Source organism: Podarcis gaigeae (genome assembly GCF_964106915.1).
Source record: "Podarcis gaigeae genome assembly, chromosome: 3".
NCBI classification, from domain to species: domain Eukaryota; kingdom Metazoa; phylum Chordata; class Lepidosauria; order Squamata; family Lacertidae; genus Podarcis; species Podarcis gaigeae.
Genome location: NC_139680.1, coordinates 47010274 through 47132169, shown reverse-complemented (window position 1 = coordinate 47132169; position 121896 = coordinate 47010274). Strand labels below are relative to the sequence as shown.

Sequence of the window (121896 nt, the reverse complement as noted above, 5' to 3'; positions counted from 1 at the left end):
TTGTATTTGCATGAGCTGGGGACAACTGTCACAGGGAGCAATGGTGTTATTTTATTATTTTTAGTAGCAGTAGTTATTTGCTGTATCCTATTTTTTTCTCCTGGCATGCCTGTGGTTGGCCGAATTCTCACACATTGACCTTTGGGTTCAAGGGCTATCTTCATCCTCCTGACAGCTGTGATTGACCAAAGGGCACCAAGGAACTTTACCAAGGAGTAGCAATTTGAACCTAGGTATTTCTAGTCTAAGTCTAGGGTTTTTTCCACTATATACCACATTTGTAGGCTCAAAAGCAGCCTACAAATGCTTTACTCATGGCTTCCCATCTAGGCGGACTTCTGTATATTGAATAGTAGAATTACATCATGGGCTTTCAGACCACTCCCTGGGACATTAGGAACACAATTCAGAAGAGATTAGGCAACCTTAAGTTGTATGCAATCCCATTGATATTTTGAAATAGGTAGACCTAGTCTTGGAGAGATATGCATACCATTGCAAGAGTCCAGAAGCACTCTCTCCAAAAATACAATTCTACCTGAGACTAGTGAAATGAGTGACCCACCCTTTTCTTCTCTGAATCAACGTTCCTGTTCCTTCAGAAATCAGATGAGATCCCAAGTGTTCCTGCTATAACTAGAAAAAAACTTTAAGCCAAACCCAAAGTATGTGGGAATGTTGAGGGTGGCAGGAGAGGATATATTGTTTATTAATATCCTTCCTAACTTGCACTAGCAAGTTCCTTTACTTAGCAGAGTGCATTCCCCTTTACGCAGCAGAAAACAAGTTGCTGACTCGTCTGAGCCTTTTACTATTATACAATTCAATCTAGCTCAGACTGAATTGTGTGTTCCTGGTAAGATCCCCTTTTGAATCCCTCCTAAAAGAATAAAGACACCACAGCCTAATCCATAAGTAACAAAAGTAGTTTTACCTACAATCAGGCAGAGCACAGTGTGATCCCTGAAGGCAGGCTTTAGGCTTAAAGTTACAAACATGTACAAAAAGGTTTACCCCATATGGGAGTTGACCTAGTGACTGCAGGCTAGCAGTCCAGGAAGTTTGCAAGTTGAAAGGGAAGATGAAAGAGAGAAAGGTGTGCAGTGTGACTGGACCTTTAGCCAGGTCTGGAAAGGCCATGCCCACCTACAAGTCACATGCAAAGAAGGATGCCCCAGGAGGAACAGGAAGTTTCCACTGGCTGGACCAAACATTCCCTTGCATGTCCACTCTAGCAAAACAAGGAATGTTGTACTTGACTGCTCCCAATGGATTACATCCCACAAACTACAGTCCCGTAGAGGACCAGGTACATCCAAGCCAAGGTCATTTAACACAGGCAGTTGAGCAGGCACAGCCCCTCAGCTCTGCTGCCCTTTGGTACTTTGCATGCTGACTGCAGCATCTGGGCTTGATGAGGCAGGTGACCCTCACTTGTTCCAAGCCTACTCCAGCAGAGGAATCACACCCCTCCTCCCAGAGCTACCAAGCCCCAGCTGGCCAGCTAGGGAGCTGAGTTGTGGGCCCTTGCCTCCTAGAGTGCCACTCCTGCTGCTCCCTACACCTCAGAGCCCACTGTGTTTGTGAAGACAGGCCCTCTGGCTCTGGTGATGGGTCCTGCTGCTCTGGTTCCTGTACACTGACCTCCATCCCCTCGCCATCCTCCATCACGCCATGAGTACTTCCTTCCCCATTCCCTGCTTGCCCCAGTGTGTCCCAGTCCCAGCTACACCCCTCGCCTGGATCCACTTCCTCCTCTCTGTCATCCTGCCATGACACCATGCTATATATGTGCATGGATCTACACTTCACAATTTACTGCTACACTAGTGTTTTCCTTCCCTGGGTTTGATTGACTGATTAGTTTTTTTAAGTGAGGCATCTGGTTCACCATCACCATGAGCCCTGATATTAATAGACTGCAATTCTATGCACATTTACCTGGGTTCCCAAGTAAACGAAGGCTGCATTCAGACAGCACTTTATTCCTTCTTCATAACATTTCATTATTTATTTTTGATTTTCTTTAATAAAGTGAAATGCCTGTATTATTGTTTTTTAAATCTCCCCGCCCCTTATCTCAGAACTACACTTTTTCCTCTCCAGAACCCATTTCACTGTAAAGTCTTGGATACTCTTCTGTCAATCTCCTGTTTGCTGGCTAACCACCTATCTGCGCCAGCCAGCCAATCTCAATCCAGAACTATTGCTATGGACAGGAGGCCTCACCCATCTCTCTCCAGGCAGAAAAAGAGAATTTTATCTTGCCAGAGCTACTGACTATTTGCTCTAGTTGTACAGTTTTCCTCTCCCTCCTGTTATCAGTATCTCAATCCAGCCAATATATCTAATATTAACTGGCCAACCTATTGGGTAGACCCAGGAGATGTTCTGAGCATGCTCAAAGCTGTTTCCTTCAAGGCTACAACTCAAAGCACTCTTTGTAAGCAGATAGGAGAGGGGAGTTTAAAAAGCTTGGGAATTGTTGATGTTTTTTGATTTGTTCAGTATTTGTTAGAGAGGACAGAGGGCAACAGCAGTGTGAAACTTTTGATAAGGAATATTTAATCTATCATTTCCTTTTTATTAGAGTTGCATTTATTTCTGTGAATGGACTGCAGGATACTATGGAGTGACTTGGAGGAGAAATGGTGGGCTGTAGATAACTTGTGTGTGTTGCAACTTGTGTTTGTGCTGCTGCTTACCTTGTGGCCTGCAGTAACATTTTTTAGGCTACAGCAAATGTAGTGTATGTACTGTGGGACTTTAGAATGGGAACATATTTCAGAACTGGGTACTGTGCACCCTGAGCCTATTTACACAGCAGCACGACCTACTGCAGGTGGGAAGGTGTGTATAAGATGGCAAGTTAACAGTGTACATGTCTACTCAGAAGAAAGCCCCATCAGGTTTAATGAAATTTATTCCCATTTCTGTGATTGCAGCCTAAAGTTGGACAGCTTTTGCCCACAGTTCTTGTAGCAGTCAAACAGTATTTTGGTCCAGCTATATTTGTCAGAAAAGTGTTGCCACACAGGCATCTTTTGGATTCCCCACCTTTCCTTTTTTTTCTCCTGCAACCAGTGAATGGGAAGCTTGTGCATTATTTTATGTTATTATCTCTTTTCCTGTGATTTTGTTACAGTTTTGGTATGACTATGACCTGCATTGGGTTCTGATCAACAGCAGAAAACTGGGCTATACATTTAAACATAAATGGGTGGCATCTAAGAATGTAAGGGTGGAGTGTCCCTTTGTTTGAGGATGGGAATAAGATTCATTTTGGCTGCGATTCCAGTATTCCAGTTTAACTTGTGTGTGAGATAAAAACGAATCAAAGCTACCACCTAAGGAGAAGCACTGCTAGAACTGAAAAGGGCAGCTTTTCAAGAAAATCTGTCAGTAATTCTGCTGTCTGTTACTTAGAAGAACCAGTTGGAAACTTAGTTTTCTGACACGTCCTGAAAGGCATCAATGAACTTTTTGGAACCTCCACCCATTGGCAACAACACACAACCCAAAGTAATGTGGGCAGTCTTCAATGCTGGATTGACAATGGTGAGAGTTCGAGGACCAGGGCAGGCACTTTTCCTTGGTGCTAAGCCCCCCACTGCCCTCCATGGGATTCCCTTCTTTCCAGGCAGCCTAAATTGCACATTTCTCTGCATTGGGTCAATGATGTCAAGGACTCCTCTCAGCAGAATGAATAGGAGAGCCCCTCCACCTCCACCCCAAGGCAGCATGGCTAGCCGTCATCTCTTTTTTCTGAAGAAGGGGGTCTAAAGCTCCATAACTGCACCACGGCAATATATGGGATATATATCCCACTTCATTTAATCAGCCTGACACCAGTGCAGCAATGTTTAATTCCTCAAAGGAGGGGTGTTGGGGTTTGATCCGTTTCCTGGCTGGACATCACTCCTTTGTCCCCAAGGCCCCGGAAATCTGGCAGCTGTTCGAGGGTTGGGAAGTCCCCTGAAACACAGATCCAAATGAACGCAGCTCCATCATCTGAAGCTCCTGGGTCTCTCCTTGAGTTGTGGTTCGGACTGAATGTCAGCGTTGCTTGCTAAGAGGAGCCCTTCGGCTGCTCGTCTGTTTCACTTTGGTTCCTCCCTGAAGCGATGCAACTGATCTTGCGCGCTGTCCCAGGGCTGTCAGCTATAAAGGAGAGCCCTGCGTGCGTCCTTTGTGCATCTCTAGAAAGCTGTGTGTGTGTGTGTGTGTGTGTGTGTGTGTGTGTGTGTGAGAGAGAGAGAGAGAGAGGGGGGGGGAGGGAGGGAGGGAGAGGAGGCACTGGGTGGCAGTGCCGTAGGCCCCGCATTTTACAGCCACGCTGGAAAGCCAGCGCAGCAATTCAAGGACAATTTGCAGCCAAAGTTTAAGGCGCTTGAAAGTGTTGGCAGTCCTGAAGCTAGCAACGTAAGCACATTTCTTTCTTCTTGTTTTGTATGAGAGCCTTCTTCAAATATCTTAAGGGCTGTCACATGGAAGATGGGGCAAGTTTGTTTTCCCCTGCTCCTGAGGCTAGGACCCGAGCCAGTGGGTTCAAGCGACAAGAAAGGAGATTCTGACTAAACATCAGGAAGAACTTTCTGACAGGAAGAGCTGTTCTACGGTGGTGTGGAGTCCCTTGGGAGGTTGTAGACTCTCTTTCCTTGGAAGCTTTTAAGCAGAGATTGGATGGGCATTTGTCATGTATGATCTTGTCGAGATTCTTGCATTGCAGGGGTTTGGACTAGACGACCCTGACCGTTCCTTACACCTCTACAATTCTCTGATTCTATTATTCTGTTTAAACCCGCAAGCCCAAAGTACCAATGAATTGATTAAATCTGTTGTTGCTGCTGGTGGAAGCCGTGGTGTTTGTTGTTATTTTATCACCCCCTCTTCACCCTTAAGTCCCTGGGGCGGGCTGCAACAATTTAAAGCACAATATTAGAACCGCCCCCAGGGCCTTAGTGAAGCCCCAATCCACGCTGGCTCCGTTTCCCGTCCTTTCCCCTCTCCAAGTAGCCAAATCCCCACAGATACCCGACGTCTTGTCGTTTCGCGGCGGACAGACTTGCGGGCTTCAACCGCGAACCAAGGCGGCCAAACGGAATTCGAAAGTTGCGACGGGGAGCAGTACATCGGCCTGAAAGGCCCAGGGCGCGTTGGCACACTCGGTTGGGACTGAGCCCCCTGACCTCAGTGGGGTCTCTTTTCGGGGGAAGCCGCCTGCAGGCCGCCCTGTCCCTCACAGCGACTGCAGGATCCTTCTGAGCTCAGGCTCGCGCATTTCAATCCCCTCGCAAGTGACAACGTACGAAGGGGTGGGATGGCGCGGTCCTAACGTGGTTTTCGCCCCTCTGCTGATCAGAGGGTTTGCTGCGAGCGACGGGAGAGTGGAAGGCAGGAAAAGACGCAATGGAAACGTCTCTCTCCCGCCCCCGATCGGTGGCCTTAATCGCAGGTCTGCGAAGGACTCGTCGGGGGACAAGGAATTAATGGCACTTCCTTTCCTACCTCTAACGAAATCATCTCCTCCAGTCTGTTACTGGAGCGATTATAGCTTCGTTTGGGAACTGCGTCTTCTCTGCCCGATCCCCACCCTGGCTAAACTCCACGACTGGAATTGAAACCGATTCCCCCCACTCCTTATTAAGAGCGGCTTGGCTCAGTACAGTATTCGGTTGAGCTGGGCAGAGCGTGTAGATCGGCCCGCAGAGAAGGAATGGCATTGCCTCTCTTATTTATCTCTCCTGGACCGTCCACTCCTTTCCCACCCACCCAACTTAAAGCTGTACGCGTTGAATTCTGTTTTTAAAGAAGGCCATTGGTTTCTTATTGATATCACTTTTGCATCGGGAAAACAAACAAACAAACTAAAGATTACCACCCTCTTGAGGAATAGAATAAATTTACCACCATTAAGCTCGGCTGTAAACTGCCAAGGTGCAATCCCAAACACTTTGACTCACACAAGTCTCACAGACTTAACTCCCTCATAGGGATGCATTCGGATTGGAGTCTATTGGCAAATAGGCTTCCCCACTAAATGTATTTCGAGTTCAGGCGCCTGCTCCCTTGGAAGGCACGTTGCCCCAGAGCGCATTTAACTTGGAAGCTGTGATCTCTTCCTGCATCCGTTTAGGGCTGGAAGAAAGGGAAAGCTGGTCTCCGCTATCTTTGGAAGCTTAAAGGCTCCAAGATCTGGGTTCGTATTAAGCGACAGTTTGAGGACATTTTTGGAATAATTATTATTATTATGTTTATATCTTGCCTGTGTCCAAAGTTTCAAGGCGAGGGCCATTTAGAAAAGGGGGGATCCAAACAGTTTTTCAAAATAAAAATCTTCCGGAGAAATCCACATTCTCCTTCTTTTATGACGTACAAATCTCTAAGCCACGGGGAACGCCTCTGCAGAAGGACTTTTTTCCCCATCCGAAAACTCCACCTGCATAACATTTGGCCGTTGTCAGACAAACAAAACAGCAGATCAGGGTAGAGTAAACACTTAATGGCATTAAATCAAGGATCATGTCCCCAAGTATGCTCTCTCTCTCTCTCTCTCTCTCTCTCTCTCTCTCTCTGTATATATAGAGAGGAACAGGACTCGGGTGCTTTTAATAGTTGTGCAAAAGAAGGAAATTCTTTTGCCACTAGTCGCCTTAGCAAAACATTGTCTTCCGGGCCTGGCCGTGAAATTTTAGTAGTCAGTGGCTGCTTAGTCAGTTGCCCCCCTGAGCATGCACATAATTGGCTTTAGAGGCACGTTTCATTTCAGATCAGTAGAGAGAGCAAACACAATCCACACTATTATGCCGCCTGCCTGCTCTTCCCATAGGGCTAAATAGATGAACCCAAAAGACCAGATATAAAAGATATGCTTTAAATATATTCTGTGGGTTTATACAGGCCTCGTCCACCTCACCCTCTTCCCTGCATTTATCCCTGAGAAATTATTTGTGCAGTTTGATCCTATACATATTGGAAACGGGTTGCACGTGTTCGGGATCCAGCGTCTGAGGCCTCGCTTTCCTAAACCGTTCTGCGCCTTGGTGATCCTTAAAAGAAACAGCCTCTCTGAGTCGTCTTCCAAAGGCAAGCAGAGCCATGGCTCTATTTAGCTAGTCCCTTAAAAACCCGTAGAGATGATGTTTTTAATCCAAACATCTAACGGAAACGAAGGGAATTTTAACTGGGCTTTTAAAGCACTGCTGGATAACAACTAATGAATAGCGCAACCTTTGACGTGTCCCATTGACACGCACAGCCCAGACAAGTGTATATAATAGGTTGGCAGCAAAATAAGCCTATGCGTGTTTACTCGGAGGTAAGTCCCACTGTGTTCTATTGGCCTTGCCTTATTGTAATGTAAGGCAACAGAAGCATCCCGTGTAACCAGGCAGAGGTGTGTGTGTGTGTGTGTGTGTGTGTGTGTGTGTGTGTGTATCTATCTACACACACACACACCCCTGTTCATTACCTCTCTGCACATTTACACATTTTATCTGCTCATTTTCGGTGCTCATTTACTTTAAACGAGAGAAGTTGTAATCCCTCCACCACCAGGCGAAAACTTGCGTGGCAGACCTTGGCTAAGGGAGCTCTTGACAGTCACGTTCTTTTGCTTCTGAAACTGAAACACTTTCAGGCTGCCGTCCGAAAACACACGAAGTGAGGGAACGATGTGCTGAGGATTGCGGGGTTAATTCTCTCTCCTAGGATTTGGCCAGCCCTCCAGTTGTATGTGTGCGTATTTTCTTCCTTTCCAGTTCTGAATCCGCCTCCATTATCATCAGCTCGCAAGACTTTCTTCTTCTTCTTCTTCCTCTTCCTCTTCTTCTTCTTCTTCTTCTTCTTCTTCTTGAAGTGGTGCAGTTCGCCCCACTTTCTGCCAACAGATAATTTAAAGCTGATTGCTGTTTTATTGAATCGTCAAGAGTGGCGCGCCGCGTCCCAACGTGTGACTGTCCTTCAAACCGGCACGAGAGCGCATTAAGGAGGCGTGGGTTGTACAGATCCTAAACAATTACTACTCTGCTCTGTTATTAAACAATTACTACTCTGCTCTGTTATCTGTTTCTAGAGGAGGCTAGTAAACCTCTGTCCTAAACTCGGATAGAAATTCGTGAAAATATATTTCCAAATAATGTGCTCGAATTTGAGTCAGCAATCCTCAAACTGATCACTCGGAAGGAAACCCCGTGGACAACAGAAGTGGATACGGTTTATTTTTAAACGTCGGCCAATAAATTTAGGGTCTGACTCTGAGGCCATTAAACGTTTTCACTCTTCCTTGAGTTTCCCACGGGCGTTATTTGCGTTCGATACCTCCAAGTTCACAGGCACAAGGGATCTGCCTCTTTGGAAGAGCGCTGGTCCAGCGGGGACCATGACTCCCAAAACCTTCCTGTCTCTCCAGTTGCAAGAAGAAAAGTGGTTTAACATGAGCCTGGCGCGAGCAGAAATAGGAGCGGGGTGCTCTTTCCCCAGGACTGTCGAAGAGCTGCCGTCGGGGTGCTTTCCTTCTCATCTCCCTGGGATTCCGGAGCGGAGCGATCCAGCCGCTTCTTGGCGCGTCCCCTCCTTCGGAGCGCGGAGGTCAGAAACCCGACGCGGCGCGCGCAAGGGTAAAAAGGGGTGTGTCCGACATGCGGTGACGTCACTGCGCCGCCCAGCCAGTGAGAGGCCGACCTTTCGGAGCCCCGTTCCAATAGGAAGCGAGCTAGCTCTGTGAGTGGCATTAAGGCCGGGCTAGAAGAAAGCAGGACTGAGAAATGAAGTTGTGCTAAAAAGCCCTTTTGGCTATCCAGAAGTTTATTAGGCATTTCTCAGCCGGAAATTAAGGGATCTTCATTAATAGCCCCTCTTCATCCCAGATTAGAGCCCAGGGCGAACCTGGGAGAAACCGAAGCGAGATGGGACGGAGGAAAACTCCATTGCCCGCGGCAGGGGAAGCGAACTTCTTCTCCACCTTGGGAGGATCTTCCTGAGTTTCATTCAAGCGCCGAGATTGTCACCTTGGGCGCGGGGACAGAAGGTAAGTGGCCGAAGGGCACGCGAGAGGGCGGGGGAGGCGAGGGCCCTCGAGGCTGTTTTGGGGAGCGGGGAGGTGCGATCCCTTCGGACATGGCCAAACAACATCCGGACTCCCCCCCCCCCCATGTGGCGCTCAGATAAAGGTTATCTGATGCTCTCCCTTGCTGCGAAAATCTGTTTTTGGGGGAAAGCGGGTGGGAGCACTCCCTTCGAAGGATCTCTGCGTAGCAGTGCAAGAGAATGATTTTGGAAGGAGCGTTTGCAAGGGACCCGAACAGGATCAGCTGCGGAGGGTTCTCCAAGGGCAGAGCGACAGAGGTCTCTGTTTGATCCTACCATCCCTCCCTCTCCATATTGAGATCCAAATAGAGGGAGGGGGGAGAGGAGGGACTAGCTGATTTCATTATCCACAGGTGCCGCCATCCTCAAAGTGTTTAAGCCAGAGTACCGGATTTAATAGCTGAACTGGTTCAAATGGGTTTCAAACAAGACCGGACACTACGTTAAGCGAAGGAATCCGGCCTAACTCATTTCTGGATCGGAAGCACCGTTTGCATTGCAGGGGGTTGGACTAGATGACCCTCGGTGTCGGTGTCCCTTCCAACACTACAATTCTTTCTGGCTGCACCATTGATTGTATTTTTCTCCTAAGAACTGGTTGCTAGGAGGAAATGGGAGATTGACACCATAGTAATAATTAATAATATCAGCAACAAGGGGCCCAAATTATTGGGGAAATCTGCGCGAACCCTGTTAAAATGAACAGAATCTGAGAAACACTGATATCAACAGAGTGTCATAAGAACATCTGCATGGGACTGGGCCCTAAATAATAATGGTGGTGGTGGTGATTACATTTTGTTTTTACTTGGTTAAAGACTCTGCATCTGTGATGTATTGTTTAATGGAGTTACGCAGAGCCGAAGCGTTCCCCCTGGTTTCGATTATTCGGAGGAATGGGCACCACTTGAAACGGTGCCGCTTCCAAGGGAGGCCATCTGATCCCTTCTCCTCCTCCTCCCATTCCCAATGCTGAAAGCGACACTCACTGGCCCCAGTTGCAGTCCTCGGAAGCTAGTCCCGCTGGGCTCGACGGGGCTTACACCCAAGGAGGTGTGCGCAAAATTGCAATCCTACAGGTGCCTGACTCCAAAAGCAAGCCTCCGCTGAGTTCAGTGGGACTCACTGCCAGGGAAGGATGCCCACGTGGATGTCAACCTCATTCCCTCCGGGGAAAGGCTTTACTTACTTACACAGCGCAGAATGCTTCCAAGGCGCGATGTTTTCCCTTGAGAATTAAACCTTTCGACCTCCCCGTCTCACCTCCCTGCCGTTGTTGTCTTCACAGTAGCCTGAAGGAACGGTCCCTGCGTCTGCAGATTCCCGGCCACTTTTTAACCCGCAAAGAGAGAGGAAGAGCTAGAGAGGCCTGGAGATTGTCAAACGTTTGAAGAGACGCTATCATGTCTCTTTTGCCCGGAATTACATTTTCAGCCACGACAGGAAGAAAGCATCAAGGACCCCCTGACTGGATTGCTGAGCTCTGAAGCCATCTTGCCGCTCTCCTCTCTGCCAGTCGCTTTTGGATTCCCAGAGCTGGATTCGCAACTTTTACAGCCCATTGATAATCAGCTCCATAATAATAATAATAATAATAATAATAATAATAATAATAATAATAATAGATGCTCTTGCACCTATCACCATCCCGCACCCTGAAGCTTAAGCATTCGCGCGCCCGCAATTTAAAATGACTTTGTGATTTCAAAACAAAGCAACAAACAATTTCACGATGCTTTGCTGGAACTGACCGAGGCGCCCGCACACACACTTTTGTTTATTTTTTTGGATGCATCTGTGGAGCTTACACTGTCAGAAAGAAAGGGGAAGAAACCACCATGAAAGAGAAGTCCAAAAATGCGGCCCGGACTAGGCGGGAGAAAGAAAACAGCGAGTTTTACGAACTGGCCAAACTGCTGCCTTTGCCTTCCGCCATCACCTCGCAGCTGGATAAAGCCTCCATCATCAGGCTCACCACCAGCTACCTGAAGATGCGGGTGGTTTTCCCCGAAGGTAGGTGCCCATTGTCGCGGGATTCAGCTACCCACCCCTATTTCCTAATCAGCGCGCGGGAGGGAGGTCCTTGATAGCCCAGGAGGCCCACAGTGCTGGCCTCTTCCTCCTCTCATCTGGTCCAGTAGTTTAAGAGCGGACTAGGGGAGCCGTCGAGGAGGAGTCGCCTCGTGGCCCTGTTCTTCTGGCCTGTGTAGTTTTCGCACCAGACGGCTCTCTGGAGTGGCTCCCCACTCTCTTTCAAAAATAAATCTTTCTCTTCTCTCGCTCCCCCTCTCTCCCTCCCTGCCCATAAACACTTTCCCCTTTGGTACATAGGATGTGTTTGGCTGGGAACCGCTGGCACCTTTGTCAACACGTCGAGGCTCAGAGCTCAGCTGCTTGTTCCAGTAAAACAAACAATGCATTTTCTCTCTCCGCCCCGCGTCTCCCTCCCGGCGAAGCCACGTGCGTTGCTCAAAAGGGCAATTCTCTCATATTTATTATAGATAAATTGGGCAGGAGGGAGGAGAAGGTGGGGGAAATGAATTAATACGAGGCTAAATATTTGCATGGATGGATCGACAGCGCGCAGCCCCTGGGCTTCTGTGCCGAGCAAAAAAAGGGAGGCAGCCGCGGACAGATGCGTCGCATCGCGGTGGAGAAAGGTGCGGGGGCGGAGGAAGGAGCCGACGAATTTAAATGCCTCTTTTGAATATGCATGAATGTGGCACATCTGGAACTGATGTCGAGGGTCCAGGTTTTTGAGAAGGCATGAATCAAGGCCGTCGGTGTAGTCAGCGAAAAACAAAAACAGTCTTTCCTGGTGTTAAAAGTTCTTCGTAAGAAGCAAGGATGCGTTAATTGCCCGTTCTGGGTGATTAGGATGGGGGAAATAGCTGGAGTGTTTTTCTGGAGTAGTGTGATTTTTAAAAAAAAGGGGGGGGAGAACAGGATTCCTTAATAATAAGGTATGACAAACTTCAAACGGGGGGGGGGGGCGGAATCCAAAGAAAAGCCAGGAACATCGGCCTCGATCCCCTCTGGCAACGGCTTTTAAGAGGAAATTCCCATTGCCTAGCTAAATGTTCGGCTTGCTTTTTAAAAAACCAAAAACAAAAAGATCAGACTGTTACTCTAGGATCCTGTGTACTTTAAAAACGTCAGTAAGCCAAGGGCTTTTCTCCTGTGAAACCAGGATCGCAAATATGTTGGGACTGAAGTCGGAAGAGAATCGTGGGACTTCCTTGCGTCGCTCCAAACTCTTCTTTGGATTAAGGGCCCCTCGTGTTTTCTGCTGTCACCAAATGAGACTTCCTTTCCCGTCTACATGGAATCGGGATATGAATATGATCCCGATTAATCTAAAATATGTATTTGGCGTTATAAGATCAGTGGCTATTTTTAAGGGGTTAGAAAAATTCACTAAGGATGATACCAATATTTTGTAAAGATAAACAGGAACCAGGGGGTATAGGAAATGGGGGGGGGGGGCTGGAATTTCTCCCGGCGGAGTTAACGAAAACAAATCATTAGGATAGCTATAGCCTTAAGAACATATGTAGTTTTATTGGGGAAGTGAGGCGATCGCATCCACAGGATATTTCAGTTATGAAATCGAGGAGAACACAAGCGCAAGGTGTTTGTTTTTACAGAAAGTCAGCCCCGACCAAATTCACTTGGAAATAAGTTGAAGTGGAATTTATTTCCCAGAAAGTCTACAATCATACTTGCTCAGAAAACGTTCCTTTGAAATTGAGGGGACTTCAAAATAACTGGGCTTGTGACCCAGCTGTGCGTTCTGCATATTTTGCAACGTGCAGTTCAACTTATTAATATGCATCAGGCTAAACAGGATCCAACTTTCATTCTTTTTAGCTTCCGAAAGCGGGGGAGTTAAACACATGCTCAGAGAGCAGCAAAAGAAACCAGAGGGATTTAAACACAATTAACTTTGGCTGGATCGCACCCATACTTTGCAACATGTAACTTGCTGTTATTTATACAAGCATTAGATGAAAATAAGACAGTTTGGGATGGGATGATGATGATTATTTTCTCTTTACCGTCCTGCACATACCCAAGGCACCTCCAGATTCCCCTTCTGCACATACATATTTTCGTTTGTTTGCAAGGAAGTTCCCTTGATTTCAAGGTGGGCATGATCCAGCTAGAGCCGGTAACTTCACCAGCATACACAACACCTGCCGCATTCCTTTATGCCGCGGTTGATGGGATTAAAGCGCGCTCAATATCGGCTGGATAGTGCTCTGTGTTTGGGAAAGCAATTCAGCCTGTGTTGTACACTGAGCCGCTGCTCCCAAATATCCGTGTTTAGGAGAAGGGTGCTAATCACTCTTGGGGTGAGGGAGAGAAGATGCAAAGGCGATGAAGTCACCTTATCATTCCGGCGCACAGTTTTTGGAGACCTTTTATGCGCACCCTCCCTTCCTAATTTCCCCCTTTCGAAAAGGCGGCTCCTTTCGACTGTCCACGTGGAACTTGTGGAAGTATTGGGCCCGTGGGGGGCCCTTGGGGTTCCTCCAAAGATGATTAGCCACGATTTGCCCGCTTCCTCGGTCCCGGCGGGCTTCCTCCGGAGCGTGCTTTGCAGCAGCTCTGCGCAATTACCGGCGCCTCCCTCGCGGGCTTGTGCGATCAGAAGAAGCATATGGTGTTGCTTGTCGGCTGCGAGCAATCAGAGGAGGCAAAGAAGGGCTGATCCTCTGTCCCAGCTTCCCCTGGCTTGTAAGCCGGCGAATGTCTGGAAAGAGAAAGGAAAGGGGTGGGGGGAGAGGAGAGAGAGCGAAAGCCGCCAGGGAATCGAGGTGGTCAAGGGCAAAGCGAGCCAGATCCGCTGCTGAGGTAATGGCCCCAGCGTCTGCCACACTCGGAGGCAACACGAGAAGTTTTGGGGGCTCGGACTTCCTTTATCTCTGTTGTCTCTTTCTCTTTTGCTTCTTTTTCTTGTTTTCTATCTTAGGCAGCTGTAATATTCTTGTATTGTATGGGGAAATCTCAATAAAAATCTTACTGAAAGGTGTTCAGCTCCAGTTACGGATGGCTAAGGTTGGCCTGGATTTGGGCTCCGGTGCTTGCCCGAAGTGGGCTCCCTCCACATTTTTTATTTTTTAATTTTTTAATTATTAAGGTCGATCTTCAACGTGCTGGGCACCGCGCGACACCCAGGAGCTTCCAAGCCCATTGCAGTCACTAGACAGCAAGCCTAAATCCAGCGATTAGGAAATAAATCCCACCTCAGGCAAGGGGAATTTAACTTCTTCCTGAGCACGCACCCGCTTCTCTCTCCCTCATTCTCTCTCTTTCTCCCCACCCCCACCTCAACCATCCTCTTTATATGTGTGGGCTAAGGTAGGGAAGGGTTATGGGGAAGGCGTCTTAGGCGATGGCTTGCGTTTTGGTTAAAATGACTGCATATCTTGATTTTGGGAAAGGGGCGCAGAGAGAATTCGCCTGCAAGACCTAATTGGGCTTCGGACTCGGCTGAGGGTCTTCCTTACTTCTTTAGTAGGGATCGGGGCCTACAGGCCTGAGCCTAGCCGCCTAGATGAAGCCCCATCGATTTCAGTGGCGCCAAGCAGGGTCTCGGGCACAGCTGCCTTGCGGAATGGTTGTATCCATGTGGAAGGAGTCCCAGGATCTATCTGTGTGTGGTCCGGACTGAGCATGTTCAGGATTGCCACTTGAAGGAAGGCGAGGAAGGAGAACAGCAGTGGGGTGAGGAAAGCGAGCTTTAGAAGCAGACGTAGAAACAAACCAGCGGCATCCAAACCATTATTGTTACTATGGCAAGGCAGGGATGGGGGAATCAGATCCTAGATGACAACTCCCATCACCTCTGGCTATTGGACGTTGGGCTGATGGGAGCTGGAGTCTAGCAGCCGTTGGAGGGCCACGGGCTCACCGCCCCCCTCCCCCGTATTATCAAGCCATCTCTTTCCTCTGAAGTACACGTGGCACCATCAGCAACCCATCAACGGTGCTGGGCCTCTGACCTAAAGCGGCCCTGGCAAACTTAGCCCGGCTGAACAACGTAGGACTAGATTCCCCAGGTCTAAGGGTGCTCTCTCTCCCTCTCCCTCTCCCTCTCCCTCTCCCTCTCCCTCTCCCTCTCCCTCTCCCGCTCCCGCTCCCTTTCCCTCTCCCAGTACGCCTTGGGATCGAAGCCTTAGCACATCAAACACCAGCAGGTTCACTTAAAAGCGGAGCTACCGCTGGTTTCTGGATTTTGACTTGTTTTTCTTGGCTGGTTCTTGAAGACAGGCAAATACATCGCCTCTCTCCCGAATTTTTCACAGGGCCTGAAATGCTTAGCGGAATAGGGTGGGATTTGCTTAGGATCCGGGTCTGGGCGTGTTGTGAGAATGGACGCGCCGTGGCACGCAATCGCAGACAGTAGTAGGTGATTAATTTATTTTTGCACCAATTCTCTTTTTGGAGGGTGGGGGTGGGAATGACGCTTTCTGCCTTTTCCTGAGCTCTCCAGATGTTGCGTAAAGGCAAAGAAGGGAAATGCCAGACCTCGCTACACCTACCGCATCTCTCTCCTTCCGAGTCCCCAGAGATCTTAAGTGAATTCGTATTCACGCCGGTTTGGAGGGCAAAGGTCAAATTCAGGACTCCGTTTCGCCTTCCTGTGTTTATGAACAAGCTCTGGCCTTGATCCTTTTACAAATAAATGGGAGAGGGGGGCATCCCTCCTCCTCTTCTCACCCCCTCCTCTCCTCCAAGGACAAAAGCACATTTAAAGGTGAGAAGCCGGCTAACTTCCACCCCAGAAACAAGCAGTGACGGAGCGAGTGACGTAGCCAAACGAGAGAATGACGCCATGGCGAAGCCTTGCTAGGCTTTCTACGTCAGCGCCCAGTTCGGGGACCGTCTGTTAGGGATCGAAGGACTCTTGGCTGAGCCAAATCAGGCCAAGTAGCTGAACCACAGAACCATTTTTAAAGGAACCCTGCTGTAAAGGTTGCATTATTCGCAGAATGAAATGCTGCAGAAGACCATTAAGCCTGTCTTGCTTCCATGCCCCATCTGTTGTAGAGAGTTGTTGTTGCGGTTGTTGTTTCCCCAAACGTTACTAAAGTTTGGTAAAATATTTTAAGGAGAGAAACACAGCTCAGCGATTTAGGAGCATGCCACGCGTCTTTTCGTCTCTCTTGTCTAAAATATTTCCTAAGCAGCGTTTGCATTCAGATGCTTGAGGGCCAGCAGTTATTACGTAGCTGTTGCTTTACACCTGTGCAAGATTAGATCGAACGGCCCGAGGTCCTCCAGATAGGGAAGGGTTTACAAACCATAGCGGATAGATTTCTAGAAACCTTATAATCCGATGCCCAAACCAGGGAGTGGCCTTCGTTGCTTTAAAGACGGGGCAAGGAGGTGTCTTCAGAAGCAAGTCCCACTGAAGCCATGGGGGCTGTCCCTCAGTGAAGTTTTGGTAATTTAAATAGGATATTAACTAATGACCCAGTTACATTGGTTTGTAGAAATCATGCAATAGCTGCTCACGTACATAAAACGGCTATTTTGACTGGTACGTCCGAGGGGCAGGTAGACAGAGGGGTCGAGGAGGGTCCACGCAGGCAACGCCGAGAGGTCTGGGGAACGAATATTAGAGCTAACCTTGAAACACAAAGTGCGGGTTTTCGCCTGCCGGTTGGTTGCGATGGAAAGGTTCTTTGGTTGTCGGTATTTTTGTGTGTGAGCGCTTGATATTTCTCTCGCTTATTTCGTAATTTATTTATTTTTATGATCCAGTAGGAGTCTTGCTTAAAAATTGCAACTGAAACTGTGAAGCGTTTGATTCATTTCCCCCCTCCACCTGTCTTTCAAGAGGAGAGAACTCAAGTACATGGGAACAAAATAATTTTTTTTTTAAAAAAATCCTTCCAATAGCACCTGAGAGACCAACTAAGTTAGTTATTGGTATGAGCTTTCGTGTGCATGCACACTTCTTCAGATAGGAAAGAAAGCTGTTTAGGTGTGCGGAGTGGGCGGGTGTGGACTGGACAGAGCTGGATTGCACCGTTGTCTGAAAAGGGCTACAAGAATTGGACCACTAGGAAGGAGAATAGCGGTCCAAAAGTCCAGAGTTTTTGCCTCTAAGTATTCATTTCTTCTCTAGAACAATCATTTGTTGCTGTTGTTTTTAAAAAGAGCTGTAAGGTTAACGACAGCAAGAATGAGATAGGCAATCCTTTCCGCAGGCCTTACATCGAAAAAGGGCTTGCTAACTTCCTTGCTGTACTTCTTTTGCGGTGTTTCAAAAGTAAAAGTGCAAGTTAAAACAGCAGCAACGCGTGGAGGGAATTTCCGCGAGGTTCTCACGTCGATGATAATTATGAAAATGTTCATTGATTTCAACTCACCCAGTGTTCTCCAATTTTTCCGATTGTTTGAGATATGTGTGTGTGTGTGTGTGTGTGTGTGTGTGTGTGTGTGCATTGTGCGTGCGTGGGTGTATCTGTGTGTACGTTATGCACTAAGTGACCAGAAACACACACGCACACAGGCGCGCACAATGCACACACACACACACACACACCACATATATATCTCAAACAATCGGAAAAATAGGAGAACACTGGGTGAGTTGAAATCAATGAACATTTTCATAATTATCATCGACGTGAGAACTACCGAAATCATCCCATCTCCTTTGGGGTGGGCGGGCTGGCGGATTAAACAGGCGCTTGACATCATTTTTTGATAGCAAAAATAAGGAAATGCGAAGATTTTGAAAACATACATATTTAGAAGTACTGTCACTCCATCACTAGTTGGATTCTGGACGCTGCGATCAGGCTGCAATCCTATACCCACTTACCATGCAGTAAGCCCCATTAAAGCCCCATTAAACTGAATGGGACATGCGTTTTGAACAGGCACCGGCAGCTTCTTGCCGCTCCGCTTAGGGTTACTCAAAATCGCTTAGCAATGCAGCTCGGCAGCTCTACACTCCATCATTTTGCAGCTACTATTTTGTTAAATAAATAAATGCGTTTAGCGTTTCAGTATTGAAATCCATTGCCTTGTTTTAGTTGGGAGGCGGTATTTAAAACAAAAACAACAAAGGGGAGAAAAGGAAGAAAAAACAACAACCCCCTTTCCCACGTGGATCGGTGATTTAATGCTGTTTTTCTTGCTGCTGAGGGAAATGATTGAGCATTGGGTTTCAGTGTTTATTTTCTTACAGACGTTTTTCTCATTTAAAAGCCTTTAAGCTGCCTCCCTTTGTTTGATTCCAGTTTTGATGTGGACTTGAAATGTGAAGTGCAGAACGAAAGCCCCGGCATAACTGCTCCAAAAGCAGATTTATGGCTGAGAAAAGCAGAGGTCAGGCTGATTGGCAAAAACCGTAATTTCTTCGCGGAAACCCGCCTCGAACGCCAGAATAAAATAATGGTGGTGGTGGTGGTAATGGTATTAATTAATAAGCTGTTTGCAGATATTTTCATCAGTCGTGAGGTTAGTAGGTGGTGAAATAATTCCTCCTCACTCCTTTCCCCAAGGATTTCAGGACGAAATGTTAATTTTTTTCCTCCTCTGTTGTTATGGTTAGCATGGAAAACGGAATCGTTTTATGGGTCTTATTAACAGAGCAATACTATAGAGTTTAATGGGACTTTCCCCCCAGGTAAGTGAGCATATGATTCATCCTTAATCGGGTTGTCTATTTTCCTGGTAAAATACGATTCTGCTTTCCAAGGCTGAATGAATCCATATCTGTTCTGCTTCCTAACGATTTTTTTTTTTTTAAAAAAAGTATGGCAGTTGGGTTTGTGTGGATAAAACGTTTTACAGATGTACCGTTTGATATTATTTAAATCACAGGATATTAAACCACCGGATTCCACTTATTATTAAAGACAAACAGCACTTTGTTTCTGCGTACATTTTTATATGCATGCAAAACAGAGCTGATTTGTGCTTTTTAATGGGCAGGGTCTTTAATTTTGTAGAGGTCGCTGGCAACTGATGGTTCTGCAAGGCCGAATCTGAGCCGATCCCGCGTAAAGTTAGTTAACAAATACCTAAATATGGCAGAACCCGGGTCTGTCGAAGTGAAAAGTCAGCCTCCTCGGTGTGGGGCTTTGGTTTTTATTCTCAGTAATCAGAGTACACACACCCTTCACACACACACCATCCTAAATAAATACACGGAAACGAGGAAATTTGAGGTCCCTTGAAACGATCGCTTAAAACTACTGACAGTCCAAGTCCCCTTTCCTCTGATTGTGTGCGAGTCACTTACAGCCCAGTCCTATGCACATCCACTCAGAAGTAAATCCCAATGAGACTTACTATCCGCCCGGGTAAATGTGTATAGGACTGCGGCATTCCTCAATAATCCCAGTTTCCCCAATAATCCGGCCGGTGGTGTCGGAGGCATGCCTGATTTTGTCGAGGTTGCTCCAGCCCCTAGGATTCGAATACTCGAATTTGTGTGTTTCAATTCAACCCAGTTCGAAGTCAAGCGCTTCGCTTTCCTGCCTTCTTTGTGGGGAGAGGAGAGGACACTGGAGGAGAGGTGCTGGATATTATCGCTGGGTAGAATTAATATCAATCCTCGAAGCCTTAAAATAAGCGAGAAAGTGGTGAAGTGTCTGCTGAGGGGGTTTAAAAGGTGCTCATTTTCTAAGCTGCAGGCTGAAATGGCCGCCTGGTGACCAGGGTCTCCTCGACAAACCGAGAGGCTGAAGGGCCGCCACGTGGTGAGGGAAATGGGTTGGGTCAAAGACTGCGCATGCCTCTGCCAAGCCTGGGATGTGGCAAACTCCACTCAGACCTTCCTCGTCTGGAGCCTTCAGGGAGACTGAGTCGAGTCTGAATAAGCAGATGCGCCACAGTTGTCCTCGCTGCTCTCCTCTGAGTCCAGAGCGAAAGAGAGACAGATTAATATGTATTATGATTTTTAATGTGAGCATTCATAAGCAAAATAGTCAATCAGCAAACTTCCGAGAAGCGCAGAATGCATTCTCAGAAGACCTCTGCCTCACGTGGTACCTTGGTGGTACCTTGGCTCCATAGGAAGTCTCATCTGATCTATATCGACAGTCTTAGACGCGAATTTAGCTGGGTGTAAGACTCACGGAACTGAACTCAAAGTTCTGAGCAGACATGTATAGGACAGCACAGTCTAAACGCAAACTTGTGTGTTTCAGGGCAGACTTGGTGGGCGAGGTGGGCATGATCGAGATAAAAACAACCCCCATCCTGGATTTGTACCAGGTTTTCGTTTGGTGAACGGTCTCCAAACTAGAGACCCGCTCCTGTAAGGAATCTCGACAGTCAACCCGAGAGCGCTGACCTCAGAGAACAAGCGAGGGGAAAAACCCTTCCCAGAGACGGGGATTGAAAGTCGATACAGTCGGCCAAATGTCTGTAAGACTGCCTGCCTGCTCCTTGGAGAAATCCAATGTGGTTCATGTGACTTTTAGCTTTAGCTGCAGTTCTAGCTTGGGAGAAACTCAGTGGGATTTTACTTCCGAGTAGACCCGCGCGGGCTTGTTCCTGCTATCTGTCTCTCGTGAACCCGGATCGATGGATTTGGAAGCGCCTTGGCAACCTGAAAGTGCCGCGCATGCCAGCCGTGAATCTCCTGTTGCCGTCGAGAGTAAAAGCAGATCAGGCCATCTGGAAAGATGGCATTATTTAAGCACTTTTATTTAAGCTCTCAGTAGAATGGAGGGAGGGAGGGAGACGGTGGAGAGGAGGGGGGGGACCGTTCCGTAACTCCTTTCTCCTCAACAACAATCCAATTAAGAAGCAATACTTGGGTTTAGGTCAAGGTGGGCTGCACCCGCTTTCCCTCCGTCTCCTGCGAGCCTGGTTTGTAGCACAAGAGCCGTGGCTCAGCGGTAGAGCAGAGAAGAGGCGCTGTTAGGAGGCCTTGGCTAGACTAGAGGTCGGAGTGGGCCAAGACAGGTGGTTGCTTCAGTCCAGCTTTTGAGGGACCAGGACAGACACAGAGAGTGGCTCTCAAGTATATGACTGTTGCTGGAGAATTGGAAGGACAGAGTGACCACGGCCGGGCGACCCGCAACCCGCTGAGGTTCAGCCCGAGCCTCTTCGGCTGAAAAGAACGTGACAAGCTTTTCTTCTGTAGATTAGGAAAAACCCACGGCGGGCTGACTACCTGAGAAGGTATCGAGATGTCTACTGCAGCCACTTCCTTTGGTCCAGGGCTGCGCTGTGTCCACATTCAAGAGCAGATCGTGCTGCAGCGTGTTTGCTGAGCGAAACTCATTCTGAAATACGTATAACGTTGGGTGTTGGTTGCATCTCCTGAAGTAGCTGTACCGCTTCAGGCTGCTCACCTGATGGAATGCTCCCCCGTCTCTCTAAACCAGGGGTGACGAGCCTTTTCTCCTCCTCCAGAGGCGGCTGAATGCCCATCACCTCTGGGCATTGGCCGTGCTTGTTGGGGCTGATGGGAGTTGTAGTTCATCAACACCCTAGTGGGCCAAATATTCCCCACACCTGCTCTAAATAAAACACCTGTATATAGATGGAGATTGTGTCAGGGAGAACCATTCCCCTTGGCACTTACTTTTAGGGTAATTGTATTATTGTGCGTTATTTATTTATGGTTTTGTTTGTTGCATTTATATTCCATCTTTTCCTCCATGGAGCTAACGGCGGTGCAAATAATTCTCCCCTCTTCATTTTATCCTCACAACAACGCTGTGGGTGGGGTAGGTCACGCTGAGAGGCAGTGACTGGTTCAAGATCAGCTTGTGAGCTTCGTAGCCAACTGAGGATTTGAACACAGGACTCCCAGATCCTAGACTTGGGCACAGCCCTTAGTGCAAACTCGGCCCAAGAGTGAAATAAGTCCAAAGGTGCAGTAGATCTACCAAAGCAAGTTCCATGCATTCTGCCTTAATTAGTTTGATGACAGCAAAGAATATGTTTGTCGGATAATTTGTCCTTGAATTAACAAACCGAAGGTCCTAACTGTGTCTCCGAAGCCCAGGGTCTCATCCCTGCTTCCCACCGAACCTGCTTCATACTAAATAAACGCGGCGGCAGGATTCTGCTCATCTCAACACAAGCCCTGCCTTTCCGGTTTTGCGTTCCTCATTGTTTATTCCAGATTGTAAACTCCGTGGAGGCAGGGACCTGTCCATTTTTTTTTATTTATTTTTTTGCTTATCGGTATGTAAAGAGCCCTGCACTGTAACAATGGTAACAACATTTTTTCTCAGGTCTGTAGGAAATTATGCGTGATCTAGAAAGGTGCCGGAAATAGAGGTTTGCAGGAAGCCAACGCTGCAATTTCCAAGGGCAGCGAACTACTCTAGATAAGAAAGATGGGTGGAAAGATCACTGCACAGTCGGATGGTACGAAGGGAAATGAGGTTATTCCCCGCGGTCTAATAATAAATAAAGGTTGGATTCTGGCTAGGTATAATGCAGAGCGTTGACACACAGATAGTGTACTGTGAAGTCTTAGGGGACACGCAGCTCTTAGGCTCTAGGCTGAAATATGTGAAGACTGTGGTATTGGCTTGCCTTGCGATGTTGTTGTAAGAATGTGTACGGGACGCGCTTTGAATACAAACAAAAACCACTACAGTATTAGACATGTTAAATATTAGCCTGATCCTTCAATAACCCTTTAAAAAGCCACTGGATATAGAAACACCCCAAAGTAGAAAATCACATTTGAAAATCGGAATATTTTGGGGGATTGGGGTCCTGAAAAAATAACGTTCAGAGCAATCCTTGACATGTTTACTCAGATATATAAGGCCCCCCCGTCCAATGGGCTTTTCTTCCAGAAAAGCATGCATAGGATCGCAGCCTATCGGTGCTACTGTATGTTTACGAGGAAGCTAGTCTCCCTGAGGCCATTAGGACTTTCTCGCAGAGGGAGTGATCAAAACCCTTCGCTCAAACCTTTCGCTCCAGGTTTCCGAATGCGCTTAACATGCGTCCAACCACCACCTCTTTTTCGAATGACCCACTTGGGAGGGTGAAGTGCAGTGACAGAGTGGAGCTTCTCCTTGTCCCCTTTCCCAACATTTCTGAATGCAGCCACTAACTCACCTTTCCGAAATACTGGGTTCAATGATACTTGCTTCCCCTTCCAACCAGTGGGTTAAGGACCCCGCCTAAACCAGTTCTTTAATTTGGCAGTGGGTGGCATTTGGAGCTTTGAATGCACCAGCAAAGCTGAACTGAACACCGAGTCCCGTTTGGAGAAGCGCACTTTACCTTGAGATGCAGGCTCAGAGAGACGCCGAATTGGGAAAGTAATAAAGCTACATTTATTAAAGGAAGTTTGATGGGAACGTTCATCGCTCTAATCTGAGGTGGCGATGCACAAAGAGCCATGCTTGCTCTTTGTTCTCAGCGGGAGAGGCCTACAAAGATGTCTCCTCTCCCAAGCTGAGAATGAAGGAGCAGGAAATTAGGTCAGCAGCGCTAAGAGTTTCCGTCCAGCAGCTGAAGGAATGTCAGCAGAGGTCGAAGGACAGCCTAGGATGCTTGCAGATTCTTCTGTCTATCTACTCTTTCCCATGCAAAGCCAACAACCTATAGGCAAGCTGTGTTGCATCTCAACATTTCCTGCAGTATTTGGGCTTAACAGGGTTATGGGTGGGATTTTAAGTTGCAGCTTTCTATGTGTTATTACTTGGGAGTAGGCCTCAACTGAAATCTGTAGAGCTAATTTCTGAGTTTCCGACTGCAGTCATTATGCCTACTTACCTGGGAACAAGACCCATTTTGTCTACTTTGGGACGAATTGCCTTGGAATAAGAAGTGTGGAGGTGGTGGTGAAATGATGAGCCAATTCATATTTCCCCACAGCTGCTTACTGGGTAGGTGGCCTTTGTTAGGCTTTTTAGGGCACTGGGTGCATAGCAAATAGAACAATCTGTTCTGGATGACTACAAAAGGAAAGCAGATTTTGTGGCTGATTCCTGAAATCCAGATCAGAATCCCTCAGGATAGGTGGGAAACTGTGGAACAGAGGCAGATAAAATCCAGATCACATTTGTTAGCATTAGCATTGCACACAGACAGTAATTCTAGGTTGGCTTGGTGTGGGGCAGGTAAAATTCTCTCAGATCCTAAGAAGAATTCCTCTGGTATGAATAAGACTAAAAACTTGTTTTGCTTCTTATATCCCTCCTGCTGTGGGGCAGGCTGTAGTAGGCCACACAAACCATTTCATAATAAAATAATAAAAATAAATAATGCTATCAGCGATTATTACTGGAAAATACTGCAGTGAGAAACATGGGCAATGCTGTTACTACAGGGACACTAATGTTGTAGCAGATTTTTAGTAATGTTTAGCAGTAGTACAGCAATGGTCTACAGCTTCCCCTACACCTACATAGGTGTTTTCTCAGCTTTTAATGTTACTATCACTATTGTAGCGGTTTCCTCATAGATTTACCTGCTGCATGGAACTGCATTCTTGAAGTTGCAAACACAGGAGAAAATGTTTTCTGGGTGTTCGTGATTCATTATAATAGAAGTAAATGTAATAATATAGGGAAGCCTTTTATATTCAGTTTGTGCCTTTAATAATAGACATGTGGTTATTTTTGTTTGCTAAAACCAAAAGTGATACAGACATTAGAAAAAATAATAATAATCTTATATGGGTGTTTTTGTTTTTGTTTTAAAAAAAACACAGGTTTAAATTCCTGTTAAATGAACTCTTTCCTATTATTTATTTGTAACTAGTGGAATCCCGCTGGGTGAGTGAGGAGAGGCGAGCCCAAACACTTGGCCTTGATTAGAGATGTCCTCTCTTCTCTCTCTCTCTCCCTCGGCTGGGGTGGCTTTCCCTAGGACTGTGTTTGGTCTTCCACTGTCATACTGTAAGCATACGAATCCGAGTGAGGAATCTTAGATCGGGTGGGTGGCGGGGGCGGGGGGGAAGGAGAGAAACCAGTCGGACTAGAAGAGATCCATTCTGCGGAGGCCCCTTTTAGTTCTGCACACCTTGCCTGCAGCGCGCACCTTGTATACTTTGAAAAGATTTCCCCTTGTCTTTTTATTCTCCGCAGAGGCTGCTTCCAAATGTAGTTTTTCTCTGTCTTCGGTGCAACAGCTCGAGCAGTAGGCAGGTTGCAAGAAACCCGAGTTCTGAATATTAATGGCCGCGCGCCGGTGAGCGACTTGGGAAGAGGAGAGAGGGAAGGGAATGGGAAAGAAAGAGAGATACTTTCTTAGTTTGCGTTGCACAGACCAGCACAATGGTGTGCGCTTTATCGAATCGGTTTCTGTCGGTTAGCTTCACCAGGACCAAACGCAACAAAAAAGAAGGCGGCGGCGACGCATCTTCACGCAAGCCCTCCCTAGTAGCCCCCACTTTTGAGCAAGATTGTGCCACTGGAAGTGCAGAGCGCCTAGGATGGCAGCTCAGAGGCATTCTTAATCCGGATCGAAATTCCGTCTCGAGGGTTCAGAGATCAGAAGACGACCCTCGGGCCAGAGGAGAAGTGGTTCAAAAAACGCCATCCTCCTGCCCTACTCCGCGCGGCTCTCCCCCATGCGCGATCGATGCTCGTCGTCCGGCCAGCGATGCCGGCAGCTGCCTGGTCGCCTCTGGAGGGGGCAGGAGGGGTGGCTGTTCGCCGTCCTCCCGCCTGCCTAGTCAACGGTGCCTGTGGGATTAGGTCAATTGGTGTGGATCTCCTCCGCCTCATTTGGTTACTAATTGGTTTCTTGTTTTAGAAATCGAAATCTCATTTCCAGAAATCACAAAGCCTCGGTAGGCAGGCCGTGAAGGTAATCCGGGGGTGGGATGATGGGAAAGATGCAGGCGAGCAGGGGGCGGGCGGGCGGGGGGAGTGGAGTCTGCCTTCAAACAGAATCGCGAGGAAAGCAGAAGTGGAACTTCGCCCGGCTTTTCAAGCGAAATGTGAGCTCGTTAGAGCCATAATAGATACATCCCACCCACTTCTTAAGGCTACTTATGTAAATATGATAAACCAGGCTCGGCGAAGCGCGGAACGGAGATTTCCTCCCCCCCTTTTTTTTACCTAGGAAGGTTAATGTAGCGTAGCTTGGAAATCTTCCAAAATAGATTATGTTTTCCCTTTTTATCTTCCACCACTTTAGCCGGGAAAATCCCCCCTTCAGATTCCAAGCTCCTTCTTCATCTCTTCCAATTCTCGCTCCTTCTTCTTCTTCCTCTGCTTCAGCGAGGCTCTCCAAATTGCAAGAAGAAACCTTTACATCTCCTGACCAACCTAATCCCAAAGGCAAAGAGAGAGGGGGAGAGGATCTGGGTTTCTCACTTTTTAAAAAGAAGAAGAAAATGCAATCAGACTACAGTATTTGAAGGGGTGGGGATTGGCTGCGGTAGGTCAAGTGCACCCCTAGCAACTTTACTCAACGTTAAAATCGGGGCGGGGGGAATACTTTAAAAATAAAAGATACCGAACTATAATGTATCTGAAGCTGCAGTTTTTCAGTACCCCCTTTTAACTCAGCGTGTCTTAACGCGCAATAAATGCAAGCGGAAGACTTAGTTGAAACGTTTCGAATTAAGTCCAAGCTTGATTCCAAAGGAACTGTCATTACGATAAATATTTTAGGATCCGTGGGTTAAAATGTTGTTCATTTCAGAGGAAGCGAGGGGGTGCAGGGTAGGGGAAAAACTAAACTGACTACTTCTGAGTAGTCGCGATTAGGATTGCGTTGCAACTTCCGGGTGAACATCTCCGGCCACAAGATTGTGATCCAAACGCACTTAGGGGGCAAGCCTTTCCACTCTCTCCTTGACCTCTGTCTCCTTTGATTTTGCGGGATTCACTTCTGAGTAGACGCTCGTAGGATCCCCATGTTCCTGTAGCGCTAAGTGCTATTGAATCAATGGGGCGTTTTAGACCGGAGCAACTAGGGGAGATCAGTCAGTTTGAGATGTCAGTGTTACTCAGCTTGAGTCGCAGTGCAAGTCTATCACCACCCGTCAATTAAATTTGTTGGTCACTTCTTTACCAAGGTAACTCAGAGTGACTTACAATACACTGGCAACTAAGTCTCCTTGAGCTCAGTGGGGCTTCTTCTCTCAATAAGCGGATAAGACAGCAGCCTCGACGCCCTCCACCTCCCCTGGCTTGTGGATTGAAAAAGCTGAAAGTCGCCCACCCACCACCGCGGCGAGGTTTTAAGGAATCCCAGAGACCAAAGGATTGGAGAATGGTCAGATGGCGGCCAGTCATTCATGGGAAAGGATGGAGACATCTGGCCAGTAGAAGGCTCTCGCTCCCTGCCCCCCTCCTAAATCTCACGTGGCTCAGTTTGGAAGAGAAGTGCTCGGAAGGGCGAGCAAAGCGCTTGTTTAGAAAATATTAACTTGGCTCGGCTGGAGGGAGGAGTTCACCCGGAACAGGAGCAAAAGAGCTGCAGAGCAGGGCGGGGAGGCGGGAGAGAATAGAATTGCGGATTCTGTCCAAAAGTTAACCTGTAATGCAGGCAGGCTATTCATTAACCCGCCGGGGCAGGATCTGCTGCTCCACTTTTAGTAGCCTAAGAGAAATAGGAGGCCCCCCCTCTCTCCCCCCCTTTTGCATTCGGATTAATCAGCAACTGAGAAAAGCACAGAGATTGGAATGGGAACGTCTGGATCGCCCAGAGAGGGTCTCGTGAGTCGACAGGTGTGTATGTGTGTATGCCCACAGACAGCGTTACTCTCGTTGCTTGTTTAAATCCAAACCTCCTTAATACGTTTCTGTAGATCTGCACATCCAGGCAGCTCCCCTCCCCCCAAAAACCCACGTCTTTACGTCTTTCTTCTTAATTCCGCTAATAAACACATCAAAACGAAAGGAACCCGTGAATGTCTGAGACCTTCCCGCTTCCCTCGGCCACTCAGGCTTCAGTACTTTCAGTTTCCCGAAGAAGAGAAAAGAACCCTACAGGAGTTGGTTGTTGTTGTTGTTTTAAAAAAACGATCCAATACTCATTTAAGCAGGCAGCTACGTCTATCTGAATGTAGCTGAGTAGCCACGCCCTTTCGTTTAATCGTGGCACTGAGGGAGCGCATAAACTCTCGAGGCTCCTTCATAGAAAGTCAAACCTCGACGCACGAGCCTTTTTTTTTTTAACCAACCAACAACTTAGGCACACAGGGGACTTGAGCCACAGGGGACTCCCTTCTAAAGGATGCAGACACGCACGAATTTGGACTTCCAGGCTGAAACCCTCAGGAGGGAGCGCCACTGAACCCAAGAACAGGCATTTCCAAATGCGCATCAATCCAGTCATTCTAGGCGCCCCGGGATTCAGGAAGCTTCCTTGAGCCACGCTGAACTTTACTTCCGAGCAAGGATCAGCTTGGAGCCTTCCCTGACAGCCACTTCCGTCGTCGCTCCCACTCCCCCAAGAACGATTCCCACGTGTAGGCGGCCAGGTGGGATTTAGGAAGGGGTGTTCTCTGAAATCCGCTGGGATCTCGTCCTCCCAATATTTGGTGTTGGCAAAGCGGGGTGTGTGTGTGTAGCACCCGGCTCCTAGACATTTAAAAGTTGTGCAGAAGACAAGAGCGGAGGGCTTGGTAAATCCTGCTCGCCTTTCCGCTTCTGAGCCACTAGGAAAGGTTCAGGCGTCCTGCCTTCTTGCGCACCTGGGCCACCTGCACGAGATCCCCAGCCATTAGGCGTGTCCCAACAGACATGAAGTCGGGAGACAGAAGAGCCGGACACGTACCTTGTTACGGAATTCAAGAAGACCTGCGCAGAGGGTCCGATGCCCCTGTGCGCGTTCACTATTAGGGGAATCGGAGGACGCAATTAGCATGCAGAAAGTTTAGTTGGGTCGTTTTAGACTCTGGAATTAATGCTCCCCCCTAAATATTTACTTCATAATGGTTCCAGCTTTGCTCATATCAAATGTGGTGAGCCAACCAGGCTCAGTTTTGGGAATCCTCCTGTTCATCTCGCTTTGTGGGGCCCCGGACTTCCGCAGGAAAGTCTGATGAAGAATCCGGGTTCACACTCTGGAAGCTTCAGGTTTTATTTATCGGTACCATTTCTTACCTGCCTGTCACCTGGAGGTCCCAGGGCTGGGTACAGCAAGAGAAAAAACAATGTTAAAACCAAATAAAACCATCACAATACTATAACAACGGTTCCAAAAGGAACCGCTGGAAACACTGCTATCAAGATGTAGGCAGTCGATGCCGGTCCTTATGGACCATATAGAGCTGCGAAGACCTGTGCTAGAAGCAGAGATGCCAACCTGAATAAAATATTAGGGAGGGAGGGGCAAGTAAGCCGCGCCCTACGTAATCACAAGACGCGGCACACGCACACTATGTGAATGGCACTGCCCATCAACTTGCGGGAGGAGCCTGCCCCCTCAAATATTTTATTTGGGGGGGGGGCGAAGGGATCTGGCTCCTATGGCTAGAAGTTTCATGTCATGGTTGCTATTAGAAGAGGCAGTCTATATATGCTACAGGTGAACTCCTGCGAGGACTCGCCTGTCCTGTTCCATTTGGCGAGTCCAAGGCTAGGCCGCCGAGGAGGCCGAGTGGATTCCGGGAAAATCTGAACGGGGTGGCTCCAGGTCCGCTTTCCCCTTCGTTGGCACCGTCCTCGGTCTTTTTGGCAAAGTGAAATACGACTTCGATTGCCCTCGGGCTTAGCTTTGAATAATCGCTGGGCTCTAGGGACTTCGGCTGTATCCCACTTACTTGGGAGTCAATTCCATTTAATTGGATTGGGCTTGCTTTTGAGTAAACATGACAAGAGCTGACTGATCCCAGTTGGGGGACCGTGTGTGTGTGAGAGTGTGTGTGAGAGAGAGTGAAAGCAAAAATAACCTATAAAGGCCAAACGACTTGATTTTCACGGCTCAGGTTTTTAGGCGGCTTACCCCGCTGACCTTGAACATCTGGATGTATGGTCCGCTGACGTGTGTATATGTGCATGTGTAAATCACGGGCGTGTAAATTATAGATCTAAGGCGTAAATCCAACACACACTTTCCTGGGAATTGAGTCCCATTTGGATACAGTGGGACTGACTCAGGAGTCAACGTGGATAGGGTTGTGCTGTGCACTTCTACCTGGGAGTAATCTTCACAGAGGAATTGCTCTGAATGTGCAGCCAATCGGCTTAGATTCAAGCGCTCTTTGGTTTAACCAAGTTGTAGACAGGTCTGAGTCCGGGGCGGATCCTCTCCAGTGTTTTACAGCACCACTGCTAAAGCACTGAACGTATAAAATGCCATCTTATATGAGCGCCTGCCGCAATTGTTAGCTAGCTCAGCTTCTGCCCTCGCGTTTCCTCAGGCTCGGTCGCTTTCACGAGTTTTCACGTGCTTGTGAACGCGAGCGAGTCCCTGGAAACGCGTGGGAGACTCTCTGGCAGAAGAGTGGGCCGGAGGGGGGAGGGAAGAAAGGGGAAGGGCGAAGGCTTGTGCGACGAAGGCCCGGTGTTTGCGTAGCGCGGGCGCGATCGTTAGCGGGATTTAGCTGCATCAACAACAAGAGGCGGCTCTTGGGCCGCTTGCTTTCCATTCTAAGCCCACTTGGGGGTGTAATGGGATGAGGCGGCATCGAGGGCACTTGCAAGGAAACGTGCGTTGGAATCCAGGCGCGAGAGAATCTGAATGAGCAACAGAGGAGGCGTGTCCGGGGTTGTATGCGATCCACAACCCAGCTGAGCCACCACGCCCTTGGACCCCTTCCCTCCCCCCTTTGATACCCGCATCCTCTCAGTAATTCCAGTGGCACTTCGAGCTCAGGTGTGTCTTAGTTTAGCAAAGCATCCCGGATCCACAGCGCACAGGTTCTGCTTAAGGTTGTTGATGATTGTGACCACTAGTTGGTTTGGCATAAACTGTGCTTGGCACCGCGGGTCCAATCCAATGGTTTCAATTTAAACCGGGAGCTGTAGCCGTTTCAGAAGTATTGTCGGAAAAAGACAACAAGGAGGAGGGAGGGGAGATAAGGAGGAATGCCAGGAACAAGGGCTTTGCAGACAAAGAAAAAAAACCGCGATTCCACAAACACATTCATGTCCTTTTCTACACGCAGGCGACGTTTAGGCGTTGTTCCAGGAGGCTTTGGGGATCATCTGCCTGGTTCTACCGCCGCTTGAGGCGGAGGCCGGTCTCCTTCTCACTAGAGGGAACAGTTCCCGACACAGGGGGCCTGGAAGAGACCATTGGGGGGAGGAAAAGTGGGGTGGAGGTGGTGGAATTAATTCACGAGGAGACGCTCTCAGACGTCATGCAGCCCCACGGTTTTAATTGGGATTTGTAAGTCGATCCTATGACTTTCGCTCCGAATAACGCTCTTTCCAGAGACAGGACTAAAGCCCAGAGAAGAGGAGGGGAAATTTCAAGGCTTCCTTCGTGGCTGGGGAGCAGCCCTTCGCCTCCCAAATAAAATTTCCTCCGTTTGAAATCTGCAAAAAGGACGCGACGAAGTTATTAACTATAATAACCGCTTTTGCTTTTATTCTTTTATTTTATTCGGAGAGCTGAATGGCCACACGACGCTTCGTGTGTTTACAGGAGCTGGCTGCTTGTTCACACCCAGTCTAATGTTTTTTAAACATTGAACAGAATAGTTGTGGCTAAGCTGAGCACCCGCGTTATGTTCGTTTCCATGGCATTTCTCTCTTTCCAGGGCCCTCCAAAGGGAATGGGTTTAGTTGTTCCCCGCATTTCTGGCAGAAAAACTAGTTTCTGGGTACCAGAAATTGGTTCGTTGTGTGTGAAACGGATGTGTGAATATGGGAAGAATTTTTTCCAGAGAGCCAGTTGGTAGGATTTCAATGATTCGAGAAGCAAAAGCATTCCAGCCCACGAGTCAGAGCACAGGTTGTTCTATTTGATCCAGAAAAACATAAACCCGCATTTATTTCAATCGAATTATCATTCAAGGAAGTGGTTTCAGGTTGGAACGTCTGAGGTCCAGTCAACGGAAGCGCAACCGAGCTGGAAAGTAGAAGAAAAAAGAGATCTTTATAGTTTCATTATTCGTGACCCCTCCCCATCTCCCCTTGTACTGTCAGGCAGAAACCACAGAATAATTATTCTTATTTAATTAATATATACCGCTCATTGTCAGATCAGGCATTAGGACCCTGCTGCCCTGCCTCTCTTTTATTATTACTATTATTTTATAAATTTGTATACCGCCCTTCATCCGAAGATCTCGAATAACGCGGCGGTGTCTCCACAGGACTTGGAGAAGCCTGGGGCCACGCGAGTCGAACCAGCCCTCTGGACAACGTTGGGCGCGAGCTGGGATCTCACCTTTTGCAGGTACTAGTCCGGAATGCAGCTCCTTAAGGTTTTGTAGGGAGAGCTCGGGCAACCCAATCGAGATAGCGGCAGACTGGGAAGGAAGGCTATAGAAGGCTCGTGATAGAAGACAAACACGGGCTTGATGCTCTTTCCTACGAGTTCCTGAACCAGACTCAAGGTTTGCAGGCGATAGCTCCCCTGGGGAGCGACCTGCAGATCTGTCGGGCCCCAGCCATGTAAAATGTCCTTTCTTTCTCTCCCTGATAAATAAGGGGACACGTCGCGTTGACTTCAGTGGTGGGCCTATGGCAAGTCTGTTTCAGGATTTGCTGGAGGGCGGGGTCACATTTCGGTCCCTGTCCTTGCCAGTTTACTAGTGCCTGGGAGCTGGTGACAGAAAAGACCCTTCCGCCTGGGATTCTGGAAACTTTCCGAGAAGACAATCGTGGTTTAAAGGGGCAAGGCAAATAATCTGTCTCATATGATTTCCGGAGATACTGGAAGGTTGTTAATGATCATTATGTGTTTTTATATAATTCAAAACCATGTCGTCCAGAATAATAATACGGGTAAGGGCAACGTCAGCAACGTTTGAATCAATGCACGACTGAGATAAGCACCGGTACTGATTCTGATTCCATTTAAAATCAGTAGGATAGTTTCACTTCCGCTGAGGGTTCTGATTCAAGGAGTGAGTTTATATCAGCACTACAAGCTGAAGTCAGATATCTACTGCTATATATTCTCCGAAAAGTCCTGTGAACTGTTAGTTAATGGGAGATTCTCTGAAAGAGAGCTTGGAGATGAGAGACCCCCTTTAGGGGAGAGAGAAAGAGAAACTGAAGGTGTCTTCTCCTCCTAAGGTGGGACCAAGAAGGAGGAGGAAGTGGGAAGTGAGGTCAGCAATTCTGAGAGTATCACATCAGAAGGAAGGTATACAGTCTACACAGTTGGGTCAGAAAGACAGTCTAGGAAATTTGGTTCTTCTCCTTGTCCACTTTCTCCCCATGCAAATCCTATCAGCCTAAATACAGGAAAAGGATTCCCTGGGGACAAGGATGATTGTGGATTTAGGATCAGATTTTTAACTGTGATGGCAATTGAATGAAGGCCTGTCTTTTGTATTTCACACTCATTATCAAACCATTTTTGTCTCTGACAGTGCAATCCTATACATTTCTATTCACAGGTAAGCCCCACTGAGTTCAGTGGTACTTACTCCCAGGTAAGTGTGTATAAGGATTGCAGCCTGAAAGTTGAGGCTGCTCCTCACTCCTCACTTGTTAAGGCCTGGAGGAGAGAGCAAAGAAGGGTTGGCGAGGACCAACATCTCATAAACCAGACTTGACACACAGCTCTTTTCTGCCCCTTTCCTTGCAGACTTTGGACGGTTTCATATTTGTGGTAGCTCCGGACGGCAAGATCATGTACATCTCCGAAACTGCCTCTGTTCATTTGGGTTTGTCGCAGGTATGCTATGAATGTGCAGGCATGCACAGGATCCAGGCAAAGAGGGAGGGGGAGCCAGTTTGATGAGCAACATTCAAGGCCAGGAACCTCACATGCAAGACCTGAACACTCACCTCCGCTGCTTTTGGCGAGCAAGGCAGGTGAAGCCAAGCCTGTTTGCCAGTGCAAATCCTAGCCCCATTTACTAGTCAGTCCCATTCATTTGGAGGAGTGTTTTTTAAGCACATCCTTTCAAACTCAGTAAGATGTACTTCTGAGTAAACATGCACAGGGTGGTGCTTTCAAGTCCCATTGAAGATGACTTCAGTGCAATTCTAACAGCCTGATCCTAAATGTACTTATTAATTAAATTTGTATACCACCCTTCATCCACAGATCTCAGGGTGATGTACTTTTTGGGAAGCCTCACTGGGTTCAGTGGCACTTTGCTGCAGAGGAACATGAACAGGACTGGAGCTTAGCAGATATTTCCATTGTGCTGGAAGTCCATTCCATTCACATAGTGTTTAATTGAATAGACCTGGGGCATGCTGGCACTCAGTGGCATAGTGTGGGTTGCCAGCACCCAGGGCCATGAGGAGGGGTGGGTGGGAGGGAAAGGGATGGAGTACGCATGCACATTCAACTGTTTAACAGTGTCCAGGAGTTTGCAGCCACAGAGATAAGAAGAGTTGTTCAGTTGTCTGGAGAGGTCACTTCCTGGTTCACATGGAGAAGCCATTGCCAATGGAGCCTAGCAAAAGAAGCATGCAACTATACTGAGGCAGCACCGGGTGTTGAAATTTTACATCCTAAACAATTTTGTGCCTGGGGCAACTGCTCCTGTGGCCCCCCATGCTATGCTACTGCTGGCACGCCCATAGTACAGTTTCAGAAATCTTTGTCCAGAAGATTGGCTGAGCTCCTGTGCGTGATGAATTCTGTGATGACAAGGAGGTGAAGCATTGACCCATCTTGCATCCTGGGCTTCTTCAAGAGAAAGAGTGGGATATACATTCAATTAACAATATTTCCCTTTACAGCTCAGGCAAAAATTCACCTGTTGAATTTCTAGTCACATTTAAAGGCACAGCAAACCTGCTGAGGATTGGCAACCATGCCTCTTACCTGCTCCCAGTCTTGTGCATGTTTACTCAGAAATAAGTTTTCCTTCAGTGGGGGTGTGCTCAGCCTTAGGTCCAAGGCTGGATGTGGAATCTGTGGCTGCCCAAGAGTTGTTGAACTCCAGCTCCCATCATCCCTGTCCAATGGCCATGCTGGTTGGGGCTGATGGGAACTGGAGTCCAACAACGTCTGGACGGGGCCACCCCATTATTGGTTTAAGGTATCCAATTGCTTGGTGCAGATGCCATTTTGCAACTGAACCTGAACTGTCCATCTAATTTGAAGGAGCCTTGTTCCTTTTCATGGTGTGAATTGACGTCCTTCGTGGGTGCTTCAGATTCCAGACCAGAACCCGAAGAGAGAAGAGGGTCAATTCCGTCGAGTGGCTTAAGGGGCTGAAGGTGGCTGAGATCACCCTGGGCATAGAATGGGGACACGTTGCGTCGTCATCGATGGAAAGAAAGAAATAGCAGGGGGTTGAACACTAAATGACCCATTGGGTTCCTTCCAACTCTACAATTCTATTGTTTTCTTTCCCCTGCCCCCGACGACTCCCTCTTGCAGGTGGAGCTGACAGGCAACAGCATTTACGAGTACATCCACCCAGCCGACCACGACGAGATGACCGCCGTCCTCACAGCCCACCAGCCGTACCATTCCCATTTCGTTCAGGGTAAAGTTCACCGAGTAAAGCAGCGGGTGGGAAGGAAGGCAGTGGCCGGCGGCAGAGAGCAGCCTCTTCCCTGACATGCGCATTGTGCCCCCTTGTTTACTAGAGTACGAGATCGAGCGCTCCTTCTTCCTAAGGATGAAATGCGTCTTGGCCAAGAGGAACGCCGGGCTGACTTGCGGAGGCTACAAGGTAGGTGGGCTCACGTGCGCCAACTAGCGGCAGAGCGAAGAACTGTTTGCGCCCGGACTTGAGTACAAAGACGAGGGTGCTTTGAAACCTTCATTGATAAGAACACAGTAATCGGGACCAGTTGGAGCTGTGTAGCGCTGCATGTTTCCACCTCGATTTGAAGCGCATTTACTTGGCAGCCAATCCCACCCGTTTCCCTGGGACTTGATCCCAGTGAAGGCTGAGATTCCTTGCGTACTTGTTTGGGAGAAAGCCCCACGCAGCGGCACTCACCTCTGGGTAAACAGGCATAGGATTATTCCGTGAGCCAGCAATCCTCTGTATATTTGGGAGTAAGACCCTCAAAATCCCAGTAATTGCTTTCGGTAAGACTTAAAGGCTGTGCAAATCCTCTGCATAGAGAAAATAAGTCTGGAAAAGGCAGAAGGGGAGAGCGCTCTTGTGCGCGGGCCCTGCTTGCAAGTTTCCCACAGGCACCTATGGGCCACAGTGAGAACTGGATGCTGGCCTGATCCAGCAGGCTCTTCCTATGTAGTTATGCTGACCAGCTTACTATAGAGTAAGTCCCTTGGAGGTCAATGGTTGGAACTTACTTCCAAGTAAATGCACATAGACTCTCACTGTAAGTGTTCTGGGCCTGGAGATTTTGGGGGGGCGTAAGCTCCAGTGAGGGACGCGGGTGGCACTGTGGGTTAAATCACAGAGCCTAGGGCTTGCCGATCAGAAGGTTGGCAGTTCGAATCCCCGCTACGGGGTGAGCTCCTGTTGCTCGGTCCCTGCTCCTGCCAACCCAGCAGTTCGAAAGCACCTCAAAGTGCAAGTAGATAAAGTGCAAGTAGAAAGTAGATAAGTAGGTACCGCTCCGGCGGGAAGGTAAACGGTGTTTCCGTGCGTTGCTCTGGTTCACCAGAAGCAGCTTAGTCATGCTGGCCGCATGACCCAGAAGCTGTATGCCGGCTCCCTCGGCCAATAAAGCGAGACGAGCGCTGCAACCCCAGAGTCGGTCACGACTGGACCTAATGGTCAGGGGTCCCTTTACCTTTTTAAGCTCCAGTGTGGTCAATGGCACTTACTCCCAACTAAGTTGCCAAAGTCCAGGCTAGTGCTGTCAGTGGAAGACATTTCAGATTAAACATATTTAGGATCTGGTTGTTGGCTTGCTTCAGGTCTAAACCACTGAGCCTATTGGGCTTGCTGATAGGAAGATTGGCGGTTCGAATCCAGGCAACGGGGTGAGCTCCCATTGCTCTGCCCCAGCTCCTGCCAACCTAGCAGTTTGAAAGCACGCCTGTGCAAGTAGATAAATAGGTACCACTGCAGCAGGAAGGTAAATGGTGTTTCGGTGCACTCTGACTTCCATCACCAGAAGCGGTTTAGTCATGCTGGCTGCATGACCCGGAAAGTTGACTGTGGTCAAACGTCAGCTCCCTCGGCCTGAAAGCAAGATGAGTGCCACAACCCATAGTCACCTTTGACTGGACTTAACTGTGGAGGGGTCATTTACATTTTATCTTACATACTTTCAGTGGTGAAGTGATACCTTCTGAAGTGCAGTCGCTCTTCATGATAACTCCCCATAGCCATGCCCCAGTTGACCAATGAGGACATTATGGCTTCAGTTACCATGCCAGCTTTTTAAAGTTCAGCCTCAGGAAGAGTTCAGGAGGACTCCGCCGCTTGCTCACGATGGCTTGACGTTTTGGTTGACCACAAAAAAGGGGCTTTGGAATTTTCCAACAAAAAATGTGCCAGTTTACCCTTTAGCCCCATATGCTGATGTCACCTCTCTCTTCTTCTGTTTAGTGGATGGGTTTCTCTCTGAAGAAAGCTTATTTTACAGACAGAGGGTTGGCCAATAGCATCCTAGGAGATGACGCCACCGCCCCTCCGGTGACATCAGTGGTGGCACTTCCTCCCTGCTCTCCTGCACACTTTTTTTGAGTTGGGTTGCTGAAGTCTGCGATCGTATGCACGGCTTTCTAGGAACAAATCCCAGTGAACTTTCCCCCGAGGAGATATGCCTAGGGAGGCGCTTTAAGAGACCTCAGAGTGCCCGCCTGTCATAACGCGGCAGCTTACCTTGTTGAGCTGCAATTTTCAGTCCTGAGAGTAACCCCCACTGAATTCAATAGTTCCAGTTACAGATAGGTAGCCGTGTTGGTCTGCCATAGTCTAAACAAAACAAAAAAATTCCTTCCAGTAGCACCTTAAAGACCAACTAAGTCAGTTCTTGGTATGAGCTTTCGTGTGCATGCACACTTCTTCAGATACACTGAAACAGAAGTTTCCAGACCCTTCTATATAGTGAGAAGGTGGGGAGGGGTATTACTCAGAAGGCTGGTGGAAATAGACTGGAAAGAGAAGCTGCTGAATTACAACTTATCACCAAACTTAAAACCATGGAGAAACCTGGCCTGAACAAAGACCTTGGATTCTTATCTCATTATACATGACAAAGCCATTTTTCACCTTTTCACCCCTTGCTTCTTCCTGTAAGACCTATTGCAGTCATTAAGAGTCGTCAACAGGCTCATCACAGCTATCTGCCAATCACCCATTCCCAGCAGCCTTCTGAGTAATACCCCTCCCCACCTTCTCACTATATAGAAGGGTCTGGAAACTTCTGTTTCAGTGTATCTGAAGAAGTGTGCATGCACACAAAGCTCATACCAAGAACTGACTTAGTTGGTCTTTAAGGTGCTACTGGAAGGAATTTTTTTTGTTTTGAATTCAATAGGATTTACTTCTGAGTAGGCATGGTTAGGATTGCGTTATTGCAGTGTTTTCCAAGAGCCTTGTGTTTTCTGGAAGAAAACTCCTTTGATTTGGGGGCTAACTTAGTTTGGAGCAAGTCTGTTGAGCACTAAATCACGTGCATAATATTCGACTGCGGGGAATTTAGTTGTGTGAATAATTGCGTAGTTTCCGAAGGAGGGAAGGCCTGTTTTCCGATTTTTTACTTGCTTCTGGACTGTGCCTAATTCTGTCGAGGACGCCTTTCTTGAGAGGCTTGAGAACTAACCGCCCCTCCGGCTGCAAGGTAGCCCACGTAATCCAAAGGGAGGCTGCCAAGCAATCGCCCTGAGTCTCCGTCCTACTGACTCTCCAGTAATTCCAAGTGTTTTGCCAGTCGATCTATATCGGGCACACGCAGAGAGATGTAGTAATAGATTTTGTCATCGCAAATAAACCACGTGACCAAGTTGGGTGAGAGAGAGTCAACAGTGCGTCTGTCTACTCAGAACTAAGTCCCACTGAGTTTGGTGGAGCTTACACCCAGGTAAGTGGGTATAGGACTGCAGCCCACGGCTTTAATCCTATCCACATTTATCTGGGAGTGAGCCCCAGTGAACGAATTCACTTCCTCGGAAACACGTGAAAGCACGCACCCCAATCCTATGCATATTGACCTCTCGCCAGAGGCAATTAAAGGGGGGAATCGTCCTGCACAGACCTCAAACGCAATACAGTTTACACTGTTCTCACGTTCTGCTGAGAGTCAGTAGATGTAGATAATAAGCCTCGTAATTGCGGGTTGGTTGGAGGATGCAGGCACTCCACTTGATCACAGAGGAAGATGAGTGGCAGGTGAACGTCACCTGGTTTCATTCGAATGACTGAGGGGGAGTAGCGCGTTGATCCAGAAGACGAAATAAATGATCATTAGGAGGCTGGCACGCACCTTAAGACCAACTAAATGGGGACCCGGAAAAGCGGCCTGCAAATAGACACAAGAAAGCGTGCAAGCTTATTTCCCTGAGAAGCATCGGTTGTAAACTGATAAACAAAGTCTTGCCTGGCTGCCGTGGCCCCTTCAGGCGCGCAAAATCAACCCTTGGCGCTGTAGTCCCCACCAGACGATTAACAGGGACCGAAAAGGAGGGGAGGGGAGACCAGCCGCGCGATCCTCTGCGCGTTTACTACATTGAGGCACATCCGTGGTGTCGAGTGGGGCTCCCACACTCCCTCTTTCGCGGGTTTACTGTCTGACAGTCTCCGTCCCGGAGGGTTTTCTGTTTGCGCGCGAGCTGTTTCGCAGATCGCTGACCACGAAGGGCAACCCGAACAGCCCTCTCGACTTGAGCGGATCTCTGTGTCTCCCCAACAGGTCATTCACTGCAGCGGCTACCTGAAGATCCGCCAGTACAGCCTGGACATGTCTCCCTTCGACGGCTGCTACCAAAACGTCGGCCTGGTGGCGGTCGGCCATTCCCTGCCCCCCAGCGCCGTGACGGAGATCAAGCTGCACAGCAATATGTTCATGTTCCGGGCCAGCCTGGATATGAAGCTCATTTTCCTCGATTCCCGGTAGGTCGGCGTCGGGGCTTCCTCTTCCCTCGCCCTAGCAGCACCGACGTGCCAAATCAAAGCAACCGACCGGCTTTCTCTCTCTCTTTCTCTGTGTCCCTCTCTTTCCTGGCAGGGTAGCCGAGCTGACCGGTTACGAGCCTCAGGACCTGATCGAGAAAACGCTTTACCACCACGTCCACGGCTGCGACACTTTCCATTTGCGCTGCGCTCATCACCTGCGTAAGGAGCCTCTCCTCTTAGCACGCTTGAAGCCCCTCGCCTAGGCAGGTCCCGCTGAGTTCCCTGGGCCTTACTCCCAAGTCAAAGTGGGCTGGCTGGTGGGCTGTCTTACTTGGGTATTTCCACGTAGTTGCGTGCGATCCTAATCAGGCTTGATGGAAGTCGTGCTGCGTTCATGGGGACAAGCATGCATAGGATTGCGGTAGCTGCTGGGAGCCGGGCGAAAGAAAGAGTAGGCAGCACGATTGAAACATTTCCCCAAAGCACCATTCCATCGAAATAAGACCCCAGGGAGAAAAAGTCTCCAACACAAAGCAAATTTGTCTCCACCGCAGCCCTTTAACCATAAGCCAGGCGTAGGCAAACTCCTCCCTCCAGATGTTTTGGGACTACAACTCCCATCACCCCCAGCTAACAGGACCAGTGGTCAGGGATGATGGGAATTGCAGTTCCAAAACATCTGGAGGGCCGAGTTTGCCTATGCCTGCCTTAAGCACACGAGGGGACAGGTTGCACTCCACTTGACAAAAGGGTATCTTTTCTTTCATAGTTTGTAGGGATGATGTGCTTGGGATTAGGGGTTGAGATTCCAGCTGAGTCCAAGAGGACCAGGGTTCCTGCACCTCATCATCCTCTTGCAGAAATTGGGGATTCCGCCTTGCAAACCATACCTGTTGAAAGCCCCTCTCCTGCACTGTGATGGTAAGGCACAGGGGCCCTGGTCCTCTTTTGCATTGGTCACCTCATCACTATGTCAAAAAGAAAGTGCTCGATTATACTGAAAGCTAAAGGAATAGATGTGCTTCATGGATAATCAACTTGACTTTTGTGTAGGAGGGAGCGGGGATGTGTAGATGAGTTTTCCCATGTCATTCCTTAACTCCAAAATAATCTCAGGCCTATTAAGGTAATAAGAGACCCAACTCCACCCCTCTAGGTTTATTTTTAGAAAGCAACAAAGGATATGCACTTCCCTCATGCCTTCTGCTGAACTGCTTTATGATGTGTTAATGGTGGGTGATGGAATAGATTTGGCTTGAATAAATGACATGGTTTGAGAAAGGGCTGTGAGAAATCGCCTCTCAAGCCTGGTATGAGTGGGAATGCAACTTCTTAACAGAAGAACACTTTGGGTTTAGTCTTCAAATCAATTACAATTTTTAAATTTTTTGTTAAGTGATTTTGATGGGAAATCCATACTACCTCCTTGCCAACCTTTAATTTTGGGTTCTCTCTTTTGGTGTGTTGGTCCCTGATTCTAATTATATTTACAAGGGTGTGAATCCTATAAGGTTCGTTTTAATTTAGGGCAGGGCTTCAAAGAATCATCTGATGTTAGTGGCTTGGAATGCACTTTTCCAGAGCAGATCCTCATCACTGCTTAAACCGGCTTGCTGCTTGGTTTGCTCTTTCCTAGCTCTGTGCTTGTAACTGTAATACATACCACAATTGTGATAGAGACAGAAATTCAGCTGGCGAAAGGTATTCTGTAACTACATCTTCCTGCTGGGGAAAGTGGGTACTGTTAAAGCTGGGGAGTGTCTTTCCAAAACACACAAAGGGTTAGGCCTAGCTGCTACTGCAGACTTCAGACCAAGTAGAAGTGATCGCTAAATTGTTCTTAAGTTGGAGAGACGGCACAGGAAGGACTGGGGTTTTGTGTCACTTTAACAGCACAATCCTACACGTTTCCACAAAGAAGGGAATCCAGCTGAGTTCAGTGAGGTTTTCTCCCAGGTAAGTGGGCATAGAATGCAGTTTAATGGTGCAATCCTATGCCCTTTTCTAGACACACACAACTCCCAGTTTGGGAGAGGTGATGAAAGGGGATTGGTTTATGACAGTTCAGTGGACATAAATTTATCTTTGGCTTGTTGTAGACGGGGTGGCAGGGGTGTGGCTGGTACAGCAATAGAACCTTCTAGATCTTCCCGTGGCATGCCCCTGAGCTGCCCTGCACTTCAGTGTTAGGGGATTAAAGATATGATAGGGGATCATCCTCTCTGAGGAGGTCTGATGTATTCTATTACCTCTGACAATATGAATGCAACATAAAAGTCTTAACTCCAATTAATCCAGGTTGTTTTGGTTTGTGGTCCACAGCTTTTGGGACCCATCCTAATTAAATCTATAAGTCTATAGCTTTAAATGTGTGTTGCACTTTTAATTGCTGCCATTCTGCATGCACTGACTTGAAAGCACTGCTGAAAACAATGAGACATTTAAGTAAACATGGTAAAGACAGGCTTGCAAAACATTTTGTTAATTTTGAGTCTCAGATTTTGAGTGTTCAGTCTAAATTCTAATATATTTAACAAAATTTGGGACAAGGGTGAGCTCTCAATATCTGCATTACAAAGGCAGTGTCAAATTTGTTAATTAAAGTTTGGTAATTCATAGTTAGGAAGCTTTACAGTACAATCTTTTATGACTGCTCAGAAGTAATTCCCATTAAGTTCAGTGGGTCTTACTCCCAGGTAAGTGTGTATAGAACTGTAGCTCAGTCTGTTTTCAGAATTGCTATGTTGATGTTTGACAGAGAAGGAGGTCATGACAGCTGAACTCTTTAGTAGTGTAGACACTACAAAGCCTTTAGTCTCTCTCATGACTGCCAGGAAAAGGCATTTTCACTAGAGACCATAAGAATGCCTTTTAATCTAACTGCTGACACTTGTGAACTCCTGTAACATAATAATCACATGCCAGAGACTCATTTTAAATTTGATTGACACCCTGGCTGGGAAGTAGACTGACTTTTGCTGTTAATGATTGATTGTGCTTTTGAGTTGCCATGCCCTTACAGTAGAGCATTACGTTTCTACCATCTGCCACCACTTTGGTCAGAATTGTAATGGGAAGTGCGGCTTCTTTCAAAATAGGTGGAGGACAACAACTTCCACCATCCTTGGCCATGCTGGCTGGGGCTGATGGGAGGTTGAGTCCAACAACTTATGGAGGACCACAGTGTAAGTCGATGTGGTGGTCTGGAGAGGTGCCACTCTTGAAAAGACATAATGTGCCCAATGACCTTAATGTACATCAACATGAATATAGAGGACTGGTAAAACCACATTCTAATTCTTTGCTGAGAACACCGACAACATCTCTCCGAGTTCACTTCTAATTGGTCCCACTCAACGCTATTCAACCTTGTTGAAGCTAAAGGGAAGTAGTTCTGGATAAGAGACCACCCAGTTGCCCAGAGCTTTCTAAAAAGCAGGGCACAAGTTAAATCACTGAAATATAATAAAGAAAACGGAGCCATTTTAGAGATTTGTTAGAGTTCCTCTTTGAAGGTAAAACAGAAATGGAATAACTGCTCATTAAATAATCAGCCCTTCTATTTCTTTTCCAGTGCTAGTGAAAGGTCAAGTTACCACCAAATACTATCGCTTCTTGGCCAAGCAAGGTGGCTGGGTCTGGGTGCAGAGCTACGCCACCATTGTCCACAACAGCCGATCTTCACGGCCTCATTGCATCGTCAGCGTCAATTACGTGCTCACGTAAGTACTAAATCCCACGAGGTTTCTTGTTACTCCCCAGCAGAGTGCCTGTGTCAACTCACATGAACATTGGGGCATTGCACACCAAAGTTTTGCTAATGCGCCAGTCCCATGAGTCTTGGAGAAAGGGCTGTTGGAGAAAAATAAGTGCTTGATGGATTGCATCAAAGGTGCTCTTCTTTTTATTTTGCCTGTCATGGAAGTGCTTTAAGTGGGGGTCATAAAAAAAGGCAAATATTTCAGTCCTGCCAAGAAAACTCTCTTTGGCCCAGGGCTTGAGTTGACAAGGCCCATCCTTCTCCACGAGCTTGGTAGGAATCCACAAAGTTCTTTCATCTGCCTGAAAGCTTTTCCCTCCTGTCTTCTTCTGTTTCCCTAGAGGGGAAAGAACAAGATTTAGGGCTTTGTCACCCCTTGAGTTTGCTCCTTCTCCGCCTTTTTACAGTTGAAGGGGGCACCCTGCATTAAATAAAGTTTAATGCAGCGTAAAAGAAAGGTTTCAACGTACGGAGTTATTTATACTTAACAAACAGGACATCTGTTTTTCTTTTGCTCCCAAAAAGGGGGGGGGGAACCTGGGAGTTTGAAGTTCTTAATTTTATCCAGAGTCTCTATCAAAGCCCCATGATTTCTTTCTTGTTCAAAGGGATGGAGACTTGCATGGAACTAGGTGGGGTGACCAGAAGGGGTTCAGTTAGCAAACTAATAAAATATAGGGGGGAAAGGGGGAGGAAGAGTAATGAAAATGTTGACTTTTGCCCTCACTCTTTATCCCATCATTGTTAATATTTAGGCACTGCCAGAGGTAGAGGTCTACATGGATGGTATTAGACAGCATACTCAAGGTGACTCCCTTGTGAATTTGTTACCTCTTAATGCAGTGCACAGAGCAATCCCTGGGTATATTAACTCATAAGTACATCCCACTGGGTTCAATAGATAAACACTCATACAGGAGTGCAGACTTAGTTGCTTTCTGTTTTCAGGAGTAGAGTTGTTAAAGGGTAGTTAAGGGGAGATTCTCTCCCACCATCTGTAATTTATTTCTGGCTGTACTGGCTTACCTGTCAATAAAGTCCCATTGCTCTCAATGGGACTCACTTCTGAACAGACATGTCTAGGATTGCTTTTATGCAAGGTGACATAGAAAGTACTATGTGATTTGGCTCACTTGTGTGATGTTTTTATGTTACAAAAAGGTAAAAGTAGCCAAGGTCCATATTAGAGCAAGAATACCTATATTAGGCCAACCCAAGTCATGTGCTTTCAATGAAGAGAGTGAGAGAGCCCATATATTCAAAGCACACTGCTTTCCCCCAAAGAATCTGGGGAAGAATAATTTGCGTTTCACAGAGCTACAATTCCCAGCACCCTTAATGAACTTAAGATTCTTGGGGGAAGCCATGTGCTTTAGACGTGTGGTGAGGGTGTAGCCAGGGAGAGAGAGAGAAAAGCTGGCAATGCAAGAGACTGGAAGCCAGCATAGAAATCCAGTAAAAGCAGCCCTTTTGGTACCATTGTATTAAATTTAAGGAAGTTGGTGGCATTGCAGCACAATCGATAGATATGGATCCAGATGAGGGGAACAGTATTTGAGGGGGGCACAGAAGAGGGGAAGTATATTTATAGGGGAGGGAGAGCCTGTGAAAAGCACCTTTCCTTCAAGTGACCATAGGGGTCTACCAATGGGGAGCGTGGAACTGACTGTGTGTGGGGGGAGCACTTTCCCTCCATTTCCCCTCTGGTCAGCCTATGCCCCAAGGTGCACCCAGAGCTCAGCACTTCTTTTTGTCTCAACAACATGCTTTGACCATAAGGAATCTGAATAATAACATTTCTGTAAAAATTTGTGGGTCAGTGAATGTTTTGCCCACTCTTTTTTACACCCTCTCCCCACTATTTTCCTTCCTTGTGCTGCCTTAGGTATTGGTTCCAGTCTGCCTTGCTAATTCTGAATACTTAGAGAATCTAGGTGTGGTAATTATTTTAGATTACTTGATTTGGATTGTGTATCCCCAGCCCACAGGCTTGCTAATTGAGAAAGTTCAGGTGCTTCTTTTGTTGCTAATAATGTTGTCACTGCGGTAATTAAAAAGACACATCCTGTGGCTGCCGATGGAGTGATCACAGTTGCTGGTTATAGCGGTTTACCTGGCACATCTGGTGGGCCAGCCCTTCTGGTGGGCCAGTGGGCTGGCTTGTTTCTCGTTACTGCCAATCAAGTAGATTTTTGCATTGATTCTCTTCTCTCTCCTTTGCTTTGACAGAATTGCTTTGCTCTGTTTTGAAGAGGGGGGGGGGGGCATGGCCAGGAGAAGGAGTAATAAGCAAGTGACCTTTGGTTCTACTGTAAAACCTTATGAACTTTCAAATGATCTAGGACAGTGTTTCCCAAACTTGGGTCTCTGGCTGTGTTGGACTACAACTCCCACCATACCTAGCTAGCAGGACCAGTGGTCAGGGATAATGGGAATTGTTGTCCAAAAACAGTTGAAGACCCAAGTTTGGGAAACACTGCTCTAGGAGATCCCTATTGCATAGGCTGCCTCATTCCCAGGGATGCCAAAAGGATTTCCTGCTAAGGCAGTGTCTATTCTTGCTAAGTAGATTTGTTTATATGGATCATCAAAAATCATTGTTGTCATTTGAACGGGATTGAAGGTTGACTTGGATGTGGGTTTTTGGTGCCCACCAGTTATTGTTGGACAACAGCCCCCTTAGTCCAGTGTTTCCCAACCTTGTGCCTCCAGCTGTTTTTGAACTACAACTCCCATCATCCCTGACTAGCAAGACCAGTGGCAAGGAATGATGGGAACTGTAGTCCAAAAACAGCTGGAGGCACAAGGTTGGGAAACACTGCCTTAGTCCATGGGCATTTGCTATTCTGGCAGAAGCTGATGAGATTTTGGGCCCAACAACATAGAGAGGCGGCCACAGGTTCCTCAACCCTGATTTACATGGTTGCAGTCTGGGAAGGAAACCCAAGGTTTCCCCAAAGCATTTATTTATTTAGAGCACTTTTACCCCACTCTTAAAGAAACTACCTAAACAGATAATAATAATAATAATAATAATAATAATAATAATAATAATAATAATAATAATTTATTATTTGTACCCTGCCCATCTGGTTGGGTTTCCCCAGCCACTCTGGGCAGCTTCCACAGAAACCAAAAATACACTAAAATCACACATTAAAAAGATTACAATCCCACCCTTGGGCTTGCAATCTAAAGGACAGGACACAATAGGAAAGTAGATTGGGAGAGAATAGGAAGAAAAAGCAAACCCAGGAATATAACAACAACAATAATTCTATTATTTAATACCCCACTCATCTGGCTGGATTTCTCCTGCCATTCATTCTTACAAAGTTCTTCCAAGGGTCAGCTGGAATTGAAACAGTGCAAGGAGAGGAGAAGCCAGCAGATTCTAGTCTCTTGGCTTTTGGTCCAGCTTCCCACATCTCCCTCTGCACCAGACTGTCAGTTGATGGAGGAAGAGCCTTATGGAGCTGCTATCTTGTTAAGAGCTGATGGAGTGGTTCTGATTTCCTTCTCTTGCCCTGCTGCAACTGGATAGAATGACAATTGCTCAATGGTGTCACTGGGAAGGAAAAGGCAGATTGGACTGACAATGACTTACCAATAACTGAATATGATAGAGTCAGAAGACAAGGAGCTGACATTTAAAAATATGCTACGTGTCAGGGATGATCATATGCTTTCACCTTCAGGGGAAAATATGGTGATAATACTCTTCTCCCAGTTTGTTTTCTGAAGATAGAATGTGATGGAACCCTGGGAAGTGTTCATTTAAAAGGAATAACTGAAGGTATTATGTGTAATCTAAAGATAAACTTATTTGGCTTTTCAAGTAATGACAGACAAAACAAACCTTTTAGGATGCTGGAAAGATTTCACTGTAGATTTTGTTGTTGTTTCCAAGTGCTTAAAACCTCCTTGGACTGTTATGGGCTACACAGGGTCAATAGGTGAGTACAAAATAAACATTTCTATAATTCTAGAGGCAAAATTCTGCAAGTCGAGAGGCAGGTGTGGGCAGGGCAGTGGATATGACCTCTGTACAATAGGTTACATTTAACCCAATAAAAGCTGGTTGGTTTTTTTTCTGCACATCCACAATCTCCTCTTCTTCCTTCAGGCATGCAAGACACTTGATCACATTTCAAGGACACATTGGAGCCAGGCAAAAGGACTCGAGGAGGGTCCAGAGCAGGACTGGAGATATGCATCACTTGAGGGGGGAGGCCTGGGGAGGACCCTGAAGGTCACACAGAGAGGCCTGAGGTTATCCTTAAAATAACTGCCAGTACAAGGGTTACTGATTCAACAGGAAAGTGCCTTTGCTGATATTAGGAATCTTAGGCTGCATACACACCATGTATTCAAAGCATACCCTCCCCAAGAATCCTGGGAACTGTAGTTTTTTAAAGGATGATGGAAATTATAGCTCTGTGTGGGGATAAACTACAGTTCCCATAATTCTTTTCTTCATTTTTTTGGACAGTGTGTGCTTTCAATGTATGTATGGGGTGTGCATAGCCTTCATTGGCATCTGATTATCTTGCTTTGGCACCATAGATGAAGTACATTGGACTGCCCATTTATGATCTTAAGGAAGAGTCTGTTTTCTTGAATTATAGGTTTTGCAGTTTTATATCCCTCATCCCTAACTTTCTCACTAGCGGCACACCAGATGCTGACCCCTCAAATTCCTTCTACGATTCCTCCCTCCACCTCTGCTACTGTTAGGTTCACAATAACAATTGCATTTATATATTCAGAGTCCAAATCTCACATTTATTTTACCAGTTTAAATAAGGGTGCTGAATGTATATTTAGTCAAGCATTACAGCACCCAGGGCTTAAGCAGATTAGAAATGAATAAATCCAATTAAAGACCATGTCTGTGAAATTTGATAGGTCACCAGCATGAATGAACTGTTTGCACAGTAACAATAAAAACCCCATTAATGATTAGCAACTTACAAGAGGTTTAATCAAGGATCAAATATATAAGATGTAAAATATTTAGATTAAAAAGAGAGAAGATTTTGAATTCATACCAATAAATATAACTGTTTAATGATGTCTGTCTTTCTTTGGATGGTCATATTGCTATTATGTGTCTTTTGCTGTATACTCATCATCATAAATTGTAATGAACCTCTGGGGTTGTCTGCCCAAGATCTTGAAGTATACAAGAACTAATAGATATTTATTCAGTTCTGTCTCAAAAACCTTCCAGGAATGGAACCTACAGATTCACTGGGAATTATTCTTACTATTCACTGGGTTCCACTGTTCCTTGCACACAAACCATGCACTTCCCAGCCACTTCTCAGCTATGTATCAATGTCAAGGAACTGCAACTTATTTCCCATTTTCACATAGGATGACTTTTAAATGGGAAGAGCTGTAGCACATGCAGGAAGTCCCAGGTTCCATGCGTGGCATCTCCAGGTATGGGGTCTGAAACTGGCATTTCAGTGTACAATCTGCCTAATACAGCAGTATTTAAGTTTAACGTAATTATGAAGCAAACAGAGCTGGTGACGTTACATTGAAGTCTTAGGTTGGTTATAGATTGGGCCATGAAACCAAAAGATCCAGCAGCAGCCTCCTGAGACATATTTGAGTTAACCCAGTTGAAGTCAATGGGACTGTGAACTGACCTAAATCCTCATGTTTTCATTCGCTTCAATGAAGTTCCATTTACAGAAATATTAACACAGTAGGTTTCTATGCTGCTTCTTTGCTGACGCTTCCAAACCAGCTCACATCCTCCATGAAATAAAAAGCCCATTGTAACAATACCATCTCTTGATTCTCTTTGCATCAAGGCCAATGGTGAAATCTCCACTGGAAGGTTTAACTATCAGCTGTGATGGGAGCCCAGGTTAGCTCCATGTCAAGTGCTTCCAAAAATCTCATACAGAATGACTAGCCCAAGATCATTTGAGATTCTTATTGTAACAGAATGAGAAATTGAACTCGGATCTTGTGATGCTCAATCCAACAGCACTCATATTAATGGTCCCCCCTCCCAACATGTAAAAAAGATTGCCTTGAAGATTGAGGTGAAAATGTCTAGTCTGGGAAACAGCTGGGGGTCCCTATTAACTTTGCATGTGATGGGGGATGCTCTCCTACTGGTGTGTGAGGATTTACATTTCTGTGCTATTAATACAAATAAGAGATACTGTTTATGCATAAATGCTTGGATATTAAAGTAGAAATGTAAAGGTTGGCTTTGGGAAGATGGATTCTTAAAGGGAAGATGGGAGGTGTTGAAATTGGCTGTTTTATCTCTCATCTAATAGGCTTTCAGTGTATTCTCTGCAGACATGCTGCTAAAAAGCACCTATGAATTTAAAGTAATGGGAAATTATGCTATATATAAAAAAACAACCAACACGCTAGCTTGCCCAGTGTTAACATTGCAGGATTCTGGGGCACCACCTTCTCCGAAGGATTGAGGGAGCCTGTGTGTGATGTCGCATGGGGGCCTTCTGAACCTTGAGGAAGCCTGGTCCCTTAAAAAAGGGGGCGGCACAATGCCTTGGCCCCCAAGAGCTGGCACCCTTGGCAGGATTACACCAAGTTAAAAGGGTATTGTTTCATCTGAAACATTGAATCAAGTTTCCCTCTTTATAACTTGGGTGCCAATTCAGGGTGATGTTGAGGGGTTTTGTGGTACAAAAAGTTGGCTAACATTTAAATGCCTTTGTGATCTGTCTGAAGTGTCCTTTGGTATGCTTCATGTACCTTGGTGCTTGCCCATACAAGGAGCCTAGATTGAGAGAGTAGGGTAATGTAAGCTGCTGCCAGGAATCTTCTTTATTGGGAGATCGGGGGGGGGGGGGAGAGAGATCTGTGAAATTGCTTGGACCCTAGTTGAGAGCCAGGAGGCTCTTGAGCAGGGAGATGTGTCAGAAGGAGAAGGATTTGATATTGGTCTATGTTTTTGAATAATTTATATTAATGGGTTTCCATAATGTATTTGTAACTACTGTTGCTTTTCATTTCCTGCACACCACATTATTCTTAGATATTATGTGGTATAGAAATGGCCTAAATAAGTACCTACTACTTCTGATTTGCTTGGATAGCTCAGCTGGTTACAGCATGGTGCTGATAATGCCAAGGCTGCAAGTTTGATCCTCGTATGGGACAGCTGCATAATCCTGGATTGCAGAGGGGTGGCCTAGATGAGCCTCAGTGTCCCTTCCAACTCTACAGTTCTATAGAACATCAGTTGGACTTGCAAATCTCTTTTCTGAAGAAGCGAAGGCTGAAATCACTGCAGCTTGCAGCATCTCACCTATCTACCCTCTCACTTTCGAAAAAGAGCATCTCTTTCTATGTGTGTTTTCACATTGCTTATGCCTCTTCCCATGTATATGTAGCTTTATAATTGGCCTTTAAAGTGAGATGAGTGCCGCAACCCCAGAGTCGGTCACAACTGGACCTAATGGTCAGGGGTCCCTTTACCTTTTTAATTAGCCTTTATGTGTTTAAATTTTCAGTTTGTCACGACAGTATTGGCTTTTGTTATTGTCACTTCCTGCCAGGGTTTTTGCTAGCTGATTGGGCAGAGACAGCAAGTTAAACGGTCCTTTTTTTGCTTTTGGTGTAAATTCAGTCGCCAGCCTGCAGTGTCTGTGTTTATGGAACGGCAGTAAAATACATAAAAAGGCGGCGGGGGGGGGGGGGATCTGCAGTGATTAGTACAATAACTCAGCTTCTCTCCTGAGATCAACCTATTTCTTAAGCACAGTGATTTATTCCTCCTAGAGCCCACAGTTCAATTTCTCTAACTGGGTGGCTCCAGGGTGAAGGAACTTGAGTTGGCAGAACAAGAGCCTCTTTTTCCAGGTGTAACATTTGCCAGACTGCTGTGCAGTAGAAAAGTGACATTCAGAAAGGTTTTGCCCCTCCTGAAGTAGTCGAGTCCATTCAACCTCTTCCAAACTCAACTCATTAATTCTGCTGCATGTGAAGCTACAGTGAGGCTATAGAATTTGCTGCTGTAAGAAGTGGTGATGGTTGGTTCCCACCCCTTTAGAAGGGGATTAGACAAATTAATGGAGGATAAGACTATCAATGGCTACTACCACCTCCAGAATCAGAGGCACCATGCCTTTGATCAGTCTCTGAGAAAGAGGCCTGTTGGCCTTGGGTCCTGCATTTGGACTTCCTTTAAGCATCTGGTTGACTACTTTAGGAAAGCAGGATCCCACCAGGGCTTGTCCTATGTTCTTAATGTAGGTTATGAAGGTAAGCCAGGCCATTGTACAAAACCTCCATTATGTCTCGACACCCATTCCATTGAAATAAACACCAACGGACACAAGGCAGAAACCTGACAAATGACCAGAAGCATTTGTATATTCAGATTGATTGTACCTCATCTGTCAATCTCTAGACAAGCCAACTTTTCAAACCACCACAATAGTTTATAGTGCTCCGTGTATTCCCAGTTATAAATATTTTTGCATGTGGTATAATATAGACTAGACCTGTCACTTTTATACAGGAGGTCTGGCTTTGCCCAGTTCCAGTTAATGAGCCACTCTTCTTGGCTTGTTTAAAGTTATGTAATGAATTAACTCTAAACTAATGAGTTATCCATCAAATGTGGATTGTCTATATTGAGACCCACACTGCTGTCATTTTAATATATATAGTGGCCTGCACCACAAACACTTCAGGTGGATTTAGTTAACTAGAGCAAAATTTGGAGCAAACTTCAACACTTCTAGTTTTTTAAGGGATTTCCCCCCCCAGGTCTCATGTGTAGATTATAATAAATGAATCCTCTTGTTTGTCCTTTGAAAAGCCTCAGAAATTTGGATATATTCTTAGTGATTGTGTACTCTTTGTCGTCTTAGACCATTTTGTGACTATGTACTGTTATAAATCTTTCCTTCCAATGGATGGTTTCAATTGTATCTATTTATTGCCTTCATTAATGCTTGATGCTCTTTGTTGTGCCATCTGCATTCAGTGACTCCTTATTGACATATGGAGCACTGGGCATGAAATTTAACTATGCTCATCACTACATTTGAAGAATGCTCTGTATGAATGGACAGTCTCCACTGCTCATGTGGAGCATTCTCTTGTCCAGGGAAGACTGTTTGATGTGTACCTTTGCTATTCTCTATTTTATTTATTCCTGAGCCACTGCCTCCCCTTTCCACTTTTCTTCTGTAGTCTGGAAAGAGACTCACATTTCCTACAGGTATGTATATTTTATGGGATGATTTCTTACAAAAGGGATCAAGACACTGCATAAAATGAAAGCTATACAAGTTAACCCCAAGTTGTCTTGGATGGTATTAATTTCACCTTATTCCTTTTATCCAGGGATACAGAATATAAAGGACTACAGCTCTCATTGGATCAAGTTTCAGCAACAAAGCCATCATTCCCATATGCAAACTCAACACCAACCATCACTGACAACAGAAAAGGAAGCAAGTCACGTCTGCCGAGCACAAAGTCAAAATCTAGGACATCTCCATATCCACAGGTATGAACAACATGATTTTTTCATTATTATGGTTGTGCTTCATATGTTTTAAAGGTCTAACTCCATATAAGGGAGTTTCCTATGCTCCCATGTCTTGGAGAGACCCCATCTGAAGCTCTGGAGATCCATTGCCAGTTGAGTGTAGATAGTATCGAGCTAACTAGATCAACAGGTCTGATTTGGAGCAAGGCAGCTTCCCCTGCAACATATATTCTATGTTCATGTGGGAAATAAATTTTCTAACTCTGGGGCCACAACTGAAAATATTTTCTTGGTGTCCCCATCTGCTAATCTTACTTTGTAAACCATATATATATATATATATATATGCAGGTTTTGGTGTCCTCGGGTGTCTTCCCGTGTAAAAGTTGGGGTGTCTAGGCGACGTTTCGACGAGGTCTCACTCGTCATCTTCAGGCTGGTGCTTTCGGCTTCTTGTTACTGGAACAGAGCGGGATCTCAATGTTTGAGTTCCTATAAATACTGTAGAGGGGGTGTGGTGTCTAGCCTCCAATGTTCTGGGCAGAGAGGAAGTTCCCAGGCTAGTGTGCCTTTTCTTCTTTTGTTCCTTAATTACTTGAGAGATACCTTGAGTGATTTCTTGAGTGATATCCTGAGTACCACTTAGGTGGGTCATTAGGTGTGGATTAGTTGCTAAAGTCTTTGTGTCTTGACCTCTTGAACTTTGTGAAGAGTTTTCCTGAGAAGATGGTTGTATTGCACTTAGTTGTGCTTTGGCTTGGCTTCGTGTATAGGGGCGAGCTGTGGTTTTGTGGCTTGTGTCAGCCAGATCTGTGTAGGGATTGCAGGGGGGTGCAGCATCCGGAGGTGCCACCATGGACTGGCTACTGGATGGTGTCAGTAATTCATCTGTGGAGAGGGTCTGGGTTTGGGTCTGGTGTGGTTGATTGGTGTTGGCGTTCTGTGTGCCTCTGGATCTGGTGTCAGTTTTTGTGGGGAGGGCTAATTTCCAGATGTCTGGCAAGCGGGATGTGTCGTCACGCTTGTTCATGTTGTGAGGGTGTTTCTCTATCTCGATGGCTTCCATGATTATTCTCTTGTGGTGATGTTCCGTGTTAAAGAGCAATTTGGAATCTGCAAAATTAATTTCGTGTCCTGTTTCTTTCATGTGTTGGAAAAGAGAGGAAGTTTTTTCTTCTTTTTTGACGGCATTCTTGTGTTCTGCGATACGTGCATTTATTCGTCTGTTTGTTTGTCCAATGTACGTGGCTGGGCAGACTTTGCAGGGTATTTCATAGATCCCTTGGTTTTCCAACTGGATTTTATCCTTGGGGTTTCTGAGGATATTGGCTATTTTTTGGTTGGTGCAAAAGGCTGTTTTGATATTGTGTTTATGGAGGATTTTGCTAATTTTATCTGTAGTGCCCTTGATATAAGGAAGGAGGGCCATGCCATTGTTTTCTTCTGTGTCTTGGTTTTTGGGGGGTGTTTCCTTTTGGATTAGCTTCGTAATCCTGTTTTGCTGGTATCCATTGGCAATTAACACATTTGAGAGATTCTGTAACTCAGTTGTCAAGTGGTCTTTGTCAGCCAGGCGTTTGGTTCTGGAGATGAGAGTCTTGGCTACGGAGTTTATTTGTGCAGGGTGGTGGTGTGATTGTGCATGTAAGTAGCGGTTGGTGTGTGTTTTTTTCTGGAAGACACCCGAGGACACCAAAACCTGCATTCCTGTACCCGTGAAAATCTACGAAAGCAAATATCTTACCTCTACGGGGAGGAAACCTTCCAGCTGACAAGAACCTACGAGAAACTAGAAGTCCGAAGAGCCACCATCTTATGTGATCTCTTGTTCCTACGCAACTGCCGAGACAACAAATTAATTCCCACATGCTTCCAACTTAAATTCCATTCTAAAACCCCAGCCACCGAAAGGATCCTGAAACGAACTGAACTATCCCTAATCAGAAACGAACTACACAAGAAAAGATACCTACTAGACCAAACCAACAAAGATCTACTCACTCTTCACCTCAAACTCTGTAACAAAATCCACCCTGCACTCTGGGACAAATGCAAACAACTAGCCGTCTGGAGAGCTGAAACGGAGACCTCACATAAGACAGACACACACACCAACAAACTCCACAAACTAGAGAAACGCCAGAAGCCCGGCCACCCTCCACAGCAACCCATGAAACAAACAGTACATAACATATCAGACAGGATCCTCACCACAACTGAAACCAAAGTACTCTCCAAAGGTTTCAACTTTGCAGTCGCCCCGAGACGCATCCCCACGGAAAACATCATATGCGGAGTCGAAGCTAGCCTAACCAAATTCAACCCAGATGAAGCCAATAAAATCAGACTTGAAGTCACCAACATCCTCTGCTCCAGCAAACCACCCAGAAGCAATTTACACAAAGAAGAACAGAAAGCACTCACCAACCTGAGGAAAGACAACAACATAATCATTCTCCCAGCAGACAAAGGTAATGCCACAGTGGTGATGAACACATCGGACTACCAAGCAAAACTATCAAAGCTACTCCAAGATCCTGCCTACAAACCTATAAAAACAGATCCCACCACCTATCTGGAAAAAAACCACCAAATCCAAAATAAAAGCCTCTCCTATCAGTGAAGAAATCCAGCTAAGAATCATCCCCAGAGAAAAATCATCCAGATGCCCCAAACTCTACGGCCTCCCCAAGATACACAAAGAAGGAACACCACTCAGACCAATAGTCAGCTCCATAGGCTCACCTCTACAAAATCTCGCTAAATTTCTCGCCAAGCAACTTCAGCCCTAAGCAGAATCCATCTCTTCACACGTACCAAACTCCTTCCAGTTCATAGAAACAATAAAGAAGCAAAACCTACATCCTAATGACCTACTTGTGAGCTTCGATGTTGTATCTCTCTTCACACAAGTGCCCATTAATGAAGCCTTGACAGCTATTCAAAACAAATACAATCCCCCCGAATACATCTTGGACCTGACCAACCACTGCCTAACCAACACGTACTTCATCCACAATGGACAAAGATACAAACAGATAGAAGGAGCACCTATGGGATCACCCCTCTCACCGGTCATCGCAAACCTGTACATGGAACACTTTGAAACCAATGCTTTAGACAAGTCAGAACACAAACCCAAACTTTGGCTCAGATATGTTGACGACACCTTTGTAATTTGGCCACACGGGAAGGAAAAACTGGATAGCTTCCTCACACATCTCAACAACTTACACCCCAAAATACAATTCACTATGGAAATAGAAGCCAACAACCAACTTCCCTTCCTTGACGTCCTAATCTACAAAAAACCTGATGGCTCCCTAGGACACACTATCTACCAGAAAAAAACACACACCAACCGCTACTTACATGCACAATCACACCACCACCCTGCACAAATAAACTCCGTAGCCAAGACTCTCATCTCCAGAACCAAACGCCTGGCTGACAAAGACCACTTGACAACTGAGTTACAGAATCTCTCAAATGTGTTAATTGCCAATGGATACCAGCAAAACAGGATTACGAAGCTAATCCAAAAGGAAACACCCCCCAAAAACCAAGACACAGAAGAAAACAATGGCATGGCCCTCCTTCCTTATATCAAGGGCACTACAGATAAAATTAGCAAAATCCTCCATAAACACAATATCAAAACAGCCTTTTGCACCAACCAAAAAATAGCCAATATCCTCAGAAACCCCAAGGATAAAATCCAGTTGGAAAACCAAGGGATCTATGAAATACCCTGCAAAGTCTGCCCAGCCACGTACATTGGACAAACAAACAGACGAATAAATGCACGTATCGCAGAACACAAGAATGCCGTCAAAAAAGAAGAAAAAACTTCCTCTCTTTTCCAACACATGAAAGAAACAGGACACGAAATTAATTTTGCAGATTCCAAATTGCTCTTTAACACGGAACATCACCACAAGAGAATAATCATGGAAGCCATCGAGATAGAGAAACACCCTCACAACATGAACAAGCGTGACGACACATCCCGCTTGCCAGACATCTGGAAATTAGCCCTCCCCACAAAAACTGACACCAGATCCAGAGGCACACAGAACGCCAACACCAATCAACCACACCAGACCCAAACCCAGACCCTCTCCACAGATGAATTACTGACACCATCCAGTAGCCAGTCCATGGTGGCACCTCCGGATGCTGCACCCCCCTGCAATCCCTACACAGATCTGGCTGACACAAGCCACAAAACCACAGCTCGCCCCTATACACGAAGCCAAGCCAAAGCACAACTAAGTGCAATACAACCATCTTCTCAGGAAAACTCTTCACAAAGTTCAAGAGGTCAAGACACAAAGACTTTAGCAACTAATCCACACCTAATGACCCACCTAAGTGGTACTCAGGATATCACTCAAGAAATCACTCAAGGTATCTCTCAAGTAATTAAGGAACAAAAGAAGAAAAGGCACACTAGCCTGGGAACTTCCTCTCTGCCCAGAACATTGGAGGCTAGACACCACACCCCCTCTACAGTATTTATAGGAACTCAAACATTGAGATCCCGCTCTGTTCCAGTAACAAGAAGCCGAAAGCACCAGCCTGAAGATGACGAGTGAGACCTTGTCGAAACGTCGCCTAGACACCCCAACTTTTACACGGGAAGACACCCGAGGACACCAAAACCTGCATTCCTGTACCCGTGAAAATCTACGAAAGCATATATATATATATATATATATATATATATATATACATACATACAAACAAATGTGGTGTGTGTGTGTGTGTGTGTGTGTGTGTGTTAGTGATTAGGACATATGGAGGAAATTCCATCATATCCTTGCAGCTCTCCTGCAGAAGAGAGCTTCTCTGCTTAATGGAGGCTGCCTGCATGGTTTTGAACTCTAGTAGATTAAATGATGAGGAAAAACTGAACATATGAGGTGTGAGCAGGTAGTGAGCAGAGAGTATTATGAAGGTCAGTGGGCAGGGCTAGCTCTTCCATTAAGGTGAGTAAGGCGGCTGTCTCAGATGGCAGGTACTAAGTGTTGGTGCAGAGAGTAGAGTTGGAGAGGTAGATGTGATTGGTTTATTATATGAAATGAAAGTGATAGAATACATCAATGCTGTTTCAGACAGTAAAATTTCAATTTAAGCAGGCAGCAAATCCTACCATACCTACATACCTTAATCTAAAGAATGGAAGAATCCCTACCTATTCTCAAAAGCCTCCAGAAGTAAGCATGACAATTTTGCCAGCAAGACTCACGCTAATAGTAAATTAATAAATGCAGAGGAGGGGGAGGAATAGCATACCTGTCCTTAAGAGTGTGTGTGTTCCTTCCTTGTGAACACTGATTGAAGGTACTCACTGGAGCTAGGAGAGCCAGCTGACTTTTTGAAACCTGGGGGATTTATACCATTTTGGTCAAGGTGTTCCAACAGAAAAGAGAGGAAGGCCTTGAGATGAGCAATTTCAACAATTTCCAATAGTTCTACTGCCTTTTCCCCAGAGCTCCTGCCCAGCTTCACCTGGTCCATATTGCAGATTAAGTGTTTGAAAGGAAATCATCCTGGTGGGGTATGACTGAACTGATTGTCTTTTGTCTGCTCACTGTCTTCAAATTATCAAATTATCAGGTCGTGAATAAAGGTTACCAGATGTCCCCGTTTCCCAGGGATAGTCCCTGGATTTACACATCAGTCCCCATACAAAATCCATTGAAGTTGAAAATTGTCCCCGTATTTATTGAAAAAAATCTGGTAACCCTAGAATAGACTGTATGTACTGGCAACTAAATGTACGTGTGCTGACCTTTATGCAAAGTGTGAGGAACTCAGGGGGTTTCCTGAATGCCCTCAGGGCATGTTTTGAGATCAAACTTGTACCAAAGTCACCAGAGTTCACCATGTCACATTAGAGTTATGTCAATTTTCTTACCTATGCTATGATCTACAGCAATAAACAACAGAATAAGTACAGATTGACACACACCTATTCACAGTACAGCAGAAATTGACTAGAGGTATCTGTTTTTGTATTCTCTGTCACTCGATGTTTTAAATCCCTTGTTACTTTTGTTATCCCCATTTTTTCAAAGTATTCGCCCAGGACGACATCCACTTTTATCTCCCCACCCCCATTTTATGTTGTTATTTCTATGTATATAATGCTATGGCCACATGGCTAATGCAATAAAATCGATCGACAAGAGGTATTATTGATAATGATAATCTGAATGTAATCTTTCCTTATAATGGCCGTATAATGAAAAGTACTCTTTCTATAATGGAAACACTTGGTCAGCATCTGGTTTGACCTTTCAGGGGTTCTTCTGCAATTCATTTTTTAGCGCTGTTGGAGAATTGTGTTTAAGCCACTGATTGGAATGTTATTTGCAGCTGTTTAACTCCAAACTTATTTACTGTAATAGCCTTGGCTGATGAGTGTCAATGAAATATTGCTAAGCTTTCATGTGATGAATATTGATATCTCCTCCAAAAGCTAACCATCTCATACTGCAGCCTGTTACTTTCATTTAGAAACTTCTGTTTCGTTGATTAAAAAGGACTGTATAAATAATGGGTTGGATCCAATGGCGGCTTTGCAGAAAGGGCTTCTTACATAAGTTAGGATATCTGTTGTTTGTTTGTTTGTTTGTTTTGTTTTGTTTTTGCCAATCCCACCACCACCACTCTCCAAAATACACTTCCAAAGTCTGGGGAACAAAGAGTAGAAAGGAATAAGATATGACATGGCAGGGTAGCTGCAGTACTTGGGTGGTGTGTGTGTATGTGGGGGTCAGATTAGTGATAATCCAGTTCCCACTAAGGCAAAGTTGCCATAAGATACCACTCAACACATTCAGCCCACCAGACTTCATACCAATAGACCCATACAAATATTTTCCAACTCTGAAAAACACAAGGGAGAATATCTCCATTTTCTATCGCTAAAAGTAACCCCCAAACTGGCATTGACTCACTAGCAGCAGAGGTTAGTTTAATGGTTGTGCTGTGTTACTTTAATCTAAGCCTTTTGCCATCTGTTCTGCCTATAACAGTGAATGCAAAATGAACATACGTAAGATTTCAGAGTTACATTAGTAAAAAGCAAGATAAAAGTGATTTTAAAGCATGCATATGTTCTCAGCACAGTGCAGACTGCATCTGTGATTCCCCCTCAAGTTTCAGGCACAAATTAAGAAGAAAGTTGCAAATGGCCAGTCCTGCAGAAACCTTTGATAGCAAAGGAGACTTTATTGAGAAGGCTTTTCTCTCCCTCCTCCTTTGTAAGAGCAGTTGTGTTGCCCAGGAATTGAAATAAGAGTCACATAGGTTGTAGCACGCATTTGACTTTGGGTGGGAAGCCTGGTTCTGTTGTCCTTGGCCAGACTGGCACTGAGACCTATCAAGGTCTGATGGGAAGGGTTTGTGTGCTGTTGCCCCAAGCCAGCCGGCAAGAATGTGCTAGCGCTTAGCAGCTTAATAAAGTTACAACCCGGCGCATACTGATGCATGCTTAAGTTCCCCTGAAATCTACCGCGTGCATTCTCAGTTTTCTCAGCCTCTCTTCTTAACCTAAGTGTTTTACAGCTTTGTAACTGGTAAGCCGATCTGTTCCCCTGAAGCAGCTTACGTTGTAAGAGCCTGAAAATGTAAGCTTTGCAGCTCTTTCAACAAGAAAAGGAGGGAGTCGGGAGCTAGACTCTCGTAAAATGTATTGATTTTCCTATTTTGTCTCAGTATTTATATAAAGCTTAGGTAAAAAGAGAGACCATGAAAAACTTTACCTCCTTTTGGCTGCTGTCCAGAAACCACTTAGAGTCGACTCACATGATCTGCCCTTTCACTGCATGGGGATTTTTTGTAGCCACCTTGCCAGGGTGATATATAAAGAACCTGATATATATACATATATATGCTATAATGCATAACTTAATTTGAGCCAGGGCGCTCAGTTACAGAACCTGTTCTTAATGCCAGGGATTGACATCATTATTATACAAGATTTATATACTGCTTACTAGAACAAAAGATCTCTAAGCAGCTTACGGAATACAGTCTGTAATATTTATTTTAAAACACCAATAAAAAATAAATATAAAAACAAATGAAATATAAAAGAACACTGGTGATTCTAAAACACTTACGTTTGCTCAAATTACATTTCTGGGCCATGGGCGTAGCCAGGATTGGTGGAGGGTGGGGGCAGCCAAAGTTGTTGAACTTTACTGAGAAAATGAGGGGTAAAAATACCCCGTAAATAGGACATTGCGGGGGGTAGGCTTCTGCTGGGGAGGGGGCAGAACCTCCAATAACTGAGTACTTTCAAAGCTTTTCAATAATATTTGTGGATCTAGTCGCCGCCACCCCTGATTCAGATCAGAACATATTCCAGATTGTACCCCATGGCTTTCGCCCAAAATAAATGTGGGTAAAGCACACTTATTTAAACATGAGATTGAGGCTGGTGAAGTACAGCTTGCATTATACTTAAACAGTACTATTATTGCAACTTTCGTGTGCTTAAGCAACAGGGCAAAAACACAATGCAAGCTGTCCCTAATATGAAGCACTATGGGTGCCTCTAGTAATGCCATCCTTGGTCAATGCTCACTCCCCCATCTCTTGTCATTCTGCTGGCACACTGGATAAGCACACTTGATGTCAACTCTTGTTCCAGGAACTGCCAGTCCCTCCCATTGGAAGCTATCAGTACAACAGGAAGAACTGGGCTGACTGGAGATGGTCAGAAATAGATCATATGAACTCTCTGGTGCTCCTTTACTGCCAGTAGTCCTTTTAGTTCTGGAAAGTGGTGACTGATTTCAGGAGCGACTCCAGGCCAAATAAGCTCTTAGTGTTTGTCCCAAGTTTTATCTTGTAATTTGACTAAACAAGTCATGTTAACAGCTGTAGAAGAGTTGACAGGAGGAAAATGAGAAGAAACCACTTCCAAATATGGTTGGAATTGGTCAAGAGCATGCTTCTATTTTGGCCTCATATTTCTCCCCCTCTCTTTTAATTTCATTTCTTCTTCATGAGAACTTAATTTGGTTTCCTGCCCCCAAATATACCTCCACCTTCTTCTTATTTGTTTGTGGGGAGGTGAAATTAAGGTGCATCAAAGCAATTGTTATCTCATACTTTCCGGTGCATTTTCCTATCACTCTCCTTATTGCAAAAAGTATTATATTTTGGAAAGTGGGTTTGTTATGGAAGACTTTAGCATTATTTACCTGAGATACTTGTACACCAGAAGCAAATGTTAAAAACTAACTAACTAACTAACTAACTAACTAACTAACTAACTAACTAACTTCACAACCTGAATATGTGATTGAATTCCACCAGAAAATAGTGACAGTCTAGAAGTGCCATGAATACTACTGTTGAACTAAGTTGAACATGTGTTTCAGTAAACATACATAGAATTGCAGCAGTGATTCCTAAAAAACTTTTGCTTAAGAGCCTTTTAAGTACATGGCTGTGGATTCTAGGAAAGCAACGAACTTAGAAACAAGTGTTTGCAGGTGAGGAGGGGGAAATGACTGCCCAAACAGTCATTTGGCCTCTATAAGCACTTGGGTGTCTTCATTTGCCACTTTTAAACCTGAGAGCCAGCAATTAAGTAATAAGGGTGGAGATCAAACTAAGAAGGAAACTTCTTAGCTTGTGGAGTTTAAGTGAAACATCATATTGTCACAGTAAGCCCATAAAGCAGAGTGAGTGGGTGTTGTTGTTACAGCAGTATCACTAGACACAACAGAGCACTATTGTGAAAAGCTCTTGCATAACATGGGATTATATGGAGAGGGCTAGAGGTGGCAGTGGGTCTGATGCCTCTTCATGGAGTCTTAAAAGGATTTTGGCCATTGGGATTGTGGCTGAATAGACAAAAAACAGTCCCATTTGACTTCTATAGCTTTTACATTTATGATTCCAATCAGGGTTTTTTCCAGCTGGAACTCACTGGAACTCAGTTCCAGCACTTCTCAGGTGGGTGTCATTGGTATTATAAGAGAACAAGGGAGGTGTTCCTGATGAGTTATGGCCCCTCTTTTTCTTGAAAAATAGCACTAGTTTCAATGCAGAAAGCTTTGTAGTGCTATGTAGCAGTGAGAAAGCAGGCATTCTGATTCACAGCCTAGTTATGGATGCAACTTGTCTTAGTCCTTCTTCAGTTCTAACTCCTCTCTTTTGTGAATTGGGTTCCGAGTTGTCAGTAAATCAAATTGCTTCTTAGACCATATCCCACCGTTAATGTCTTCTTTTCCCTTTTTCTTTGTATTGCAGTATTCTGGATTTCATACAGAAAGATCTGAATCAGACCATGAAAGCCAGTGGGGTGGTAGCCCACTGACCGACACTGCCTCTCCACAATTGATGGATCCCATTGAAAGGCCAAACTCTCAGCATCACGATGTCTCCTGTGCCTATAGACAATACTCAGACCGCAGTGCTCTCTGCTATGGTTTTGCACTTGACCATTCCAGGTTGGCTGATGACAGACACTTCCACACTCAGGCCTGTGAAGGCAGCAGGTGTGAGGCTGGCCGATACTTCCTTGGCACACCACAGTCTGGGAGGGAAGCGTGGTGGGGTTCCCGATCTGGCCTTCCCTTAACCAAATCTTCTCCTGAGAGCAGAGAAGCCTATGAAAACAGCATGCCTCATATAACTTCCATACACCGAATTCACGGTAAGTGGTAAATGTACTGGAAGGCAGGTTGTGGTAGCAACATTGAGCCAGGAATTGAAAGGCCTGCCTTGAATGGTCTCAAGTTGACCATTTATGGACCTAACAATGGAGTTAGGAGATATCTGTGGTCTGTTTGTTGACTAGCACCTTACCTGGAAGTAGGGATGGGGGAGAATTTCAATTTGGGTCACATTTAAAGGTGAATCTATCCAATTCAGACATTCCAAAACTGTGTGAGCACCAAAGCACAGCCATCCTTCAAAATTCACACTTATCCAAATTTTGCAATGCAGTTCTCCAACCAACCAGTGGTTACAAAAATGCATATATTAAGGGAAAGTGTGTGTAAAAATAATTAATTTCTGTACCACTTAATATATAAAAATAATTCTAAATTGTGTATAGAAAACTAAAGTAGCAGCAACAGGCAACTTAAACAACAATCAAATGTTGCAAAAATACAGTTCCATAAACAAATAATACATTAATGCAAATTGTGAATAAATACAGACCAAAATCAACATCTTCTCTGTCTAATACACCTCCCTCTCAGCCTCCTGGCTCTCACCCAGAGCCCAAACAAACTCACTGCTCACCCTCATAATCTCACAAAAAAAGAAGACTCTTGGAAACTAGATATTAGTGAGAATGACAAACAAAATACATTATATTTGGAAAAATTGATTTTACCCATCAATTCAGGGCACTGGTGTGTGTGTTTGTGTGTGTGTGTGTGTGTGTGTGAGTGAGAGAGAGAGAGAGACAGAGACAGAGACAGAGACAGAGACAGAGAAACAGACAGACAGACAGACACAGATTTTTAAAAGGGCCATTTCAGCCAGTCAATTGTTATTATTCTGCATTATAATTATTGTAATGTATTTATGGCCCACATTTCCCCCAAGTTGGGATTCAAGGTGGCTTGCAACATTTAAAACAGCATTATAAAATACAATTAATAAAAAAAAGTTTGAAATACAACAGAACACATTTAACACCAACAAATTATATGGCTACTTGTAAGTTAATTCTGCTTGCACAGAAGGACTTCCAAAAGTGTGACCATGATTGAAGTGTCAAGCATCTTTAAAATTAGGGAATATTTTTTCTATCAAGAATGAAGTTTTACACTCATTGACCATATTTGACAAGTGGGGGCATCCCCTGTCAATCATTTAATACCATAATATGGCATCAGGTGAATCCGATCTTTGCAGAAAGCAATGGGACTTGTATTTAGTGCAAAATTTAAATAGTGCTGAATGCAAGCCAATTATAATAATAATAAAGCCTTCCAATTCCAACCCTTCAGATGTCTTCTAAAAGTTGTGTAATTCTTTATCTCCTTGACATCTGAAGGGAGGGTGTTCCACAGGGAGGGCGCCACTACCAAGAAGCCTATAACAAAAGAATGATGAGGAGTCCACTCTAAACTGTGCGTTTTTTGTTGTTCTTTGGCAGCTGTGGCTTTACCTGTTTCACACCTGATGTCAGGCATGTGTGATAGGCGGGCATGGCCAGCCAAAAATCACTTTGTGGGACAAATTGGGCAGCTGATTTGGTGCGCCTAGAGTGACCCATTAGCTGCAGGTACCCCACCACTGCCCTAGAGTCTAAACCAGAATTCCCCAACTTGGTGTGATGTTTTGAACTACAAATTCCATAATCCCTGACCACTGGTCATACTGTCTGGGATTGAAGGTTGCTAGAGCCTAAGAAGATCTAGGCTGGCAAAGGCTGACTTGGATCATGACAGGGGAGTTCTGTCAGTTGTGCCCTTCTGCTGATACTTCAGTGTTGTGAACTGGTCACAAGGTCAAAGAAACAGGTGGTGGGGAGGCTTAATTTCACCATTTCATGGTTGCAGAAGACTTGTAGTTGTTATAAGAGTTATATTCCCACTGGACGTGCATAAGGTCTGAATGTTTTGCTGTTCTCTGACTGTGTACAGCCCGTTGCTGATTGCATCTCTCCTTTGTTTTACCCCACTTTCTAGGAAGAGGGCACTGGGATGAAGAAAGTGTTGTCAGTTCCCCAGACCCTGGTTCTGCTAGTGAATCAGGTGACCGATACCACTCTGAGCAGTATCAGGGCAGCCCACACGAGCCCAGCAAAATCGAGACTCTCATAAGAGCGACTCAGCAAATGATTAAAGAAGAAGAAAACAGGCTGCAGTTGCGGAAGTCGACTCCCGATCAGCTGGTTTCCATTAACGGAGCAGGGAAAAAGCACTCTGTTTGCTTTGCAAGCTACCATCACCACCAGCAACAACAGTTGAGAGGAGATGCCTGCAGGGTCCCTAGTGTCACCAACACATCTCCCTGCGAACACACACAGCAACAAGATGGGAAGATGATGAGCCCCCATGACAATGACTATGACAACAGCCCCACGGCATTGTCTAGAATAAGCAGCCCCAATTCTGACCGAATTTCTAAATCCAGTTTGATACTGGCTAAGGACTGCCTTCAGTCAGAAGTGTCGCCTCATCAAACTCCAGGGGATAACTCAGCAGAATCCCCAAACTATTACAATTCCCATCGGCAGTACTTTGATAAGCATGCATACACGCTAACAGGATATGCTCTGGAGCACCTTTACGACAGCGAAACCATCAGGAACTATTCTTTGGGTTGCAATGGGTCACACTTTGATGTGACGTCTCACCTACGGATGCAGCAAGATCCAGCACAGGGACATAAGGGGACATCTGTTATAATAACCAATGGAAGCTGATAGGTGTTTCCCAACCCCTTTTTCATTTCTCTTCTTTTTAAAAAAAGTTTGTGCTAGGAAAATATCTTTGCAGTAGTAACAGCAGGCACACATGTTTTGATACCCTTGCTGTTGCTGGCATTTGATAAAACTACAATGCACTAGAGAGAATACTTGTAAGGTACTGGGGAAGTGTTGCTTTATCTAAGTTACTGTTGAAAATGCACTGGTCTCAGTTAAGGTTACAGTAGTCAGTTGAATCACAAAGCTGATGCTACATTGTGGTAGTGGAGAGCTATGCTGGGAGCTTCTGGGGTACATCAAGGGGGCAGATTTTTCATTGTGTGGAAATGTATGAGGATGTAGAGAGAGCGACTGAATTTCTAAGCCTCTGGCTACCTGCCACACCCTCATAAGACAAAAACTGCTATGCACTCTTTCCATGAAAAAGAAAGTGAAATGCAGCCCCCCCCCCATTTTAAAGCAAAGCTATCTGCGCAGTTTCATATTTATACTGGTCCTGCTTCTCCAGTGACTGCAAAGAATGGCTAGATAAAAGTTAGAGGGCCGGTGTGGTTCTTTGATAGGGTGTTGGCTATTATATGGGTATTTGACCTGGAAGATGACTTGCTGGACAACAAACACAGACAGGAAGAGAACTGCTTGCTGAGGTCATGTAACAAGGGAGAGACAGAAGGGCGGTGAGCCATTCTTATCCTAGTTTGGAGTAGCAGAAGAGATGTAACTGCCAAGGCCATTGACTCCTGGGGCCTGGGGCACCATGGGGTCCCCAATCATTTTTTTTAAGTGGCAGGGGGGTCTCAATGTTCAGAAGGGGCCCCTGTGCAATGTCAGGACGTTGAGTGCTGCTGCGCATGGGTCCCTTCAATCTTCTGGAAACTGCATAGTTATGCAGGAGAGGAGACTATCAGATTGTGATCACTTTGTGGGAAATGGTTACATTCTGGGAAGGAGTATAGTAGAAGATAGAGCATAGTGGAAGTTAAGCACGAAAAGGAAGAGCATTCAAACACAATTTCCCACAACTTGGCATGCCCTGTCCTCGGTCTAAGAATAACTGAGTTGTGTGTGGAGAGAGAACTTCCTGATTTGCTAAAATAGACGTGGGGAACATTTGGCCCTCCAAAAAGATGCTGAAGTGCAACTTGCATAATCACTAGCCGTTGGCCAGGCTTCCTGGGGCTGATGGGAGCTGTAGTTCAGCTACATCTGAAGGGCCAAAGGCTCATCCTACCTGTGCTAAAAAAATAGAAGGGATTGTGGGAAAGTCCAACATAAGTGATGTTAGAGAGGCTGAGGGTCAGAAACACAGGTGTGTCAGAAAAACAGAAACACAACTCGGAGGTGGGGGAAAAGGAAGGGAAATTCAGCAAAACTGTGGAGAATGGTTGGCTTGCCCAGTTTCAGAAAATTCTGAAAATGCATCAAAGCTGGCAGGGATGATATGAAACAGGCCAGTGAAGTGCAACTTTCAGTGGTCCCATAAGAGCTCTTTGGGAATGATTGGGGTTTATGCAGAGGCCCCAATGGTTGCCGTGAAAATGTTTTGCTATCGTACAAGTATCAACACAAAGAGAAATTCATTTTCCGGCAACCATTTTTGGCATGCGGGGAAGTATAATGCCTCCTCTGTCACATGCAGAGTTGGTCAAGCAAGTGGGCTAATCATGAGACCTGGTATTGATTCAATTATTCCTAATGTTTAAAATTATCAACCACAACTTTGCTGTGACATCAGGAAGCTTTGTGAATTACTGCCACCTGGTTTCTGAGGCATCTTCCAGAGAGATTAGTCCATGCTGGCTATTTAATGAGCATTTATCTTGCTTTGTCTGTGGGGTGGTAGGACGGCACTGCATCAAGGAAGTGTTACCCCTCACTTTCCACTACATGCCCCTATCACTTTCCTTATTGGAAAATGTCTGATCTTTGGGGGGAGTGTGTTTTGCAAGATGAATTTTCCAGGATGTATTTGAATCCCACTCAAAAATTGTGATAGTCTGGAAGTATGCTGGGTCTTTAGCATATGATGCCCTGATGTTTGTAAGCCTTTCCTCATAGCCGAAAGTGTGAAATCCACTCACAACGGCACTGCAGTAATGATGCTTTGGATTGGACTGTGTTTATGATATTCTGCATCATGCAGTATCCTCTATGCTTCTGACTAGCTTTGAAATCCCTGTGACAGGTGCCGAGCCCAGACTCCAGAACCCCTAAAACGCTCCACATAATGTAGTTGAGATTCCTGCATTGCAAAGAATTGGACTAGATGACTCTCAAGGTCCCTACAACTCTATGATTCTATGTATCCCTTCCAGCCATGTGGAAGAAGTGATGCCTAATGTGATACAACCATGTTACTGAATACAGCCTTTGATGATCACAGTATGAGTCTGGCAGCCCATTCCCCCCACCCACATACTGCTTACATAAATCACTATGAAGAAGTGCCACTGGCAAACATGGTTGTGCTGGGTTAGATCTTACATGATGCATCCATGTGTATGCTCTGGGTGGAAGGTTTTACAGTGTCTGCACATTCTGTCCAAATGTCTGAAGAGTATGTTGCTGCAGTCTAAATCTACCTTCTACCCACTCTCCTCTTTCAGTGTAGATTCATTTAGGGTTATGGTAGCAGTGTGCTGTATAAAAAGAAAAAAAGAAAGCTGAGATTCTATGGATCCCAACAAGAGTTGTCAGAGTCCGATAGTGCACTCTAGAGTCTGTTTAAGACCTGAAAGGTAATCCATTTGGTGCAGCTGTTTAAGTTAGAAAGTCCATATGCTTGAGCCTCAGCTAGATCTCTTCACAATGAAGTGCTTATGCAATGCCTCTGCCTGGTTATGACAACGGCCACCTGTTAATTTTAAATGGTTATGTGTTCTATCAAATTTTAAATAAAAATTACATGCTGTTGTACAGCATATTTTAAAAAAAGGATAGGAGAGGATTGAAGGACTAGGCTGTCTTGTGCATAAATGCAATTGGTCTTATTTTCAGAGCTTTAATGCCCCCACCCCCAATTAATATTGCAAAATGGTACATTAATACACCCAAAAGGTGGGTATTGGGTTTAAGATTCAATGCTCCAAATCAGTTGAAACGTGTGCTACGATTTTGGAGTGCTTAACAAATACTGCAAAATGCATGTTGACGTGATGTTCTTCCTCATCTGGAAGACTTCCTGGGGGTGCTTGATTTTTTTTGTTTTGTTTTTGTTTTAAAACAACAACTAAATGGTTATTTGCTTTCTTTTGCTAATTGGACACTTGCTTTCTTTTCACTGAAACTCAAGTCTTTTTCATCACAGTTTGAACATTCTTTCATGTATCTGCCAAAACCTGGAATCTATCCCCAGAGCTAAAATGCACTTAAAATTAAAGCACGAAATCCAAAATACAGCCTTTCTGTTGATTTTGAGCTTATATGCAGTCAGTTTCCTCTAACTTTCATGTTTGCTGTATAGTTTTGGTGCAGTTGCCTTCTGTAGAATGATCTGCTCCCAGGAAAACCACAGACTGGCCTGGGTGATTCTGATAGGAATTATATTACTTTATTTGTTTATGCATTTAAAAGTTTTCTTATTTCGTCACATGGCTTTCCTCTGATCTTTCCAAGAATCTGGAAACAATGCAAGTAAAACAGCAAGGCTACTCATTCCCATCAAAATAGCATAAACTGCCATCTATCTGAGGCTGTTCTTTTATTTATGGTTGACTGTTACCTCCAGAATGTGCCTCAACAGAAAATTAAATATTTTGATAGAGAAATTCAGAAGCTTTTGCTGTTTTTGCAGAATAGGTACTGCAATGCATTTTTATTTTGCATAATAAAACAATATTGTGTATTTATTATGGAGACTACCGTAGGACAAGCTAAGGACAACTGATGCTCACTTCAAAGACAGAAAAGTCTTGTGGTTTAATCTTGGCTTCAGATGGGAAGAATATACCTGCTGCTGAAAGATGGCTCATTTATGAGTTGTGGCACTCTTCATGGTAGGAAACAGTAAAGCTGGCATTAAAGACAAAGACTTGGAATTCAGAAGGTGGCAGAATGAGCATTAGATGCCTTTGCTAACGCAGTTTTGGTAGCCACCCTTTCTGCTGCAGTTGCCTAGTCATGTGCTCTTCTATTCTGAACCCATTTTTTGTTTGTTTGTTTGTATGTATGTATGTGTGTTGAGGGGGTGAGGGCTTCAGAGGGAAGGAGAAGGCAGGAGAGTCCTGTTCTGTGAATGGAACATGTTACAGTCCAAGCCAAAGTGTCTTGTCCTAGCCAAGTTAGGTGCACTTAAGCCACTGAAATCATACTCTTAATTGCACCCAGCTTGGCCACGATTGGGCTGAAAAATCGAAGTGTCCAGTTCTAGTCACTGCTACTAACCTCTCTTTTTAACAGCGAAAACAAATATGCTCAATTATTATTGTAGTCATTTAAGCTATTTATAAAAACAAACTCTTATTTATTTTTAATGCATGTGGCTTACTTTTCAAATGAAAAAAAGTGTTCTTAAAACCAAGCAATTACATAAGCTTATTATGAAAGAACAGTGTTTTACTTTAAGAAGAAAAGAGAAATTAATATGCACAACTATTTTCTGTTAAGTATTGATATGGTCTTATTTCTCCTTAAAGGGATTTTTTAAAGGTCAAACATAACTGCATCCAAGAGCACTTCTAAGATAACGATGCATTTTGCTTTGTTTTTTCACGGATATGCAGACACCCTGTTTCTAAACCAATTGGGTGGTATTCCATTGGCGCAAGGGCATGGGCTTTGTATTCATCAGGGAGGGGTCTGCTAATGGTAAACAGATTTCTGTGGGGACTGCAGGGTGGAGGGGACATCAGCAAAAAACCCTCCCCTCCTCCTATTCCAGTAGTGGATGCCTTCTGTTGGAGCAACAGCAACAGGAGGACCAGCCGGATTCTACCCACTGACTTAAAAGCAGGTCCCATTTATTCTAAAAGAAATCAATTCCAAATAAGCATGCTCAGGTTCAGTGAATAAGGTGATTACTATAAGCATATTTACTTGGAGTTCCACCAAAATCAAAAGGTCTTTTATCCCATATCCAGCACTCTAAGGCACATACTGAGCTCCTTTTGCGCTCACAGGCATTTCCGATAGCTCAATGGAATGGGCTGCTCTATGCATGTAAAGGAATGTAGGCGTCCTCCATTGAAGTGAATGGGGAAGCTCTGCGGAGCACTTCAGAGCAAATTGTAAAACTGAAGAAAATGTGTTTAGGATCAGGAAGGCCGAAAGGATTACTCGCTGGTATGGCAAAAGTGCAAAGTTGCCAACATCACAAACACCACGACTTGCAATGTTCATGTTCTAGTGACATTGTAGCATAACATCTGTAATTTGAAGTTCTCCTTTGGAATGTAACGTAGGAAACCCAACTTAGCTATGTCACCAATATCTTGAAAATTGTTTCCATTTATAATTATTTATATTGTAAATAGATTTCTGAAGTAAATTTGAAGTCAATGTGTATAAGATGTATTTATTATGTGAAGAAATTTTTCTTTAAAAAATACAGCTACCAATATGTAGTCTCCGTCTGGTTTCTTGATTTTTTTGCAGTTAAACTCTTATCCTTTGCACAAAGGCAAACGATACTTACCTGTGCAGCATCTCACTCACCTTCTGTCATATCTAAACTAGGTAACTGTGTGCCCAGTATTAGTTTACAATATGATATCTGCCCAGGCCACAGTTATGATTATGCTGCATGAGAACTTAAGACAACCCAGTTCACACAGATTTTAATTTAGACCTGAGGCTGTTGGGGAAAATATTTCTGAAGCAATACCATTGTTATCTAACTGAGAGCCCACTCCAAAGAAGTCTCTACAGTTAAGAGAGTCTACTTTGAGCTGCCACCACAACTTTGGTGGCAGCCCACACCTGGGAAGCAAGGGTGAGAGTCAGTTTGTTTCCTAACTTGTTTATTACTGATAAAGTTGAAAGGAGGGTTGTTATCTTAGTGGCAACTGGGGATGCCTAAGGCTACTAGGACTCCAAATGTATAAATGCATTTAGCACAAAAGAAACATCTCGGTTATCCTGAAGGCGATGATCAGACAGACTGCTTGAAGAAAAACAGCTGATTCTGATTTTTTTAAAAGGGGATAGCTTGGCTTCCTGTGATCAATCTTCCAAAGTATGGTAGTAAATATGCTAAACTGCAGGTGCCAGCAAGCTTTGAGGCAAATAACTTAATATGGTTCTGCTTTGTAGTGTTGTCAAAATAACCAATCACAAGTACAACTCCGTTATTTCATGATTCTCCATTATGAATAAATATGAATGATGTTTACTGTTGGAAACTGATAGCATGTGGGAGTAATGCAAACATATCACCGTTGGAGGAATTCATACAGAATATATATTTTAAATAATATTTGTTCCTGGGCCAGCTTTGCGGCATGGAGTAATTCCATATGGCAGCTTGACTTGAGCTTACTCCAAAGTTAACTTAAAAATGTATCTTGGCAAAATGCAGTTGCCCCATCAGGAAACCATTCTCAGCTTCTTCTGAGGATTTCCGGTAGCTTTCTTTAGTGTGTTTTCCTGCTTCCAAATCTCCTTAATTTTTTTAAATAAAAAATATAGTGTCTTCAAGGTTCATTTGGAAATAGGCAAATACCACTTACTTTAGAAGCTGTACAAACAGAGTGTGAGAGATCTGATGCACTCAGTATCATTTAGGGTCACCATACTGATTACATTTTTAGGCGAGCACCTAAGATATATTGTGCAAGATCCAGTGATGTCCGTCTAATTGTGCAACATGTGTCCATTTGCACAATGAGACCTTCAGTTTTTCTTATTCTTCCATTAGCCCCAAATCTGCAGATGCTCCAGAGAGTCCCCAAATCCCACCCCCAGAGCAGATTTTGGAATTGCAGGTGGGAGAAGAGGAAGGAGAAGCCCTGTTATGCAAAGGGACATCCGGCTGCATTATGCTGGATGTATCCCTCTAAAGTATACATTTTAAAAGGTAAAGTGTGACTGCACTAAATATGTGTACTGTAGAGTTGTAATTGCCTGTAGCATAGGCATTAATTGACTTTTGTATTTTAAAAGGGTGGTTCTCTAAGAAAAGGCTTATTTCTTTATTAAAATTTACACAGCGCTTGATGGTTAAAAAACCTCAAAGCTGTTCACAAAATATAAAAAAGTAAAGTAAAACAACAGCAACAACCTTCCTTTGAAACATACAAAATGTAATGAGATCTTTGAAAAAATATTGGATGTTTCTTCAAAACACAGACAGCAACCAAAAAGACAAGCAGATGTGGAAACATCCAACAACCATCTAAAGGGGGTGGGAGTTAAAAGAAAATAAATAAGCACTTGTTCAAATCCTTCCTCAGCTGAACTGTTTCAAGTAAGAATCAAAAGCCTGTGATATAACTGCAGATAAAGTGCAGTTACTGCATTAAGGTTGCTTCTGAAATGAAACTGGGGGTAAATTTTTGAATGAAAGGGGAACTGATTCATTGAGGGCTACAAAATTCAAAATAAACTGTTTTTGGAAAGAGTCCCTGAGCACAACTGCAAGCTGACCATATTCAGACCATGCAGCTGGCTTTGCAAAATTAACCGGTGTAACTTATTAAAAACTCTTAGCATTTATATGGCGTTCAGTGTGTACAGATCCTTATAAAACCCCTGTAAGGTAGTATTGTTATTATCCTTCCAGATTCCAGTTACAGTAGCTAGATGCAAGTGAGCTGCATATGGCTGAAATTCCATAGCTTCATTAAACTCAATGGGATGTACTTCTCCAGAAATATGTACAGGATTGCACAGTAATGCTATTAAGTATCTCATAACTTGAGGAGAGATTCATACACAGGACTTCCTAGTTTACAGCTCATGCTCTGTCATCCATTTAGCTGCATGACCTCTAGCTGTTGAGGAATGGCATGCGTTTATATCATTCCACCCAAGAATTCTCCTCATGGCTGAAAGAAATGTGTCTGTGGCCCTCATCTAAAAGGAAAGAAGCTGTGTACCAACATAATGGCATCAATATTCTTAAGAAAAGCGTAAAGCACAAGATGAAGGGAAAAGTCTTGTACTCATTTGGTCATGGAAGATGTTTTCAAAGGCATCATGATCTATCACAAGATGTTTGGTTGCTGCCAGGCACCAATATCTATTTTTATTGGACACCCCCCAAAACTTGCATAATGCAGAACTTTGTTTTGGAATTAAATCTTAGACTACCACGTTGGTAAGATGTGCTGCAATTGTTGCTAGTTCATTTAATGATAGGCAATGTATGAGAGAGGGCTTGTGTTTTAAACAGAACACCCAGTACCTTTCCTGCAAATGAAGCATTTAGTGAAAAATTACAATTTGTAACATGCCAGAGTCAGGGAAATGAATGGTGGGTGGGGAAGGAAGGAATTTTGCTTGCTAAAAGCAATTTCCTGAAACTTCCGGACAGACAAATTTCTGTTTTGGTTATTGATGTGGATGACTTGCTTATGTTTAAACAAAATAAAAATAAAAATTCCTTAAAGGTAAAGGGACCCCTGACCATTAGGTCCAGTCGTGACCGACTCTGGAGTTGCAGCGCTCATTTCGCTTTACTGGCCGAGGGAGCCAGCGTACAGCTTCCGGATCATGTGGTCCACATAACTAAGCTGCTTCTGGCGAACAAGAGCAACGCACAGAAACGCCGTTTACCTTCCCACCAGAGTGGTACCTATTTATCTACTTGCACTTTGATGTGCTTTCAAACTGCTAGGTTGGCAGGAGCAGGGACCGAACAACTGGAGCTCACCCCATCACGGGGATTCAAACTGCCGACCTTCTGATCGGCAAGTCCTAGGCTCTGTGGTTTAACCATTATTTACCATTAAATCTTCAAAGCACAAGGGCCAGCCAATCAACACTCAGCACAGCCACACAGGGTAGGGAAGGAGAAAGGAAGTAGCTTCATGGTTGTCATAGAGGTTGGACAACAGCTCTCTGCACAGCCAGATTCTCCTACAAATAGAGAGAAAAAGTTGGTTCTGAACATTATTATGCTAGGAATGCTGTAACCTTTGCCCTAAAACACTAAAAGTGGATGTGTAGTGGGATCACGACCCAAGTTACATTCATCAGTAGTCAACACTGAGTTTGGTATGACTTGTTTCTCTAGTATGGGTACTTTATATTAAGAATCTACAATTGTGCCTATAAGCACTTGTTCCAAGGGGTAGCAGCTCCTCTGAAACATAGGCCCTACATTTAAAGCAGTATCATATCATTTTAAATGGTCATTAGTCGTCCCCCCCAAAGAATCATGAGAACTGTAGCTGGTTAAGGGTGCTGGGAGTTGTAAGGCAATTCCATTTTCTACTCACAAAGCTACAATTCCCACTATTCCCTGAGATCAGCGACTGACTCTTGAGCCACTCTGAAAGTTGTAGCTCTGCGAGGGAAATACCCTCCAACATTTCTCCAAGGAAAATAGGGACGTCCCATTCCGTAATAATAATTTTACTATTAAAACCCCTCCCACCTGACTGGGTTGCCCATATATAAAAACATAATAAAACATTAAACATTAAAAAAACCCCTTCCCTATGCAGGGATGCCTTCAAATTACTCAGCGGGTCATATAACTCCATACCCATTTCTCCAATGAAAATAGGGATGTCCTGAGGAAAAGCAGGACATTCTGGGATCAAATTAGAAACTGGGACAGCTTCTGTAAATCCAGGACTGTCCTTGGAAAACAGAGACACTTGGAGTGTCTGCTAACAACTCTCAGCACCTCAGTGCTCTTAACAAACTGTAGTTCCCAGGATTCTTTGGGTATCATGTTGTTTTAAATGTACAGTGCAGATGGGACCTATTTAAGACCCAGCATAGAACTCAGCAACCTGAAGGAGTTTATCTCCTTACATTGTCCTACTAACAATCTGAGATCAGTTGAGACGGCTCCCTGGTTGCACAATCACCACATAAAGTCCAGGTAACTGTAGCTCAGTACTAGCTCTAGTTAGTTTTGGTGCCAGCTGGGAGCATTTCTCTTTCACCCAGTCTTTTGCAATTATAATGTTGGCTAGCATGATGGGTGTGACAGCTGGAGGGATCAGTGTGTAGTGTAGTAAAATTTATTGGCATTTATTGCTCAATTGCATTTAGTTTCTCAATGGTGTGACCCACCCTGAGATCATTCCACAGTAATATTTAAAGCTATTAAATAAATACTAGTTGCTTGTCCACCACTCTAGGTTCCAGATACAGATCTGCAAAATTTCCGGCCCCTAAGGCTAACTGTATAATTTTAAGTATGTTTACTCAGATGTATCACTGATGTTAAGGGAATAATTGTGCTGTATTGGTTTAACCAGAATCAAAGCAATGCTTTGTGCATTCTCCAACCACAGCTCAAATATTTACAAAGATGGCAGTAAATCAAAAGTGTTAAGCCTAGATTGACAACACAAGCAAATTTGTACCCACTTTGGCATTACCTGAGCAGTGCAGTAGCAAGATAACCAACTCTTTATGGTTCTGACAAATGCTTAGCTGCTAACATCTGTCTTTATGCGGTTAAGGGTAAACAAGATAATGGGTTGTAATCCCCTAAATACTACGCAGAGTAGCCCAACTGAAATGAATAAACCTAACCTAACCATGCCCATTAACTCCAATGGGCCTACTCTGAGTAGGACTAGAGTAGTCTTGGCCTTACAGCTCTCTGGTCTTTTCACAAAACTAAAATCCTCAGGATTTGATGGGGGATGCCCTGGCCATTAAAATGACTAAATCATCATCATCATCATCATCTTTATTATTCATTTCATTTCTATACCATTTTGTATTTTTAAGATAAAAATATCAAAGTGGTTTACAACCTACATTAAAACATCAGATGAAACAACCCAGAGTGAAACATTACAGAAGAAAGCCAAATACACATTCAAAGCAGCGTAATTAACAGGAAACTAAATATTATCTTAGAGTTTTCAAAATAAAACATTACTAAGGTGATCAAGTACAGAATGCACATTTAACACAGCAAAGTTAATAAAAAAATTATCTTAACATTTCAAAAGAAAACATTTCTAAAGGAAATCAAATATAAAATGCATATTTAAAGCAGTGCAATTAGCATAAAAATAAAATATCCCCAAGCCACACAATCAATAATTTTTAAAATATAATTTATGAATATTTTTCAAATAAAATACTGAGACTTTTAAATACAGACACATGGTTTCCATTCAGCTGCAGTTAGGTTTGCTGCTCAGGAGAATTTTTGAGCAACTTGGCACAAATTGCTGCTGTTTAAAGGAAATAAATGCAAAAAGCTCTTCAAATTAAAAGATTGTGTGATCCTATGCATGTTTATTCAGCCATACTGTGTTCAATGGGTCTTACTTGCTGCTCATATTGCTGCCCAGCAAGATTGTGTTCTCCACCAACTCAGTATCAGCACAGGACATCGCTGGTGTTAATCTGCAATTTCATTTTACTATGCTTGCACTTGTGTTTACAACAGTTTTGTTTTTACATGACTTTTTACCTCTATTGTGATTATGATTGTTTAACTTTCTTGTCACCAGTTTCAGAATGTGCTGCTTGGGAAAGCAGGTGAGAAAGTTTAATGAACGTATTTTGTTGTGATAGCCTTCTTTTTACTCTGAGGCTTGTTTAGCTTTTAGTTTTTAGGGTTTTTTCCCTCTCATTCACCAGACTTTGCACTTAAGGTATCTATTTTAGTGCCACAATCAAGGGTGCCATAATATTGTCTTCATAAACAGTCCCAGCTTCAGAATCCAAATGTAATTAGCACAAAGTTATTCATGGCGTACACCAGACATTATTGCAACAGCAATATAAATTCCACAAAATGATGCATAACCTAGAAAAAGGCTGCAAATTTATCATGCTGTGATGCTTTTGCAATATGGATTGCACTTATCTTTTTATTTTCCACTGACAGCATAAGTTATGTGTAACAGGATGGTGATCCATATACTTTAGCATCTGTGCAATACTATAAATTACAGAGTTCTCCATACACTAGAGGAAATGAGAAGTTACCAGCATCCAGCTCAGTAATTTTGATGGGAAAAGGAAGGCTGTACAAAGAGCTTTAAAACTGATGATGAATTGAACCTAAGAGGCTGAGATGTTCCTTTCAGGCTTGACAAACCCTGAGATGAAACTTTATCCAATAAAATAAGTTTTCTCACCCTCTTAATTGGGATCTGAACTACACCACCACTGTCAAATACTCATAAACCCTTCCCTCATGTTATTAACAGAAGTCAAACGAAAAATTTAAACCCATCTTAGGAGTCTCTAGCTACAGGCAGAACTCAGGGCACTTCCAGGTGACATGTCTATTGAGCATTCATCCTGGTTTGTTTACAGAGATTAGATGGCATTGGCTAATGAATGAGCTTTGTTTGTGGGGAGACCAGATGATGTTTTGTCAAAACAAGTGCTGCCCCACATTTCCCCAATCACTTTTCTTCTCACAAAAAGTCAGATCTTTAGGGGAGGTGGGCTGGTTGGGCAAGACCTCCCAGTCAACTGCAAGTGCACAGCTGCCACACCTAGCCCAAAGCTGATGCCAGACACTTCATCCTGAGAGGATGAGTCAGATGCTCCACAGGTCAAGGCCCTTAAGGACTCCTCCTTGACTGGACCCACCTCCCTCCTCACTGCTACCACCACTATCCATTTACTTAGAATCTTAGAATTGTAGCGTTGGAAGGGACCTTGAGGGTAACTTAATCCAAGCCCCTGCAGCACAGGAATCTCAGCTTGCCATCTCTCTTTGGGCCTAAATGACATGGATGCCTTGAAGGAGAGGACAAAGTGAAAGGAGGCTGCTGTTTCTCCTCATTGCTCTTCTTACTGCTCACTTCCTTAGAGGGGACAGGTGAACTGTCAAGGGGTGGCCCGTAATTCAGCACCTGAGGCAAAATGCCCTGCTGCCCCTCCTATAGTGTGGTGAGAAACTTCGTAAGGACTTCACCTGGCCATTGCTGGGGGGTGGAGGTGGGGAGGTCATTCTGGATCTCCCCTCCAGCCTGGCAGCAAAGCTGGGTGATGGAATGCCTCCCCTCTCACCAAGTCAGCAGGAGGGAAGGCATTCCGCAGATCTTTACTGCTGGTCCTTCTCTGCCCTAGAAGCTGGGGAGATGGGTGGCAAAGTTGGGGGGCCGATTAGAGGTGCCACCCCTTGAGGGGTGTTGCCTGAGGAAGCCACCTCACTATGCCTCATAGGCAGGCTGACTCTAGGTGAACCTGTAGAGGCAGCAAGCAGGACTGTGAGCCCTGGCAGATGTCCAACAACGCTGACGTCTGCTGCCAGCTCTTGTAGAGCTTAGTATCCTAAAAAGCTGTTGTGCAAACACATAGGGAAACTCTAGCCTGAATGCACACAGAAAGAGGAGATGCAGCATATATACCCCCCAGAGGTCTAGGGCTAGTTTTGCAAGTATTTCTCAGGCACAAATCCTGGGCCTTTTATGGCAAGAACTGGTAATCATATTGAGGGTGGTATGCAACTAGGGCGGATCTCCACCACATTTCAAGCATACCCTATGCACCTGACTTTTCCCCAAGAATCCTTGGAACTGTAGTTTGTTAAGGGTGATGAGAAATTTAGCTCTTTGGGAAGGGGAAACTACAGTTTCCAGGATTCATTGGGGAAAGTAGTGTGCTTTAAATGTGTGTTGGATGTGTCTGAAATGTATGGTCTAGGTACCAAGAGCACAGTCCCCTTTCTTCCCAGTTTGACTGGCAGCTGCTAAAAATATGGTTGCCATACATCCGGATTTTGGGGACATACCCGGAATACTGCAGTCGGAAGTGGTGTCTGGGCAGAAATTGTCAAAAATGTCTGGGAAAATCTGGACGTACGGCAATCCAATCTTCCTTAAAAAAGCTTTTGTTTTTGGATTTTCACCTTTTGAAATATGGCAACCCTAGCTAGAAATATGGAGGGGATGGGGAATCTCAAACCAGGGGGCCCTCTAGGTCTCTCTCTCTCTGGCCCACAGGACTCTCCCCACAACATGTCCCCTTCTCAGCCACCCTGGGCCACACTCCTCACTGACTGTGCTTTGCATCCTCTTACTTGGCTGGGATGTGTCCTTGAACTCTAATTATGTTGTCTGGATGGTGGGGAGAGGGGTATGTAGATCCATTGCTCCTCCCACTTTTGGCTGTGGTCCATCCTACCTCTGGCATGTGACCCCTGGGAAGTTGCCTAGAAGGGTAGCCCTCAGGCTGAAAAGGGTTCCCCACCCCTGAAATCAAAGTTGGGAGTTGGGAGGGATCCCCAAGTCTAAGTGCCTGCAATGTAGAGATTGTAAGTAAAGAACCCTTGATTCTTCACTCAGGGGGAAACGAAGCTTTACTCATGAAAATGATGGCAAAGATTTCCCCAAGACATGTCTCCTTGCATAGAAGGAATGTCTCTTAACTGTTCTAACAGTGATCTTCAGTTGTTGGAACATTATTGTGCATTTGTGCATTGTGGTTAAAGCATCACTGTTAGAATAAAGTTGAACTTGTTGAACCTGTCAAAGCCCATACAAAAACAAGTAGGCAGGCAGATCACTCATGTTTTATTTGTATCTGCTGCGTTCCAAAGCCTCTGCATGCTTTATACAAATAGTTAACATTTTACACTGAAAAAGACAAAAGGAAACAAACAAATGCTATTTCCCTTGGTGCTCTTCCCTTCCTGCAGAGTGGCAGAAAAATGCCACTTCCCATCAGGGGGGATGTTATCTCCTCTAGGCGGTGATGGGGGTAGGCTGACCTTTCTTGGGCCTCTGCAACCACAGGGCAACCCTGTGTGTGCACGTTGAAGTGAAGGTTCAGTTATCTGCTGGAAAAGTGTGCTGACGTTCACTTCCTCGTAGTTCCAGCGACTTCAGAACCTGCTCTTTCATGGATCTGTTTTTTGAACTGCTTTGGTGTTGCCTCCAAAGAATCCCACTGATGCAAGTGATGAAGCCTTTGACAGCAACACCCACAAGGACGCACTAAACCACAGCAATTGTAAATCAAGCCACATATGCTTCTAATGGATCGAATTATCCTTGCTAATTTTAACTTTGTCATTGCCAGATCTGAGGAAAGCTAGATGGATTGCTGAAAAAGGAGAGAGTGAGAAGGAAGGAATTAGAAAGGTTTGAGGCATCCATCTTTAGATGCTGAAAATGAAAACATGACTTCCTCCTAGCCTGAGCTGACTCTATGCAGCTCTCTGTTTAAAAATGGTTCTTTCCATCACTAAGTGAAGAAAGTGGTTAGTATATTATGTTTTTTATTGGCTGCAATTGTGCAGAGATTCCCACTGGCAGAAGGGTGCGTGTTATTCCCCACCCTTTATTCTACCTGTCCCCCAGACCACCTCCCACACTCCTTTGGAGGGTATCTGAATCCGTCAGATCTGAATTTGTTAGGGGAGGCAGCTGCAGCAGGAAAGAAATTTCCCTACCCCCTCCACCAGCAGGAGTCTCTGCAGGATTGGAGCCATTTTAGATGATTTTATTTTCATACATCTTTTTCAAAAGCATACTTTTTTACAGCCTGGTCCTTTAGAATAGGAAGACATAAACACTTCAACAAATGCAGTTTGTTCAGCAATTGTGGAAATCATGCACTAGATCAAGAAGGATTTCTGACTCTCAATTGCTTAACAATGGCAGCAACAAAATGACTCACTCCTCTCAAATTTATTTGAAGAAAGTTGGCATGGGACATGTGTGTGTAAGGACTGTGACCACAGCTCAGTTCAGTTCAGGTATTAAAAACAAATCTCTGGACTCAAGAGTTCTATAATTCTAAATGGATCTGGCTCGTGGATCTCAGGGTTTTAGGAAAAAAGAAAAAGTAGCTGCCAGCCACTAGTCTGCAGCTGAAGACAATGAACAACTATTCAACTGAGTTTTTAAAACTTCAGATGCTCTGTGCTCTGGGAGAAAGGGGGGAAATGAAGAGGGAAAACATAAGAGGAGATGTTTTGTGTAACTGCCCTGTGAACAAAGTGTGGCTATTCCATAGCAGGAAGCAGTCTTCATTGTATGTTCAGTTCTTTATATGGTAACCTGTTCCATTTACTTAAAAGGGACTTACTCTCAGGTAAGTGGATGTAGGATTGCAGCCTGCATCTGGCATCTTTGATTTGTGCTTCTGAACTGATGAGATATGCTCACTCTTATGTTACACAACCCAGCAACTTAGGATGCTACTGTGGCTTGATGACTGTTCCTCAGAATGGTTGTTGCTTTGTTACCTGTGTATGCACCATATCCTTAAAGCACTTTAGTTTGTTCAGTGTGCTGGGAATTGTAGCTCTGTGAGGGGTATACTACAGTTCCCATGATTCTTTTTGGGGTAGGGGTAGAAAGGAGTATGTGTATTGTGTGGGATGTAAAACACAGGAGCAGTCAATTACAACATTCCTAGAGTGTACATGTTAAGACATGGGGAGAGATGTCTGTCCATCCAGCAGGTAAACTTCCTGGGACAGACTTCCTCCACATGTGACCAGAGGTGGGTGTGGCCTCACCTGTGCAGGTAATGATAAAAACACAGGTGAGGGCAGCCATCTCTCTCTCTCATCTTCATCTTTCGAAGCAGCAACATCTGCTAAGGATGCCCTCTTGGCTCCCAGCCAAGAGAGGACAAAGGGACTATCTTCCTATAAGATAGATTCTAAATGTATGTTACCTTTTAAGCCTGTCTGCCTTCTGGGATCATATTGTGAAAAGAACGTGAGTAAACTCTTTTATACTTTTATAAAGACTGTGTCGTGTCTTGTATTTTAAGAGGGAATAAAGGGGAAATTACCAGAGTAATTCTTATAGAGGTTCTAGCGAACCAGAGCACACGTTACCGTTGCGAACTTAATAGGGGAATGTCTATTAACTCTGCTGATATTTTGGGAACTTGTTAGCACAAGTTGGATAAGGATATAATCTCACAATATATCCTCTCCTGCATCCCTGAACATTCCCACATATTGAATGTGCTTTAAAAATATTCTGTGTGTAAGACTTCACAGGATTAAACAATTAGAGAACAAATACTACTTCCATTCTAGCAGATGCAATACATATATGGAAACAATATTAGATATTTTATTTTTGGGTGGTGGGAAGAAAGGGAATGTAATTAATAACTGCCCCCCCAATTGAGCTGATTTCTCTTTTGAGGTATAGAATGGATCAAATTTTTAATTTCCACTTCCTATGATTGACTAGGAAAACAAATATCAAAATACCACAAGAAAGACTCTCCTTGCATCATTTCCAGAAAGCACAGGAAATACCAGCTGGTATAGAACAGCCTCCAATCTCCAGTAGTTAAATTACTGGATATGTATCAGAGGATTTTCATAAGATAATTAGGGATACTTCCTGTGTGGAAAGGAAAATAGTCAAGATTTGATTTAAATGTCGGGGGATATTGAAAAAGCTCAATCCAGAGCCAGCTACGTTGAAAAGTTTTAAAGACAATTTGTTCTCAATGAAGTCAGTTGAGTTATGTTGGCTTATATTCTTCAACGACAGTTTGCATGGTCCTTGATGGATCATGCAGCTTGGAATAATTGTACTCTTCCTTAGCCTTCTCAGATTTTGGTGGTGTGTTGTTACATTCCTGAAAAAGCACTGGATAGGCAATTCTGAAAACTGGTACTTCTGTAAATTTTTCATTCTTACACAACCACTTATGTACAATGGCATTGGTTCAATGTGCTTTACAAAACAAGCAAGCAAACAAACAACCAACAAAAGCCGACCCTGAAATTAACTTACAATTAATTTTTCTTTATGAATCTATAAATCTTATATAAGTTACGTAGCAAAATCCTTTGTGTCATTATAACAGGAAGGCCTCTTTATAGTGCACTGGGCAATGTGAGGGTATTGTGTGTACAGTAACAACAACCCCTGCTCCAAGTATCCTATTTTCTTCTATGGGTAGGACAGCAATGAATCCCTCTCCCCAAATGTAGCTGCTAAAGGTAAAGGTAAAGGTACCCCTGCCCGTACGGGCCAGTCTTGACAGACTCTGGGGTTGTGCGCCCATCTCACTTAAGAGGCCAGGGGCCAGCGCTGTCCGGAGACACTTCCGGGTCACGTGGCCAGCGTGACATCGCTGCTCTGGCGAGCCAGAGCCGCACACGGAAACGCCGTTTACCTTCCCGCTGGTAAGCGGTCCCTATTTATCTACTTGCACCCGGAGGTGCACTGTGGGTTAAAGCCTCAGCGCCTAGGACTTGCCGATCGAAAGGTCGGCGGTTCGAATCCCTGCGGCGGGGTGCGCTCCCGCTGCTCGGTCCCAGCGCCTGCCAATGTAGCTGCTACAACCATCTTAATACCCTGCAACTGCATTTCCCTTTAAAAATCTACAACACACCAAGAAAATTAACATTGCACTGTGCTGTAGGATAACAATGGCTCTTATTTGAATTTGCATTAGCAGGGTAATTTTTAAAAGTTTACATTCGCAGAATGTTTCATGCCCAAAATTAAAAATGAGTTAGAAAGAGAATTAACTCTAGTTAAGCCATGGCATTTGCTCCCTTAAGAGGTAGTGATGGCCACCATCTTGGGTAGCTTTGAAAAGGATTAGATACATTCATGAAGGAGAAGGCTATTATGGGCTACTAGCCACGATGTCTATGTTCTGCCTCCACTGTTGGATGCAGAATGCATCTGTATCAGAAATGGGAAGAGGGCTATTTCACTTAGCTCCTGCTGCAGGCTTCCCATGGTTGGCCACTGTGTGAAAACCGGGTGCTGGATTAGATGGTCCTTTGGCCTGGATGCCTCTGATGTGAGGAGGGGCATGTGAGAGAGGGAGAAGAATAGGCAATCTGGGTGTGACATGGGTTGTCAAACCGGTTTGGTGGGCTTTTGGGAAAAAAACCTTACCAGGATGATTTACACCATTGCCTCCTCAAACTCAGAACTGTACAACCCATCAGCAGCTGTGCAGATGCTTTCCTCTTCTGTGGGTTTCATAGATTTCCAATGGGGTGACATCAATATTACTGATATTTCTTGGTTTTGTAGAACTTGCTAACAATAATAATAATAATAATTTATTATTTATACCCCGCCCATCTGGCTGGGCCTCCCCAGCCACTCTGGGCGGCTTCCATAGAAACCAAAAATATAGTAAAATATCACACGTTAAAAATTTCCCTGAACAGGGCTGCCTTAAGATGTCTTCTGAATGTCAGGTAGTTGTTTATCGCTTTGACATCTGCTGGAAGGGCGTTCCACATGGTGGGCGCCACTACCGAGAAGGCCCTCTGCCTGGTTCCCTGTAGCTTTGCTTCTCGCAATGAGGGAACCGCCAGAACGCCCTCGGCGCTGGACCTCAGCGTCTGGGCAGAATGATGGGGGTGGAGACGCTCCTTCAGGTATACTGGACCGAGGCCGTTTAGGGCTTTAAAGGTCAGCACCAACACTTTGAATTGTGCTCGGAAACGTACTGGGAGCCAATGTAGGTCTTTCAAGACCGGTGTTATATGGTCTCGGCGGCCGCCCCCAGTCACCAGTCTAGCTGCCGCATTCTGGATTAGTTGTAGTTTCCGAGTCACCTTCAAAGGTAGCCCCAGGTAGAGTGCATTGCAGTAGTCCAAGCGGGAGATAACCAGAGCATGCACCACTCTGGCGAGACAGTCCGCAGGCAGATAGGGTCTCAGCCTATGTACCAGATGGAGCTGGTAAACAGCTGCCCTGGACACAGATTTGACCTGAGCCTCCATGGACAGCTGTGAGTCCAAAATGACTCCCAGGCTGTGCACCTGGTCCTTCAGGGGCACAGTTACCCCATTCAGGGCCAGGGAATCCTCCACACCTGCCCGCCTCCTGTCCCCCCAAAACAGTATTCTGTCTTGTCAGGATTCAACCTCAATCTGTTAGCCGCCATCCATCCTCCAACTGCCTCCAGACACTCACTATGACGATGCATTGTTGAAAGTCAACATGTTTACAACCAAGCTAGTGCTTTGTAGTTTAGTAGCACTGATTTTTTTTTTGAATTGGGCAATAAATGTTCTTCATTCCATAACCACATAATTAGGATAATAAATCTCCCTTCTTCGAAACGAAAACTTGTGAATGTGATAATGACTTCTGATTCCCCCAGTAAGAACAGAAGGAAGTTTTGGATATCCAAGATCAAAGATTCATGCTTCTGCTGTTAAACTGTTGTCCTCTGGGAAGGAACTTGTATTAGGTTACAGGATGTGCTGTAATATGCACTACGTTTCACATATAATAAGTCTTTTTATCTCTGAATCTAAAAACAAATGTGAAAATATGTAAACACAAGGTCCTGAGAAATAGGTTAACTACACTGCATCCCAATGAAACAGTCATTTTATTTTATTTTTAAACATTTTTTATTGCTTTTTTAAAGGTATAGAAATACAGAAAAAAGAATAAAGAGAGGTTATAAGAAAGAGACATATAAATAACAAATTTCCATATTCTTTTTCCATCTAACCTATAGGACTTCCTCACATCCTCCGAACCCTGCGTTCTCAGTCTTATAAAGCATCAGCAATTTGTTAACTTATTTCAAAACTTATTGTAACTTCCATTTTATCATGTTCCCTATTTTCAATTTTACTGTCGCTCAATTCTTATATGTTTTATATTAAACACAATAAAGTTATTTCATTATTTTACCTCTAAATTCTTGTGTCTTAATTTTCATTCCAATAACTTACATTTGCTGAAGCTAGAATTTCCTGAAAGGTGCATTTTTTTTTTAACATTCATACAACTTATAGTGTTTTTTCAAATAGTCCTTAAACTTTTCCCAATCCTCCTCAGTTGTTTCTTCTCCCACGTCAATGAAACAGTCATTTTAAAATGATAATAATAAATAATAGACATATTGCTCAGGTTTTTTAAAAAAAATAATAATAAAGCAAATAGGGAATATATCAACCAATATGAATATCCATATTGCTTCTTTATATATATTCCTAAATTTATAAGACTATACAAGATTACTTTAGCTTATCTCCCAGGATACATTTGAATCTTTCATTGATTTATATATAATTATTAAACACTAAGTTATATATCAGGTTCAGTGTAATTATCTGCATAGCAATGGATAGTGGAGCAAAACAGCACCACCACATCACTAAGCAAATGTATTTTCTTGTGTGTAAACTGGTAGTGACTAACCAGGAAAGAAATTGCTGGGTCCATGGTGGATAGCTCAATGAAAATAAGAATTTGGTATGCGGCATCTGTACAAAAGACTAATACCATGCTAAGGGGTATTAGAAAAGGAACTGAAAATAAAACTGTGAGGTTTATAATGCCTGGGCAATCATATTTAGAATACTGAGTATAGTTATGGATGCCCTATCTCAAAAAGGATGTTGTCAAGCTGGCAAAGATGCAGAAATGGAGAATTAAAATGATAAGTAAGTCTGATCACTTTCCCAGTAAGAAAAAATAGCATTTGGGACTGTTTAGCTCAGAGAAAAACCATTAATATGTTTTGATCAAGAGCATGATGGCCAAGCTAGATATTCTACCAGGCATGGGGTTTCTGCCAATCCATACTCCTTTTTCCTTGTGACATCTAACAAAAGCAATGTGATGTCATTCTCTGTGTCTCTACGCACTCCACTCTCTACCAAGCAATTGTGTGAAGTATGGGTGAACAGCCCCATGTCACATAAAGTTTATTAGTAATAGATGTTGCAAGGAAACAGAGTTCAAAGTATTGACACAGATCAATGGCAGCACTCCATGTTTTTCAAAACATCTAGTTTGTCTCTTAGTAACATGCCTCCGAGGTTGTATGATCTGTAAGGCAAGGTCATTCTGGGTCATTCTGCCCAGAACAGTCTGCACCTGAACATATTTAATGAGTATTACATGAATGACAGGGACATGGGTGGCGTTGTGGTGTAAACCACTGAGCCTAGGGCTTGCCAATCAGAAGGTCGGCAGTTCAAATCCCCATGACGGGGTGAGCTCCCATTGCTCGGTCACAGCTCCTGCCAACCTAGCAGTTCGAAAGCACATCAAAGTGCAAGTAGATAAATAGGTACCACCCCGGCGGGAAGGTGCTACTGCTCTGGTTTCGCCAGAAGTGGCTTAGTCATGCTGGCCACGTGACCTGGAAAAACTGTCTGCGGACAAACATCAGCTCCCTCCGCCAGTAAAGCGAGATCAGCGCTGCAACCCCAGAGTCGTTCAAGACTGGACTTAACTGTCAGGGGTCCTTTACCTTTACCTTTTTACATGAGTGACACATTGTGCCAGGCATTGTTTCATGAGCAATAAATGCGGGGCTTTTTTTTCCAGCCAGAACTCACTGGAACTCAGTTCCGGCACCTCTCAGGTGGGTGCCATTGCTATTATGAGAGAATAAGAGAAGCTTTCATGGTGAGTTCCGCCACCCATTTTTCTAGAAAAATAGTGCTGAAGAGATGTCATACAATGCAAAAAAGGTGCTTATTTGCTGCAAACCATATTTGCCAACCTAGAGTCAAACAATCAGATATTGATGGACTCCAACGCCCATCAGCTCCAGCCAACATGGCCAGTGTTCAAGGACGATGGGAATTGTAGTCCAACAGGATCCAGAGACATCCAAATTGAAAGAAAAGGTTTTAAATATTCAGTTTAAAGAATGCAGGCATAGTTATATACTGATTCTTTTTCCATGCCAAAATCATATATGCCAAAGTTAATATGTTTCATGATGTCTGAAAACCTATTTAAAGAACCCAACCAGCAGAATCTATCAGACAAAATGAAACTCTAGCTTCCTCAGCAAACGATGATTGGGAAATTTGCTCTTCATTAAATCTGTTCAGGTAGCTTTGGCCCACTTGATACTTTCCCAATTGATAATAACTGTCCCACAGTTACTTGTCCTGCAGATGGGCAGTTGCAGAAGTTGCCTCAGCAGTGTCCTAGAGAAAGTCCAGACTCCAGCGAGCACAGCTTCACACAGGGTGGACCAAAGACTCTCTATGTTCAATGATTCCTATTCTGGGGCCATGGCACTTCATTCCATAGCCAAATATTGGAAGTTTAGGCTCACAAGTCCTTTCCCATGGGTAGCGTTCAGAGAAGAGTGATAAGAACTCCACTTGTGCAATAGGACTTTCCTGGCTTCTCTCCACTCACTGCACGCCCCCCTGAATCCTCCCCAAAACTGCTTCTGCAGATTGAGGGACAGTCTGGAACTGAATGGAAGAGGCATAGGGAGGGGCTGTAGTGAGAAAGAGAAAAGGAGGAAATTTAGCAGGCCTACCTCGCTCAAGGGAAAGTGACTTTCTGGTTGAGCATGACACCTTGGGATCTAAGTCCATGTAAAAACAACAAAGAATCCCCCACCCTAAAATAAATAAATGAATCCAGTGATGCAGTTAGGTAATTTCAGGCGCTGAATTTAATGGCCTGATTGCACTTCCAAATATGGCAAGCCAGCCCTGCTGCATTTTGGGTACCCTGTTAATTGTGCACATCTTCTTCCCCCAAGACCTGCCCATCGATACTGTGGAATGAATCTTAGGGATTTGCACTGAAAGTTGATCAGTCTGTATTGTCATTCAGAATGATTTCTGTTTGAAGCCAGCTTGTACAGCATGGATCCCTAACCTGTGGCCCTCTAGTTACTGATAGAGTATAGCTGCTTTCATCCCCGACCACACTGACTGGGATTGGAGTCCAACAATCTCTGGTCTGATCACAGGGTAAGCCAGCCCTTTCGGTGCAGTTCTAGTACTTTTGTTGAAGCTGATTTCTGGCACTAGCTCTGAACTGTACTTAGTAAAGCTGAGTTTTACTCTGCTCAGCTGGGATGATGGGTGCTATAAAAACAGGGCATTACTTATAACATTGCTCACTAGGCAGTTAATATAACAGCACTGTGAAAGGAAGGAGGGCCTATAATAGATTGTTATAGGACCTATTCAGCTTGTTTCTGGGAACAGGTAGGTAGCTGTGTTGGTCTGCCGTAGTCAAAACAAAATAAAAAGATTCCTTCCAGTAGCACCTTAGAGACCAACTAAGTTTGATATTGGTATGAGCTTTCGTGTGCAGGCACACTTCTTCACTTCTTCTTCCTATCTGAAGAAGTGTTCATGCACACGAAAGCTCATACCAATAACAAACTTAGTTGGTCTCAAAGGTGCTACTGGATGGAATTTTTTTACAGTGGTACCTCGAGTTACAGACGCTTCAGGTTACTGACTCCGCTAACCCAGAAATAGTACCTCGGGTTAAGAACTTTGCTTCAGGATGAGAACAGAAATTGTGCAGCAGCGGTGCGGCGGCAGCAGGAGGTCCCATTAGCTAAAGTGGTGCTTCAGGTTAAGAACAGTTTCAGGTTAAGAATGGACCTCTGGAACGAATTAAGTTCTTAACCTGAGGTACCACTGTATTTTGTTTCTGGGAAGTTACCCAATAACTCTATGGGCATGGGGTGGATGTATTTAAATGATTATACAGTTTTTCTTCTTTGTCATCATTTGTAGTTATAAGTGGCACTTGATTAGACAACAAAAGGCACATTTACAAATGCCTCCCATTTGTGTTTTTATCTTGGCATCAGTTTCCCAGTCATCTCCCTCCAAGTGATACTTGCTCTTTCCATTAGTTTACTGGTACAGGTGGCTACCATTTGTAGGGTGATCAATTTCTCTGCCTGTTTAAAAGCACCTATTATTTAAGCCAGTCCCTGCTTATCCTCTTTTTTATTCATTTGGACAAGAGGTGCTGCAAAACATTTTAAATAGCTTGAGATAAAGGTTAAGCTTCAGGATCCCGTGTTATCATGCACAGCCTCAAAATAAATGGGTTAAGTCTGTTCCAACACAATGTTCAGAAATTGTGTCTTTAATGTGCATTTAATTTGTGCCCTTCTTTCAGATGTGAAAACATAAGCTAAGCTAAGAAAGCTATGGCCCATAAAGAAATCATCTGCAACAGGTTAAAAAGTGCATGATGTGCTTTCTGCCCTGGCCTTTTACAGAGGATCATACAGATCTTTAAAACCTTTTAAAGATGTTTATGGCTACATAAGTGTGTGTGTGTTTTCCCCCTTACTGGATATGTTTCTCAGTGGAGAAGTGTGATTATTCAGAGTTGTATATTTATTTCAGGTATAATTTTTTTAGAAGGCTTCATATTAGAATTAATGGCTGGTTCACAGCCCTGATTACAAACTATAAATTATCACTTCACGTCTTGCCGTAGAAAGAGATTACTTAGCCATTCACCATTTGCCATCGGATGCTCTCCAGATGTGGTGTATGCAGCTTTCTGAATTTTTACCGGCATAGGACCAAGTTAATATGTTGCTTAGGCACCAAATAAATGGTAAACTATCACGGAACTTTGCAGGAGCCCACATATTTCTGTTTACATTTGTGGGGGCGGGGAAATGATCTTTCTGTGCTCTAATCCTGGAATAGCTCTTTAACAATGCTCCACTGTTGCATTGCAGTTGTTTTTGTCCTCCACAGCATAATTTTATGCTAATCCTTGAGCTGTTGAGGAGGCATTTGCTTTCTTGGCTGCCTTTTACTTGGAATTCAAGTAGTCACCCACGTCTTACTATGTCTAACCGTTCCTTCTGACTACTGGAATTGTGATGGTGTAAGAATGGCTGTTTCTTCTATCTACTGTAAATATAGCACACATATGATCCAGTTGATGAAAGAACTGGGCTTTCATCTCTGTGTTGGAATAAGGCCCAGATAACACATTTCAAAGCAGCTAAAAGGGAAGACAATCATGTTACCTTAAATCCCAGTTCAAATAATCCCAGACTCTATGCCAAAACGCAAATGTTGACCTTGCTGGAGCACCCTGTCAACCTCCAGAATAACCCATAAAGCTTTGAAAGATGTCCCAACATATTTCTGAAAAGATTTTTTTCCAGGGTGGGGGGCTGATGTTAGCAAAACATCTTTGGGTTGCCCTTAGTTTTGCTTAAATCCCGTGGAAATATTTCAAGCTCCAGGGTGTCTTCAGCACTTTGGAGAAATGGCTCATCTTAGCTCCGAGTGCATGATTGCTTGTGTACTTTAACCCACCCCCCCTTATTTTTCCTGGTTCACTATCAGGCTAGGCAGCTCTGTCAACTCAAAAAGACATTCTTTTTACAAACTATTGATCTCTGTTGCTCTTCCAAATCCGTTAGTATTGGCCCTTAGGATTACTATAATGCTATAATCATTTTGTTAAGGATTCAGATTCATGGTGGACTAAAAGATGGTAACATCAAAAGGATTGAAATGCCCTTGAAGAAATCAATTTTTGTTCATCAAATACAAATGCTGAGAGGCTGCTTTCAGCTAATAATTTATAACTGAATTAATGACACATGGGTTCTCTCAGTAATGGGCTTTCTCTCTTTTTTCCTCTCTCCTCTCTCCTTCCCCTCCCCATCTCTTTGGGAACCTTTTGCGCTATGATCTGATTTTATATTCTGTGAATGAAAATCAGAATTTAACAAGACTCATGGCCTGTGATATGAAATGCTTTTGTGTGTGTGTATACGCACACACACACAGATATGTATGTGTGTCTTCCTTCCTGATTCACTATGGTATTGATATATGCCATTTACTTTGGAAAATGGAATTCTTAAACATATTTTAATTAATACCACTGATGTCCTCTGGTGTTTATGCCTATGAGATCGCCTTTATTTTCATTGAGATTTATACAAAAGCAACTTCTCAAATTCATTACCCTCTTTTTATATCCTTCTTTTGTTAACTTGTTCCTGAGAACCAATACTGATAGACACATCACTTTTCCTTCTTTCAAAGACCAATTAAATGTTAGTACAGCATAAAACAGGCAGCAAGGCTTTTTCTGATGTCAAAAAGAAGAAGAAGAAGGCTCTAGAAGAAAACAAGAATAATCCTGCTGCATATTTTTGTTATTACTTGCCATCAAAAGAAATGCTTTTGAACTAGAGATATTATCACAATTCATAATTACGTAGTTGCTTCACAATATGAATTAGTTCAGATCAACATTCGGCTATATTACAAATTGAATGTTGTTTCTCCCAGTTCTCTGCCAGCCAACCAGACACCCAAAGCTAGCACTATAAATCTGTGCACCAACATTTGATCATGTTAAACTCCTTACATTTTCGTAGTGTTGGATACAACCCCAAATGTTTATTTCAAAATATTAGATGTTAATGTTGAGGCAAAATGTTGACTTCAAAATATTTCAAATTTTGGAATTCTGTCAAATTATGAACTATTTTAAAAGCTTTGGCTTGGGCGTCACACTGGTAAACTTTTTGGACCTTATAACATTTTAATTTGAAATGTAATTTCCCTTCTCTCCACATTAATGCTTGGTCATCAAATATGCTTGTGTTGCTAAGGAGGCGCATTGTAGTTTCCTTGTGTTTAATTAGGGATTGTCTGAGTAGCTTATTTTCATCCTGTTTCAGTTTCTCTGGTGCTCAGTCACCCCATTTAGTGCAGATAATTTGGGAAACACAATGCATTTGAATTGTATGCATTTTGTACAAACATTTTATGTAAATTAAACCTTTTGTAGGATTTTGTTGTTGCAGAAAATGCCTATTTTTGTGTGCACTTTTAGTTCACCCAAACTTCACCACAAAATATGTAGAAGTGCACAACCCAGCTGGGAGTTGCATTTTGATCCAGAAGCAAGTTTGGGAGCATTGGGTTAGTGGTCACAAGGGAGGCCCAGGGCCTGCCTGCAAAACCGCCTAAGCAAGAAGGGCTGAACGGACATCTCAAAGAGATTTTCTGTATCAGTATGGAGAGCTGATTTACATTTGCACATCCATAACCTGTCACAGTTTGATATTTGTTAACTCACAGCTGACCATGTGAACTGTTTCCACTGAAAATCATAATGTTTAAGATGATGTGACATGGGCATGAAAGCTCTGTCTGTTATACTTTCTCCTTCATTTGGGGCTTGTCAGAGGATTAGGATTTCCTTTGAGTCTAAACCTTCCTTGAGCTGCCCACGGCACACCCCAATCTGCAAGGCATTGGAGCTTCCATATTGGTAGGGCAGGAACTGTGGAAGCTTCTTTTGTGGCAGGAAGTGGCATCGGAAAGAGTATCTTTTTCTCAGTCTCTGCCTTCAGAATGGGAAATCTAGTGCTTTCTATGCCCCCTGCGACACCTACCTAGGAAAAGAATTGGCTTCTGCTACAAGATGGCAGAAGGTCTGTGTTAGATTGTGGCTTCAATGTACATCTGTGTGAAAAGTCCCCCTGGAGCTTGCTGATGTGACACCATTATAAGAAGTGCTGGATTGGCCTACTTACAACTAAATAAAGAATACTCTCCAGGAAGATCAAAGCTCAAATTAGACTTCAGGGGGAAAAAATCATTCTATTATCATATACATTGAAGATATAGAACTCTGACTCAAAATCAATAGACCAAATTTTTCTAAGTGCTAAGAGGCCTTGTGTTTCTTTCAAGTCACATTTTTAAGATTAAAAAAGTTATAAATAGTAAAACAAACTTAAACTCTAGTCCCTGTAAAAACTCCATACACCCCATTTTGACTGCCTAAAAAGAACATAGAGTATTTTTAAAAAATTATCTAATGCATTTAAAGTTTTTCCAAATAGAAGTTACAAAATAGCTAAACAATTATAATAAAAATGGGCCATTAAAAAAGCTTTTAAACTAATTGAAAACATCATAACATTAACCTCTATGACAACCATGTTTTTTTGTAAAAGAAGAAGAAGCCAAACATGTAGTGTTTGGCAAGCAACTTATTTTAAAATCTCTCCCACCCAATTGTTTAATACTTTCCAAATGTCTTTCTTCTGTCTCTTTGGTCTTATCCCACAACTAGATGGGCTTCCCTCCCACAACTAGATGTAGGCACCATATCACCTCCAGTAGCTCGTATTGTTCCTGTGAGGTACTCACAGTCTTTACTGATACAGTCATTTGCTAAGCTCTTTCTACTTCAGAAATATTTATTAGATTAATGACTCCAATGCTTCAAGTACTGCAGATGTTTAAGGTAGGGGAGGGGAAGCTGTGGTGGTCCTCCAGATTTTGTTGGGCTCCAACTCCCATCACCTCCAGGCAGTATGGCCAATGATCAGGGATGACGAGAGTTGTATTCTAGAAACCTCTGTAGAGTCACGTGTTACCCATCTCTGACTTAGGGTCTGATCCAGGGGCAGCCAATATGGTGCTCTCCAGATGTTGCTGGAGAATGCAACTCCCATCATTCTTAAGCAAGTCACTTACTATTCCAATTTATTTCTGAAATTGCTGTTAACCTCATTTCACTGCATGCCGGTAGTATGGGGCATGTGATTCTGAGTGCTGCAGTAGTGGCCAAAGGCTGCAGCACAAATGATGATCAGATAGCAGCACAGACCTCATGGCAGCTTCTTGTTTAGCTCTAGGGACTGTCATCATGCAAACATGTGTGAGGAACACTTCTTTGGGTCTGATTGCAGCTGATGTCTCAAAGGCCCTGAAGCCCTGACAGGCAGAGTTCTTGTACTTTTCTCATCTATCATTCAAATGAGGAACATTTTTGGAAGCTTCTCACCACTGGAAGTTCTTTTTGCAACAAACTCAAGGTTATTAAAAAAAAACTGCTTCCCCCCTCCTGTGCTTCTGATTCTGACTAGCAAAACAGTTCTGGAAGAGAACATGGGCAGGCAGACCTGCAAGTGTGGGGGTATTATTTTAGTTAACCCAAACTCATCCAATGAGCACCCACATAGCAAAGAATGTGCTTGCTCCTCATAAGGAAGCATAAGGCCAACAGCTGTGCTGAGTGTAGCAGCTACAAGGCTGTAAAAACCCAGTTGATGAGCCTCACAATCTGTGGTATGAGCTCAGCGAGGCAGTTTTACTAACTGTAGTATATCAGTGATGACTGAAGAAAGGTATGAGAGTGATTTATTTTACTTACAACCCCCTTCCTGTTACTTAACCCCCCAAATAGCACTTCCATCCTATTTGTCTCCATTAAGGTATGCCAATAAGGTTTTAAGGCAAAATCTGCTGAATGCATTCTTGGGAGTAAGTCCCACTGCAGTCAGTTGTACTTTACTTCTGAACAAAGAGGCATAAAATCATGCTAGAAGGCTGAAACCATATGCACATTTTATTGGGAGAATGTCAGACTGAACTTTGCATTGTTTACCTCTGAGTAAACTTTCATAGAGGCACACTATGCAGGTCAAGTTGTAAGCTCACATATTAGAGAGTGTGCCCTATTGAACTTTCAGTAAGACATATTTCCAAGTAAACATCTACGGAGCTGTTAAACCAGGGCTGGCTAACTGGCATCCCTCCAGGTGCTGTTTTGACTCCAAGTCCCATTAGTTAGCATGGCCAATAGTTGGGGACAATGGGAGTTGTAGTCTGGCAACATCTGGAGGGACACATGTTAGCCAACCTGTGTGAGCCTGTAAATCTAAACTCAAGGTTAAAATTTCAATACCCTGCATATATATTGCCAAGTTATAGGTGCTTTGGGGGGGGGGAATGGTGGCAATGACTGAAATACAACAAAATATTGAAACAGATTCACATCCTTAATTTATGCAGTTATTTTAACTCTGCCCACTTTGTGTTCATTTTCTTTTAAAAAACCGCCAACACAACTCAACTAGTCACACAGGGTTTTGTTCTTTATTTCTGAAGGTGTGGGTCCAGAGAGTGTGCTGCTGCTTTGTGATTACACATTTGCGCTGACAAGACCCTGCATTGCTGCTGGTTGTCACCTGTGTACACAGTACACACCCTAGCCACATATCTTTCATAGCATTGTAAAATGTTCTCTGAGCAGAAACATATGGGGTCACAACTTTGACTTCTTCCAATAGATACGTTCCTTGAGTGGCCCACAGTTTTCCCTTTCAGTTTAACCCAGTGATGACCAAACTTGGCCCTCCAGCTGTTTTTGGACTACAACTCCCATCATCCCTAGCTAACAGGACCAGTGGTCAGGGATGATGGGAACTAGAGTCCCAGAACGAATTAAGTTCGTAACCGGAGGTACCACTGTAGTTTAGCAAATGGAATGCCACCAGAGAAGAGACCCTATTCTAAGCAAACTTCCCCTAATCATGGGAAGCATATAAGAGCTTTCTCCACAGATCACAGGGCAAAGGTCAACAACACAGTGCCCACAGGTGCCAGTGTGCCAGCCAATGCATCAGTTGGTGCCCACATAATATCCCCTGTATCTCAGGGAGAATCTTGAAACCTGAATAGGTCTTTCTGTCCTATCCTTATTTTTCATTCATTATGAATTAAAATTAATGAATTTACAGGTGAAAGCTGTTGGTTGCTTTTGCGTTTAATGTTTTGTACATGCATTGTTTAAATTTGTACAGAGGTCATCATTCCTAAATCAGAAGTACCAGCTTAGTGAGCCTTTAAAAAAACCTGGCCAAAATTCTTCCCAAGCTATTTTTTTTAATCCCCCTGAACACCAAACTGCTTCCCCCTCCCCACTTTTGTTTTTAAGCTTTCAATTGATTTCCCCAGTGGATGTGAAGTAGCAGCATCTTTTAAACTTTTGGGTAACTGGTTTTTCCTCGTGTTTTCTTCCCTTAGTCTTTGTAAATGGATATCTTTCTGAGCTTGTAGCCTTGAGTTGCTCATGTGATATTTATCTATCTGAGATAGTGATACTGCTGACATTTCTGAAACAATCTGAGATCTCTATGCTACATTTCTGCAGGTGCCAGATTACTTATCTTGGAGGAGTTTAGAATTGTCTGATAACGTCAATATTTGGCTACTACAGAAGCTTTACAGTAGTTAACAAAAGAGAGAGAAAGTAGAAGATCTGTCTTCTCCCTTATCTCAAGGTATTGACTAACAGCCCAGTACATAGCTTTGTTAAGTGAAAACACTAGAATCAAATGTAATGGGCTCAGAAACACAAACACAAAAACAAAAACACAAACCACACAAATGCAAACTTTCCCTGCTAACCTGAGACTTATTTTTCCATCTGTGGTCTGACGAAAATGCCAATGTGATCTGTTTCATGCATGGATATTAAGACTTTTCAAATTCTAACTTATTTATTTCATTTATATTCCACTTTTCCTCCAGTGTTCTGAAGGTAGCATACTTAGTTCCTCCTAGGACTTTTGTTCAGCCAGAACTCAGTTCTGGCACCTCTCAGGTGGGCGCCGTTGCCATTATAAGAGAACAAGGGAGGTGTTCGTGCTGAGTTTCAGAACCTCTTTTTCCAGAAAAATAGCACTGGTTCTCCTCTTCCTCATTTTATCTTCACAATAACACTGTGAGGTAGGTTGGGCTAAGAGACAGTGACTGGCCCAAGGTCACACAGTGAGCTTCGTGGCTGAGCAAGGATTTGAAGTCTGGTCTCCTAAAGTCATAGACCAACACTCAAACCATTATATAGCAATGGATGAATGACTTGTGAGAAGCATTTAGTTGACTTGCAAAATGTCTCAAAGAGAAGAATGCACATAGCATCCTCCCTTAGCTGTTGTTCACAGAAGCAGCCAAAATGATTAGGCCACAGTGACAAGGAGTGCTTCCCACCGCCCCACTTTGGCTGGTTTACTAGGAATAATGTAGTCTCAAGGAAGTACTTCTGTTCTACAGATAATCCATTTCCCCATCAGTCCAATTGTATTCCCCCCGCTTCCACTGGGAACATGAATTTTTTGATGCTGGAGAAATGCACTTTCTCCTCAACTCATTCCTCTACCTTGGCATTGAGTGTTGCGTTGAATGTAGACACCCAAGTAATAGGCACCTATTTTATAGCACGTTTAACATTGCTTATGAGGAGTGATACAATGCCCCTTGCCGCCATCATTTAAAGTTGTGTTTTTTACGTGAGTGGCTCAACTATGTCTGCCATTAAGGCCATCTTTTGCAGCTTTGAAAATAATTTAGATAAGCAATGGAATGTACATATCTCTTTTTTAAGCAGCAACACATCAACTTTCTTCATGCATTTGTGAGAATGCATGTAGATGTAAAATGTGTGGGGTGGCAATGGTAAGTAAGCATGCACCACCTTGCCTCAATATTCCCATATCATCCTGGTTGAACCCGCACCATCCTCAGCCTACCTGCATGTGTGGCAAGATCTGAAGGGGCTTCTAATTGTCTTCAGCTAATAATGCCAGACTCCAGATCCATGGGGACGCTTTGCACCCATTCACCTTCTTTTGAATGCATGGATAGGGCTAATACTTCCTTGTTGACCCTTGCTGACCCTTCCATTATGAAGCAACAGGTCACCACATTAACCAAATTCACTGTACAGTCGTAGCTTGGATCCCGAATGCCTTGGTAGTCAGATGTTTTGGCTCCTGAACACCACAAACCCGGAAGTGAGTATTGGAACCTGAACATCCGATGGGGCTTCTGCGGCTTCCGATTGGCCAATCAGAAGCCGCGCTTTGGTTTCCAAATGGTTTGGAAGTTGAACGGACTTCCAGAACAGATTCCCTTCAACTTCCAAGGTACGACTGTATTTATATCAGCACAAAGTTATATATGAATAACATATATAAGTTTACTCACATGGAGAGGTTTACTCACTGCTGGTTAAAGCCAAATATTCTTGCCTTGGAAATGCTTTGGTCTCATTAAATCAGTAGGACCAAACTGGCTCTGTGCCAAGTGTTTCAGCTTCACTGGGTGGTGGACAGGGTTGCTGTTTTGTGAAATATTGCTGTGCAGAGCAGTTGAAGAAAAACCTTTCAACGGTAAAGATATTTAAAAGGCCACACTCATTTCAACTTGGCACAGGAAGAAAGTTTTTAAATGGAATTTTCTTCCTTTGAAAATCTTCTCCTAAATTTCTAAATGCCTTGTGCGAGGATTGTAATGGATTCATCCCTTAAGTAGAATAATCATAGATGGTCCTATTTACCTGAACTGGAAGCTGGATGACAACCCCCACCCCAAAAACGGAAACTTGAAAAGCATCATTGGCAGAATTCTGTCATGGGAAAACAAAGAAAAAAATAAAATAAAGGTCAGTTTTCTATGCTGGGAGAGTGGAGAGGGGGAAGATATATTAAATTATGGCAACTGGCCATTTTGGCAAAGCTTTAAAAAACCCAAAGTACTTCCACTCTTTAAAAGCAGCACACACATCCATATATTATCTATTTTTTTTTCTTTAATGTGAAAGTCAGAAATATGTTTGTACATTGTCTCTGGGCAAATTCTCAAGAACCTCTTTAAATATAGTAAGCAATTAAGAGCCTCAGTGGAGCAGTATAAGGTGATACTGTGACAAACAGATTGGAAAAATTCAAGCATGACAAGTACTGAGGGAATTACTGTTCTGGAATTCTTGGGAATTGTGATGGAATTTCTTATGAAGCCAAAATCAGAGCAACTTAAATGGGGATATGAGATAGTGTGAGTTACATATTAGTAGGAGAATGTAAATGGCAGTAACTTTACCCAAGAAAGATAGCCAACAGGATTGCATGCAAAACCAATATTTATATATTTGTTTAAATTTCTATCCTGCCATCCCCAAAGGCAAAATATAAAATGAGCAGCCTGCCTCTTCTCCTGTTTTATCATGTTGTTATCATCAACTTCTTGCATGCAGTTTTCCCATCTATTGTTCTAGATTTCATCATTTCCAGGCCCACTGCTTCTTTGTGATTTGACAGAGATGATGGGCATGGCCTAGCCCAGGGATGGGCAACCTGTAGCCCTCCAGATGCAGATGGACTGCAACTCTCCTCTTTCCTGGTTGTTGGTCAGATGGGGCTGAGGGGAGTTTGACTCCAGCTACATCTGGAGGACCACAGGTTTCACACCCCTGGCTTAGCTAAAGCTCTCTGACTGATTTCAATGTGATGGCATTGACCAGATGGTTAAAATTTGACGCAATTGCAATGAAATCATTGCAATTATAGGTGCTTAATTTTGGTTGGCTTCTCCCCCAAAGCCACAACCCAACACAGAGTTCAGCATCAGAGTTGTGGCAGATGATTGCTGTTGAGAAAGCAAATGCTTTCTCCTATAGTAACCTGTCTAAAATATAAAGCATCAAATCCTTAGGAGAGAAAATGGGGAACCTGTAGTCCTCTGGGAAGTGTTGAACTTCAACTCCCATCAGCCCCAACTAGTCTGCCAATGGTTGGAGAGAATGAGAAGTGTAGTCCAACCCACTGTGGAAGGCCGCATGTTCCCCATCCCCACTCTAGCACATCAGGGAGACATATCCTAACCTAGCCTGTTCCATCTTTAGCTAGTTTCTTCTTGCATGGTGGTGGTATCTCCAGCTTCAAGGCATTGTGAACACAGTTGCTTCTGCTGTCACTTGCAGTCTTACAGTGGCAACAACTGAAAACACCTTAGGACAACATTTAGAAGCCCTTGAAGGGAAAAACAATGGGTGAAAATTCTCTGGCCAAAATAGGGTGGAGAATTTTGCAAGACTGTGCACAGCTCACCAATCGTTTTAAAAGGCTTCGAGATCTAGTTTATGTATATTCTGAATTTATTTTACATATTCTGTTTATGGAAACTTGTTTATACAAAACTACATGACTTGATGCTTTTGTTAATCATAAAAATTAGCTGAAAGTTGATTCGCGCACTCTTCAGCAGCATGTGCATATGGACTTATACATGCACATACAATAGAGAGCCCACAGCCTATCCTAGAAAAGTAGCCATGTAAGTCCGCTGCACCAAAATTCCACGAGGATGTGGCATCTTAAAAACGAATAGATTTATTGTGGCACAAGCTTTTCTGAACCACTCCATCTGATCCCAGTTCTTTGTGTGCATGAGTTACATTCTTATGAGAACATGTAAAATATTTTCTTTGTACCCATAAAGTGTAGTGTGTGAAATGACCCTTAACTCTCATTTAAATATTCTTGTTCATTCTTTTAAAGAACACTCAGTTTTACCATGTTAACACTGTATTGGGTTCCAGTATTTGGAACACAAGCTGGTTGAATACCAAATCTCATTGGCCATGGTTCATCTGCTGCTTTCCAGTATTCTGAAGATTTGCAAGGACCAGGCCAGCAGACTTATTCTCACAGGGATGTTGGTTTGCTGCCATGGGAAGTAAACGAGTGTCATGAGCATAATGGCTCATATCCAACTAAAAATGGATTGCACTTCTATTGAAGAAATCAATAGAAATCAATAGAAACGTTAAGAGCCACAGACTTTAGCCTGATGGATTTCAGTGAACCTCCTAAACACAACAAACTTTAGTTGGGTGTGTGTGATGTGGGGAAAACCACATTGCAGGCCAGCTTGGACCCTCTAGCAGGCCAAGACTGACCCATGGGGTGGAGATTTCCCACCCCTGGTATGGAGTATACACAAAGTATAGAGTATTGTGGTATAGAGCATCCTCCACATCTTTGTATGTGCTTCTCCCATTCCCAATGCCCCCCATGCTTAGGACTCTCAATCTTGGGGATGATTCTAATCTTTTAAGCACATGGGTAGGGTAGGGTTTATGTATGTACAAGCTACAATGCTAGGCTGTGTATGAAAGATCAGATGGAAGATCAGTGCAATCCACTTCTATACGTTGTATATACTTATTCAGTGGTAATCTAATAAGGGAAACTGTTACACACAGAGATGACTGAAAACAAACCAAAATACCAAGTGGCTGTGTAGTGCCAAATCCTTTGTTTATTTACTATATATGTCTCCTATTTTAATGATCATATTTTCCTAGAAAATACATAGATATTCATATGACACCTTAAATCTGCATGCCAGTCTCTTATATAAAACCTTCCATTGAAATTCTACATGAGCGCTGTCTGGCTATATATTGTGCAATGTTCCAACACTATCACCAATCTAAACTTAAATTGTCACAGCCCAAAATGTATGAAATGGAAAATGCATATATAAGCTGCATAAGGCCCCCCCCCCCGCCTTTTGAACTAGGAGATTTAAAGAGCTGGACAATCATTTCAGGCCAGCTTCAAAGTGGGTGTTTTGTTTTTATTTATTTGTGTACAGAGACATTTCATTCTGCAATATAGGAAGAACAGAAACGCTGAACAGATCTGTAAAGAACAGCCGAGCAAAGGGGGAGACAGCTCTGGTGGACATTAATGAATCTCAAAGGAGGTGGAAAGGTGAAAAAGACAGAAAACTCTGTTCTGGGGAAGGAACAGTGCTTTGTTTTTAATTATCACTAACTGAAAATAATATTTCAATGAAAGCATTTCAGTCCCAGTTGGCCAGAATGATTTGTGCCATTCCCTAACTAGTTGTGCAGAGCTTACATAGTTAGAATAGAGAAGCAGAAGAATCTGAGACTGAACACAGTGACAAATTAGAAACACACACAAGCCTATGTGCTAGAAGCACTGTGGTCAAGGGAGCGATGGCCTCCCACCTTTGAAAGCTTCCTGTACAATTAACATATGAAAGAGGGTGCAGGGAAGTGGCTCTAGCAATGCCTGTAATTTTGTCTGCCTTTGCAGGGCCAGTTCAATACATTTTGGCACATTTGAACCACAGAATGACCGCTCCCCACATTAAATGGGGAGCACTCTTTGTGTGGTCATGCACAGCCCCCTGGACCCTATGCGGCACCATTAGCACAGGCTTGGCTTCGCCATCCCCAGGTGGGATAACTGGAGGTCTCCACCTACCTCAGCCTGTTGCCCGATCCCACCTGGGGAGGCGTTGTCATGGTGATCAGGCCAGATAGGGGAGGGAACCACCTGCCTACACAATAGGGGGAGGATCTTACCTGGGAATCGTCAGTTGGCTCCAGAGCTTCTCCCACCCTACCCTACCCACCCTCTTTTGCAGGTTAACCTTTTCTCCACAGATACGCGGGCGCTGCTACGTCAAGGTCACTGTTGAAGAGCCAGAAAGGAATTCTCCTGCATTGGCAGGTTTGCCTTTCCTGTAGCAAAACGTCACAACTTTGGAGGTATCAGGCCTTGGGCAGAATCCTTTAGTCTATCTTCCCTAAATGGGGGTGGGCATGTGGCGGTGACCCACGCCCCCTCCTCTTTACGGCGGCGATACCAGGGTTCCCCGTTAAAGGGTTTTTGAGGGGAGGCTTTGGCTGTACGCCTAGAGGTTGTCATTGCTCTCCCCTGCAATGGCAGTGTAACGGGGGGGTGGGCTCTCTCTGCTTGAACGTATGTTCTCCAGAGCCAGCCCATCCCCCACAAACACTGGATAACCCTAATGTTCCCCAGATCCCCAGCGGGGGACTGGGAGGGATAAATGCCCAATGCCTGAGCCAAGGTCTACCCACATCTGAAACATAATAAAGTTGAGGCCAATTTTAATCCCATAGCACGTTGTCTTGAGTTGTTATTCCACTCGGGTTTGGGGGACTCCACCTGTCCACGCAATGGCAGCTCTCCCCCTGCCAGGGAAGAAGAAGTTAGTGAAAATCTGCATCAGGGCCTAGAGGGGAATAAGATCTATGTCGGGATCCACTATCCCTCTGGATCCTGCTGCCTAAGGCAGTCAATTCACCTTACCTCATAGGTGGGCCAGCCCTACTTTCACACCACTCCTGAAACTTCATTGCAAACTGTGTTCACAATGCTGCCATTGGTTTCTGGGGAATGTTGATCGGGGATGGTAGAGTCAGATTGTGGTGGGGTTCGAGATGTATGTTCACAGTTGTGTATTTATTCATTTACGGATTTGTCTGCCACCTTTAGAAACAAAAACTTTTCTTAAAGTGGCTTAAGCAGTTGGTCCCTTACCTTTCCCGCCCCAACTTGGCCACAGTGATCCATGCGATGGTCACCTCCAGGCTTGACTACTGTAATTCGCTCAACACGGGGCTGCCCTTGAAACTGTCCCACAAACTCCAGCGGGTGCAGAATGCTGCAGCGATGTTCCTCATGGGTTCCCTGCCATGGAAGCATATTCGCCCAGTGCTTTACCAGTTGCACTGGCTCCCGGTGGAGTATAGGATCAGGTTCAAGGTGCTGGTTTAAAGCCCTTTGTGGCTTAGGGCCCTCGTATTTACGGGACTGCCTCTCTTGGTATGCCCTGCAGAGGACCTTAAGGTCCATGAATAACCATAGTTTAGAGGTCCTGGGCCCTAAGGAAGTCAGAATATCATCCACCAGGGCCAGGGCCTTTTCAGTGATGGCTCCGACCTGGTGCAATGCTTTGTCCCATGAGACTAGGGCCCTACAAAATTTAACCTCCTTTCGCCGGGCCTGTAAGACAGAGGCTATTCTGCCTGGCCTTTAATTTGAATTTGAAAAGCCTGATCTTTTATTTCCCTTGTCTTCCCTCCCCCTCCGCTTTTATGAAGTTTACCCACTCTGAGACCCAACAGCTAATTCTCCCGTGGCTTCCTCACTGGCCCTAGTAGGACTAATTCAGCCAGCTAGCCCTGGTGACGATCTAATGTTTATTGGATGGATTTCCCCCAAATTGATTTTTGAACTTTGAATTTTATTGTCATTCATGCTTTTATACTGTATTTTATGCTGCTTCTATGTTGTATTACAATTAAGTGTTTTAAATTTGTTGTTAGCCTCCCTGAGCCCGGTTTTCTGAACCGGGAAGGGCGGGGTATAAATAAAAATGTATTATTATTTATTATTATGAACAATACCATAAAAACCATTTGGAATATATATGTATATATGAAAACTAAAACTGAAGAAGAGCTGCATAAATAAATCCCGTGCAGACCAACAAAACTGAGAATTGATACAGGCTTCTAAAAATTATTTCATTGGTAGCATAATCCTAAATATACAATAGACTTTGCAACAGCCTTGACAGAGTAGACATGATGGGAGCAGGGAGTTGTGTCTGTATCTCTGCTCTGTGGCTTATTGTTGATGGTGAGTAGATGTTTTAAGTTGGGAGGAGGGATGTCTGTAAGCAAGTACAAGTGCTTTCAGAGGGAAGTGGATCAATCTGTGCACTGGGGAGTTCCTATTGTTGGCTGCAGAACGAGTCTTTTATCTTCAATAGCCAATAATGAAACTTTTGGATTGTGAATAATGTGTTTAGGACTGGAAAATATTTGCATTAGTGCCCAATCCAGAAGCCACTTAGATTTAAACCAATTAAGTCTAACGGTAGTCAATAATGCTAATAGCCTCATCCTCAGTGCAGAATGTGAACATGTGATTGGTTTCAACTTCCAGGCAATGACTCAGGGTGCCAAAACATTTAAATCCACGTACTTAAATTTAAGCAGCTTGTAGACTTTTAGGAAATAAAAGTCTTGCTTGCTGGCTCACAGTTGTATTTTGCTTAGTGAAAAATGATGTGCAAAAGATAAGTACTCTTACAATATGGATTTTGTCCACTATCCCACAGCATTGTTTTTTATGTGTGGGGGAGGTAGAGAAGCAGACACAGGAATTTGCTTTACAGCATTGGTCCATCTAGTCAGTCCAGCCCTAGTATTGGGCAGTCTCTGGCAGTTGATTTTGGGTGCCACGAAGGGACAGCAGATTGTTACTATTGCATTTTTATTGCCAGGGTGAGGAGTATAATTTTTTGTGGGACTGTTTCAGGTATCTAAATAACTTGGCCAGCATTGAGTACTCTGCACTATAACTATGGCCGAGGGGTGGGGATGGGAGCACCATTTGCTGCCTTGCCTCAGGCAATGAAATGACTTGGGTTGACCCAGCATCAAGCTCAACATTGTCTACAGTGACTCGCAGCAGCCTTTAGGAATTTTGGTGCTTCTCAGCCCTTTTCAAATATCCCAAGGATTGATCCTGTGACTTTCTGCATGCAAAGCATGTACTCTTATTACAGAAGTCCAGTCCCTCTCCTGAGGGGCCTGATGTAGACTGCCCATGTTTCAGCAGGGTGCAAGTCTAATTGGTAATTACACATGACAGGCTGTGTACAACATATACCTTTAAAGCACACTCAGATTCTGGGCACTGTAGTTTATCTCTCACAAATGTACAGTTCCCAGAAACCCTAGACAAACGACAGTGCCAAGAATTCTTTGAGGGGTGAAAATGTGCCTTGAATGTGCTTCAAGAGCCAGCGTGGCGTAGTGGTTAAGAGCGGTAGTCTGGTAATCTGGGGAACGGGGTTCGTATCTCCGCTCCTCCACATGCAGCTGCTGGGTGACCTTGGGCCAGTCACACTTCTTTGAAGTCTCTCAGCCCCACTCACCTCACAGAGTGTTTGTTGTGGGGGAGGAAGGGAAAGGAGAATGTTAGCCGCTTTGAGACTCCTTAAAGGGAGTGAAAGGCGGGATATCAAATCCAAACTCTTCTTCTACTTCTTCTACTTCTTCAAAAGGTAAAGTGTGTCTGCAGTCCCAGTAGAATACTTCTGTCTAGAACAGGGGTAGGGAACCCAAGGCCCATGGGCCACAAGCAGCCCACGAGGGTTGTTTAACCGGCCCACAAGCTGCCCCTGAACCAAGCTTCCCACTTAGCGAGTCCCCGTACGCTGCGCTAAATCGGCGCAGCCCGGAGACTCGCTTCCGTGGCACCAGAAATTGCGTCTGCGCAGACGCAGACACCAGAAACCACAGGTGTGCATGCTCACACACATGCACAATCCAGCCCACGGAGGGATCTCTGCTGGAGTGAAACTGGCCCGCCCAGGCAGAGCAAACCTTGCTGACCCCTGGTCTAGAAGGACTGGCACCTTCCTGTCATAGCAGGCAAAATTCAGCTGGTAAAGCTTTCCCCCTCACAGCATCTTACAAATGCTTTAAGCTGTTATGGGCACATGAATCCTGCCTGTTTGAATAAAGGTGAATGATCTCACCACATATATGTGAGCTCTCTCTCTCTCTCTCTCTCTCTCTCTCTCTCTCTCTCTCTCTCTCTCTCTCTGTCTTCCCCCCATCTTGGTGTCATTAATGGCAGTCGTCTGAGCAGAAAAGTGCCCCAGAGTGTGACACTACAGGAAAACAGTGTGGAAAAAAGGAGGAAAACAAACATCTTAGGAAAGAATGTGTTCAGACTTTCAAATGCATTCTTTGTCAAACATTGAAAGAATTTTGATTTAGTGGGACTCTCAAGTATGCCATTGGCAGCCTTTCTTTTTGAATGGGTTAGTTAAAATACACACCATGCCTGCCACCTTAATATTATTTTGAAATGCAAATGTTCACTGTTTAGTTTGCTTTTTTGATTAGGCAGTTTCAGTTCCAACAACCCCAACTAACCTATAGATTTGTTTGCTCTGGATTCATTCGGCCCTCCCGGTAAAGAATAGCTATCATCCATTCAATTGTCCTTTCTCTTTGCTTTGCTTGCTCACTGCTATGACACTTTCTCCTCAAACAGCTCTCTCTCTTTGCCAATCCATATCCTTTGTCATTCTGAAAACAATAAGCATGAGGAATGAAGTTTTCTTTTCCAGCACCTAATGGGATTCTAGCCCCCAGCCCAACTGTGGTTTCTTTTACTGCAGATTGCAAACCTTATTTTTACTCAAGATAGCAGGCATTTCTTGGCTCTGTGTTTTGTAATCTTCTCTAGATAAAATGAACAGGACTTTGCACTTATACTAGAAAAAGCTAGAGTAAGGACAAAGAAACCCCCATGTTTAGAAGCGTAGGAAGCTGTTTTTCACAGAGCCTGTTCCATCAAACTCCGTATAGTTTTCGCTGACTTGCCGTCGTATTTCTGAGTTTCAGATCAGACAGTTTGCCAGCCTTACTCGGAGATGCCAGTGATTGAACCTTGGCTCTGTGGCCTGCAAAGTGGATGCTCTACCGCTGAGCTACAGCCCTGCCTCAAAGCTATGGCCTTTCCCATAATCTTTGGAGCAAGATAGAGAAAGACAGCAGAAATAAAAGTGGCGTGTAGTGGCTCTTTCCCATCCTGATGTCCTTCAGGTATTTTACACTACAACTCCCATCCTCAGTGACCATCAGCAGTGCTGACTTGGGCTGATGGGAGCTGTATTCTAAAAAATCTAGAAAGCACCAGTTTCAGGAAGTGTGGTGTTCAGGAAGGGGAAAAAGGGGAAATTGCATGCAAGGTAAGAGCTTCTTTTCTTCCCAAGGCCAGAGCAGTCCTATGTAAAATAGAATAACCCACAACTATTATTGCTATCTCAGACCTTCTGAGATTACACACAGTATGATTGTAACTTCAGGTTGCCTTATTTTACAGCTGTGCCTTTGTGTCTATCTGTCTGGTGCCTCATTTGTGCATCAGTGTATGAATATACACCACTGTTTTTAGGGTGCTTTCTTATACATCAGCATGCTAAAATTATCATGGTCCTGATGTGGCCAATATAAACACTAAGAAATGCCACTGATTTCAGTAGGAGAAATATGTGCTCAAGCCAAAATCAGTGGGACTAACTGTACTTAACATTTAGACTGACCCTGTATATTTCAAGCTTAAATATTCTGTACAAACATCGAAGGGTCAATATATATATATATTTTCTCTCACCCCTCACCCCTTTTTAAAAGAAGTACATGATTTGTTTCTGCTGTTCAAGTTCAAAGAATGTTCAGTGCAAAATGAAAATGAAAGTACAGAAGAAGTACTGATGAAGTGAAGCTGCCTGGAGGCTCACTGGTGAACACAGGGGACACTGAAGGGAGTGGGGAGAGCTAAAGAAGAGATTGCATGCGTGGAGCACTGTGCGCACATAGGATCCCCATGGAGCTTTGAATCTCTGCCAATGTGTGTGTATATTTCTAAGCCAGGCAGCATCAGGCGCAGCAGGCAGCAAAAAGGTGCAGTTCTGCCGCATTAATCATTGGCTTATTCTGGGATTAATTTGAATCAAGGCTCACCAGGGCTTAGCTGTGGTAATTGTTTCAATTGCAAGGCTCTGCTCTGGGACGTTAGATGTAATAATAATAAAAGTAGAAACAATGCTGGTGAGCATGTATAGGCTGCTTTGGCAGTGTGCAATCACAGCGTGTGCAGAAAACAAGGCTTTTCAAAAACTATGCAATAAAGTTCGATTTTTCCAGCCTCGTCTCCCTCCCTCCCTCCTCTTTCACATATAGGCATCCTAGAGCAAAGGGAGGCAGACTTCAGGCTTGTGGGATCAACTTTGTGTGTTAGGAGAGCCCTGGGATCCAGCAACTGGAGCCTGGTGCAAAAGGCACACACTTAGAGTGCCACTCACTGGGAAGCAGCTGTAAGTATAAACAGGGCTTGTCAATCTATATGCGTTAATTGAAATGATGTAATACAGCTGAGTAATGTTTTATTCTACAATACAGTAATACACCAGAACCTATTATCTGCCACACAATACAGGCTTCTAATTATTCAGTTTTAAAAGTTTAACGTTGTGCGCATACAATGGAGAATTCAGTTGGAAAGAATACAGTGGCTTACATGGAGTTAAAACAAACAAACAAAAATCCTTCCAGTAGCACCTTAAAGACTAACTAAGTTAGTTCTTGGTATGAGCTTTCGTGTGCATGCACACTTCTTCAGATTCATACACTGATTCATATTCATACACTGATGCACAAATGAGGCACCAGACAGACAGATACGAATTCTTCAGATTCGTGTGCATGCACACTTCTTCAGATTCTTGGTATCTGAAGAAGTGTGCATGCACACGAAAGCTCATACCAAGAACTAACTTAGTTGGTCTTTAAGGTGCTACTGGAAGGAATTTTTTTTGTTTTGACTATGGCAGACCAACACGGCTACCTATCTGTAACTGTTACATGGAGTTATTTGGTGTTCGTTTAAAAAGCAAAACGTGGCCCCCTAGGGATTGCTTTGTCATTTTGTTTTGGTTTTTCTAGGACTTGAGATCTCTGCTATTGATATCAGGTTGTTCCCATATTTCAAGACTGAATTGAAATTCAAGCTGGGGAGTGCCAAGAGTAGCAGTAGCCTTTAACTGTTCCCCAGAGCTACCATTTGTCTATTTTGGAATCAGGAAGAGGGCAATGGCAGGCTGCAATCGATTTCCTTTTCGTTATAGCTTCTTATATGCTGCTAAAACCCATCCACTGGTACAGGGTACATATATATCATACATAACATTCCATGTACACAATCACATCTATATTTGCCTGCCTGCCTTCTTCTTTCCTTTCTCTTCGTGGTTATGGATAGCATCAAAAACAGGTAAGTTCAACACATACTGCAACTATCTCTGGAAAATGTGCCTTGCTGATTACAGTAGCAATTCAAGAACCTGCAAAACTCCCCAGAAGTGACAGTGGATGTCTGGTGAGTGTGTGCAGCACAAGTCATGATACCTCTGTTATACCAGTTCCAACTTTATTAAAAACTGTTTTTTGTCTCCAGTCATGTAGTGTGTTGATTATGTCAGCTCCGTCTGCACTCATTCATAACTCCCCTGTTCCTCCTTAAACCACTTTTATTTAGGAAGTTTGATTTATTGATCTGAAATTTATAGACAACAAGCCTTGTATGCTATCCAACAAGCCTGGTTCCCAGGCAGCATACAATATGATAATTTCAGTGGGACTTCTGTGGGAGCCTTATTTGGCTCCAAGCCGCCGTTTCAGCAGAAAGAAAAGCTAATTGATCTCCTGGAAGGAATCAACTATGCACCACAGTGGCATATCATCAATATCACTACCTATTTGATTCTTGTTGTTCTTGTTTGGAAGGAGCTGTTTCCACACAACATATCTAGTTACATGGGAACCCGTCAAAAGGCCTGATATTTTCCCAGCAAATCCAAATATATGTTTGTAAAAATATCCTGACATGGGGGCAGAGAGTCTTTTGAAGCACCTTCCTCAAGTTTTATGACTCCCTGGGAGCTTTTTTGGCCGAACTCATCTGTTCAACGGACTTCTTTATTTATTGTTCCAGAGTGGTGTAGATATCACTTTAAACCACTGTGCTCTCTCTCTCTCTCTCTCTCTCTCTCTCTCTCTGTGTGTGTGTGTGTGTGTGTGTGTGTGTTACTACCATATGGAACTCATTTTTTCAACAGGAGAAAGTAGCCCTTCATTCAGCTTGTGAGGGAGATATATCAAGGTAACTTGGCCTCATCATGCAGTGTGCTTACTCAGAACACACAACACACAGCCCTTAATGATACCAGCAGCTCCAGTGTTTCCCATGACTGATGGGACTGTGTCATTTGCTCCCCCCCCCCCTTTCGTCAGTGGCCTGATTTTGTCCTGAGTGTGGCTTGGCAGACAAGGGCCAAGGAAACACAAATGTAAAAGGACAGGCTCATCAAAGTTGCCTTTAATTCACTGCAAATTATTGCAGTTCTGTTTATTCCTGTTTCACGTTCCCCCCGTCCGGCTTCTCTTTCCCATTCCAAAGTAATTGTGTCATTTGCAGCCTTTGCCTTCGCTCAGCTCAGTGACAGCTGTGCGAACAAAGGCAAACCAACAGAAAGTGTTCCAGTCTTGCCATTGTTTGCCTTGCTCAGCTGATGGTTAAACAGCGATTTTGAAACCAAACTGCTTATCTACAAGAGAAGAGAACTGGGCCATTTCCACCTTGATTATCATCTCCATTGTATTTGCCAGCTACATGGGCAAAAAGAGTTCCTCCTGATAACTGGGTGTATTTTTGCAGAATCTAAATTTTTATCTGCCAGTGCTCATATGGTTGTTTATTAATATTTACCTTCTGAAGGACAATTCTCCCATTGTTGCTGCAACCTGATCGTTATTTTCCCTTGGGTGTGTGTGGGTTGGGGAACAGTGCTTTTGATTGCGTAGAGAATTTCTTTCTGCAACATGCCATATCAGATCTTTTACTGGTATTTTGGTCAAAGGTTGGAGAGGTGGAATCCAAAAATGACTTCATTTGTACTTTGACCACAAGCCAGTGCAGAGCAAAAACAGTTTATTAGCTTTAAAAGCAAGGGTTCCCCAGTATCTCTTAATCTAAGGGTGCATCTAAACATGCATCCTTTGAGCAAGGGAGCTATAGTAGCAACACATCTTTCGTTCTTATTAAAAGAGGATTAGACAAATTCACAGAGAAGGTTATCAAAGGCTACTAGCCATGACAGCTATGTACCAACTCCACAGAGACAATGTGCCTCTGTATACCAGTTGTCACTGTTGAACTTATGCCCTGCTTGTGGGTTTCCCATAGGCATGTGGTTGACCACTTGTGCTGGACTTGATGGGCCTCTGGCCTGATCCAGCAGGGCTTTCCTTATGTACTTGCTCACCCTGTTTAGTTCATATGTATACTTTTCTCCCTAGAATGGAGTTCAGGGAAACCTTAGCTCTGTGTGTTTGGGGCAGAAGCTGGTGCTACACTGTGTTGGATAGCCAAGGACTTGTGATGCTCTTGAACTTTTTGAAATTTGAGCGCTTAAGAAAATGCTGAACAATATATCCAATAAGCAGGGAAGAGGTACTTTCAGAAATTAAAAAGGTGGCTACCCACCCAGAAACACATGGAAAGGTGCAAAGTAGATTACTTGATCAGCATAACATTTTCTGAGAGGCATATCTACTGAAACATTAGGACAGCAAGGAGAAGCTGGGCTTGATCCTACATCGAGGGAGGCATTTGAATAGAAGACTTACAAGACCCCAGCCAACTCTATGATTCTAAGGCTGTGTGCACACCCCACTCCAGAATTCTGGGAACTGTAGTTAACAAGAGGTTGTTGGGAATCTCTGAGGAGTAAACTACAATTCCCAAGATTCTTTGGGGAAGTCATGTGCTTTAAATGTATGGTGTGCACACAGCCTGTGGTTCAATAATGCTCAGGAGAGGGGGAAAACCTTCAGAAAATCTTTCTGTTAAGGTACGACATACCTTAGAGGCTACCTCAGAGGACGCTCTAGTCACTTTGTTGCCATGGCAAAAAAGGCAACAAATAAATTTAATTAATTAATAATCTAGTTTGTGAGCATGCAGGCAGGATCTTGTATAAGTTTTATTTTATAAACTGCATGGCATGTGGATAAGTGATAATGATTTAAGAAAACAAAATCAAACCAGAATAAAACAAATGCAAACAGTATTATTATTTTTTAAGAAAGCCAAGTTAATCCTTCACCACTCATACAGCTGTTGGCTCTTTTGATATCTTCTGCTTGTTCAGTCCAGGCTAGGGAAGCCCACACCTTGTAGACAGATGTGTGTATATAAGAATCTGAATGAGTCACATATGCAAACACAACTGTTTACACAGGGCCACCTTGTATGACTTTTTAACTTTGCCCTCTTAGGACTAGAGTATGAGTTACAAGCACCGTACATGAAAGAATAATTTTAACAGACAAGTGATCTTGTGAACTGTGTCAAGCAATCTCTGCTGGGAACAGCCTTCCAACCATCAATAATGCAATGCCTGGTATTTCCATTGGAAATGGCAAATTCTTTTCACCCAGCAATTGCATGACAGGTCAAGATTTTAAAAACACACACACAAAAAACCACACCATAATAAGTGGGAGCAATTTGTAAAATCATCTGAAGAGCTGACCTAGCCTTTCTGAAGAGTTTAATATTTAAAATTGGTAGTACCAGGTTTCCTATCTGCAAAAGGTGAGCTTGTTCTTCCATTCTAGATCATGTTATCTTATTTTACAGTATTGAGGTCAGGAAGAGCAATCCCAACCCCTATATACTAGATCTGCTGGCTGAATGGTGTTAGAAAGACACAGCAATGTTTCAGTGGTTTGAGAAAAGCCTGGGCAGGTCCATAACTATGCCCACAGACAGCTTTTAATAGGTTAGGTATGTTTTTATGAGGGTGCCATGCTGTAAGTGGCATGTACCCCAACTTAGGAAGAAGTGTGACATTTGTTTGACAGGCTGTCAAATGATTCTGGAGTCTCTGGTACTGTGACAAAGACATAATGTCCTCAAATCTGTGGTGGGAATTAAGAAGTATAGATCAACAGCAATTGCTGGTTTCATTATTTATTTCTATAAGTTTTCATTTCAGATTTCATTTCTGAACATACTTTAACCGAGTGGGAGTGTCCCCTACCATGATCTCAATAGTTCCTCAAAAGAGCATTCATTCATTGTTTTAACCACATGCTTTATCAGTGTGTCTTTCACTATTTTTGCCTGGAGACACGTTGCCCATGCCGACTTTTACTTTAAAGCACACATTGCTGTTGTAATAAACAGTCCTGGCCAACTTAATGTCAGAAAAATAAACACAGCTAATATTCAAGGATTTAATCAATGTTTGAATCACATGTGTGAAAACAGATTTTCACAGTTCTTTTGCATGGTGCATTTTACTGACATTAGAACCTGTTTTGTTTTGTATTACAAAAACTGAAATGTTACATTTCTGTTGGCAGCAGAAAAGTCAGCCAGTAAAGGAGAACCATTAGAGGTGAAACGAACAGATGTACACTCTAATCCATGACCCATCAAGTCAAAATATTTAAGCTAATTTATTCTCTGACATACTTGGAAGCAAGTCCCACTAATTCAGATTCAACGTATTTTCGAGTAAGTGTGCTTAGGAATGAAACCACGCGGCTCAATGCTTTTAAGCCATGACAGCTGAAGTAGCACAAATACTGACCATGGCATCTGATCCCCGGCATGGGAAGTCAAAATCATCTGCCAGGCAACCCTCCCATAAAACGGTTAATGAAGAACAACACATTGAGTAAATGGACCATCTGTGGTTCTAGCTCATCCCTGTTCACAACAGAATACAGTGCTAGGTATCCTTACGTGGATCATGTCAAAAACAAAGGGAAAGGCAGCAGCATGAATGGAAGTTGTGCCAAGACCACAGGATGGGTCAAATATCAGTGATGATGGCACAATGAGCTGTGTTCTAGCATTACATTGACATGAGAACATTAGTCTCACATCCAGTTCTGGATTCTGACAGGCTAGGACACTTCCACACCGATCAGGCTGTATAGCCAGAATTTGAAACCCTCATGTTTGAAAGGAAGTTCCATTTAAATAAATGTCCTGTTGACACTTCATAGACTATGCCATTTCCTACTCACTTGGCTTTGAGACACACACACATCTTGCTGGGATGATATGGGATGAAGCCCTCACACTGGTGAGCCAAAGTGTGTTGGGCCTGATTTTGCAAATGAATCGCATAGGTGGCCTTGCATTCTTCAGCTTAGCTGTGAACCCGGCACCTAAAAAGCACCACTGCAAGCCATTATACAATTCCATCTTCACGCTGGTATAAGTCTGTTGATTCCAGGTGCTGCAGTAACAAAGAGATGCTTTTGGAGCTTGCAGCACTGCAGCCTAAGAAATGAGGCTAGTCAGTATAGAAAGCTGGGAGAGGTGGCACACTTTAATGAATATCTTTGGGCCCTTTTTGCTTTATGCACTTTGCTTCATTCTACCTCAGTAATTTGGATCCCCAGCCTTGTAATAGTGTGCACTTTGGCAGCAAAAATGCTGGCAAGGTTTAGGGTGGAAAAGCTCTACAAATTGTCAGCTCACCTCTGAGCTCTAGCATGGATTATAGGATCAAAAGTCATTAAAATGGAATGGTTTGTTTGCCGTTACATGAATTGGAACTATGTTTACTGTGTAGAACATTTGGTGGCTGGATTTCATGATGGGAATCAAATAGGACTTTTCCTGTTGGAGTGTGACATTTCTGGAGAGTTTGAATTGCTTTGGAAATGCTATACTCTGAGTTTTTATTTAGGATGAAGCTTTGTGTGTGCTTGTATCTCTTAGGGGTATGCATCAGCTCTGCGTACATCCCCAATTATTAGACATATAGGACAATTCAGGTGAGATTTCTTTTAGGGAAATGTCCTGAGATTGAGTGGGAAAGGGGTGTGGTGGAGCTTTTTCATTTTGCTGGACAGATCTAGGTTTTAGTATTTGGGGAAAATATTAAATATTATATTGGGGAAAATATTAAAATAAAGTGTTTGCTTTTTTTACTGTACATGGATCTATACCGGTTTTCTCACCGCCCCTTCCCTTGTGGAAGCCAATAGAAATATATATCATCAAGGGATAAGAGGCTGTACCCCAAAAAATATGTGGTGGGGGACAGAAGTCCACCCCACCACCAATGGCCCTTGTGGTAGCTGGGTCCTTTCTATGAGGGTGACACAGAGTGGTTTTGGAACAGACAAAGGTGCTTTCCAAAGCCACAGATATATATTGTTATGAGTTTGTGGGTATTAGACTCCCCTGAATTACTGGGTCTAGTAGGTGTAAGAATTTAATCAAGGCAAATGTTATAAGATAAGCCTGGCCAGTTTCTTGATAAGGTAATCACTTGGGAGATGGGCCATTTTGAGAACAAAGGGAAGGTAATGAACCATTAGGAAAGCCAAAGAGAGGGGTTTTAAAGTTGAATTTGCTGTGCTGCGACCTGGAGAAAAAAGCTGCAGGTTGCTAAGTCAGCAAGCTGGAGAGAGGGTGAGAGCACGATGTCTGATGTGTGTTTTGAATCCAGAGCTGCACCTGTGGGAGAAACAAGACCTTCTCAGAGTGAAATGTGTCCCTCTCCATTGTAAGTATATACATGTAAATATACCATTATATCATCCGGACACCACAGTGTGCACTGTTCCCCATTTCCAAAAGGATGCTCAGAGATTGGTGTGGCATGCAACAACATGCAAGTCTGATCTTCTGGCCAGTGCATACAGCCTTATATATGAATCAAGGCTTTTGAAGTACATTGAGTTATGTGTGTATGAAAGGATGGGTTGTGATAGAAAAACTGTGTCCTTGAGTTTAAATGGTTTTGTGTTAAATTAGGAAACATAATGTAGACAAACAGTTAAGGTCCTTGTATACACAATGGAGACTATATCATGGTCCTCACGTGGCCCTTAGCTTTCCCAAGCTTCCTTTTCCCTTTTATGTACTTTTATACATTATGTTCCTCAGCTTCTCAGAACTGATATACTTAGATTTTGATGCTCCTGCTGGCTTAAGTAGGGAAACACTGTGCTAATAAATTCTAATGCATAGTCAAGTCTCCACAGGCCTATGACCTTCCAGCAGTCGGGGGCTCAATGTAACACTTCATTCCCCTCCCCTTTTCTGCCTCTCGCTGTTTCTCTTGCCATTAGCCAGCGTCCTTGATTTATGGGTGGGCTGCCAGCAGGGCAACTCACCTGCAAAAATAGTTCACACAGTGTTGTTTATTGTACTAAGTAGACTTCACGCTGACTGAGGGATTTTTCCAAGGGAAAAGGAGCTGCTGTCAGATCTTCCAGTATCACACCAAAATTGGCACCAATGATCTCTCAAATTTTGAGAGGAAATCCAGGAATAAGACGCCAACATGAGTTGCAGGCTTTTCTCATCGCTTGGGAGTTTGGGGGCAGAAGAGGACTACCCCCTACCAACCCAATTACACCCTGGCTTATACTGAGAAATGTTCCAAGGATGAACATGTGGCGCTTGTTCTCTTCCTTCCCTATTATGTTTGGGTCACTGTTCTTTCTTCATTTGCCCTCGAAAACACACCTGAACTTTCTTCCAGTGTTTAGGTTTGAAATATTGCTGGGGTAGTTTATCCCACCCCAGAAATGAAGACGCAATATGTTAAAAGAGTAAATGAGCACCAGTGTTAATACTAAACAGAATAGTTTATACAAAAAGGTGAATAAGAGGCAGCATGATAGAAGTGTATGAAATTATTCATGGTATGGGCAGTGGCAGATTCTGAGCTCTCAAATGTCAGCAGCGCCTTGTGTGGGGCTACAATTCAGCACCATTCTACAGCCTTGTTTGGGTGTCCCTTGTGACCAAACTGCCTGCGCCACCCTAAAACCGCTTCTGGTATTTAGAAATAGGCTAGAGAAAGTTTTTTGTCCCTCTCTTATATCACTGGAAGTCATGGACATCCAGTGAAATGGAAAGTTGGAAGGTTCGGGACAGACAAAGGAAAGTACTTCTTCACACAGCTATGGAATTCATTCCCATAGGAAGCAGTGGTGGCCACCAACTTGAATGGCTATAAAAGAGGAACCAACAAATTCATGAAGCATGGGGGTATCAGTTGTTACTAACTATGATGGCTGTGTTCTGCCTCCACAGTCAGAAGCACTATGCTCCTGAATACCAGTTGTGGGGAAAACACAGGAAGGAAGAGTGCTGTTACCTTCAGGTCATGCCTGAGAGTTTCTGATAGGCCACTGGTTAGCCACTGGGTCTAGATCCTATACAGCTATAAAAAAAAAAAAATACTCTGCAAAAAAACTGTTGTAAAGCTAACAATTGAAAATATCATTGAGTTGTGATTTCAGCTCTACAGCACCATCTGGTTTCAGAGTGCGATAACATATTTATAACACTGTATTTTGACTAATGTAACTGAGTTTTGGGAGAACAGGATGCTGCTACAAAGTGGGGCAGGGTGACTGGATAAGTATCTACTGTATGAATCAGGATATTAGTACAGAATTTATAGTACACAATGGGCTGGATTCAGCTAACTGATCCACTCAAGGAGTTACACTAGCATAATGGAGCTACCCCCCTCATAGGAGCCAGTTCCTAGGGACCAAGGTCCCTTCAGCCCCTCATTTAAATGTTTGAAGTGTCTCCCCCACCCCACCCAGTTGATGGATATTGCCATTCAAATGGTGTGCATGGCAGCATCTTGTGATTGATTTTGTGGGGCAGAGCTTACCTGCTCCCCTCATTATCTTATTCAAGTTGGCACCCCTGCCTCCCTCCTTCCCTGCACACATCATGTGCAAATTGGGGTGGGAAAGCTCCCAGAACATCAAGGGGGAAGGAAGGGAAATATTGTTCCATCGGGCAAGCAGAACTGCATGCACTTAATGCATTATGTTTGTCTATTACAGAAATAATATTTTAAACTGTATACACATCCACTCACATATGGGGAGAGAGGAAAAAGCGCTAAATACATAATGAGCTGGGCCACTGAAATGTCTCTTTGTTAAGATGTTATCAGAGTTTCACATTGCACAGTTATGGCTATGCAGCAAGTCCTGCTTGCTGATCGGGCACCTGTGCGCATAAATCAACGGGATGGCTAAATTTCCAAAGGGCATCATTAAGTGCATATACTAAATTTATCATGACTTAGCAGTGTTCGCTCAGTTTGGTAATTACTCTTTTTTCCCCTTGGACAGAAAGGATTGGGTGCTTTTTCCCTGCTAATCCCAATTTACCTCTTTGTTTCATTGTGGAAAATTGAAATAGAAAAATTGTTTCAATGTGTCTAAGAAGAAAAGCGACTTTTGTATACTTAGGTGTCACTTGGCAATTTAATCAACAGCTCTTTTTCTGTTTTATCTGTGTAATGAAGAAAATATGAGAGAGCCCTAGTGGAAGTTCCAGTGCTAGAAACCTATCGGCCTGGCAATCCGCATATCATTCACTATAATTGCTAAGAGATCACAGCTTTATCCAAGTGTGGAGCCTGACTGGCAGACAGCAACATTGTGGAAATTGTTTCATTGATATTTGTCAGTCATTGCTTATAATTTATGGCTATGGTGAATAGCTGTTCTCTCCTTCCCCCAGTGCTCACTACTTTAGGAATTTCTGGTCTGCAGAATGGAATGCCCTATAGTTTGCGTATTAGTTAATAGAATACGGGTTTTAACACGTTGGATTGGCCTGAAAAATGTTGTAATGCACTGGATTGGATCCAGATTTAGGCAGTAATCCTATACATACTTGTGCAGGAGGAAATGCCATTGAACTTAATGGGACTTATTTCCAAGTATAAATGTATAGGATTGTACTGTAAGTTCCTTGGAATTTCATTCCCATTGAAATTAGTGGGACTTAAAAATTGTACATGATTAGCTTTTAATATTGATTTCAGTGAATCTAAGTGCAACAAACTCTGATCCATTGAATCTAAATAGCCTCGTATTAAGTACTGCACAGTTCTGAGCTTTTATACGCAACCAAGTTATGCTGCGTTCTATGGAACCTATAGCATTTGAGCCTTCCTTGAATATTGTCATAAAGAAATAAGGGGAGGAATTCAATGCTGTGCAAAGCCAAGGCAAGCATTTGGACTTTCCAGAAAGAATGACTCTCCCTTTCCTTCCCCCTTGAATTATTCTAGGGATTCTCCCATTTCAGGGGCTTGCAGGGGAAGGAGGGAAGCCCTGTTCAGTAAGCAGAAATCCTTGCGCAGGGCTTTTGCTGGTGGGACTCATTAGCTGAATCACATCCAGTGAATTATATCTTCCACTATGGAA

At 44.0% G+C, this 121896-nt stretch overlaps 1 protein-coding gene and 1 long non-coding RNA gene across 3 annotated transcripts; one reads left to right on the top strand and one right to left on the bottom strand.

Moving 5' to 3' along the window:
* Positions 1–3848: 3848 nt before the first annotated feature.
* LOC310841253 lies at positions 3849–5661 on the bottom strand. Its single transcript, XR_014562436.1, has 2 exons — positions 5509–5661; positions 3849–4197 (listed from the first exon to the last, which is right to left on the bottom strand). It is a non-coding gene; the product is annotated as an uncharacterized lncRNA (long non-coding RNA).
* A 3093-nt stretch (positions 5662–8754) lies between these two features.
* Positions 8755–72333, top strand: SIM1 (SIM bHLH transcription factor 1). Of its 2 annotated transcripts, XM_083731190.1 has the most exons (12): positions 8755–9028; positions 10376–11100; positions 32276–32358; positions 33721–33810; positions 35479–35587; positions 35691–35776; positions 39885–40084; positions 40200–40306; positions 43662–43809; positions 53205–53370; positions 63634–64039; positions 66036–72333. In XM_083731190.1, the coding sequence occupies exons 2-12, from the start codon at positions 10926–10928 to the stop codon at positions 66773–66775; spliced, it is 2310 nt and encodes a 769-aa protein (XP_083587316.1). In that variant the 5' UTR covers positions 8755–9028; positions 10376–10925; the 3' UTR covers positions 66776–72333. The 2 variants fall into 2 exon arrangements, with proteins under 2 accessions (XP_083587316.1, XP_083587317.1); XM_083731191.1 differs by lacking the exons at positions 8755–9028; positions 10376–11100 and adding an exon at positions 18505–18570.
* The last annotated feature ends 49563 nt before the right edge of the window (positions 72334–121896 follow it).

What these genes read in the sequence shown, in the direction of transcription:
- SIM1 (XM_083731190.1), top strand. Translation starts at nt 10,926, where the DNA reads ATGAAAGAGAAGTCCAAAAATGCGGCCCGGACTAGGCGGGAGAAAGAA. An exon ending in TTCATTTGGGTTTGTCGCAG is followed by an intron (nt 33,811 to 35,478) that starts GTATGCTATGAA and finishes TCCCTCTTGCAG; the next exon opens with GTGGAGCTGACAGGCAACAG. An exon ending in GGACATCTCCATATCCACAG is followed by an intron (nt 53,371 to 63,633) that starts GTATGAACAACA and finishes TTTGTATTGCAG; the next exon opens with TATTCTGGATTTCATACAGA.